Source organism: Bombyx mandarina, chromosome 22 (assembly GCF_030267445.1).
Source record: "Bombyx mandarina strain Sakado chromosome 22, ASM3026744v2".
In the NCBI taxonomy this organism is placed as follows: domain Eukaryota; kingdom Metazoa; phylum Arthropoda; class Insecta; order Lepidoptera; family Bombycidae; genus Bombyx; species Bombyx mandarina.
In genome coordinates this window covers 4,563,156-4,677,695 of record NC_143228.1, presented here as the reverse complement: position 1 = coordinate 4,677,695, position 114,540 = coordinate 4,563,156, and the positions used below count along the sequence as shown (strand labels likewise).

At 36.3% G+C, this 114,540-nt stretch overlaps 6 protein-coding genes and 1 long non-coding RNA gene across 13 annotated transcripts; 5 read left to right on the top strand and 2 right to left on the bottom strand.

Moving 5' to 3' along the window:
* The first annotated feature begins 3,497 nt into the window (after positions 1-3,497).
* Positions 3,498-22,128, top strand: LOC114239829 (uncharacterized). 2 transcript variants are annotated; one of them, XM_028170249.2, is made up of 10 exons: positions 3,498-3,562; positions 3,703-3,861; positions 4,591-4,668; positions 5,543-5,672; positions 5,842-5,980; positions 6,335-6,470; positions 6,836-6,883; positions 8,860-9,116; positions 18,959-19,078; positions 20,238-22,128. In XM_028170249.2, the coding sequence occupies exons 1-10, from the start codon at positions 3,508-3,510 to the stop codon at positions 20,325-20,327; spliced, it is 1,212 nt and encodes a 403-aa protein (XP_028026050.2). In that variant the 5' UTR covers positions 3,498-3,507; the 3' UTR covers positions 20,328-22,128. The 2 variants fall into 2 exon arrangements, with proteins under 2 accessions (XP_028026050.2, XP_028026042.2); XM_028170241.2 differs by having other exon boundaries at positions 6,830-6,883.
* On the top strand, positions 9,169-13,481 carry LOC149500297 (uncharacterized). Of its 2 annotated transcripts, XR_016325014.1 has the most exons (4): positions 9,169-11,131; positions 11,272-11,564; positions 11,895-12,026; positions 12,104-13,481. It is a non-coding gene; the product is annotated as an uncharacterized LOC149500297 (long non-coding RNA). The 2 variants fall into 2 exon arrangements; XR_016325013.1 differs by having other exon boundaries at positions 9,179-11,564.
* Positions 22,129-37,581: 15,453 nt separating the features above from the next.
* LOC114252365 (protein FAM13A) lies at positions 37,582-60,179 on the top strand. Of its 4 annotated transcripts, none has more exons than XM_089737198.1 (11): positions 37,582-37,739; positions 44,439-45,051; positions 45,533-45,625; positions 47,027-47,227; positions 48,887-49,067; positions 49,903-50,099; positions 51,634-51,915; positions 52,439-52,666; positions 54,028-54,144; positions 54,608-54,796; positions 56,348-60,179. In XM_089737198.1, exons 3-11 carry the CDS (start codon positions 45,602-45,604, stop codon positions 56,525-56,527), a joined length of 1,599 nt encoding a protein of 532 aa, XP_089593324.1. In that variant the 5' UTR covers positions 37,582-37,739; positions 44,439-45,051; positions 45,533-45,601; the 3' UTR covers positions 56,528-60,179. The 4 variants fall into 4 exon arrangements, with proteins under 4 accessions (XP_089593324.1, XP_089593323.1, XP_089593326.1 ...); XM_089737197.1 differs by having other exon boundaries at positions 46,955-47,227; XM_089737200.1 differs by lacking the exon at positions 45,533-45,625.
* A 1,734-nt stretch (positions 60,180-61,913) lies between these two features.
* Positions 61,914-70,576, top strand: p27K (27 kDa glycoprotein). Of its 2 annotated transcripts, XM_028187272.2 has the most exons (7): positions 61,914-62,070; positions 64,594-64,685; positions 66,308-66,420; positions 68,381-68,544; positions 69,008-69,129; positions 69,815-69,955; positions 70,459-70,576. In XM_028187272.2, exons 1-7 carry the CDS (start codon positions 62,031-62,033, stop codon positions 70,468-70,470), a joined length of 684 nt encoding a protein of 227 aa, XP_028043073.2. In that variant the 5' UTR covers positions 61,914-62,030; the 3' UTR covers positions 70,471-70,576. The 2 variants fall into 2 exon arrangements, with proteins under 2 accessions (XP_028043073.2, XP_089593229.1); XM_089737103.1 differs by lacking the exon at positions 70,459-70,576 and having other exon boundaries at positions 69,815-69,985.
* Positions 70,577-73,162: 2,586 nt separating this feature from the next.
* On the bottom strand, positions 73,163-80,870 carry LOC114252203 (27 kDa glycoprotein). Its single transcript, XM_028186740.2, has 7 exons — positions 80,241-80,870; positions 79,727-79,899; positions 77,922-78,034; positions 77,168-77,331; positions 76,529-76,671; positions 75,612-75,752; positions 73,163-74,760 (listed from the first exon to the last, which is right to left on the bottom strand). Exons 1-7 carry the CDS (start codon positions 80,275-80,277, stop codon positions 74,668-74,670), a joined length of 864 nt encoding a protein of 287 aa, XP_028042541.2. The 5' UTR covers positions 80,278-80,870; the 3' UTR covers positions 73,163-74,667.
* Positions 80,871-82,549: 1,679 nt separating this feature from the next.
* LOC114240165 (uncharacterized) lies at positions 82,550-107,612 on the bottom strand. Its single transcript, XM_028170622.2, has 8 exons — positions 107,503-107,612; positions 98,757-98,794; positions 92,683-92,735; positions 90,917-91,000; positions 88,564-88,715; positions 88,081-88,208; positions 83,295-83,474; positions 82,550-82,786 (listed from the first exon to the last, which is right to left on the bottom strand). The coding sequence occupies exons 1-8, from the start codon at positions 107,543-107,545 to the stop codon at positions 82,646-82,648; spliced, it is 819 nt and encodes a 272-aa protein (XP_028026423.2). The 5' UTR covers positions 107,546-107,612; the 3' UTR covers positions 82,550-82,645.
* Positions 107,613-107,990: 378 nt separating this feature from the next.
* LOC149500296 (uncharacterized) lies at positions 107,991-114,306 on the top strand. Its single transcript, XM_089736813.1, has one exon. It carries the CDS (start codon positions 108,342-108,344, stop codon positions 111,972-111,974), a length of 3,633 nt encoding a protein of 1,210 aa, XP_089592939.1. The 5' UTR covers positions 107,991-108,341; the 3' UTR covers positions 111,975-114,306.
* The last annotated feature ends 234 nt before the right edge of the window (positions 114,307-114,540 follow it).

Here is a 114,540-nt window from a genome sequence, read left to right as displayed (position 1 = left end):
TGGTCACTTGTGGTAAAAAGTGCCATTTCGCAGGTTGATTTCCTCGTGATAGCCTGTCGGCTATGATGTATCTCCCCGAGAGATAAGCTGACAGTTATCTTGAACTTATCGCTTAGGTTTAAAAATCGAAAGGTCAACGTTAGTGAAACACTTTCAGATTCATTTTGATTGTCACTACCATTGCAAATAGCTCTTTTGTGGGTGAGCCGTTTCTGTTGTTGAGCTGACCATAGACAGGACGTTAATATTTTGTCTAATTGTAACCCCTACCCATGTCCGAAGCTTCCGTTGCCAGGAAATGGTTGGTTTTGGGTCTCGGCAATGTTTGACATGTGGCTCCGCGTCAGCACTGCATTTGTAACCCCTACACATGTCCGAAGCTTCCGTTGCCAGGAAATGGTTGGTTTTGTGTATCGGCAATGTCTAACATGTGGCTCCGCGTCAGCACTGCATTTAATTGTTAACACATGCAGGATGGCCTGTTTTTTACCCCTTTTCTTGAAACTTCGCAAGAAAATTTGCAAGTTAGCATAGATTGATGTAATTCCGTCAGAGTTTGAGCTAGGATGTTGTTGAGTGGCCACTTCATTTCTCGCAATTTTCCATCGAATCCCTAGACATGTCATCTCTTGAACCAGTGTACTAATTGATTTTTTGTAAGGCTGACTTGGCAGCCCAAATAATCCAAGAGCTTTACAGCTTATGTGGCCTGAAGACTCAACTTGGACTTCTTTTGATGGACCTGGTGGGATTTGCGTAGGTGGGATAACACTCAACATCCCTTTGCACGCAATGTTTCCGCGACCGAGCATGCTATGCAAGCAAAAAAGGTGTATTTGTCTTCATGGACCAAGAAAAAGTCGCGTAGGTAGGTTAACATTTGACTTCCCTATGTACGTAAGGTCTTCGCGACCGAGCATGCTATGGGAGCAAAAACGTTTATTTGTCTTGGTGAAACAAGATTAAGTCGTGTAGGTAAGCTAGCACTCGACTTTGAACGCAATATCTCCGCGACCGAGCGACCGAGCGACCGAGCACCCTATATAATGGAAATTGACATGCCAGCCCAGATAATCCAAAACCTTCACAGCTTCTGCAGCCTGAAGTTTCAACTTGGATTTGTTTTGGTCGACCAAAAGGAAGTCGTCTAGGTAGACTAGCACTCGAGTTCCTTTTGCACGCAAGGTCTCTGCGACCCAGCATGTTATGGAAGCAAAAAAGGTTAATCCAAAAGCTTCACAGCTTCTGCAGCCTGAAGTTTCAACTTGGATTTGTCTTGGTCGACCAAAAAGGAAGTCGTCTAGTAGACACTAGCACTCGAGTTCCCTTTGCACGCAAGGTCTCTGCGACCCGCATGTTATAGAAGTAAAAAGGTGTGGCTCTGAAGCCAGACCGAAGGGTAGGCATGTCATTTCATACTAACTCATAAGAAGGTACCGATTCCTTCCTGGAGGTACTGATACTGGTAACTTGGTACTGATCCTCAAGAAGTATCGACGAAATTTTGCGGCTGATACTAGAAAAATATTCCTGAGAAATGTTCAATTCTATCATCCAGTCCCCTGGGTGGAGAAAGTTTGGTACCTAGGTGTCCGAAAACAGTTCGGTGTTTTATCTTTACGACCTTGTTCAACTCTCGAAGACCGAAAATTGGACGCATTGATCCGTCGCTTTTCTTCCGCAGAAAAAGGTAGTTTTTTTTTTTTTTTTTTTTACGGTATTTGGTAACCATACATGGTTTACAAATTATTACAATTTTGGTGGCATTCAGTGCCTCCCGTCGGTGTCTTCAATTGCCCCCCTCTGGATTGTGCCAGATGTTACGGACTATGATTGTTTATAATGTTTGGCTTACCTTTTGTACGAGATTGTGACAAATAGGATTGTAGCCCTCCGAGGGACTGAATAGATTTCAATTTACTATTATCAAACAAAAATTCCTCAATGAGTGGTGCGTTGGCAACAGGATACTTTGTTAGAGACCACGGAAATTAAACTTTGACGTCTTATTTCTATACATACGGCCCTTTTTTCCGTATACAATTTAAAACGCTTTTTACGGGTAACTTGTACGACGGAGACGATTTGTCAAAGTTTTCAGTAATTATGTTACAAAGATTATTAGTTTAAATCTGTTGTGTTTTTGTCAAAATTTCCGTATTGACGAGATCAATTTGTTTACAACAATTTTCGTTATATTCAATTGTTACACACAGTTGATGCATTATTAGATTTACGTCACTGACCTGGTGGGATAACGAGCCGATTCGAAGATCGACCGTTACCTTTGAATCCCGTCGTTTCTTACGCAGAGACTCCTTTTGTTCTTTTTCGCTTGACGAGCTGTTCGAACGCGAGGCGTCTCCATCGCGTCTCGCCTGGACATCTTCCCTCTCGGAAATTATGGAGCTTGACTCAACATCACCTCCAACAGATGACGCGTGATTCATGGCGTCCGATGATAGGATTGGTAAATAATACTCTTAATGATTGCAAAATAACACTCATAGAAACACAAAGTAAATATTTTTTGCAATTAATAAGAAGTCGAATAAATATTTGTGGACTTGCGACTTCACAGTACGAAAGTACACAACGCTATGAAGATCAAAGATGGCTGCGCTCCCTTTATACTTGCTGGCAGCACCTAGCGGCTAAAGATGGAACTAAATTGACTGTCTATGGTTGGACATAGACAAGGAATCTAAGCTAAGTACACACTGCTTCTTCATAATACAATGCTGTATGTTTTCCAAAGGCACATCAATATTTTTATTACCTGCCCTGCAGTGCCCAAAAAAAGAGCTTAAGTAGCTTAGCATTTTTAAAGTATCATTTACTGAGACTTTTTCAGTGGACTTTTTGTAGGATCCCGACAAATTACGTCCAGCGGCTTTGTTTTATTTTCCCACATTTGTGCACTTACACAGATACTAAATAATGAATAACGTTATTGTGCATTTAAACCTGAAGAAACACTAAATAGAAAAAATAAAACACACAACTTCACTGATCGCGTTCCCGCCAAAATACATAAAACCCTCCGTGGTAGAGATGTAACTTAGAGGGGAAAAAAATCAATTGCGAATAATCGATTTTTCTTTGCTTAAGATAAATCTATTTGTATATTGATAAGAAAATAATAATTGATTTTTCTAACTTTTCCAAAAAGTTCCTTTGCTATTGCTACTAATTTTTAAGTATTAACATTTCATTGAAATTCAAAAAAAGGAATAATACAAAAGAACAAAATGACAACTTAGTAGTCTCACAACTTAGTACAAAGAAAATATTTCTTTAAATTTAAACAATACCTAAAAAAAGAAAATGATTTAATCTATTTATTAAATATCTTTTTTTAATATTTAGAAAATCGATTATTAACAATAGATTATAACAAAAAAGCTAATTAATATAAAATCGAAAATTTCTCGACATCTCTGCTTCGTGGCATAGATATCATAGATAATTGAATTTTTTATATTTAGTTATTTAGTACTCTGTGGAATGCAAATGACAGGGCAAACATATTTTATTTATAAATTTCATCTGGAAGCAAATTGTAGGAACACATTTAGTTGTTATTTAATTGCTTGTAATACTTGGACTCAACCTTTGGTTAATGAACTCGTCAATACTTGCTGGAATTATTATTACGAGTCGCTGGAATCGCGTATATTTATCACAGAAATTCGCCTTCAGCTTTAATCGACGAAGGTTACTTGTGTAAGATGCCTTCCATCACAACTGAAGAGCAGAATGCCACCAATAACGCAACCTCTGAAGGACCTGATCAAAATGATAAAATGTGGAATGCTCTCAAACGGTACATACTCCGAGAAAGACAGAGAAAAAAAGAAGGTACACCAAAATGTTATAGGCTTAAATACACTCTAATAATACTTAAAATTTAATACATAAGCGAAATGTAACAGAAGTTTGTATAATGAAATAATAAAATTAAAAGGTTAATTCGATATTTAATGGAATTAATAAATCACGATTTGTCACGTCTGTTGATATTGTACAACAACTATTGGGTTATCGATTTTGATCCTTATGTATATTATTTTTATTTTTTAGTTATTTATTTATAAGACTCAATACACATTCCAAGCTAAAAAAAGATACAAATAAATAAAAAACGCAAGTAAAAGAGCTAGTTTGTAACATAAGTCAAGTAATCAAAAAATAATTTATTTTATATATTTTATCCCAAGTTTATATAACTAAGTATAAACATTTTTAATTTTGATCTAAATTTTCTTTTCAATATTAAAAATATAAACTACATGATTTTTGGAGATGATAGTGATTATGAGAACATCTCAAGAAAGTGACATGAGGATTAAAATCACATTAGAAAAAAAAAAACTTTTGTATTCATTTTACAAACTAGTATGATTATGATTATTATAGTATGATTGTAATAAACAATCAACTCCAATAGTACTAAGCCCAGTTCACCATCTTGATACATCTTGTATTGTGAGTGAACCTGGCTTAAATACAAAAACTTCTTTAATAATCTGTTATTCCAAATTGTTGATATTTGGTTTCTGTAGTTTCTGTAACTAAATTTCATTTTAGAGTACGAGGCAGAAGTAGAGGAAGAAAGATTGAGAAAGGAGAAAGAAGCCAGAGAGAGACAAGATGTTATGACTCTTGGTTAGTAAATATTAGATTGTGATCATGCATACAAGAATTTAATATAGCTTTATATACATAAAGCTGAATGCACTCTTAGAATTGTTTCATTCTAATAAATAAAAAAATTCCGTCATTCATCATAATATTTAATAAAAATACTCTTTAACTAGATAAAATAAAATTTTATAACGGATACCAAATATTCTAATAAATAGATTCTTTACATTAAATTTTTTAATGGTATTCACTATTGGAGAACTAAATCAATATTGATTTTTACTCTTTCATAGGGAGTTATCTGCGGTGTACTACCATTGCCTTAATTATTACTGCAAAGAAATTATGCTATCAAATTTGTGAATGGTACAATACAATTAAAACTTTGCCCCATGTCTCTAAGCGAATGGTGGTATTTACTTTGTGATTTACATTCTACAGTAACAACATAATAATAGATAGGTTTTGAGCCTAACTGTATAATGGAAAAATTAAAAAAAATAAAATTTATTAGAAAAAACAAAAAAATACTGTGCAGAGGAAACTATTAATCTATCTATATTCTATATAGATATGTAAAAATGAATTGCTGTTCGTTAGTCTCGCTAAAACACAAGAATGGCTGAATTGATTTGGGTAATTTTGGTCTTGAATTATTTGTGGAAGTCCAGAGAAGGTTTAAAAGGTAAATTAATATGAAAATGCTTGGAATTAAATAAAAATAACAATTTTGTTTTTCCTTTGATGTGTCCCCCGTCGGACGGATTCCTTTTGTTTGTTTTATGTTTATTTTATACAAAAGTTTAGGTCTTTTATTTATCGATTGAGGCACTACAAAGTCTGCCGGGTCAGCTAGTACTATATAAAAATATACTATTATAAAAATATTACACAGAGGAAACGAAAGAGCAGATTGACCAGTTAGAACAAAAATTGAAACAGCTTGAGAAGGAGAAACAACAATTGTTCATGCGGCTTAAAAAAGTCCTCAATGAAGACGTTAGAAGGAGACAGAAAGAGACCAAGTGAGTTGTGTAGTTTTATTTATTATAAAAAAAAGAACACAATATTCCTAACCTAAAAGTAGTTGTGTAGTTATGTGTAAACTTGCTATTGAACTAATATTGATTTGTTATTTAGACTGAAATCAAATAGTTTTACAATAGTCTGATATACATTTATTTGATGTTTCAGTGAAATGCAACCAATGAAAATGCAGCAAATGGGTAACATGCCAATGCCGATGTTCTCGATGCCTCCACAGCCAGGACAGGGTGAGCCTCCTCCCAATCAGGGTAGGCCTCCACCACATAACACACATATACTAAATAAGGTTTGTATAATCATGAACTATATGGAAATTACGCATATGAAATTACAAGAGTGAGAAGTTTTTGGGATCCAAAACCAAACCCTTGCAATAAGTATTTATAGCCAAATTCTGATTACATCCAAGATTATCAAGGTTCAAATTTAGTACATTCCTATTATTTTCCTATCATTGGATGCAACCCTGGTTCTCAGTGAGGGGAAAACACTATGGTCTAAAAATGAAACCCACAAATATTTATAAATTAACGTAATTGTAAAATGAACAATTGACGGTAGATCGAAATTAGCGTGAGCGGAAATACGATCGATATTTGATAAATAAAATTCAATTAAATCTTAAACTATCCTATTTCAGCAACACGGACAACAGATGGTCCGACCTATGCAATCTGGTGTGAAACGACCACGGAGTCCTTCACCTACGTATGCATTGTACGCACACAGATTACACCAGCCTCCCATGAAACATCAACCCGTTTACTCTGACCATAGTAAGTTTTCTTTCCACAACTTGTGTATTTTTTTAAATATCATAGGCTTTTATTTTTATCTCAAACTTAATCCAGTGCTAGATTAGGACCAGTACCTTAAGTAAAATTACGTTTTAAATCATCCTTTAAAATTTGTGTCATTTTTAGTTTTAGAAATCCCTTCACGCTGTACATTTAATATAGATACCGGATATGTACTATTTACAACAAAGTTATACCGTTACTGAAATCGGTAAACAAATTGTTGGTTAGTTTAAAAATATAAAAACTATAATGTCTTCAAAATGTAATCTCGAAAGACTAGTAGGTAGGGATGAATATTTTTTAAAGGAGATAAACTTTTTGAACACTTTTTGCAGAAGTAGAGGATGGTCGCATGGGTCGTCCGATGACACGCGCCGTGCTCTGGAACAGTGAGTTTGTGTTCAGTCACGTCATTTAGCTTGTTACTTCATCTCACAACTTAATATGCCTAAACACATTTTACATATTATCTGCCTAAATGTTTTTATTTATTTATTTATTTTGTCTATTAGAGCCATACACCTATTAGGTTAAGTCGGCCCTTAATGGTTATTGCAAAGTATTGCACTTTAAAACTAAAACTATATTCGATAAAGATCATAATATGGAAATGATATTTTCAATAGAATATGCGTTGATTCTCGTTTGTGATATTGATCTTAAAGATACAATTTGCCTAACGGATATCAGCATTATTTGTTTGTCATTTTAAGTTTAAACTTATTGTATATAAGCAATAAGTTTAATGCACTGCTAAAATTTTTGTATGGTTTGTGGATTACTTCTAATATTACACAATTCTTAGACTATTTCATTAATATGATCATGTTTGGGCTATGTTTTTTGTATTTGTCACCTTATTTCACTAATAGCATGTTTTTTTCTTCTCAATGACAAATAATTTCAATTTAACCTTTAGGTTTGTTGATGTGCAACTTTTTGACTAAACATGAGTCGACTATTATCAAAGCCGGCAATCTGACTTTTGGACAATGATTGGTAAATCAGAAAAACGAATTATTGACTTTGTATTCCATTGGCAGTCACAAAACTCTTCGGAACGACATCTTACACAAATAACAGGTTAACTGTTAACCTTTATTTAATGCAGGTTTTGAACCGTATTCTTTGAAGGAGACGATTATATTCAAATCAATCTGTATTGACATATCAATAAATATTTTTTGTCCAAATGCACAGATTGCCACCTTTGATAATAGACGACTCACATACTGTATGTGTGAAATCCAGTAGTGTTTTAATATATTTTTCTTTGCACCACTGATAATACCGTTTGTATAAATTAATCTTTGTAACATTACGGGTGCTTATAAAAATCTTATAATGAATTTTATTCTTTGTTTTCCTTAGATAGCAAAGGGACATTTTAATTAGTGTTTTAAGTTTGCTTTGAAATTTGTTTATTATTTTTTATGAAGCGTTCGCAGTAAGTCAGTATCAGGGCATGCTGTAAGCCCACAAAAGTAGTTACTTTACTGTACCATCCTGTTTATATACATATATACATTTGAAGTCGTCGTGGCCTAAAGGATAAGACGTCCGGTGCATTCGTGTTGAAGCGATGCATCGGTGTTCGAATCCCGCAGGCGGGTACCAATTTTTCTAATGAAATACGTACTCAACAAATGTTCACGATTGACTTCCACGGTGAAGGAATAACGTCGTGTAATAAAAATCAAACCCGCAAAATTATAATTTGCGTAATTACTGGTGGTAGGACCTCTTGTGAGTCCGCACGGGTGGGTACCACCGCCCCGCCTATTTCTGCCGTGAAGCAGTAATGCGTTTCGGTTTGAAGGGTGGGGCAGCCGTTGTAACTACACTGAGACCTTAAAACTTATATCTGAAGGTGTGTGGCGCATTTACGTTGTAGATGTCTATGGGTTCCAGTAACCACTTAACACCAGGTGGGCTGCGAGCTCGTCCACACATCTTGGCAATAAAAAAAAAATATATATCTAAAAATAATTTGTGTTCAAACTTAAAAGGCAACAGTTCTTATACACTAAAATTTGACTATCCTTTGGCTAAAAGCTTAAAACCTTCCAACAGTATTAATAAGACTTTTGGCCCTAAGAGAATTTAGAAAATAAATAAACATTTGATATTCAATTGCTTGGAGCTATGTTAAGATAAATGAGACAACTACACCCAAAACCAAATACACGTAAAATAACTAGAAATCATATTTATGATGAACATAAGCCTCCCCTAATTTACACCACAGAGCCTACCTAGTCTTTGGCTTTCTTGATCTATTTCATATATAAAAATTTCGAAAAAAAAAAACAGTACACGTAAATCTATATTAAGCGCGATCTAAGACACGTTTCTACGCGAACAGAAACGTCTCAGTACGGGTCGAACGTGGGTCAGTCGTCGGTGTCGTCCGGCGGGTACTACAGCATGCCGTCGTCGGGCGTGGTGCCGGACCGGCCGCCGCCGCTGCTGTACGCGCACCACGCGCACACGCCCCACACTCCGCACACGCCGCACCACGCCAACCTCATGTACGCGCCCGCCCCGCAGCCCCCGCAGATGTACCTCGACATGCTCAAGAACAGGGACGGGCAGCATCAGGACCAGAAGAAGGACGGCCAGGTGCGTGAAAAGCGTTTTTTTTAAGGAATTTTTATGACCTGGTAACTAAGACCTTTAAGACATGTCTTATTTTAATTTATATTCTTATTTTTATGAAAAATGATAATTTTAAGTGAAATGAAATGAAATGAAGATGATTAATTTGAGACATTAAAAAAAAAACGTTTTGACGATCAAAACTTGTGTCTGAAGTGGAGAACTCTCTGGGGCGAGTCTCCGAATGGGGTGAATTGAACTTGGTTCAATTCAACCCGATAAAGACACAAGTTTGCGCGTTCACTGCGAAGAAGGACCCCTTTGTCATGGCGCCGCAATTCCAAGGAGTATCCCTGCAACCTTCCGAGAGTATCGGGATACTTGGGGTCGACATTTCGAGCGATGTCCAGTTTCGGAGTCATTTGGAAGGCAAAGCCAAGTTGGCGTCCAAAATGCTGGGAGTCCTCAACAGAGCGAAGCGGTACTTCACGCCTGGACAAAGACTTTTGCTTTATAAAGCACAAGTCCGGCCTCGCATGGAGTACTGCTCCCATCTCTGGGCTGGGGCTCCCAAATACCAGCTTCTTCCATTTGACTCCATACAGAGGAGGGCCGTTCGGATTGTCGATAATCCCATTCTCTCGGATCGTTTGGAGCCTCTGGGTCTGCGGAGGGACTTCGGTTCCCTCTGTATTTTGTACCGTATGTTCCATGGGGAGTGCTCTGAGGAATTGTTCGAGATGATACCAGCATCTCGTTTTTACCATCGCACCGCCCGCCACCGGAGTAGAGTTCATCCATACTACCTGGAGCCACTGCGGTCATCCACAGTGCGTTTCCAGAGATCTTTTTTGCCACGTACCATCCGGCTATGGAATGAGCTCCCCTCCACGGTGTTTCCCGAGCGCTATGACATGTCCTTCTTCAAACGAGGCTTGTGGAGAGTATTAAGCGGTAGGCAGCGGCTTGGCTCTGCCCCTGGCATTGCTGAAGTCCATGGGCGACGGTAACCACTCACCATCAGGTGGGCCGTATGCCCGTCTGCCTACAAAGGCAATAAAAAAAAAAAAAAACATTAATCAACTGGGATGAAATTACATGAAATGAGATGATATGGGATGAAATATAATCTCAGTAAAATGGTGGTCATTTACTGAGATTTTTTCAATTGACTTTTTGGGAGGATCCCGAGAAGTTACGTCCAGCAGCTTTGTTTCATTTTCCCACATTTGTGCACTTTCACAGATATTAAACAGTTAATAAACCACCGTTATTACACATTTAAACCTGAAGAAACACTAAATAAACAAAATAAAACAAATCACACAACTTAACTTCTCGCGTTCCCGCCAAAAAGTCCGTGTAAAGTGTTTGTGATGAGCATGCTCGCTCGGTTATGCTGACATAGCCTCTCAAGCCTAACAGTTTAGGTAGATTTTTTTTTTTTGTAAATGTAGCTTGCGACACTGGCACGTCGAGTCGCATTGGAACGTCTTCGGGCCCAATCGGAATTCCCGAACGCGTAGGTACTGTCTGACGTCGCTCGACAAGATTCGCTCGCAGTTTTAAACTTTAATATAAATATAATCATCATCATCATCATCATCATCATTATCATCATCATCATCATCGTCTACAGTCGTTCACTGCTGGACATAGGCCTCTCCCAATCCACACCACTAAAACCGGCAGCTGTATCACGTATTTCGCAGACAATTAGCAGAAGACAAATATTGTGCAAATATTGCTGTCAACGGTCCATTTCGTATTACGGACTTACAACAAAAAAGCAGATCGCGAACCATCACTAGTGCTGCCTCTGCAGAGCGATTTGTGAAACTTTAGTGCATTCTTTTCCATACAACTAACAACAACTGGCTTAAAGTCGGTATTACGGATGCTTTTGTCTGCCACACAACAGCAGATATTTAGCAATTTCGTTTGTCAAATTTGCGACACCTTTTGTATCTGGTGCTGAATTGTTGCTAACTATCTGCAAGTGTAAAATTTGTGAAATTAAATTAATTAACTTGATTTAGGTAAGTGTAATTGGTTTAGATCTTTATTTGTGTTTGTGTTTTCCATAGTATTAACATTAAATACCACGCTGGGCAATTTAAGTACATTACTAATGTTGAGGTTATAAAGTTTATTTTTTACAAATTAATATTTCTTCTAGGTATGTACTATGGACAGAGCTCAAATAATAAATGGGGCTTTGGAGTCTAAGGAAATTAGGTCGGATACATACGAATCAGTGCGTTTGCGACGCTATCTTCGTGATCAAGCCTGACGCCTTAATCTATTCATACCAGAAACCTGTGGGAATGAGCTTTTTGCATTTTGAGTTAAACTTCAAGTAAATCCAATGCCATTAGGGAAATGGCTATGGCATTAAACAATCTTCCAGTTTTATTGAAACATTTAAAGTTTCTGCAAACAGTACAATGGGTCACAAGTTATTATAAATGGGTAAGTTAAATAATTATCTTATAGTATAGAGCACAAGAGTTCCACTGATTTTACAATTTCCACGAGTCAATCATATAGATCAGTTATATTCTTGAAGCTTTATAACTATAGCTATATTTTGCTATATATAGCTATATTTTAAACAGAGTTCTAAGAAATGTCAAGTCCTGGTGAAACTGGAAAGGCCTTCAGGCCACCATTAATCTTTCCTACATAATTTTTTTTTAATTCAAATTTTGTCTTATTTTTATAGTACATAGATATTTGAACAATAATAATTTTGTGATTGAAAACATAATATAATAGTAAATAAATTTCTTTTCATTATAGGTTTTACAATAAATTTGGCTTTCCTGGGGTTTCGGGGTGTATAGATGGCACTCATTTGCACTTATCAAATCTTCTGTATATGAAGAAAGGTTTTAGAACCGCAAGCATTATCATTTCAAGAATGTGCAAATAGTAAGTATTTTGTTGAAGCCTATCATTCACAATAACAAACATTTGATAGTACTTATCTAAAGAATTACATTTTTCAGATCTGTGATAGTGATCTTAACATTTTAAGTATTGATGCAACATTTCATGATACATTTGTCTGGCTTAACACAACTGAATATGCCTATGCAGGACCTGCACCATAATAGTGAAAAAGTTTGGTTTTTAGGCAAGTAAAACATCATGAGCTCTGTCTCAGTAACCTGACTACAAATTAATACTCAATCTAAAAGTATATTTAAAACTGGGAAGGCCGTTAATATATAGTACTATAGTAATGTTTATTGTCATACCAGGAACACTGTTGACCATTGTGAGTATTGAAAGCCAGTTGGAGATGCTTGTTGGTACATAGAGTACTGCATTATGATCATCATATGATGGCCAATACCATAATTGTTAGCTTGTATTGCATAACATGGCAAACACACATGGGTTTCCAGTGCCCCAACTCTCTGACGAAGATGCTGAAATTGATGTTTCTTATCAAATTCATAACATTGTATTTTTTGGGAGAGAAGAGGAAACACAGCACTTAGCACCATGTCAACATTCAAGGGTGGTTCAATTGGATTGTGGAGAACATACATTAAATTTAGTCCAACCTCTGTATTCTAGTAATTTTATGTAGATATTTTTAAAACTGCTGTTCTTAATTATGTGAACTGAGAGGGCAAGAATAGCCTAATTATTTCTGCCTATAATTTTTTAAGTGTGCTTAGTGGAAATATACATATTTCCTTAACATTTTTGTGTTTATAGTAAAGGATGGATTCATAACTATTTGAAAGCAAAATTGTGAGGTTGTTTTATTAAGACAATGTTTTAATCTGTCATGCTCAATTTGTTCTGTATCATTTTATCTTTATATTAACCCCGTTTGTAAGTTGTGTTGTTATATATATTATTGTATGTACTGCTGTTTTAAATAATAGAATAGAATGAATAACAAATCGACTAGTAATTCATAATTCTTCTAGATTTTGTTGGATACTTACATGAATATTACTTACAAAATGAAAAACATAATTCATCATTTAGACAAAATGTGGATCAACCACCACTGATTTTTGTTCATTGTGATAATAATAATAATATAAATATTTACTAACAATCACGCCACGTTAACTGGTCCTGTGATAAGTTCGTAAAGAACTTGTGTTACAGGTACCAGATAACGGAAATAAATGTAGGATTTTTATTATACACATACATATATTTAATATACATCCATAACCCTGGAAAATACATTTATATTTATCATACAAATATCTTCCCTTGGCGGGATTCGAACCCGCGACCCCCTTATGTAGCGACCATGTCACTTACCACTACACCAGACGGCCGTTAGATAAGTTTGATAATAATTTTTTTTGTGTAATTTTGTTTTATTTGAATAATAATTCTTAAATTAGGAAATCGTAGTTTGTTTGTAATACATGTCCAACTTCTTGCCGCATGAAATTGAAGCCACAATTGAAATATAATATCGACTGCCGATAACTTCAAAGAAACATAACTGAACTTGGGGCCGAGGTAAGTAGGATGATAGCAAGGTGATAGCTCTATAACCCTATAGACTAGAAGCAGAACATGCCAAATACTGTGAATACAAAATATACAATGAAGCTAAATACTGGTATTCTACTGGTGGTAGGACCACTTGTGAGTCCGCACGAGTAGGGACCACCACTCCGCCTATTTCTACCGTGAAGCAGTAATGCGTTTCGTTTTGAAGGGTAGAGCAGCCGTTGTAACTATACTGAGACCTTAGAACTTATCTCAAGGTGGGTGGCGCATTTACGTTGTAGATGGCTATGGGCTCCAGTAACCACTTAACACCAGGTGGGCTGTAAGCTCGTCCACCCATCTTAGCAATAAAAAATTAAATAGTTATTTTGAAATGCTAAGTTGAGAGTAGTTTTATTAGCGTAAAATATACTCATTAGTGTCGTAAATTTTACTGTAGTACCAGCCTAAAGTAAAACATATATTTGGATTTGCTTGACTATTGTAACAAGCGCTATTTCGTTTTTATGGTAATATAAACTATTACGGACTCAGCTAAAATTAAAACAAAATTGAACTTATTATTTTAAACAAGGTTTTTGCCGATGTTGGTCAATTCCTTGAATTTTTTTATATATCTCAGCTGGAAGATGCGCGGCCTCTGCCTGCGTACGAGCAGCCTCTGCTTAAATGAAAGCTGCATGAGCCAGTGGTTCGCCTTAGTTTCCATTTTCTCCTCTTTCTACAACTACAGCTCACGATGTGTCTACTCTTGTTTGTTGTTCGCTATAGTCTAGATAATATAATGATTGATTAACATTCTTACTGCAGTGAGTGAGTGCAAAGAGTACCTGGTTATTGAATACAAATAACTTACTAAATATCGGCCTGATATTTGCAATGAAGCTTCTCTTAAGATGGCTTCGTCGACGAAAAACTGGGCTAATTATAAAAATAAATATTTATTTATTGTCTTAAAATATTAGATTCATTTGTTTAAAAATAATATAGAACATTAAGTTAATGTCTGACATGCAGTTTCCTATTCACGTCATATTGCCCATGACCTGGGTGAACATTATTTTGAATAGTCTGCACAGCTTTTATTTCCCTTCAAGCTGTGAAAGAGTGCACTATATTTCTGGTATTCAAATCAAAGCCTACTCTTGCCAAGTCAAACAAATCCACTATCTATTACTTGATAAAGAATAGCAGCATCTCGCCTAGAATATCATCGACTGGTTGTTCTAGCGTTGTCGGCCTCATGTCGGCGTGAGATGGATCTGTTGTACACGTTATTATTGATAAAACCATAAAACTAAATCATTTATTCTAGAATTTACTATTTAATTTGAAATCGTCGTGGCCTAAGCGGTGTAGTAGAGACGGCCGACTTTCTAATAAAGATGCGACTGAACCAGTGTTAGAATCCCGCAGGCAGATATCAATAAATCCAATGAAACACGTATTTGACATAAATACATGGAAGACTTCCATGATTAAGGATTCATTCATCTTTTATTTAAAATCAAATTAGCAAATATTCTTTAAGAAATCGTTGGTGGTAGGACGTTTGATTAACCCGCAAGACCACCATTCCGCCCATTTCTACCGCGAAGCAGTAATGCGTTGCAATTTGAAGAATGGGGCAGCCGTTTTGGTATACAGTTGAAACTCAGACCTCGTTTCTAAAGTTGGGGGCGGCATTCACGTTGTGAGGTCTATACCACTTAACACTAGATGGGTTGTGAGCTTATGTACTTACTTAATTGATAATGAAATTAATAAATTAGGCTATAATTTTGATCCATTGTTTTTTAAAATAGGTTCGTAACGTAAACAACTATCTGTTTACAAATTATCAAACGATTACAAAAAAAAAATGTTATCAGTGTTTGACACGACACAATTACATTTTTATAGCTATTATTCAAAATAAAGCAAAAATTATTATTAGATCACTTATTTTTAGTAACGCTTCATCGAAAAGAACAGAATTAGCAGCTCTCACTTGGCGTTTCAAACGTGAATTCCACTTAAACATTTTGAAATGTTTATATGTAACGCGCTTTTATAAATTCATTTGCCGGTTTGTTCAGCAAAAAAAAAAAGTAATGTGGCTTTTTAGTGCCAATTATTGCTACCCGATTGCGACTGGCGCTAGTTGTATGACAGAAAACTGCAGTAAGCGGTAAGCGAACAATCGCGGTACGTGATACGAAATAATTTGACGTTTTGCGATCGGTCGCGACGCGTCTGCACAACATCTGCAAAATTGTGGCTGTCGCAAATTTTTACGTGATCAGGGGGCCGGTCTTCGGCTCACCTCAGGTCATCGCACCACCTAACCAGTATATCTAATATATAAAATTCTCGTGTCACGGGGTGCGTGATTGAACTCCTCCGAAACGGCTCGACCGATTTTCGTGAATCTTAGCGTGTATATCGGTCAGGGTTGAGAATCGAACAACATCTACCTAGTCAGGTCATAAGTATTGTCACACAGTAAAAACTTTTCTTTTAGAATGCTGGCCAGAAAAAAGTTTATTGAATTCGAATTTCGAATTGTTCATGAAAATAAAAATGTATACTTTTAGAATTTTACTAATTTTTAAATATGGAGTGGACGCTTAAAGAAGACCGAGTTGCAGTTATTGCGTTGCATCGTTGCGGTTACGCGCCAATTCAAATTTTTAACATACTGAAAAATTTGAATATAACCAAAAGATTCGTTTATCGTACCATCAAACGATACAATGAAGACTCTAGTGTAGATGACAGGTCAAGAAGTGGTCGCCCTCGGTCTGTTAGGATTCCAGCAGTGATAAAAGCTGTGAAAGCGCGAATTCAAAGAAATCCCAAACGTAAGCAGAAACTGTTGGCCCTTCAGATGGGGTTAAGCAGAACCACGGTGAAAAGGGTGTTAAATGAAGACTTAGGGCTTCGGGCATATCGAAGAAAAACAGGACATCGTTTGAATGCTCGTCTAATGGACCTGAGACTGAAGAGATGCCGTGCTTTGTTGAAGCGGTACGCGGGAAAAAAATATCGGGAAATTCTTTTTTCGGATGAAAAAAATTTTACCGTAGAAGAGAGCTACAACAAACAAAATGATAAGGTGTACGCACACAGTAGTGAAGAAGCGAGCAACCGTATTCCGCGTGTCCAACGAGGTCATTTTCCATCCTCGCTCATGGTATGGTTGGGAGTTTCTTATTGGGGCTTAACAGAGGTACATTTTTGTGAGAAAGGTTTAAAAACGAATGCAGTTGTGTATCAAAATACAGTCCTGACGAACCTTGTGGAACCTGTTTCTCACACCATGTTCAATAACAGGCACTGGGTATTCCAACAAGATTCGGCGCCAGCTCATAGAGCGAAGAGCACACAAGACTGGCTGGCGGCGCGTGAAATCTTCATCCGGCACGAAGACTGGCCCTCCTCCAGTCCAGATTTGAATCCGTTAGATTACAAGATATGGCAACACTTGGAGGAAAAGGCGTGCTCAAAACCTCATCCCAATTTGGAGTCACTCAAGACATCCTTGATTAAGGCAGCCGCCGATATTGACATGGACCTCGTTCGTGCTGTGATAGACGACTGGCCGCGCAGATTGAAGGCCTGTATTCAAAATCACGGAGGTCATTTTGAATAAACTTTAGTGTCATAAGAATCTATGTTTGTTCAGTTCATTTTGGTATATGAATGGTTACATAATGAATAAACTTGTTTCAATTATTTTACATTAAACATGTGACAGAATTTATGACCTGACTAGGTATTTTTCATCCCCATCAAATGTTAAGGGTGGTCCACCCCTAAATTTAATTTTTTATTTTTTAGACAAAAAAATTGTTTTTATTTTTTTATGATACAGCATACAAAAATACATACAACCCTAAATTTTCACCCCTCTACGATCAACCCTTATTTTTTATTTGCTAATTAAAAACTTTAAAATTTTTTGCAAGAATTTTGTTTTCATTTTGTCATGACTTAGAATAAAAAGATTCATATTACTCTGAAATTTTCGCCCCTCTACGATCAACCCCTATTTTTTATTTGTTAATTATAAACTTTAATTTTTTTTGCAAGATTTTCATTTTTATTTTTATTTTGTCATGAATTAAAATAAAAAATCTGATGTTACTCTAAATTTTTCATCCCTCTATGATCAACCCCTATTTTTTATTTGTTAATTTATAATTTTTGACTTGAATTTTTTTGGCAAGTTTTTATTTTTATTTTGTCATGACTTGAAAGTTGAAGTAATATGAAAAAAATCATATTACTATCAATTTTCACTCTTATACAATCAACCCCTATTTTTCCATCCCGATTTATATTTTTTTTATTCTATGCACAGATCCGCAATAAGGTTGCAAGATGCCAATCAAATATAATTGTAGTACGATTCTTATTCAGTTTATAATTTCAAGTTCCTTTAAGTATGATTTTTTTAAAATTCAATTTGATCTCCCGCCTTCGCCGGTCGCCTACTGATCAACTATCAATCGATCAGCTATCCCCGCCAGGTGTCACCACTCATCCAGCAAATATCACGTAAAAGGGATGAGGACGAAGCCGGTCTCCTGTCTTACTCACTATACATCATAGATTATACACTTAATATATTTGAGAGCTATACAATACTATACATTTTTCAGCCATGTTTTTTTGGTTTTATTTGTGTATCAATAGTATGTTCAGTAGGTCTGAGAATCGGCTACTATCTATTTTTCATACCCCTAAGTGATAAGGGTTGTTCACCCCAAACATTTATTTTTGATTTTTATTTTTTGGATATTTTTTTTTGTTATAATGAGTTATTATGTGGTTAAATGAGGTTTTTTTTTCTACAGTAGAATTTCTCTAGAAATCTTATTTAAGGCAACACAACGTTTGCCGGGTCAGCTAGTTTATATATATAATTCTACTGTACGTGTGTAACTTCTAAACGGCTGGACCGATCTGAATGATTTTTTTTTGTATACGTTTGTGAGGCGCCCTAGATGACTTAGATTCACAAATCGGTCCGGCAGATGGCGCTGCCGTCGGTGTCTCGGTTATTTATCTTTCCTATAAATAATTTATATGAAAAACGTTTACCGGGTTAGCTGGTGTCTTCTATACTAATATATAAATTTACAGTGGTTTTTACGGATGTTCCGTTATAACTACTGAACCATGCGTCCGACTGACTTGAAACTTGGTATCCATGTAGAAAATACATGTACTTAATGGATAGGCTAATATTTATATGAGTGTTGGACTCCCTACACCAGTTGCGGGGGTGTTGTTTGTTTGTTCCTGCCGCCAAATAATAAAAGCACGATTCAGCTAACTTTACTGTTGTGTATTTGAAGTCTTGAAAATTTCCTGTTCAGCAACCTCAAGTTCTAATCGGGCTGAGCGACGCCCACCCGTCCGTGAGCAGCGGCGTCGCCTACCAGCCGCCGGTCAGCAGGCACCTGTCCATCCACCCCCAGCAGCATAACAATATGCAGGTGTGTACAATGCTGATAAACGTGAGTCGATCAATATAGCTTTTATATGTCGCAGAATGGACCGATATCTTCATTTTTTTTTACATTATGGGCGCACGGTGGGTAGTCGTGCAAAGAATTTGCGCAGCGCGAAGCGATGACATTTCCGAGACGTCTTGACTCTTCTTAAATCAGGCCAGGGTCCTGAAACTGCGATACTCTATGATAAATACTTTTTTGTATGGAAACTAGCGACATCTTGTAGCGGATGCCTCTAAACTTATATGTTGTTAAAGTTAGGGCATTGGTTATTGCACGGGGAGTCGCTTAGTGCGGTAGGGCCTTAAAATTCCTTGGGCCCGCGGTCTGCTCCCAACACCTTGCAGATCGTCAAATCCCAAATACCCCGCGCGCCCCCTAGGCGCGGGGACCTCGTAGGAGGTTCAGCCCCCAGCCCGAAAAAAAATAAAAATTAATTTAATTATTGCATAACTTAACAAAGAAATAAAAAATAAAAAATAGAAATTAAAAACAAGTCTCTGTTTGTTATAGACAATTTGATTAAATTTTATCAAGTTTTTGGTTTCTGAAAATTTACAAAATACTTAATTAAAAATAAAATAGAGGATAGGTAATATGTTACTGCCATCTATAGGAGCAATGGGAAACTAATCGAAGCGAAGCCATCTAGTGGTCGACGCCCGTATTGTTGTTGAGTGCTTGACTCATAGACAACACATATAAATTAGTTATAATATGTATATTATATTATGTATAACTAATTTATATGTATTGTCTATGAGTCAGGCAACGAATGTGTTTCGATCAAACTATATGCACACCACCCGAACTGAGCCGACGTTTCACGAGTAGTTGCAGCTCACACACACTAGATGGCGCGCTTTCATTTCGTTTGTCATGTCCGGACGCGACATATACATCAAAACTTACTATATATATATCAAAACTATATAAATTATGGATCAAAACAGCTTTGCCAAATGAGAATTTAATTTACAAAAAAAAGCTGTAAGTAATTTTTTCACTGCCAGTAGATACGGTAGATATAAAATAACAATGATTAAGAGAGCCGAGAAAAGAAGTCGATAATAATAATAATAACAGTTTGTAAGTATAGAAAAGTGCGTACCTAATCGATAATTATTTTCGATGATTTCAGGGCCCAAAACCCGGCAGCATAACCCAGGGCTACCCGGTGCAGCAGTCCAACCAGAACCCGAACATGTATCCCAGCAGACACCGTTATTAGCTGTTGCTTTTCAAACAACACCTCGCCAAACAAACACCGTAGCGCCGCCCCTACCTACTAGGGATGTAGCGATGTTATACGTGGAACGATAATCGATTATAACTTATCGATACTTTTTATTGCATTTTTTTTAATCGGTTTTTAAGCTAGCGTGTGTGTTATTAGGGCCATGGTGGAAGTAAAATATTTTAAATCGCTTTATTGTTAGTATACATGAACTAGGGATTCGAAAAAATGTCGAGATAACATATTTTTATTAAACGTTTAACGTTAATTTGTTAAGTTACTTTTATATTATTATTTTTAAAATGGCATCAAACATTTTACATACAATAAAAAGGAAACTATATGTTTATTATCCCCACGTATTGACGTCGTTCGAATAACAGTGAAGAGAAAATAGACAATACAGTTTGTTTGTGCAGTGTTGTTAGACTCGTTTGTAACAGTCCGAAAAAGAAAAAAAAAACTATATTTTAATGAGACAAAGAATTATAATAGATGTAGTGGCAAATGTTTATGCGATTGTGTAATTAGTCTTTGATTTTAATCGAACGTGTATGCGAGCTCACGGAGCTCAGCCCGGGAGACTTTGCTAACATCATCGTCCCTAGCAAGAGCAGTGCTTCGCTGAATCTACCGACGGATCGGAATCGCGACCCACTGAGGAGATCCGGCTAGAAACTCAGTGGGCTTTGTCTATGGGTTAGTTTACTCGTCGGTTCGGCGAGGACGGTGACCAGGTTTGCAGTCTGTAATCAAGAAAACGCCTATTCGAAACTTCAGAGATCGTCAAATGAAAATAATTAAATGCACTTATTAAACAAATTTACAGTTAGAAAACTTACCACTATACTCTTTTTTTTTATTGCCATTGTAGGCAGACGAGCGCACGGCCCACCTGATGGTGAGTGGTTACCGTCGCCCATGGACTTCAGCAATGCCAGGGGCAGAGCTAAGCCGCTGCCTGCAAAATACTACAAAATTTATATTGTAACTACATATACGCATTGCGTATATTTTGACTGGCTCGGTTCAGTGCAGTAGTTGGCGGCCTCTAACTGTTGCGCCGAGGGTCGTGGGTTCGATTCCCACACCGGACAAACATTCGTGTGATGAACAAGTTTGTTTGCTCGTTGTTCGAGTGTTTATTATCTATAAACTAGCGACCCGCCCTCGCTTCGTTTCGGAAACTGTAATTTATTATTGATTTCTCCACTATTTAATGGATGTTATTATACATATAAACCTTCCTCTTCAATCGCTCTATTTATTAAAAAAACCGCATAAAAATCCGTTGCGTAGTTTTAAAGATTTAAGCGTACATAGGGACAGAGAAAGCGACTTTGTTTTATACTATGTAGTGATGCATATATTTAAACGTATATAAGTATCTATGTACTATGTACTCTGGTACCCATAACACAGGCAGAGGGAATCCTAATTTGGGGCCCGACGGCTATTCGTGATTTGTTCCCAGTTATTATTTATTATATATTTCAGTTTTGCGTATGATCAGCAAATCATATCTTGTCACCTTTTAGTCGAATGTGTTTTCTTATTCTGAACACAAAAAAAAATCTTATTAATAATATAATGTAACTTGTAAATGGATTGATAACATTAACCTTAAGATTTATTTTAGCGACTCGTATTTTGTATTTGTTATTAACAAGTAATGCTTTTAGCTACTACTGTAATTACCCGCTTTTAAAATAGCACTACAATTAATGTAAAAATAGCTATTATTTTTGGAAATGTAAAAAGATGTATAATAAATAAAAATCTTAAAATTTCTGAAGTATGGCTTGTACTGCGTCCTAACAAAGTAATGATATAATAACCGGCAAACTTCTTGAGCATTTGTCGACGTAGTGGGGGTAAGTTTGCGCATGGTACACTCACGTGCAAAAACATTACTTACTCTGCGTCATAATGCTATTAAATTATTAAAATCAACATATGTATTTATTTATATATTTATTAGAACATCAACAAAACATATAGGTTAATAATTGTAATAATTTAATCTTGGGGTAAAATAGATATTCCTTCTATTAAGTCAAAACTAGAGCTGTTGCCAGGTCTTGGTTCAGTTGAAGCGAAGCTGGTATTTGTAATTTTTTTTTCGTTATCATAATCTTGACCATCATCATCATCACTGTTTTCATCACCCGAGTCGCTATCATCGTGATGAGTCGACATAGGGCTCATCGGCGTAGTTTACAACTCGGTCGATTCGGTCTTCTTTTTTGTCTATAATTAATTATTTTTTGAAGATATTCGATTCGTAGTAATCGAATGTTACTTTTTTCATTTACCAGCTTCCGATTATTTTCTGTTCTTTTTTTCCATCTGAAGCCTAGCTCTTTCATAATCCGTCGTAAGCTTAATTCCGAGCCATTAAAATTTATATCTTCTTTAAATTTTTCGAAGCCTTTCTACGGTATGGAGTTTCGCTGCTTGTTATGTAGTTATTATGATTACATCTTTTTATTACAGATTGAACGAAACTATCCATTCCGGTAACTTTCTTCTTCCCTGATCTTTTCTTACCCGGAGTCCGAAACACGGCGAGCAAGCCAGAGCCTTTAGCTTCGTTAATAATGCACCTAACAGTACTCACTGATGTTTTTGTTGCTTCCGAAGTCTGTTTTAATTTTTCCATATCATTCTTCCCATGTTTTATAAAGAAGCAATATACGTCGTACACAAATTTTCTACCCTTTCTTTTAAGTACTACACCAGTTTGTCACGGCATAGTGTATGTTTTATAAAAAATCAACAAACACTCAACAAATAGCAATGGCAACAAAGTCCACAAGCAATTATAACAAATAACTTAACGATTAATAACGATAGACTTTCCACTGTACGCAAGCGTACTTTTGGGAGCAAGCGGAATGAGGGCGCAGTGCGGGACGCAGGGTTCGACTGATCTACCAATAACGCGCTCGATACGATTTCCCCTGCCGTCGCGCCTCACCCTCACCACCAAAGTGATCTAAAATTCGGTTCTGCGCAGTCAAGGTCATTTGCTCACGAAGTTTGCCGATTACTATATATGAAGTAATGTTTCATCAATGATATTGATTTAGAAAATTATTATTTATTTCTTAGATGGGCTACACGAGCTTACAGCCCACCTGGTGCTAAGAGCCCATAGACATCTACAACGTAAATGCGCCACCCACCTTGAGATATAAGTTCTAAGTTCTCAAGTATAGTTAGTTACGACGGCTGCCTAGCCCTTCAAACCGAAACGCATTACTGCTTTACGGCAGAAATAGGCAAGGTACCACACCTACCCGTGCGGACTCACAAGAGGACCTACCACCAATAATTACGCAAATTATAATTTGTGGGTTTGATATTTATTACACGATGTTATTCCTTCACCGTGGAGATCAATCGTGAACATTTGTTGTATGTAATTCATTAGAAAAATCGGTACCCGCCTGCGGGAACCGAACACCGGTACAGTCGCATCGCTAAATACGAATGCACCGGACGTCTTATCCTTTAGGCCACGACGACTTAAAACACTAGAATGATTTCTTAATATACTAAATTGTAATAAAATAAATTAATATAATATACTGTCTAATAATTCTTCATACTGTTGTGTTTGTTTTATTTTAACCCTAAATATATTTTCAAGATATGTTAATTATACGAACATATTTCTTCAGTAGAGATTAGTGCTAGCCTAGTCAAAGCCTGCAAGTCCAATCTGAAGCCAGGATACCGAAGCTTCTACAAGAAGTCGAAAAGTAATGACATTTGATTTCAATTTGTAAGTCTTAAATTAGTATATAAGTCATTTCTATGCATTCAAAACTCTGGTAATCGCACAGAATAAGTAGCTGTATACTCGTAGTGATTTTAAATCGGCTAATTCGCCGCATGTCGTGAGGGATCAGTCATTGTCATAAAGATAATTTTATTACTACGATATGCAGCCGAGTGAACTGGAGGTGGTTGATGGCGAAAGTGGTTACAGAAAGTTAAAGTTAAATTTATAGAAGCTTAGAGATATCATTTTGAATGCGACTATCACTTAAAACGCGTGGTCGAAGTCATAATGGTATTGTGACAAGGGTTACCCCACCCTTCAAACTGGAACAATGGATTCTATTTTGTGACTGCCAGTATCTTAATTGTTCGAGATCGATCGCTGCATATCGTCGCTATCAAACCAAAATCTACTATGTGCAAAAACTCATTTTTGAATTAACCAGTAAAAACTTTCGTATAAAATTTTATATGAAGGTGAATTTTTAAGAACTATATTAAATGAAAGCTATAGATAAATATTAAAGCTATAGCCACATAACAGTTTTTTTATACGGTAGATAGGGCTGTGAACTATACGAAGAGGTCAAAAAGAAAAAATCTCAAAAGTGCACAGAGCCGATTTTGGTTTGACAACGACGATATGGCGTCTTCGAAATTGAAATTTTGTCACGATTTCGAAAAAAAATCACCGATAACTACATATTTTGATCAGAAGAGGATATTCTCAAACTCGATCGTGTTTTTTATTTGATAACTGATATCATCAATATTAATATTTAATAACTGTAATGTGACCGGATTATATTTACCTTAGCACATTTGCTCGTTTGCGAAAGGCAAATAAGTGGTACAAATAATCAACATTTGCAAATGGGTTCCTAAGTAAAATGCAGAAGAAGGGAAGTCGTTTAGATCGAAAGGTTAAGGCAGGGACTCCCAAACTTATTTTGTCTACTGCCCACTTTGAGAATAAATTATTTTTAGCGCCCCCATTTTTTCACATACCTAAAAACCACTAGTGAGTTTAGACGGTGCCTAAGAGTCCTCTTAGAAATTACAAATCGCCTCTCAAGCTTCTGCACAACGCTCTAATTTTTTTCTGGATCTGTTACCGCCCCCCTTTAGGCCTGCAGCGCCCACAGGGGGGCGTTATCGCCCACTTTGGGAAAGACTAGGTTAAGGCAACGGTTGTGTCAAATGATGCAACTATAGCCAGTGTTCTCGATCGACTCCACAATCAAGGAATAACAACGTGTAATTAATATCAAACCAAGACATGATAATTTTGCGTACCTATTTCCCAATCGCATAGAATTTTGTAAGCCATCATCAAAGTCAATCTAGTCTAAAGACAGACTATTTCTGCAAACATTGAACATCGTACACTCACTTAACACTACAACTGTGAAGTCGTCCTTCTAGTATATATCTACCTAATAAATAAATAAAAATTACAATATCTAGCTTTATTACGTTCTAAAATATGTAGGTAGGTATGTGATGTCGTCGTCGTGTGTTTTAGAAGTCTTCGTGGCCTAAAGGTTAAGACGTCCGGTGCATACGTGTTGAGCGGTGCACCGGTGTTCGAATCTCAGGCGGATACCAATTTTTCTAATGAAATACGAACTCAACAATTGTTCACGATTGTCTTCCACGGTGAAGGAATAACATCGTGTAATAAAAATCAAACCCGCAAAATTATAATTTGCGTAATTACTGGTGGTAGGACCTCTTGTGAGTCCGCACGGGTAGGTACCACCACCCTGCCTATTTCTGCTGTGAAGCAGTAATGCGTTTCGGTTTGAAGGGTGGGGCAGCCGTTCTAACTATACTTGAGATCTTAAAACTTTATATCTGAAGGTGGGTGGCGCATTTACGTTGTAGATGTCTATGGGCTCCTGTAACCACTTGATACCAGGTGGGCTGTAAGCTCGTCCACCCATCTAAGCAATAAAAAAAATGTTACGTCAAAAACATTGTAACTATGGAAAACTTTTAAAACGTATTTTATTATGTTTGTCGGTTTGAGATTTTGTTTTACTCGTTTACGTCATGCCAGTACCTATCTCGTGCAACGACCGGTGAATGAAACTCTACAGAGGTGAGGGACGTTGGCTTGACCTGCAACTAGGACATACAGATCGATGCACGAACGCGGTGCAGCTTGTAAATGTTTTCACGCTATTCAATTCATTGCGTATAATGCAATATTTTATTGGGTACTAGCTGACGCGGCAGACTTCGTAGTGCCTCAATCGATAAATAAAAGAGCTAAACTTTTGTATAAAATAAACTTAAAACAAACAAAAGGAATCCGTCCGACGGGGGGGGGGGGGACACATCATAGGAAAAACAAAATTGTTATTTTTATTTAATTCCGAACATATTCATATTTATCTACCTTTTAAACCTTCTCTGGACTTCCACAAATAATTCAAGACTTACTAACATACTACTACTACTACTTCAAGTTTTACTAACGAACAGCAATTCATTTCTTCAAATATATTTCTGTCCAAAGATCTTAGCATGATGTAAACATATGGAATGTATGCATGCTTAAGACCGGCGTATGCTTTTTAACTGGGAGACGATGATGATCTATCGGCATGTCTTCGATGTTCAGGAGTTGCCTCTTCTTTTTGAAACAAGAATACCTAGACCGGTATCTCCGGAAATGACGCAACGAAAAGATATTCCTGTATTGGTTTATTATAGAAATTTTACATTCCGATATTGGTCTTCCCCCTGACGGAAGAATGTCAATGGCTTTAACTCACCTTTCACAGCAACAATAGAAATTAATTCACGAAAATATGTAATGTTTCATCAGGGTAAATTGGTAAGTTCATTGCTTACTTAAATAAACAATCTTAAAATTACCTAATCACTCTAGATAAACTCAACGACCTGTTTTTGTATGTGGTTACGCTTGAAGTGTTAATGACCCGTTGATAACAATTATCATTCGTTGATTCTATATAAAAAATATGAAGTATGCATACTTAAGGCTCTTCAGTATTGTTGATACACTTATCACATCGTTATCCTATCAGTGGCTATATATGATGATGATAGTTTTTTTGAATTCATAATTAAAAGCTCTCAGTTCATCTGAGAGCTTTTAATTATGAATTCAACTTTAACGCCGCTATCCAAATTTACCATTCTTTTTTCGAGTGCGTTAACGTTATTGGAATAGTTACGTAAGAACGAAATGGTGATTCAAGCCATTTTCGTATCATGGTGATAAGTGTTTGCTGGGATATTGATTTTTTGTTTTTTTATTGCTTAGATGTGTGGACGAGCTCACAGCCCACCTGGTGTTAAGTGGTTACTGTAGCCCATAGACATCTACAACGTAAATGCGCCACCCACCTTGAGATATAAGTAAACCGAAACGCATTACTGCTTCACGGCAGAAATAGGCAGGTTATAGGTACCTACCCGCGCGGACTCACAAGAGGTCCTACCACCAGCCAGAATGTAACCATTACATGCGGAACATTTTCTAGGTGTACTTTTTTGACAGGGCCCAACTTAGCTTTTTATTGAAAAGCATTTCACTGTAGGTACCTATCAAAGAGAGCTGAAAAAAAATCAGGAAAAGGTAAAATTGTAGGTACATTACATTAAATCGGTTTTTTTTTATTTCTTAGAATGGTGAACGTGCTCACGGCCCACCTGGTATTAAGTAGTTACATAAGTGGGAGACTCGAATTCTAAGTCTCTTTTTTTATAGTAAAACAGCTGTACCACCCTTCAAAGCGAAACGTATTGCTGCTTTACGGCAAAAATAGGCAGAATGGTAGTACCTATTCGGACGGGCTCACAAGCCACCAGTAATAACACAACTTTTCATTTTTGCGGTTTTGATTTTTATTACACGATGTTATTCCTTCATTGTGGAAGTCATTTGAGAGCATTTATTAAGTACCTACGTACTTCGTTAGATTTTTTTTACCTGTCTGCGGTACCTGCCTGCGGACTTAACAATTGTGATTTGGCATTACTATGATTGTAACAAAATTTATGTACGTACTGCACGGTGAAGACGATGGTTAAATACAAGTAATTTAATTATGAAAAAAAATGCATATTGTTACCTGTATTACTAGGTTTAATAGAACTCTCGGATTATTAAACAAACTACATAACTATTTGAGGGTAGAAAAAATGTAATGAAATGAATAATGAAAAATGAAATTAAGTCTAACTTAAAAGTGAGAAACACGAATTCGTAAAATTAATAAATCTGTAGTAAATAGTCCTCAAGGTCCTCTAAACTGAAGTCACTTTAGGTTAGAGCTTGGGCGGATCCAGTGATCACACTGACATCTTCTCGTTGACAGAGCGCAACAGAATATTGGCCAGTTCTGTCCAGTGTTAGATTTAAAACCCAAAAAGTACGGGGCTTACAAATACTTAATAATGTGGATGTATTTGACTAGCTGAAAAGTAACACTATGTGGTAATTAAAACTAATATCCCTTAGCTTTTTTTTATTGCTTAGCTGAGTGGACGAACTCAGAGGCCAGCTGGTGTTAAATGGTTACTGGAGCCCATAGACATCTACAACGTAAATGCGCCACCCACCTTGAGATATAAGTTCTAAGATCTCAGAATAGATACTACGGCTGCCCCACCCTTGAAACCGAAACGCATTACTGATTCACGGTAGAAAATAGGCGGGGTGGTGGTACCTACCCGTGCGGACTCACAAGACGTCCTACCACCAGTAAATAGGCGATTAATGCATGCATTAGTCACAGTCGTGATGTTGACGTCGTCGCGCCGTTTTTAAGTCCGAGCGAAATGTGTCATTGCCATGTCCCGGTCTGTTTTAATTATATTGTCACATTACGAACGTCTGGGAAGCATAGTTGTTTGTTGACATTTATTGGATACTCGCCAGAGCCAATCTCGTGTGCTCGATTTTTGAGAATTGGTCCGGAGAATAAATAAGAAGGAAACATAATAAGCAGACTATATTGTAGATAAACCTGCTGTGTTAAGGAGTTACAAAAGAATATATTAAACATAACTCGATGGTCCCAAAGTATATATGTAATTAATATTATAGAGAATATATTAGTGAATTTATATTTATTATATGAATATAATAAACATAAATTATTATATGATGCGGAAGGCGGAGGACCGCATTCTGTGGTAGGCTGTGTGGAATTGGGGAAGGCCTATGTCCAGCAGTGGGCAGATAAAGACTGATGATGATGATGATATCGACGCTTGAAAGGCAATCCTGACTAAGCGACAAAAGTAGGTAAAATGAGTTATATACACCATTGGAATCGTCTGATTTTTCTGCGTCGTTTAGTATAGGTTTCATCACTCTGTGACATATCTTATGTCGCTTAGATATGGTGTGATTTGCATAAAAATGCAGAGTTTTTTCCTACCAAACGACAAAAAAAAAGTTATTTTAGAGACATCCTGCAGTTAGGACATTTTAATAATAAGGTATTATTCACTTAGTCAGTTATTCATGTTTTTAAATTTTCATTTGTTTGTATTTATTTATTTTTACTTGTTATGAAATTATTCTTTGAAACCACTTAGTAGATTGTACCTATACAAAGTAGTCGTAATTGGTACAGCTATACAATTTAACCTGAAACAAAATGGAATAATATTGAATCTTAGATAGTTTTACTTGTTTAACATAATATCCCTTTCCATCCGTAAATATTTTTACATGACAACATTTCTAATAACTACGTCGCCTAGATAATTTTACTTGATTAATTTCAATGGTTACTTTTGGCGCTTAGTTATGTTTACCCGTAAACAAAATATATTTTTTTGTCGCTAAGGAATTGCGCGAGTTTAAATACGTCGTGTGGGTATGCGCAACTAGTCGCGTACCACGTTTTGGCGGGCTGGTAAAATGTGACATTCGTAAGCTGGGCGTCGCTTAGTAAAGTCGTTTGTCACATTATTTGCATTTTGTTTCCATGAGGGAGATGTGAACCACCAAATAAGACCAAAGAAACGACTATAGATTCCGTAAAAAGATTTATCAAAAGTTTACAGAGTCGTCGTGGCCTAAAGGATAAGGCGTCCGGTGCATTCGTATGTAGCGATGCACCGGTGTTCGAATCCCGCAGACGGGTACCAATTTTTGGAATGAAATACGTACTTAACAAATGTTCACGATTGACTTCCCCGATGATCGTTCTCGTCGAACCCGTTGCTCGCGACGAAGGGTTCGGCGAGTAAATTAACCCACAGACACAGCCCACTGAGTTTCTCGCCGGATCTTCTCAGTGGGTCGCGTTTCCGATCCGGTGGTAGATTCTGCGAAGCACTGCTCTTGCTAGGGCCAGTGTTAGCAACATCATCAGGTTTGAGTCCCGTGAGCTCACCTACTAGTTAAAGTTACGCTGATACATCTTGTGAGTCTGCACGGGTAGGTACCATCACCCTACCTATTTCTGCCGTGAAGCAGTAATGGGTTTCGGTTTGAAGGGTGGGGCAGCCGTTGTAACTATACTGAAAACTTAAAACTCATATCTCAAGGTGGGTGGTGACATTTACGTTGTAGATGTCTATGGGCTCCAGTAACTACTTAACACCAGCTAGGCTGTGAGCTCGTCCACCCAACTGAGCACTAAAAAAAAAAAAAATACCAGCGGTACTTTCGCATTACTATCGTCAAAATTCGAGCAAAGTTTACCTTTCTGAAGAAATTAGAAATATCTCCAACCTATACAAAGTATACAAAAAAGCACAACACAATATTGTAAGCGAGAGAATTTTTCGTAAAATATTCTTAGATAATTTCAACATCGGATTTCATGTACCTATAAAAGTCAGTGTTTAAAGCGTCTTTCTTCACTACGAAAAAAATGAAAAATCTCGAAAAACAAAGAGAAAAGCAATAACATGAAACAGAAAAAGAAGAAATCTATACCCGTTTTAGAGCCCACAAAAATATACACCGAGATGATCCGTCATCTCATATGCTAGTTTTGGAAAAAGTACTCAACACGCCTTTTGCACAATCTATGCTTTTGTATTATGCTCGTAGTAGGAAACTAGCCGTATATAATTTTTGTGTTTATGAAACGGAACTCGTAATGTTTTTGGTTACTACTGGGATGAGAGTAATGGCTAGCGTGGCGCCAATGAGATTGCAACTATTTTACATAAATATATTCAGTCCATTGATGCTAGAAGAAACGTTACGCGATAACTTCTCTATTGCGACTGTTGTCCAAGCCAAAACCGTAACCATACGGTATTAGCAATGTTGCATTATTCAAATAAACTTTCTTTTGACGGGACACACTTACATGTCGATACCATGCCATTGTAGAGAATCGATCAAAAAATACAACTGTTTACGCATCATCACAATGGTTTACAATATTTTCAACAGCTAGGCAAGATTCATCGCCTTTTCAGGTTTAAAGACTGAGCTATGAAGATTTTTATAAATGGGATAGTATTAGTGATAAGTACTTCAAAGGCAACCAAACCGGGAAAATAAGCAAGATCCGTGTTATGACTTTCAAAAAATACAAGCAAAGCGTTAAATACAAAACATCTATGAATGCTTCTGCATCATCTTTTGATGTCGAAGTTCAGCCTAAAATCAAGTTATCACTGACATCTTGTTATAGGTCTCAGTTACCCATATCAAAAGCCAAATATGATGATTTGCTCAAACTTTGCACTGACAAAGTCATTCCTAATTGTCTTAAACAAGAGTTTCTGAGCATTCCACGTGCACGACATTGCACAATATTGAAGATTGTGATTGATTAACAAAAAATAACAAGATCTCATGTCGCATATATATCGTATGCCTTTAGAGACTGATTATATTAGGTACAATAGTGTTGTTAGGTTTGGTTATGTTCAATAGCAGAATACAATTTATTATTGCTTTTGTTGTTGATTTACTCTGAAAACTAGAGCTTTTATGAGTTTTAATAATTCTCTATTGTTTTTAAGACTGATGAGGCAATAACTAGATTTTGGTATTATATTGGAATACACTACAATGTGTTATGGTTTCTTTATTTAATATTGGCAAAATATTGTATAAAATATAATAGTAATAGCGTGATTTTGTTACAAAAAAATATATCCCTATTGTTTTTTACAATAAATGTTTATTCATAAACGTCTCACTCTTTTGGTTTCGCTCTTTTGCATGATTTACCATAGTAATTTATTACATTTTAGTTCAATTCTTTACAATTTCTACATGCATAAAATAATGGAATAGTATTTAGATACATTTACTCGATTTGTTGTGAACTATGGGATCACTTTAGTCCAATATACCCAAAACGAAACTGTAAGCTGTGCGAATTTGTCTAACTTTACATGTTACTGAAAATCTTTCAACGATAGCTCATATTGTTTTACATGTTACTCCAAATCTTTCAATGCTGGCTTAGATAATTTTACTTGTGACGAGAAACCTTTTATATAAAATTCAGATAATTTTACCTGTTTATCAAATTATGGGCTATATATATAAGCGACAATAACTGCTATATACACAAATGATAGGCAATAGCCTTTAAGTATATTCGATGGGCAAAAAAAAACTATTTCTAGGTCTATTAAAATAATTTCGATCCTACAGTTAGATTCGTTAAAATAATTTTTTTTTCAGAAATTTCATCTTTAAATTGCTCTACTGTAAAGTTCACGCATTGTCGCTTAGTCATGTTTGCCTTTCAAGCGTCGATATGAATATGGCAATAGGATGTTTTAATTCTAAAGAGACATAGATGATCTTTCTGAAAAAAAACGAATGTAAAAATTGTGGAACTAAGTGATGTCTGAATAATTGTAGTGAATTTTTTTATTTCTTAAAAACAATCAGGAAACCAATCCATCTAAAGTATTTTGTAATTTCTTTCAGTGGGCAGATGAGCTTACGAGCTGCAGGGTGTGTTAAGAGGCTATTAATCTTTTTTAAATTAATGTCAAATCTATGCCAACAGTTATATACATTAACATGGCACCAACCGTTTTAAAGAATAAGATCATAGACACAATTAAATACAATAACATTGCTGCAAAAATAGGCACGATGCTAGTAGGCAGGGTAATTGGCATGTGAGCTCAAAATACGCCCTGACGCCACAGTTGGAAAAATAAACATATAAAATTTTCAGAATCCTTCTAGAAAATAGTTTCCAGATTCCTTTGTTCCGCCACTCTTTCCAAAATGTACATAGTTAAAACTGAACCTTTGTTCTAATGTTTTAAAGTTGAAATTGTCATAGGCAATGAATGAAGGAAATGACACTACGCACGCGCCGAGCTATTGACCATTCCCCTCCGCACGTTCACTCTGAAACCTAAACATAGGGCTTGCGGGTTTGGGAATTAAGATACTTTAGACTGTGTACAACACTATATATACTGTATACACTTATATCATCGGATGGATGAACTTAAAAGGATGATTTCAAGAAGAAACTTAGTTGAAAATGTTTTTTGATGAAAACGTATAGGATAGGCTACCTGCAGTTATATACAGCTATGGAGTCAGCATATATATTATGTATAACAGTGTTATAACTATTATAAATAGAGGATTACATTATGAGTCAGCTTAGGAAAATTAAATATAAATACCCCATAATTCTCTAATATATGTAATGGATAGTTATAACAATCTAAAAAAACATTAGAATTTCATACTTAAATTGATCGGAGTATGATTGTTCAAGTTTCATTAACTAAGAATAATTACGTAAACTATAACTTTGTTGTTTGTTTATTGTTACTGTTTGTATAACAGCCGTTGTTAACTACTAGGAAACTCATGAGCCGGCGACCGACTTCCTTTTCGTATTTTTAATTGCTTGGTTTAATTTAGAACTTTTAAAAAACAGTACTACTTCATATTTGATTAAATATTGAAAACTCATTTAATTAGTTAATTTAGTTTAAGCAAACCGTGAATACTACTTTTTGTATTCTAACCAGACTTCTAATTGCTTTACTGATGGCGTTTTCTTGTTATATAATTCCAATTTGAACTTTCACGTTTTTATTATATGAATAATATAATGATTATTGTAAAATTCGAATTGTTACAGGTAAATTGTCATTATTTATAGTAATTTTTTTACTATAATTAAGGCATAATATAAATATAATTCGTTTTGTAAAATAATTAATGATTTTAACCGGATTTCGCGGTCTCATGTCGGCATCTACTAAAGCACTCCGCCATCGCTTCTTGTGGTTATCGCAAAAAGCGGTTAAGGGAATTACCCAATAACGACCAACAATACTCTCCGAGTAGTATACCAAACTACCGCGATTACATTTATTGGTAGTACAGCGCATGGTGGGCAGAACCATCATCGACACCGCACAGTATTGAGATTTACCACCATCCAGTCTATTTCTGCTACAAAGTTCCAGTTTTCAGTGTGGAACAGCCGTTACGTAACATTTAAAGTAAATGGCTTCGACCTAATGTTTTTTTTTATGATTGAAGTATTACTGGTGGCCCTGAGGCCTTTCCAGTTTCACCAGGACAGGTAGGCGAGCAAAGGCTCAGCCAGAAGGGGTGAGATTTGCTAAAAGCTGCCCGAGCGCCTCCAAAAGAGACCTAACAACTCAAGAGCAACTGCTTCGCGAATGAATCTACTACGGGATCGGAATCGTGACCCGCTGAGAAGATCCGGCGAGAAACTCAGCGAGCTGATGCATGGGTTAATTTATACGTCGACCTTTTTGTCGAGTTCGACGAGTACGGTTACCAGGGCTCCTAAGCCTGTTCCTAGTGTTAGAGCTGAAGGCGTCTAATGAAAAGGTTATTGGATCTGATGGATCCGTAAGGACGTGGACCTAATATCTGAAGGGTGGTAGTGGCATTCAAATTACTATTTTCATGAGCTCACCTACCCATCTAATGCATTAAAAATACAGTAGTAAATAGCTCAAGATCTTGGTAGAGGAAGTATCTTGGTAAATAATGCTCTAAAAAACACAACGAACAGTATTATTAAAAGTATTCGCAGCTGTGGAGGCGTTTGTGAAATGAAAATAAAATTTAACTGAAATTATCGATCGAAATAAAAGTCGGTATAGAAAAATGCTTCAGATTTTCAAATATTTCAATGCATTAATGTTACAGTTGCGCTTCACACTTACTGGTTGACAATAAAACTCAGTGCCAAGGTCATATCGATCGACACATTCTGCGAGAGAGTCTGATACGTCTTTTTGTTTTCTATCTCACTCTCACAGAATTTAAATGAGAAAGTTAGGATAGCCTGTTCGTTTACCAACAAACAAAGGATACATATATACCTATATAACTAGTCGGCCTTTGGTTTCGATACAACGATGATACGAGCCTATGGTAGCAGTTGTAGAATATGTATCTATTGTTAAATTAAAATAGATTCCAATAGAAAGTGATCTTATATTTCGCGGTTTTAATAAGTTATTTTGCTCATCAATCAAATGACAAACTATTCCTTTAATTCCAGACACATTTGTACATGTTACCACACATAAATCCTTACGCAAGGCCTTAATGAACCCAGAATTCAGAAAAGAGGTGGATATTTTACATTAATAAGCATTTTCATTCAAGAAAAATTGTTTTCATTCAGTACTAATTAACCACTTGTTCTTAATAATTTGTCGCAAACACGATTTTAATGTGTGCTTTTATAAATAAATATGACTATTATTTTTAGGTAGCGTTGATAGACCTGTGCTTACTTCCGCCCTTTTTTAGAGACAAGGTCAATGTACAAAGTATAATTACATTAGTATAGCAACTATTCCATCTATGAAATCTAAATGCACTCTTGGGCCAGGATTAGGCAGGATGGTACAAGTAGTCTAAAATCTTCTCTTTTCGATTAAAAGTCGGAAAAACCGTTCATCAAATTAGTGGTTCCTTGAATACTATAACATGTTCTACATTGAACAAGGTTTGAAAAATGTCGTAGCGATAAGCGACGACTCGCCTGTGGCATTGCTAGCAGCTTTCGGTGATTGTAACAACTTACCATCAGGTGGAAGCCGAAAGAAGAATTAATACTAAGCGCAGATTAGGATGCTCATATTTTGCGAAGGAGCAATATGTCGTGTCCCACAGACAGCCAGATTCTCCATAAATCTCCACTGAAGTATCAACAATGACGTTGTTAAGTTTTCATTTCGTAAAGTTAGGAAAATCGACACTAAAAATTCGCTTTTTCTATTATATATAGAAGAAGTTAAATTTAGCTCCTAAACGTCTACCCACTAAGTCTTAAGGATCCAGCGCGCTAAATGTCATTACAACACTAAATAGTTTATCGAAAAAAAATACAATAACATATACAACATCAATTTTTTGGCGAAGCTTGTTGCTGATAACTCTGTTTCTATAACCTGACGAAGCGTGTTGCGGATAATAATATGTACTTTTAGGTTATTAAACTACCTTGCATTTTGATTTAATAATAATATAAAATTATCATATTATATGAGTTAAAGCCTTAACATTATCTTTGTTGTTTAAATTGTAATATTATGGTCAATTGAGATTTGTTTTCAATAGTTAGCTCGGTGACAATGGCTAACGCCTCAGTCTGCTAATCCGAGGGTCGTTGTGTTATTCCCAGGTCCCGCAGGCAATCGTGAATTGAACATATTTTTTGTTCTTTGTTAATACAGATGGTTAAAAGCAATGTATAAATGTATGTCCTTAAACAAGTTTCTATTTCTAATGGTACAGAGAATTCTATGTTGGGGCCAGATGACCGTGTGTGATTTAATTTTATCACCGATTAAATATTACAGCAAAAATAATTGAGATTTACTACATAATATTAAGATCTATGCTTTTTCACCTTCAAAAAGAAAATACTCTGTAGCCTCAATGCTACGCAGTTACGCCATCGGGCGGCGTAGTAGGCAGTATCTACGAGACTGCTTTATACTAACCAATTCGTGTTTGTTGAACAGTTTTTGTTCCATTACTGTTTCAGTGCTATTCAGTTTAATCTTTATGATTCAAAACCAGCAATGTATACAGGTCAATAATAAAACATCTATATGTACTTTCACAACAAACGTTCTAGGTATTGGTTCAGGAAGGGTGTGTCATCATACTGCTACGCCGGCCGGTGTCCGAGATGTTTTTTTACCCACAAAACACAAATCAACGAAGTTTTTGTCTCTGTCAATGAGGACTTAATCAACACATTAGCAAAGTTAATTATGAATTTCTAATTCGATTATGGTTCATAGTCAGCTTGGCTTAAGAAAATTACCGTTGCAGTTTATTCATCTCATAAAAATATATAATCAAGTATTTCTTATGTATACCATGACATACATATATTTGAGTTAAATAACTACGGAGTATCTACGTTTCTTTTGTTTTCTATTTCCCTCAACGTAGGAAGAGCTTATCGATAAAATAATGCGGGTTGAGCGTGCCGGGCTCCACCCAACCTCCCTCAGTCGGCTTTAGAGGCCGGTTCGGAGCGGATGTTGCAGGCGCCATTTTGCAACACGGCGCCATTTCGTGTATTATCAAATCACTTCCTTATTCTGTGAATATTAACTATAAAGACACCGTACAACACGTTTTTTTATTTGGTAAGATTTTTTGGATACATTCTCCTCGACAGCACCTGATTGAGGTGAGGTGGGATATCTCAAGGACGTTTTTGTTACTTGTAAATATTACAATAAATATTCACAAAAAAATCTTTTCCATGACAGATTTTAGTGGATATTAAGGTAGTAAAGCGTTTATTTAAGGCTTCTGCGTTTCATTGTATCATGCTTGTGGTCTACCGACAAGTGCGCAATAGATGCAATGTTTTCGGCAAAGCATTATTATTATGCTTTTAAACTAATAACCAATAAGACAATGGATTTAGGGTGTTGTTGTTGATGCGATTTCTTGTTTTTCAGTTTTTGAAAGTACGCACTTATTTTTATTTAGATAATTTCTTTTGATTACATAATAATGTTAAAAATTTAACCGGAAACATTATTAAGAAATTAAGTCAAATGGGTATTGCTGTATTGTTTTGATTACTACTAGAATAATTCTATTGTAAAATTAATGCAAATAATTTACTAATGAAAAGACACAAAAGTATAAAAATACTAGAACTTCAATAAATTTAAAATCCGCCTGTAAATATTTATAATATATCAATATATAAATTTAATATATCAATATTTTAATTATAATTTCACATTTTACTATTCAACTAAGTTACTATTTTTCGAAATATAACACTCTAATTAAAAACGTTTGTTTTTTTTTCTTATGAGTTGGTTAAAAATGAAGTGCGTATCATTCTCGGAAACGAATACTTGGAAAACACCTTAAAATGAAAACTGCTCCAGGGAGTAGGTATATTAAGATTGATTTGATTTGATATTAAGGTGATTTCTGATAACAGAGTGAATTTAAATTGCCTTGATCAACGTAAATAATTTAAGTCACTTAGTCTTCTTACAACTATTACAGCAGAAGAGGGAAGGAGAAAAATTTCAATCCAATAGAATTTTATTCATTCAAAACGTTTTGTTCTAGACTTAATAATGGAGCAATTTAGTGGTGGCAGGACCTCTTGTGAGTCCGCACGAGTAGGTACCACCACACTGCCTATTTCTGCCGTGAAGCAGTAATGTCTTTCGGTTTGAAGGGTGGGGCAGCCGTTGTAATTATACTGAGACCTTAGAACTCATATCTCAAGGTGGGTGGCGCATTTACGTCGTAGACGTCTATGGGTTCCAGTAACCACTTAACACCAGGTGGGCTGTGAGCTCATTCAACCATCTATGCAATAAGTAAAAATTACTTAAACATTTTAAATATCCTATTTATTACCACGACCTTCGAGATACAAAATATACATTTCAAAAACTATCATTAATAGTCTAAATATTTGAGCAAATATGCTAGTTCTTTTAATTTTTTTATAGATTTATATCAATCAAATGATGCTTTAAATTAACACCAACCCCATCCATAATTTCACCTTTACACCTTAAAAAACTCGAGAACATCTTATAGAATGTAATATGGATAATGATTTATTTTACAATTATATTATTAACATATAATATATTACATTTTTGTAAATCTTCTAGTAAACAATGGCTTAACGTTGACCATCAATGATTATGATCGATGAATCCGGATATGCATCATTGCTTCTTATTGTATGTTTTTTTTTATTCATTCTAATATGTCAAATAAACAAAACAATTGTAATGTTTCATTCTATAATAACGATAACTTTACAAAAAAAAAAACATTATAAGTAGTAATGCATAATGATGATTGTACAATTGCTATAACTAATTTGTTTGAACAAAGACGAGCTATCTCAGTTAATAAGTTGCGAGAGCTTTCATCAAGGAGCACGCCTACGCGAACCCCACTTAATCAGGTCAAGCACGAGAAACTCATTCATAGCTAGATTACGAAGCCTTCTATTCATCGTTGGATTTTTACTATCCATTGAAATTAATTTTCCTTAATGTAGTCGTTCTCGAGAAATTAGTTGTACTTTTCTCGTTACTATTAGGGAGATTTCAACATGCCTTAAGTATACTATAGATATTTCCCACTGAGTTTCTCGCTGTTTTCTACCGATCTCGTGGTAGATTCTGCGAAGCACTGCTCTTGCTAAGGCTACTGTTAGCAGAACTTCTGGTTTGAGCCCCGTGAGCTCACCTATACGTCAAAGAGAAGCTGAAATAGCCTCTCAAGGCTATCAGCATAGGTAAAAAAAGAGATATTTTATCCAATAATTTGGTTCTAGAACGATCTATACTTACTGATATAAAGTGATCGGTGTATATGGACGCTAAAGAAAAAAATACCTATGTTAGTTGGATTATGCCAAGAATAATATGAGTATTAAAGGTGTACTGAGTACGAAATACTGCTTTTTACAGAGCAGAGAGATACAACTCTATTCAATGATTACAGCTAATTACAATAATTAAGAAAGGAAAGTAAACTTCACTAAAATTACTACGTTAGCATGATGCAGCGATCTTCGTGTTTATCTTAAAAGCAGAAGATTGTTCACAGTTAGCAACTGCATCAAACGTACCTTTATAATAAAATCTTGTCTACGTTACTAAGCAAAACTGGTCTCTTTCGCCTTTACATAAAGTTTTACATGGTTAGCTCTAGCTTTACGTTGTATTCTTCTGTTTTCTTTATTAATTAAAATCACGATTGTTATAGCTCACAGTTCAATATCTATAGGTAGTATCACATTCAAATCTTAACAAAAAGGGTTCAAACAAAAAAGACGTGCTATGCACACAAAATAATTAATCTGTTGTCAGACCTAATTAAAAGTCGCGGTGTCTATTCCAATGACTTTATGATTATAATCGCAACGCTGAGTTATTCGATAAGTGTCTATAAACATCTTACATTCCAGTAAATTCTTACTTATAACTAATCATACAATGGCTTACTTGTTTCGTAATTTACCTAAGTAACTTATTTACTAACAAGGTCCAAATTCACGGATTCGTTCCTGTACGTAAATCTAAACTATATTCGAATAATGGCTATCCTTTTAAACAAACGCATGACCACTTCGTGACAGAATTATGCAAAATGTATGTGTTGATTGTCCATCGATTTAATAACAAGCCCTATTTATATTCAGTAGTATTTTTTTCATTATTTTGGTTTATGACTTTGATTAGACACATGTAGTACTGATTTCTTCCCCTATCTAATTACTGGTAACCTAGGTTTTAGGTTTAGGTTGATTAAGATATTCCAAATACGCACAGTTCGTTAGGTAAGCTTACGGGTTTAACCTGGGAGAAGTTGTTAACACTAGCCGGAGGGCTAGTGCTAGGAGTAGCAAGAGCACGGGTTCGCTTCGCTTCGCACAAAATCGGAATTGCGACTCACTGACTTGATCCTTGGAGAAACTAAGCAGGTTGTACCTATAGGCTAGGTTGCATGAGAACCGGCGCGTACAGTGCCTAAAAGCACCGACAGTGGATCGAAAGGATCCGATAGGATATGTATAAATATATAAACAAAACAAGGTTATTTGATGATATTTTTTTTGTTTCATCACCAATGAGGATATAAACTTGGCAGCTTATACGTCAATTTGTCTTTTATATTCTATCAAAAATCCACTAAAAAATCTAACAAAAACGCATTTTTTACGATAAATTTACTTGATGTAATAAGCTCTTCGGAGATTACGCGTAGAACGGGTTACGGACACGCAACTACGCAGTTACCTGTAAGTGACATTTCAGGAATAATGTGGTTTATATTTCGTTGTTATTGGTAAATTACTTCATTCTTATATCTTATGAATCTATTTACACATAAATTGGCATAGACAAAACAGTTCAATGCTTATAACTAATCTCATTTGATGTTTATAAAAAAATAAAATAACTAGAAAAGGGATGTTTTTTTTTAATGTCTGTAACGAAGTGAAAAAGAAAATTTAATACATAAAATGATTTTGTACTGGTGGTATGACGTGTTCTGAGCCTGTACGTGTAGGTAACACCGCCCTGCCTATTTCAGCCGTGAAGCAGTAATGTGTTTCGGTTTGAAGAGTGGGGCAGCTGTTGTACTGTAAAAACTCATGTCATTGTTTCAAGGTGAGTAGCAGCGTTTACGTTGTTGATGTCTATGAGCTCCAGCGACCACTTAACTCCAGATGGGCCGCGATCTCGTCCATTCATCTTAGAAATAAATTTAAAAGAATGTAAATCTGAGCTATCATTAATTATCATCATTATCTTAGACCAGCCCAGAATGTGCCTTGGCCTTGTCCATTATGTCCAGATTACTCAGTTCAGGGCTTTCTTCTTCCAGTTCTTGACACCGATAACTTTGAGGTCGTGCTTTACGCCATCTAACCATCGGAGCTTGGGCCAGCCACGACTTCTGCGGCCCTCTGGTTTCCCATATAGTAGTTGTCTTGGCATTCTTAATTATGGTCGAATATAATATACAAAATCATGAAGTAAACTAACATAAAATTCAATTCGTCATAATGATTAGCGAAGTTGCGTTTGGATGGATTAGTCATTTTAATTGTCACTGTGTAATATCTTAATGTGTGCTTAACCGTCATTCAGTGTATTTCTATCACGAAGTAATGTGTTCTGGCTTCAAAGGTATAGCAACGTCTCAAGGAGGGCAGTGGCGCGGGTTCGTTCGCCCTTCTATCAAATAAAATAAATTATAGTTTAAAACAACTAAAAAAATGCGCTTTTATAGAAAATCCGACCAAAAAATAGAAAATAAATTTCAATAAATTTGAATGAAAAATAGTGTAGGAAAAAAATTTTTATTGTAAAAAAAGCGTGGGGTGCTTTTCTGGAGATTATCCAAATATTTATAACTATTGATACCATGCACCCCAGGGTTTTTTAAGTTTTTTTAAACTATTATTTATTTTTTAGTTAAATATCAATTTCTTGTTTTTTTTTTTTCAAAAATTTCATTTGATTCAATCGGTAACTTATCCAAGAAATAGACGATCGGCGCGCATGGTAGTTTTTCATTTTTGATCTTGACGCAGACACTCCGGGTCTCAGGAAAACAAAAAAAATCGCTAATCCTGATTATCCTAGTAAGGATAACGGATCGAACTGTTTAAAATATTGAATTGTCATCGATCCTTAATAATTATTCCAAATTTCGAGTTAATCTGACGTTTGGAAGGGGGTCAAAATCATGTTCAAAGATTCCGTTACATACATACTAACATACATACGTCTGAAGCTAATAAAAGCGTATTAATAAAGTTATAAATACATACATAGAAGCCTTTCACGTCGTGTCGCCCAGTAAATGTTCATGTCAGGTGAAACGTAATAGCTTTATGCGGTTTTAATAGTTACTGCCTATTTCTGCCGTGAAGCAGTAATGCGTTTCGGTTTGAAGGGTGGGGCAGCCGTTGTAACTATACTTGAGACCTTAGAACTTGTATCTCAAGCTGGGTGGCGCATTTACGTTGTGGATGTCTATGGGCTCCAGTAACCACTTAACTCCAGGTGGGCTGTGAGCTCGTCCACCTATCTAAGCAATAAAAAAAAAAAAAAAAAAATCTACGTACTGAACATTAAGCGACGTATGTTATAAATATAATAAATATAATATTATAAAGAGGAAAGATTTGTTTGTTTGTTTGTTTCGAATAGGCTCCGAAACTACTGGACCGATTTGAAAAATTATTTTTCCATTAGAAGCCGACATTGTCCCTGATGAACATAGGCTACTTTTTTTTTTTTTTTTTTTTTTTTTTTTTATTTGGTTTCATGTGTGTTTTAATGTTTCCGAAGCGAAGCGAGGGCGGGTCGCTAGTTATAAATAAATCGATACAGCTGTCTAGCTAGTAAGTTCGTTGGTTTTTATTTTATTGTTAAAATGGATAAACGAGCTCACGTCCCACCTAGTTAACACTTAACAGTGGTCGCCGCAGCCCATTAATTAACCTCAATCACGTTAATATCGGCATCCGTCTTCAAACATGAGTTCTAAGCCTTAGTTTTAACAGTACCACGGCATATATAATGTTTATTGTATGTAGCCCCTAAAGGGCAAGAGAAGAATAAAGTTACTCTTAATTATCTTTATTTTGACTTATTTTATTTATTTTGCTGAAAGAAAACTTACGAATGAGCTTAATATTGTTTCGGCACTTATCTTTTCGGTGCTCTTTCAGATATGTTCATATATATTTTTTTATAATTACAAATAATTTAAACACGATAAACAAATGAAGTCGTGTGACAAAAATAAAACCCTTGCAATTAATAAAATTTGCATATCCATTAATAAATCGAATTGTGAGTCCGGAGGGGTAGATACCAGTAGAGGCCATTCTGTCTGTTACTGACACGTAACAAGTGAACATGCCTTCTGGGCATTAGACATAAAACAATCGTGATATACCATAATTGGAATTTTCGAAGTGCCATCCCATAATAATGCGAGTATGCACTGTTATTTATTTATTATTAAATGTGCAATAATTAGAAAGACAACATTTAGAATTTAATATCGCTTCAACGGCATTCTAAAAAATAAGTCTGTGTACCTTACGTACGCGTTTTATATCCAAAAAGCGGTAATGCATAACATAAACTTGTAGAATAATAGGAATAAAAATCTTAGAGGATTCATCTTTACAATAAATATAATTCGCGTGTTAGCTTAGGGTCCATTATCGCTATTCTTAGGTATATGATGTATTTTAAGTGTCGCGATAACTTAATAAATATGTGCTTACGTATAGTTTTTTCTTTTTTCAGATACAACTGACTTTGATTCGACAAAGTGAATAAATTGGATTCATACGCTCAGGAAAAAATGTTCGAAAACCTCACCACCATGGCAGACGAGAATTGAAGCTATTGTGTGCTTCCAGTATTCACCGTTAAAGGAATTGACAATTCAATAATGATAGGTGTAAAGACATCGCATTGACGTTCACGAGCTAAGCAGCTCTGTAAAAATTCTCTCGGACTTTAAATGCTAAATTACAGACTAGTGTCAACGCATTTCTTGAAGCAACCGTAAATCGGATCGGACCGTGACTCTAGCTGACCGGTCAGTGCGTCCTCAATATGTGCCGAGACCGCGATATGTCAGAGTTAAGTTGTGACATCATTAAATAAACTGAGAGCGTCCTGACTCTAGCCTCTGTGTTGTGTATTCCGTCAAGACGGCGCTCGAACGCGTTCCGCCGTTCCGTTTTAGTTCATTCATTTTGTTTTACATAAAAGGATAAACAATAGCCCGGCTGTTTAGTGTTAGATTCTTCTCTGGAAGGGGTTCCGCTGTGCCGCTACCCTGGCCAGCCGTAGTCGAGATAATTTAACCAGAATATTGGAGTCCATAGTAAGCGCTGCGCGATACTGTATTGTGAGTATCAGATATATACTTAGTATCAAAATGTAGATATTGTTATAGCAGCCCGATTAACTACTTCATGTCGTCTTTGCAACGCTTTTATAATCGACACAACTTGTCTACAAATTTCCGATAGTATATACTACATAGTTGTTTTGATATCCGTTTCTGCTATTTGCCGACAGATGGTGTTACTGGTACCTATATTAAGCTGCTCCCTTCTTAGAAATGCTCTTCTCAAACATCATTAGATCTATAAAACTATATATTAAGAGCTGCAATGAAGGCTAGTTTAGTTATAAAACATAGTAAAACACATAGTTTCGTCCATGTTACTCGCACCAGTTTTACGACTTAGAGCTGTCAAGAAATACCATCCTAAAGATGTTAGTTATTTTAATTTAATTCCAGATTTAAAAGTAATAGGTATCACACTGCAACGTTGACCTCGTGCTCATTTATTTACGCTAGTTCCAAAAATAATTTCTTTCAGAACCAACGTAAAAGCGGAGAGAATTTACAAATAAAAAAAACGAGAAATAAATCTGTCCGGTTACCGAAAATGGTTCGTTTGGATATAATTCAGGTATTTTCAAGTAAAGGGGCTTTGTAACAGTTAATGAGAGATAGAAAAATATATATTTCAAACGTATTAAAAAATATTATGTCATGCATTCATATTAATATAATAGATTTTTTTTAAATCAATATGTGAATCACTTTGGAAATAAAAATTTGCTCCAAAGGCATTGAGAATAGCTGAACCGATTTCAAAGATTATTCATAACAACTGCGTATAGTTTATTTTAAGAATAAAGACATGCATGACTTCGTTTAGCTATCCTCGAAACCAGATTTTCCAATATTTGCCATAAAATCAGACCGATACAAAAGTTGCTTGATCAATCTAAAGTTTAGTTATAACCGCTTAAGGCCACGACTGATTCTATCACAATTTTCATGGCCATTTATGTAATAGAAAACATTTGATATAGCATAACGCCTAGTAACTTAAATCAGTTAGTTTCTTCATAGTCGGCAAACTGTAGATTAATTTAGAAACACACAAAACAGTTAAGATCACAACCATTGAAGCACGTTGATTTTTGATAGTCTTAAACTTCATAACATTAACTTAATTTATTTCAAGGGGAAAAAAGAGCTTAACTGAAAGGGCAGCTCTTAGACTATGCTTAGCGCGAGTATTTAACGTTCTCGATAGCGTAAAAGTTAACTCGACGCGCCCCTAGCGGCAAACGTAGGCAAACGTTCCAACTTGCATACGTTGCAAAATTTGCGTCAACTTTTAGGTTACCGAGAAAGTTAAAAAACTCGCATTAAACTCACTGGGTACATGATTTAAAAAGTTTCACAATTGACCTCAACGTTTCTATACCCGTGTCTAGTGGCGGATTAAAGGTCCAGAGCGCCCTAGGCAATCGCTTTATCGGCGCCCCTGTAACGGCCATAAATGGCCATCATAATACTATAAATTTTAACTAGTTATTTTTGCAATTACGATGACGTTGTATCATCAAACCCTAGACTTTAGTAGACCAGGACTCTTGCACTTACGCTAATGCGCGAATGAAATACAAACAAACCCGCAATATTGCATCATACGAGTATATCGATGCTTGTGCAATATAATCTTTTATAGATTTAGATTATAGATCAGCATTTAGTTCTTAATCGTCGATATGTTATTTTCTTTATTTATTTAAAAATTCTGAGCTCGCGCGCCCCTTATAACTACACGCCCCTAGGCACGTGCCTAGTTTGCCTTACGAATAATCCGCCTCTGCCCGTATCTTAAGTAGATTTTCACTATACCAGAACCATCGTGTATCACATACATGTAGGTAAGCACATCAGTATCTGCACACGACACATTAACATTACATAATAAAATTAGGGTTACGGAAACGAAAACCAGTGCTCAAGCGAGCGGCCTGTAGTAATCTCTGGCCTGGGCTGGCGTACACAGTGCTGCGAAAGGGGCCGGGAGCAAGAGAAGGAACCAGAGGATAATATGGCGGCGCCTGAATGCGAACGAGAGGCTCGCAAGCGTCGCGAGAGACGCGACTCTGGATGCGCGCACGAGAGAAAAGAACGAAGACCTCATAGCGAGGAAAGAACGCCCCCACCACCACCTCCGCCGCCCCTACACGACTTTAACAGGCTTGAGGTATGCATTTTATTAAGCGAAGTAAATTTTTAATTTCCCCCAATCCCTTTACGCTAGCACATTCAAGGTGTTTAATTTATAGAGTACCTACTAGCTGTACCCATCCGCTTCGCTGGGCATTCAAAATTAAAATTATTATTTCTCACCCCCACAATGATTCTCATCATTGACACCCACGCAACTGGTGTAGGGAGTCCAACACTCATATAAATATTAGCCTATCCATTAAGTACATGTATTTTCTACATGGAAACCAAGTTTCAAGTCAATCGGATGCATGGTTCAGCAGTTATAACGGAACATCCGTAGAAACCACTGTAAATTTATATATTAGTATAGACTAGTATAGAAGGGGCTTGAAAGATAGAAGAGTATGCACATAAACCTATTAAGTTGCCGTTTTACAATACTGGCCATTTGAAATGTATCTAATTTATGTATGGCTGGTAATAGACTCTAAATTCAAATTAATATTATTTTTAAAATACGGTATTCTATGTTCCTGTTCACTCATTTGTTTATTGATTAGTGTTTGGTTTTAACTACATTTGTATCTTTTACATCAGTATAAAAATACGAGGACCTAATTAAGGAGTACGAGCTCCGTCGCGCTGGCAATACCGCACAGACGGCTCAAAGATTTATGATTTGGTTTCCTTTTTTTATGAAGGAAGGATTACTGTTGGCCCGGAGGCATTTCCAGTTTCACCAGGACAGGTGGGCGAGCAAAGGCTAATTTATGACTTGAATGGAGCCACACACAAACGAACGCACTTGGTTTCAACGCTGTCGAAAAGGAATTAAAAAAAAACCGCGTAGTCGCCCGAAAAGTAAAGTCAACGTGGATAAAATAACGGCGACAGTGGAAATTGACGATACTCAAGCTATCGTTGAGTTGGTAGCAACTTTTAATGTTAGCATCAAAACAATATTGGTACATTTGCGTCCATTTGGTGCTGACAAAACTTGACAAATGTAACTATATAGAATACTGAAGATATTTATAAAATAATGGCTTTGACTTTCTGTATATTAAACGGTAACTTGATAGGTCTTTGATTAATATCAATTAAGGTGAGACTTAAAATTGGATTCAAGATTTTTTTCCTGCTTCTAAGCCCCAAATAGATGAAATAAATGAATAAGCGATGTGCTTACCAGTTATTTGCTTTAGTTAAAGATTTAATTAATTTTAACGTTCTTATATAAGCTTGTACTGTATCTATATATCTATTTATTAACGTAACGTAACGAACATATTGGTAATTTTTTACTAATTTCAATGAATCTTGAAAATTACCGACGCATCAACAAACCGATTACCTATATGACTAATTTGGGTCTATTATCCGAACCTAGCTAGGGAACCAGAAAGATCACTAAAACTTGTAGCTGAGTTTACTATTAAAAAGTGTTTTATACGTTTTTTTAAATATTCTTTTTATTTTTAGCATTCATGCAACGAGAGCTATCGATCGTCAAATTTACATTGGATTCGTTCGTAACTTGCGATTGACTTAACCCTTAAATGCATGATTTTTCCTTTTTAAATACCATAAATTGAAACAGATAGATAATGAAACATATATTAAGGGAAAAATAAACATTTTTTTTTTTAATAAATGTATTTTTTTTGTTACAATATTATTGGCATTACAGTCTGAACGTCGAGCAGAGAGATTATCGCGAGCGCGCCGTCCGCAGTACGGTGGCAAACGCCGTCGTGCTCCGTCCCGCATATCCAAACAACCTAAAGAAAACGAATGCTTCACAACTACAGAAGAAATCAGATGCACCACCCCGTCCAATTACGACTACGTTGTTATACAAAAACCACATTGTAAGCTACCTTTCCATTCTGTTATTAACGAGACGTATTTTTTATGAACATTTACATCAACTATTTGAATCTAGTGTGACCAGAGGCGATAAATCTAGATAAAAATAGGCAAAGATAAAACTGTTAAGTACCGTATTCTCTGTTTGTTAATCGAACATCTTTTTTTTTCGCTAAGTAGCTAGTGACGAACTGTTATCAATAAATAAATTCAAAATAGTTTTCTGTATTCAAAACAAAATACGAAATTAACAAAATTAATCTAACTCTAAAGATGACAGTGATTAGGGTAAGTACATACACGCCAGTGAATAATAAACATCGTTACTGTTTTTGCCCTAAAGACGTTTACTCATTTCACAAAATTTACTTTTTTTTTACCTATGCTGATAGCCTTGAGAGGCTATTTCAGCTTCGCCCTAATATGTAGGTGAGCTCACGGGGCTCAAACCTGACGACGTTGCTAACACGAACCCTAGCAAGGGCCGTGCTTCACAGAATCTACCACCGGATCGGAAACGCGACCCACTGAGACGAGAACGGCGAGAAACTCAGTGGCAAATTTTTAATTTTGTACAATACTCGTGCGACCCGCCCTCGCTTCGCTTCGGAAACTGTAATTTATTATTGATTCCTCCACTACTTAATGGATGTTATTATACATGTAAACCTTCCTCTTCAATCACTCTATCTATTAAAAAAATCCGCATCAAAATCCGTTGCGTAGTTTTCAAGATTTAAGCATACATAGGGATATAGGGACAGAGAAAGCGACTTTGTTTTACACTATGTAGTGATACAGGTATCTAATAACTAATAATTTACCGTGTATTTCTAGTAAGCGATGAGCCGGAGACTTTAGACGCGGCCGCACTCCACCGGCAGGCTGGTCGCACAAGAGGCACTATATGCGAGGATAGCGCTGGGGATGCGGCAGAACGTGCCCGTCAACACGAGCGCAGTGCAGCACCCCTCAACAGCACTCGCCTAGATCAGCCCTGCCCTGATCGAAGGCTGGAGAAAATCAGTAAGAAGGTATGACTTCTATACTGCGCGCACTGAGTCACGGCGCATTTTTTATTTTATTTTATTGCTTGGATGGTTGGACGAGCTCACAGCCCACCTGGTGTTAAGTGGTTACCGGAGCCCATAGACATCCACAACGTAAATGCGCCACCCACTTTGAGAATAAGTTCTAAGGTCTCAGGTATAGTTACAACGGCTGCCCCACCCTTCAAACCGAAACGCATTACTTGCTTACGGCAGAAATAGGCAGAGTGGTGGTACCCACCCGCGCGGACTCACAAGAGGTCCTACCACCAGTAAAGACATAAAGCATACTGAGGCAACTCTCATTCCGGTGATTCTCAGCCATTGTGCAAAGAGAAACGTATTCACTAATACTCATATTTGAATAACGTGCATATGCCACAGGTATTGTTTCATTCAGTAGCTTCCTTTTTTGCTAGAGCAAGTTCAGAAACATATATCTATTATTGTTCAATAAACCTTGATTAGTATTTTAATACCATTGCTCGTATAGTTAAAAATAATGTAAAAAATATCGTTGATAAAATAAGCGCTTTAATAGCAAGTCGGTTCAAAATAAAATTTTCTTTATGCGGGTAATCCCGCCAGGTTATAAGGGCAAAGCTACAAAATTAGTCTTTGATTTACAAAATTTCAAGTTAATAGAATGTCTCAAAGTTTGTTGAACAGAATCTCTCTAAAGACTCCATTACACATTACATAGAAACAGGTCAAGCTAATAAAAGCGTCTTAATTAATCGTAAACATTTAAATGTGATTCCGGTATCAATAAGAAGAAACTTACACCTACCTCCCTTGGAGGATTGTAACACAGAGTAATTGTGGAACATGTTTGCGTCCACCGATTTCTCGATATATATAGCGCAGAGTTTTGATCAATCAACCTTTTCGGTATATATGCACAAAAAAAACAATCGAAACACCTATTCCTGCTTTTGTCGTATAGATACACAGTACTTAACATTAATAGCTACAATGATGTTCAAAAAATGGTCTAACGAGTCAAACCTATATATTCTAGTGAATTTTGTGTATACTTTTCGAAATCTGACTATATTAATCCCTGTGATTTTTAACATTAATTTCGATACAATTCTTCTTCTTTCTTGTCTCTACCATATCCCACTAGGTGAGGTTGGCACACCGAATTTTTCTATTCCATTCTCGTCTATCAGCCGTCATCTCAACACTCACTTCTCTTTTTCTCTTCTTCTATCTTCGGTTTCCTCAATCCGTAGGGTCGTGACCACCTCCTCGCAACAAGTGTTTAATGCGGACCATTCCACGCCATTTACCTCTATCTGCCGCCGAGTGTAGAGCATCGTGAACTGTGGTGTCGAGGGTAGTGCGGATCTGGTCAGTCCAACGTGTAGGGCCTCTACCTAATGGTCTTCTTCCGTTCACCTTGCCAGTCACCATCAGCTTGTCTAAGCATACCGTGATCCTTTTTTTTCTCATATCGTGATATAAGTTAGATACAATTACTATGCATATATTTTATTATAAACTTTACTTTTAGATTCATATTCTCAAAAAGAATATTGCAAAATACGAAACTGACTATGAGACATTGCACGGGCACGCGATCGCCCCGAGCGACCGGATTACCGATGTACAGCTCACCCGAATGTACGAGAGCCTACGCCAACTGCAGGCGGAGAAACGATCTATCAAGACGGATCCCGTCGAATACGCCCTGAAGGTTCAAGCTGCGAAGCTGCAGAAGGAAAGAGATGAAAAATTGGAGATTTGTCTGCAAAGCGAAAAGCCAATGTCAGAAATCGTTAAAGATATCGAAGAGGTAAGATCTGCTGGTAATTTAAAATCCACATGATAAGGTTTTTTGTCTCTATCAAGTGTTTCTTTTGGTATATAGCTAAGTATACGTCATGTATGTATGACCGTACAAGTATATCTGTATTTATACGGTATCGACGAAGAGTTGGACGAGCGAACTAACCCATAGACACTTAGACCCATAGACATTTCAGCTCACTGACTTTCTCACGGGAACTTCTCAGAGGGTCGCGATTCCGATCTGGCGGTAGATTCTGCGAAGCACTACTCTTGCTAGGGCTAGTGTTACCAAATTCTCTCAGGTTGGCCCGTGAGCTTATCACGTCCGAGCGAATAGGTAGAGAAGAAACATACGGTATCTCATTTAAATGTGTGAATTAGAAGGGGTGGAATGACTTGTTAAGCTTATGATAGTTTGCAGGGGCTAGTGCAAAATAAATGCACTAGACACACTGGCTTCTTCGTACACGTAAAGCAGCACTGGAGTATTCGTTAAGTAATTTTGTAAGCGCTTCCTTTTCATACAGTGGTTGGAAGGTTGCCGTCAAGCCGGAGGTCGTTCGACTATCCCAGAGAGCAGTTGGTCGTCAGCGCAGATGGCCGCCGAGAAGCTGTGCGTGCAGCGCGTGCTGCTCCGGCTGGAAGCGGCGCGCGGCCGGCCCCCCGCGCACTCCGCAGAGCGCGGTGCCGCCAGACACCTCTACGAACGTTACAGAGCCGTGAAAAGAGTACTCGCCTCACCTAGATCCGATGCGGTGACTTTTTTATTTATTTTATTTTTTACTGGCGACCCGCCCTCGTCCCGCCCTTCGCTTCGGAAACTGTAATTTATTATTGATTTCTCCACTATTTAATGGATGTTATTATACATATAAACCATCCTCTTCAATCACTCCATCTGTTAAAAAAACCGCATCAAAATCCGTTGCGTAGTTTTAAAGATAAATCTTAAAAGCATACATAGGAATATAGGGACAGAGAAAGCGACTTTGTTTTATAGTATGTAGTGATTGCTTAGATAGGTGGACGAGCTCACAGCCCAACTGGTGTTAGGTGGTTACTGGAGCCCATAGACATCTACGACGTAAATGCACCACCCACCTTTAGATATCAGTTCTAAGGTCTCAAGTATAGTTACAACGGCTGCCCCGCCCTTCAAACCGAAACGCGTTACTGTTTCACGGCAGAAATAGGCAGGGTGGTGGTACCTACCCGCGCGGACTCACAATAGGTCCTACCACCAGTATTCATACTTCTGTTTAATTACACTTATTATATTGGTAGACGTAGCGAAAAATTATGGAATTGGCGGTCCTATCTGTTTCTGCAGTGAGGTTTTTTTTTTCCTATTCGTTTTAAGGGGTGGTGGCATTAACTTTGTGACTTCTAAATACTTCGATAGCCGTTTAGCACCAAGTGCGCCATGATGTGATTTCTTTGTTCAATAAGAGAATTTAACCCCCACATAGGATATGACACCTCCAATCCTAATACCGCCACCTTCTTTGAGGTTCAAAGATAGAAATGTCAACATGGCCTTGTTGATCTAATAATTAGAAACCCTGACTGCTGTTCCACTTAGAAAAGGCAAACAAAAGCTATTCAGTATTTAGAATTGTAATAACTGAACTTTGGTACCAAATCGTACGTCTCATAATAGGCCCAACCACCGGTAATATAATTATTATGTATAGGTACTTAAATCAACAAACACTTCCCAACTTCTTATTAAAAAAAACTGAAATTAGTCCCTTTTTGGGCTTAAAGAAATAGAATTACGATTTTTAGCGAATTGGACGGCCGATGGGGCAGAAGAATCCTTGAGTGATCACGTACGGGCAGACGCAGTGCGCGACGGCCACATAACAGATGGACTGACGACCTAATGAAAATCGCTGGGTCACGTAGGATGTAGGAGGCAATGAACCGGCCGCACTGGAGATCAATTGAAGAGGCCTATGTTAAGCAGAGGACAGCTATAGGCTGAGATCATCATCATCGTGATGATGGAACCGCAACGCTCTAATTAAAAAGTGAATTAGAACATTTTTGGGTTTTTTATTTTATTTATTATACTCAATCAATGATGAATAAAATTTTCCGTCACAATTCACAGCTGATTGGCAGCACTAATGGCGAGTTGGCGACCATTCACGAGCACGAAACGATGCTGTTCAACACGAGCGTGGACAGCTCCAGCGACTCCCAAGAAAAACCATCTGATTCATCTCAGGTAAGATTCGATTTGATTTAAATTCCATCTATATCTATATCTATACTAATATTATAAAGAGGAAAGATTTGTTTGTTTGTTTGTTTCGAATAGGCTCCGAAACTACTGGACCGATTTGAAAAATTCTTTTTCCATTAGAAGCCGACATTGACTCTGATGAACACAGGCTACTTTTTTAAATTTTTTTTTTTTTTTTGGTTTCATGTGTGTTTTAATGTTTCCGAAGCGAAGCGAGGGCGGGTCGCTAGTTGATTTATAACATCCGTAAAAAAAACGCTCATCTATTGATCGTCACATGATAATCAACAGTTTGTCTACGTCTCTTGTGTTCAGTCATTCTTTTCGCTCAATTCTCATCTCAAAGGGAATGGGATAAGGCATAATATCGCCAATTTTAGTTAAGTTTTTTGTGTACAATATACCTTATTCTACTCTAATATCTTCATTTCTTGTATTGCTCCAGGAGACAACGGAAACTCCTCTCCAGTCTCCGCCCACACGTGACTCTGCTCTGACGGAAGAGATGCCATCGTCAACTTCCTCGGCGCAGTCAGCTACAAGCGACGACGCAGCCCCTTCTAACGAGGGCCTACATTGTCTCACCCTTGAAGAATTGAATCGAGCTCTGATTGAAGCCAAGCTGCAGAAGAGTGTACGTATAATTAAAACGACAACAGAATGAGAAATGTAAAGCTACATAGAGAGACAAAGAGATTCAATATTTGTTTTTTTATTTATCACTGCCACAGTGGATGGTCTTGTAACCCTCTTATCGTGGGCACCGCTAACTACATACTACACATATGACCCAGGCGACGGGGCAAAGCAAAGCTCTCGTCTCCCAAAACATGTTTTTTTTGTTTTATTTCTGATGGGTGTTGAGTGGTTACCGGAGCCCATGGACATCTATAACGTAAATACCGCCCTCACCTTGAGATATAAGTTCTAAGGCCTCAGTATAGCTACAACGGTTGCCCCACCCTTCAAACCGAAACGCATTACTGCTTCACGGCAGAAATAGGCAGGGCATAGGTACCTAGCTAGGTAAGAGTGCTTTTAGAGCTTTTAGTATCTTCAAGCGCAGGTCACCGTACTCCTCGAACTCATCGACTATGACGAAGAGTTGGACGTGCGAACTAGCCTATAGACACAACTACCTCAGTTTCTCGCCGGATCTTCTCAGCTGCCGCCATTCCGATCCGATGGTAGCATAGAGCCGTTTAAGAAGAGTTTAAAGATATTGTTCCAGTTATCGAAAAGGTCATTTAAATACACCTAAATATACATATAAATACACCACAATACACATATTAAAGGAAACCAAATATTTATAATACGATAATATGTTATTTGCAAATGGTGTGTCATAAAAACATCAAACCACAATAATTTTTTTCAAGAATATGTACGTACGAGTAGGTAAATGCCATTTTGCTTATTGCTGCCGCGAATAAATTAAGCGGATCGGCTTAAATGGTAGGACAGTATTGTCATATAATTAAATTTGATACTTCGAGCATCGAAATAATCTGTATAATTTATAGTATAATTACGTTTATTAATATATTTAAGAAGGATTTATGGAAGGGATGCATAATGAGAACATCTCGCTATCGGTCACGCCCATTGGAGAATGGCGATGAAGTCAGAGAACATCTTGTATTATTGGTAGCATATTGTGAACTCGGTTAGTAGGTACCAATGTTTTGGCTATTTCTCCGAAGTGGTTATGGGTTGTGAGGCGAAATAATCTTCATGCGCCCTGGCATCGGCGAATACAATTGCCATTGCGACCTCTTGTTTGCAATGTCTTGTGCTCCGGTAAACACCTCGCAGTAGGTAGGCAGTGAACTCGTTGAAAAAATCTACCAGATGTTAATGTCTATAAAACCTTGAATATAACTACATTATATTTATTTTTTCTCTTCCTATTCACTGGTACCCCAAGAGGCTATTCGAGCCACGCCTGGCCCAGTAGGTGAGCTCACAGGCTCAACCTGAGAGAGTTTCCTAATAAGCCCTAGCAAGAGCAGTGCTTCTGAGGATTTACCACCGGAGCGGAATCGCGACCCACAGAGAAGGTCCGGCGAGAAATTCAGTGGGTGACATTCAATTATCGTTTACGGGAGCAATCTCTTTACACTTGTATATTCCGATTCAAACAGGATTTAGTTACTAATTTCAGATTTTTTTACTTCCATAGGTACTGCGTCGTAGTATCAAGGAATACGAAATCAGCTTCGAATTGCAGAACAGTAGGAAAGTGCAGAGGGACGATAAGAAAGGTCGCGAGGAAGATTACCTACGTTACAAAGCGATCAAAGCTAGAATAAAGTTGCTAAACGCTTTAATCAATAAACAAAAGTCTTTAGCACAAAACTAACGTGGTGCAGCTTTCGCGTCTCAAGTGCAGAGCTTTCATAGGAACACATCGAATACAGTTCATAATAATCGATTGTTGTTTGTCAATCGTCTCATGCAAAATGATGTTTTGTGATATCCTCAGCTTGATAAGACACGCAATAGAATATCACTTCAAAAAGAAAATGTAAAAAAAAGTTTAAAATCACAAGCTTGCCGAAATATTTGAGTAAATTAGTTTAAAGTTCCTGTTGTTGCAAATAAAATTCGTTTTGTTACAAAAGAACATGCAAATAAATAAAAACAGAGTATTTTTTAAAAATAATAAATAACTTGATTACTTAATTCGATTCTTACGAACACTACAACTAATTCATTTGTTTTGTTACATAATGTATCATAAATGTAATAATATATATTATTATATACTATAACTGTGTAATTTTGTATTGTTATGCCGAGTGCCCTTCCAAATTCGTGTTCAGTGGTTACTGAAGCCATCCACCTCACAGCATGAGGATGAAATCTCAATTATATTAAGCAACGGCTGTCCCGCCAGCAAATCAGAACGAATGCCTATTTCACGGCCGAAATAGCTAGGGTGGTGGTACTTAGCTACCGATGCGGACTTAATACACCCACCAGTAAAAACAGATAAATATGTACACTATCACTATACCGCACATTTACAGATTAACTATACCATTAACAGATTAGTTAAGTTACATACATCATAAAAAGCATTCGGAAAGGTTTTATCATTTATAGCCAAAGATGATAACGTTTTATTATTATATAATTTGTTATAATTTCCCAAATATTTATCTAAGCATTTTCCAATCATTGTTATGGTGCCAAACTTTGTCACTATTGTAATTTTTATAACAAAGAATCAAGAGAACAAAAACAGTAGGTACCTATCGGAAAAGTCATTTTCATTATATTAAATGTATTTCTAACATAAGAACGTATAAAAGGCTTGGTTTTTATATGGTAGATTTCTAATTTAAAATTAATTTTAAGCTTTAATAAAACTATATTATACCTACAGAATAATGTTTACATTAATTGTCGTTTATATTAAATTACGTAGAATCCATAAAAACATTGTAAAAGTCCTATTTGCAGCGAGTGTAAATATATACAATATTTCGAAAATATAGTTCCTTAAGATTGTTGGTAAATATTGTCTATTAGAAAAATATGAGATGAGAAAAGCGGCATTAACTACATAAAAAATATCTATAACGGAAGAGTTGTACAAAAAATTTCGTTCCAAATATTTTAATTGTTGTTCGTAAATAGTGATAGTACTTAAATAGCTGAAGAATTCCACAATTACATTAAATAAAACTGGTAATGAGGCACTTACTCCCTATGCTTGTCCATTTTGAGAAACGATTTTCTTAATCAACGATAATCGTAAAATTAGAAAACAGAAACTTCATTTTTAGTTCTCTTTGAATTGCATCGATAGATTGGAATACTGTAGCGTTTCATTTGAGTTTTAATCGAAAAACCGTAGGTTATATTGACTTCAAACGAATCACAATATTGTAATTACCATTATGCTTAATTAAATTTAAGGATCTCTTTTCGACTGTACGTATGTACCTGCTTAAGTGTTAGTAATATTTATTATTGATCGTAAACGATGTGAACGAGTTTGAATTTCAATGTTTTTAAGTCCTCTTTAAGAGTAGATGATAGTGTCTAGACCTAAAGGAAACTGTGATTTGCCATTGTGTCAGGTTCTTGTTTGACAAGATATGTTTTAGTGCGTTTTAATGCATTTTTCGTGGTTGTCTCTTTAGTATATGTTGTGAGCGATTGAGATGCTTTAATTACGCGCTTAAAGAACTGGAGTTAAAATTTAAACATTTTAGTCTGGTTTATATCGTAAAAATTGTAATACACAATGTTTATAAGAAAATATTATTTAATTGCCTTCGAAATCTGACAAGCCCGCGAAAACTCATTGATTGTAAATGCTTAACGTCGCCCATGGACATCAACGTAAACGACATAAGGATATTAAGTATTTTAAATTTAAAAATATTTTAACATTTTAACAATGTTGTTTGTTAATAAAACAGCAAATACGTTAAAATCACTTCAAAGAAAACATTGACTTGTACGGTTTAGTCAATGTAAACATGAACTCAATCGTGATATCTTTGACCTATGCTGTGTACTACATAGAAGTTTATAATTCACTCGAATACATAAGTGGAGTAATAAAACGGCTTTTATTTTCCACAATTTCTCATAAACATCAACGTGCCATGTTAAATTATTATACAATACCTAATATTATTTGCTAATTTATTTTTCTTACATTTATAATTACAGTAGTTACATAACAATCACCACTGTACACTTCGAAAAATTCACACTTCAATCTCCATGTTTGAAATATTTAAGAGTTCGTATGTCGTAGGAAATAAAATTAAGCTTGATAACATAATTAGAATATGAGAATGGGCTCCAAGGTATTTTTCGGTCATGTTATTTCAAAGCGAAAGCATTAAGCGTAAGAATATTATTTCGATAGCAGATATTTAGATTAAAAGCTTAGCACACAAGTTTCACTTGGGGTTGCGCTAGGAAAACTGAAAATAATTAGACATTTGTAGGCAGCGGCTTGGCTCTGCCCCTGGCATTGCTGAAGTCAATGGGCGACGGTAACCACTCACCATCAGGCGTGTGCTCGTCTGCCTACAAGAGCAATAAAAAAAGACAACAATAAGATACAATATGAAATAAATACCATTCGCTAATTCAGTAAGTACATCAGATTGGAGCGGGATTCTGCAAGTGTAACTCAGAGTTCAAATTAGCCTTAATATCGTTTTTAAGGAGGTTCAAATTAGAATGGTTGCCTCAAAACAAAAGGGACAGCTCAAAACATTTTTTTTGTTGTTTTAGTTATTTTTTTCAGTCGCATGTATTTTTCGATACAGATACAGATTTTCGTGTTATATATACGTCTTTTTGGAGGTGCCCTTCCCTTAGATTTTTTATTTATATTTTACTTACAATTTGCAAAGTTTATTTCGAATAGTCTATAAGCAAATATATTTGAGTCTTACAGGCTACTTTTAAACACTAATTATGGAATTTTAGTACTGTTCGTTGTTAGAATTACGGCATATTTATAATACTGTTGTCTGATGTACATATAATAAAATTAAATACTCTGAATAATTATATGATTGATTGGCTAGCAAATGTCTAAAATTTTGTACATAATGTATAAGTAATTTTTGTAATTGTGTATCGGAAATGAATTCCTTTAATCTCGAACAAATGTTAAATAATAAATTGTTTAAGAACTTAAAATAAGTATAATAGAACTACTGCTAATATTCAATATCTTAAACAGAATTACGACGGCTGATGAAGTATTCTCTATATTTCGACGAAATATGTCGTTTTGAATAATACGATGATTATAAAAATTACCGTATATTTTTACTGTGTAAGCCGAATAATGTGTCGTGAAAAATAAAGTTATTACTGAACACATCAACTGTCATCGCAATTTACACATTATGTACCATCATCTATTCATAAAATAAGTGACATAATTTAGTATTGAAGGAAGTAACGATTTGTTTAATGTTATTCAAATTATTTACGATAAATTTAAAATAAATACCAACATGTAAATACACATAGTTTTATTTTCCAACATAAATATGTATGTTCAACGTTTCTCAGGATATGAGGGTTATTGCGAAAACTGCTTTTTTTGTATCAAAACACAGCGTGAAGTGAAGTGAGTGAATAATATAAAATGCTTTATTAATGAAGATGACAGTTTAATTTTTGATTGTGGCTTTTATATATGGAAATAATAAGATTATAGTGATGATAAAAAATATCATATTTTTGCGACTGAACAATTATTTAATATGATCCCGTTATCTCCTTATTACCATTGTGTGACCCGACGCACTAGTCCATCCCTACATCTTAATACAGCTTCGTTTATATTACGTTACCAGTAATTATTTTAATCTCGTGCTACAGGGGTCCAATAAAAGGGAAAAAGAGAGGTACTTTTTCACCCATGTACATTGCTAGAAATTGTTTCTACCTTCAAATAGTCCACAAAACGACAGCAACTGAAATAGTTTAAGATCTTAATGATGCAATGAATTGTATCGGTATCTTGCTTGACCATTTATGCGCTGTAACTATTAATTAACACCATATAAACAAAAAGAGATATGTGATGATTGAGGAAAATCAACGAACAAAGAGCATTTACGTAAGGAAGTGATGATGTTATTACGCATATTGCACATGTTGGATTATAATGAATCCATCGAATATTTTGTTTGCGCTACTTGTTTTTTTTCACAACATCGACGTGTATATGATCAAAGACAAAGTCATATGGTACTGTGTACGTCTTACTGGTGGTAGGACCTCTTGTGAGTCCGCGCGCGTAGGCACCACCACCCCGCCTATTTCTGCCGTGAAGCGGTAATGCGTTTCGGTTTGAAGGGCGGGGCAGCCATTGTAACTATACTTGAGATCTTAGAACTTATACTCGAGGTGGTTGGCGCATTTACGTTGTAGATGTCTATGGGATCCAGTAACCACTTAACATCAAGTGGGCTGTGAACTCGTTCACAAACAAAAATAAAAAAAATATGGCACTTCTAAAATTGGTTTCAGGTTATCTTTGCTAATACCTATCGACGTTATATGTAGTTGTGTATAACGACTTAGTCAACATAATAGAAATAAAAAACAAATTGCATTACTTTTAGGCAGGGACCAAGCCCATGGTGGTGTGAAAGCAATCATAATTAAAAATATTTTAATTGTCATTGACGATCAGACGAACTCAAACAAACCCGTGTGCTTAGTGAGAATTTTTTAACGTTCTGGATAGCGTAAAAGTTAACCCAATTTTTTTTTTTTTTTTATTGCCTTTGTACGCAGACGAGCATACGGTCCACCTGATGGTGAGTGGTTACCGTCGCCCATGGACTTCAGCAATTCCAGGGGCAGAGCCAAGCCGCTGCCTACCATAAAAAAATGTAGGTAAACGATCCCATTCCATACAAATATGAGCTAACTTTTACGCTATCGAGAACATTAAAAAACACGCACTAAGCAAACAGGTTTCAGCCGGATAATGGAATTCATAGGTGCCACCAAGAGAATTCCATCACCCACTACAGACATCAGGTCGAAGACACTTTAGTATTGACAACTATACTGCTCTTCAAACCGTAATTCTAGTGCTGATACTACCAAAACGGAACTGATTCGCAGTAAAAATATGTTATAAGCCCTTGTGAACTTAAAATATCAATAATTTTATTTGGCGTTACAAATATTCGCGATTCAAAAAGTCCTCCTCCAAATAATATAAGCTAGTTGGTGGCGATTGTAGTCGCCAACATTGACTCATATCAGTAAACGGAGTATATAATGTGCAGCGTTTTAACTGGAACCCCAGTGCGTGTCCAACCTTTCGAAGTCGAACAAGTTTCTTTGTTACAATGATGTGGAAGACTGTCTTGATAACGATTTTCGCTGCCGGTGAGTTTATCGAACATTTATATATTTATTTCAGGAATTGTTTTTTTTTTCGGTATTTTATTTTATCAACATAACCGCAGATAAGAGGTACCATTCCCGACTGACGTCACAGTGTCAATTTAATTGATAGCACGCAAACATTTCAGTTTCCAAGGAATTACATTTTTGTGCTAGATCTGGTACTAGAATTCACCTTTTGCGTTTGAGGAGTCACTCGCTGTTGAAGACAAAATCTATCAGTTCTTCCGTCTTTGTAGTTCAGCGGAAGGCAAGACAAGAGAAACACAAAACAACCATGCCTTATTAATGAAGATTTTAGTTGAATTTTTAATGTGACTTTTATACATGGTAATATTACGATAATTTGCATTTAAATTATGATAAAACACATCATTTTTATCTTAATCTTATATAGATCGTTATAGTATATTATTTTTGTAATTTAATCGCACTTTACCGGTCTGCTTCTATGCGTAATATAATAAATAGTGTTGTTATATACATAAATATAAATATCGTGGTATCTCACTCATTTTCAGGTTCTCTTAATGATCGAAATTCGACCATAACTATTGGGATCTTAAGACTTAGGTCTTCATTAAATCGTTTATAATTGTTCATTTGCATAATAGTAAGCTCCTCTTATGACGTGGTCTAAGATTCAACTTAAAATTTTTATTAATTCCGAATATGTACGGAAATTTAATAAATACAATAATGTCAACCCAGCTCTGAACTGTAAAATTTCTTATTTAAATAGACTAATTTGTTAGATTAGTATCAACACAATTAGACAAACGACAGGCGAAGGCATAGAATCCATACAAACAAACAGGTCTATGAATATTTATTTTAGAAAAGCGTTGAAATGTTTAACACAAATTAGTCGAACAAAAAAAAAACTTCCGTGCCTAATTTCCAAATCGTGGTTTTTTGTGTTTTATACTATATAAAATTTTATACTATATATCTATATTAAGGACATTTTAAATGATCTAGTTGAAAAAAAAATTGAGTGTCTCGTTTTATGCAAATGATATGTTGAGTACTGCACTTGTCCGAACGGATACGTGAGTCCGGCAGTAAACTCAGAGCCCCTATTTCCTGAGCGGGTTGCCATCATCCCATTTACCAATTAACTCGATTAAGACGATCACTCAACTCGGTCGCTCGTAAGCTGGTACGTTATTTTTTTAATCAATCGATGCTCGAAATTTAAAGGTTATTTTTTTTTTAAATACAATAGTAGCAGTAAAATTTAATGGCGGCAATTCTAAAAGGCTTTTTTTATTTCTTTTTTTTATATAATTTTAGACAAATTTACTTCGTTTTTTCGCTTGTTTTTTGTACGTCATGGGCTTACTTCAAACTTAGTTAAGGTAGATTACTAATTTAAGATTGCAAAATGAAATAGCCGATAAGTTTATCTAGGAGCAATGAATGTCATTAAGTTTTTAATGAAAGACGATGATATTGCTATGTTGTTATTCACAAAATACAAAAGTATCTGCAAGACACATGATAAGTGTTTATTACGAGATAAATGTGTACATAGGTTAACGAGCATTTATTTGATAAACTCTACCACATAAACAGCAATATCCGTTGAATGGTAATTAAATGGAACAATAAAAGTTTTACTTTAATTATTATTTGATTTAGATAACAAGTTTAGAGTCATTAATGTTGCTATCTGCTAATTCTTATTGCTAGAATATAATACTTAATTTTGAGTTCTGTTATTACAATAATAGAAAAATAAGTAATAATAATATTGGAAGGGAATATCGTTAGGTAGTCGAATAATCACCAAACAAAGAGAGTCCACGTTCACCTGCTTGTAACAAAAACAGTGATAGACTGAAAAACCCTACGATAGCAGGCGGTAAGAAAAAATTAGGTCAAACAAGACGCCATGCGGAATGTCTATTAAATTTGGCAGCCGTCGCGAGTTTCTTACAATATGACATACACACTTACGAGAGATATACGAATATTTTTAGTAGTACGAAACCGAAAAATAAGTACATACATATTAAATAATGTCTTATTCACACATTTATGTCACATTTTTGCAAAATACGACGTCTATAAAATTATTACAGCAAATTTTACTATATCCGTAATTAGAATTTATGACAACGTCAACAAAACTATTGGAAATCGAAGCCAAAACTTTAAAATGATGTGGCGACGGTAGGTATATTTGTACGATGGAAGGGCTGTCCTAGCGTCATTGAAAAATGAGTTTGTTGATGTACCTAAAGCTTGTGGCATACCTACTCTTTTGGTTTCCATTTTTTTCTCGAATCGTCACAGATATCGTGCTAGCCAAGATCAATTGGATGCTAAGAAAGTGTAATAACGTTTCTACCACTAATTATTCACCCAAACAGCTTAGCTTAGCTGCATCATCTAATCTAAAGAGTGAAAACAATTTTGGTCGTAATAGTATAAGACATTATTTGGTTTGTCAGACCTTTTGTAGTAAATAAATTTTCACATAGGTAATATTATTTACAGGTGTGTTGGCTGATGACTTTAATCAGATTACAGCGGTTGTGACCTCGCAATGCACCAAGAACAATGCCGAAGACAAAGTCCCTGAAGTTGAAGTTAGTTACTGTTTTCATATTATTATTTGAAAGACTAGATTATTAGTTTATATTATAATATTGCTCATTTAAATAAATGAATGGTTAACTTCGCGGTGACGAACACGAAGATGTTATCTACACATATGATAAATTTAAAAAAGCTATTACAGAAATAGCTGCGTAGAGGTTTAGGTGCAGTTAAAAATTGAACTGCATACGACCCTATATACACAGATTACAGTTAAAAATTGCACTGCATCAGTTGTTATACACACACAAGTAGGTACACTTAAAATGATGCATAAAGTCAACGACCTTGTGTGACAGCCGGGTGCGACCAACCGATTTCGTTTTAGATTGTGGGTTAACGATGCTATGACGGCAGGGACTGACTTGGCTCCGCCCCTGGCGTTCTCACTGAGTCACGCTTCCAATCCGGTGGTAGATTCTGCGAATCTTGCTCTTGCTAGGGCCAGTGTAAGCAATACCAATAATAGTTACTGGTGGTAGGACTTCATGTGAGTCCGCACGGGTAGGTACCACCACCCCGCCTATTTCCACCGAGAAGCAGTAACGCGTTTCGGTTTGAAGGATGGGGCACCCGTTGTGACTTTACTGAGACCTTAGAATTTATATTTCAAGGTGGGTGGCGCATTTACGTTGTACATGTCTATGGGCTCTAGTAACTACTTAACACCATGTGGGCTGTGAGCTCGTCCCCCACCAAAGCAAAACAAAAAAACACAAGTAAAGTTAAAATCAACTGAAGCATAAAGTCAACGACCTTGTGTGACAGGCGGGTGTGACCAACCGATTTCGTGAAAGATTGTGGGTTCACGATCCTATGGCGACAGGGACCGACTTGGCTCCTCCCCTGGTGCTACTGATTCCCTTGAGCGACAGTGAACACTTCCCATCAATTGCTAAAATTATAAATGTTTGTGCAGATGAATAGCGCTTTATGTTTATATTATTACCATTTTCGTTTTCCCCACTGACCTGTCCATGAAACACACTCGCACTGAAGCTCTGTGTGCTTAGTGCGAGTTTTTTGACGTTCTCGATAGCGTAAAAGTTAACCCAATTTTGTATACAGTTGGAACAGCGCCCCTAGCGGCAAACGTACACAAACGATCCCATTCCATACAAATACGAGCTAACTTTTACGCTATCGAGAACGTCAAAAAACTCGCACTAAGCACACTGATATCAGTATAGCGTCTCGATTACCATTAAGAAAGAGGGCGACGTAGCGATTTTGATCGGAAAGTAGGAAAAAAACTGATAAAAACCTAAAACTTCACTTAATTTAACTGACAAAAATCTAAAACTTAACTTAACTGACAAAAACCTAAAACTTTTGTACAAACTTTTATGGGAGAAGAAAACAGTCTGTGGAAAACCTCCACCTTTAATACATCCGGATCCTTTTTACTACTATAAATGAAGGCTCTTTCAGTAAGCTGTATTAAGATATTATGAATGAAGAGAAAGTAAAACTAACTTTGATAAAATCTAGTGATCGTGAGAAGCTATTAAACAATTTAAAAACAGACTAATTTTGTTATTTGTTTAACACGGGTGCTCCAAAAATGATGAAAAATTGTAAAAAAAGTTAAAGATTTCATTACTGATTGCAGGCAGCATTGCGTACCTTTGGAAACTGCCTCAAGGGACTGGTCGATTTAAATGTTCTGAAAACCGAAATTGAAGAAGCCAAGCCAAACGGTGCACTCGACGAGGTTTTCAAGAAGTGAGTTTTTGAATTTAATATCTAATAACAAAAATTTTCAGCACAAAAGTTTAGGTATGTAAAATTTAGGTATGTTCTGCTTGATTTTGTTAATGAACTTAGATTTTTGGGTAATGTAGTTCAGAATTGAAAAAAAAAACAAATTGCGATTAACTTAATTATTTTTAATACGCTTTTATTCGCTTCAGACGTATGTATGTTAGTAGGTATGTAACGGAATCTTTGAACATGATTTTGACCCCCTTCAAAAAGTCGGATTAACTCGAAATTTGGTATACTTATTAAGGACCGATGACAATTCAATATTAAAAAAAATATTGAAAAAATCGAAATTCAACAAAAAAATGAAAAATAAATAGTTTAACAAAACTAACAAAATACGCTTTTATAGAAAATCCAACTAAAAAATAGAAAATATAATTTGAATTAAAAATAGTGTAATAAAAAATGACTTTGTTGTAAAAAAACCGTGGGGTGCATGGTATCAGTAGTTAGAAAATATTTTATGAACAGATAAGAGTAGAAGGGTTATTTTGATAATATCCTGAAAAGCACCCCACGCTTTTTTTACAATAAAATCATCTTGTCTTACACTATTTTTAATTCAAATTTATTAAAATTTATTTAAAACTAGCTGACCCGGCAGACTTCGTAGTGCCTCAATCGATAAATAAAAGACCTAAACTTTTGCATAAAATAAACTTAAAATAAACAAAAGGAATCCGTCCGATTTTCATATTTATCTACCTTTTAAGCCTTCTCTGGACTTTCATAAATAATTCAAGACCAAAATTAGCTAAATCGGCCCAGCCGTTCTCGAGTTTTAGCGAGACTAACGAACAGCAATTCATTTTTATATATAGAGATAATATATTGTCGGAACGACTTGACAGTTTTCAGTATTTATCTCAGCCGTTAGCTTCCAAGGGAACTTGATATTTCAAATATGTATATAAATATACCTACACCTGATGATGAGTGGTTGCCGTCGCTTATGGACGTCAGCAATGCCAACAGACAGACCGAAGTCGCTATCTACCGTTAATATAGGCAGTCGAACTCACAGCCAACTCTTGTGTCAAGTAGTCACCTACCGTGAAATTGTAGATCGAAGTCTCAGCTGTATATTTACAATCTTGATTTACTGAAATGCATAATTTGCATCCCGGTTAAAACACACAGGATGGTTGTACAAAGCCATATGTGTGACAATATGCCCTATCACCAGCCTGTTATTGTAAATTTTACGGATTTCTTTAGTATTTACTGGTGGTAGGACCTCTTGTGAGTCCGCGCTGGTAGGTACGGTAGGCAGCGGCTTGGTTCTGCCCCTGGCATTGCTGAAGTCCATGGGCAACGGTAACCACTCACCATCAGGTGGGCCGTATGCTCGTCTGCCTACAAGGGCAATACCTTTTTCTGCCGTGAAGCAGTAATGCGTTTCGGTTTGAAGGGTGGGGCAGCCGTTGTAACTATACTGAGACCTTAGAGCTTATATCTCAAGGCGGGTGGCGCATTGACGTTGTAGATGTCTATAGGCTCCAGTAACCACTTAACACCAGGTGGGCTGTGAGCTCGTCCACTCACCGAAGAAATAAAAAAATTATAAAAAAATAGTATTATTAGCAGAAAGACTGGATGGACTGACCCTGGGTGGGTTCATCAAGTTGCATGTTCTACATACCTATACTACTTGATGAGGCTGCCAGGGACGGAGTTGATAGATTTACTTAAATACAGTTCTTAAGTTATTTGTAATACTAACACACTATGAGACTATGATGTCTTGAAATAAAATATTTATATTCATTTTATTATATGACTCAATATTACTTTTCATCATGAAAATTATTCGTAAACACGTGCGATGCGTCTCGACATTAGTTTTACGTTTAGGACTTCATTACTAACCAGAGGTAAAGCAATAATTTTGTTAATTATTAACCCAAATATACTTTAGGTACTGTGACAAGAGTGCTCAACTGAAAGGCTGTATCAGCTCGGTGCTGCAGGGCGTGCGTCCTTGTGTAGGCAACGACTATGCGAACCACATCAATGATGCCCAAAACAGTACCAATCAACTCATCGACTTTGTGTGCTACAAGGACGGAGACCGGATTGCTTGTGAGTGAATTTTTAAGCAACATATTTGGGTTTTTTTATTGCTTAGGATGAGTGGACGAGCTCATGGCCCCATGGTGCGCCTTACGTGATACCTTAAGTGATTATCGGATCTCATAAATGCCGCCACCCTCCTTAAGACACGAGTTCTAAGTCTCCGTTTTTATAGTACAACGACTGTTCTTCAAACCAAAACGCATTACTGCTTCACGAATGAAATTGGCGGGATGGTACCTACCCATGCGGACTCACAAGTGGTCCTACCACCAGTAATTACGCAAATTATAATTTTGCGGGTTTATTTTTTTATTACACGATGTTATTCCTTCACGTATTTCATTAGAAAAATTGGTACCCGCCTGCGTGATTCGAACACCGTTGCATCGTTAGATACGAATGCACCAGACGTATTCTCCTTTAGGCCACGACCACTGCTTACTAATGTTTTATTATTCTACCTATCCAGTGTTCATCGCGGAAGGCGGCCCTGAGTGCTTCCAGCAAAAGACTGAGAATCTCAAGACATGCTTTTTAAATTTGAAACAGAGCTTCCCCACTGTGGAATCCGCCAATAACTTGAGCCTTGTTGTATGTTTTTTTTAAATTATTATTGCTTAGATTGGTGGACGAGCTCACAGCCCACCTGGTGTTAAGTGGTTACTAGAGCCCATAGACATCTACGATGTAAATGCGCCACCCACCTTGAGATATAAGTTCTAACGTCTCATAGTATAGTTACAACTGCTGGCCCACCCTTCAAACCGAAACGCATTACTGCTTCACGGCAGAAATAGGCAGGGTGGTGGTACCTATCGTGTTGTTGTAAGCTGTAACGAATTCTTCTTTCTCTTGTCAACCCTCCTATAATTTATTGTTAAACATCTCATGAAAAATAACTCCGAAGTCTTTATTATTGAATTACGTGTTTATCACACATTAAGCCGGTCATCGTTCTCGTCGAACCCGTCGCTTGCGACGAAGGGCTCGACGAGTAAATTAACCCACAGACACAGCCCACTGAGTTTCTAGTCGGATCTTCTCAGTGGGTCGCGTTTCCGATCCGGTGGTAGATTCTGCGAAGCACGGCTCTTGCTAGGGTTCGTGTTAGCAACGTAGTCAGGTTTGAGCCCCGTAAGCTCACCTACTAGTTAAGGTTATGCTGATATAGCCTCTCAAGTCTATCAGCTTAGGTAGGAAAAACAAAAAAACACATTAAGTTACGAAAAATTTAATCGTCATCTTTTATCGATTAAGTAATGATCGTGTTATATAGGAAAAATGCGCAAAAGTTGATGAGATGACCTCCTGTATCGTGAAATCCCTCGAAGAGTGTTCCACACCGACACCCGCTAACATGGCGGAATCACTGATCAAGTTCATGCGCAAAGAATCTCCTTGCCACACCGCTCTGCCCGTGAGTATCGTTTAAAATTATCTTGTTCTCGCTTTATTTCAAAAAATATACTCGTAGTTATATTTTTGGATAGGTTAAGATAATACTATCCGTACTCGCCCGCTTCGCTGCGCATTTAAAATTAACATTATTATTTATTGTCATTATTATTAGGGAGTCCAACACTCATATAAATATTAACCTATCCAAGTTTTAAAGTCAATCGGATGCATGGTTCAGTTGTTATAACGGAACATCCGTAAAAACCACTGTAGATTTATATATTAGTATAGATTTAATGACAAACTTATTTCTAAAATACATTAATTACTACTATCTATCTGTAAATTTATGTAGGCTAATAATAAACTAAGTGCCTGTTAACTTTTGGAAACGAAGCTAAGAACTAAAATTCGTTTGATTCTATCGTTAATTTTATCAAGTCCATTTAATAAACATACGCTGCAGAATGAATCATCGGGATTTTTTCAATGAAAATAATTCTTGCTTTACTTTTTTTACAGAAGACAGACTGATTGCACCGTCGGACTTCTTTCCGTTAATACTAGTGCCATCACAAAATTAATGACCTTTGAAAGCTTCTTTCAAATAAATTTTAGATAAGAAATCTTTTACAAACAACATTTTGTTTTATTTTATTCATACCTCCTTATAAACTAACCTTTTTTGAAATTTAATGTGTTTACAGTGCCAATTTGAATCTTCTCCGTAAGATGGATTCGGTCAAAAACAATTCATACGTATCTGTAGTCATGAGGTATCTTCTATTTTAATAAAAATAAGTTTATATGCGTTCCTAGGTCTATAATACTATTGTTTCTTCATTGTGAAGTAATTTGTGAACGTAGCTCACTGAGTTTCTCGCCGGATCTTCTCAGTGGGTCGTGTTACCGATCCAGTGGTAGATTCTGCGAAGCACTGCTCTTGCTAAGGCCAATGTTAGCAACACTTCCGGTTTGAGCCCCGTGAGCTCAACTACTAGTTAAGGTTACGCTGAAATAGCCTAACAAGGCTATCAGCATAGCTAGGAAAAAAAGTTACGTGTTAAGTACGTATTTCATTAGGAAAAATGGTACCTGTCTTCGGCTATTGAATACCAACAGCATATTAGCATCGCTTGATACTAGTACACCGGATATATCACCCTTTAGGCCACGACTTCATCAGGACAGGCAAGCTCAAATTCAACTCACCTGTTTGTGTGGAGGATTGGTGGGTTTTGGAGCCCACAGATCCTGAGAAGTTCAGCGCCCTCTAGAAATGAGGTCAAAGTCAGGAGTGGATTCAATGATTGCAATTACAGTTAAAATAGAGTGATGGCAACAAACCTTGCATATAATACCACCAATTCGAGGCAAATTTCAGATAAAATCGATATATGGTCTAGGTATGATAGTGTTAAAAAAAACCAAATTATTGCAACCCACATTTATTTTTCTACTAATACATAGCATTGTATACGCATTTCATAAAACAATTGTCGATACATTAACGGTGCGCGTTACTTTTACAGAAACACTATAGAGATCAGGTACTGAATTGTTCATATGAGATTGTGTAACAACACTACGTCGATAAGTTATAAAATATATAAAAAATAACTCATCGTATGCTGTCAAACTACTACTATTTGGCAATAATAATTCAATAGCAACGCGCAAAATTTATAACGAAAAATCATTATTTACTTTCATTTAAAATCGTCTAAAACATATATATATATATATATAAAAAGTACAAAACTAAAAATTTATATGTCTTAATATTACCAACACTTTGACAAACAAATAATTAAATGTGAAATGACTAACATTATTGGAATTAAAACGAACAAATCACCGCACTAGTAATTGAAGTAAGAGGATTCCAAACGAATTCAAATTAATAATGGTTAGTAACGTTGAGAAAATATCTACACGTTAGAGCCATAATGTCTGATGTCTGGTTTTTATTGTTGTTCTAAATGTCACTGTATCTTATTGATTGCATGCAGACCAAATTAAGCCAAAAAAGTTATAGACGAGAACGGTTGAGTTCACAAAACACACACGTGATTTCATATTGTACTTAATGTTATATATCTATTTATTGTATATTTTGTTGAATAATGTGTTATTAATAGTACACCGCAACATAACTGCTGTATCTTTCTTTATATTTTCCAGAATTATATAATATTTTTCTATGCAATGGAAAACTGATAATACTATAAACAGTTACTGATGGTTAAACAGCCAAAATATTCTTTTTACAAAACATTATTAATTGGCCAATGTGTAATAGCCCCAGTAAAGCGAGCACATGGATAATCCTCTTACTTCTATTATCGTCAATAAACCAAAAAAGAAAAAAAACATCAAAAACCACAATATTCTTACGTCACTATTCTTATGTCAAACACTGTCAAATGTCATTTGTCATGTTCGGAAATGCAGCATTAAAAGTCAAATGTCAATTAATTTTTTTTATAAAGATTCGTTGCAAAAATATATTTATACTATTAAATATTAAAAAGCTTTATATAAATGGAAGATTGAGTACACATTGGCCTATATTTATCACGTTTTATTGGTATTTGATGTTCTATTATAAATGACATGTTTCTGCGGAAGAACATTTTAATTCTGTAGTATCAATAATTAATGCCATGTGTAAAACCGGACATAAGTATTTTTGATTAAACTTTAAGTAACAATAAACGTCAGCCGATGATCCGTTTGTTTGAGGGATCATATCAGTACCAAAGTTTTTGTTCCAAACAATACAACAGCACCAATGTAAGCTTAAAATACTTAAAAGTATTGAAAACATTATGATTAACGGTGAAATTAATGAACAAGTAATTAAGCTGTAAATAATGAGATTTTTAGGAGTTTCCATAATCAAATCTATTAGGAATTCTAAATTCAGTATATCTATCAAGCTGGCTCCTAGCAAACTTGATTTTAAGCACAAATATCACGAATCATAATAACGTACATATATCAATACATTTATTGTGTCAAATTGGTTATTTCTGAATATAAAAATTAAGTAAAAAAAAATCTTACGTTTTCATTAAATGGATGATAAAAGTGGAATGTAAATTGGTAAAATTTTGTTCGACTTGTACTATGTAGTTTAAAAAGTCAATATTTAAAAAAATGCTTCTAAATGTATAACGATTACACGGATATGTTATAATAATGTTACTCCGGTAAGAGTAACGCCATCTATCGCCGAATAATCGAACGAATATCGAAGGATCTAGTAGCACCTAGAACGCACGAGAAGCACAACGCCAGAAGCGAATTGAGAGTTTTAAAATGTTTGTTGCGTTCTAAGTGTTGAATACAGTTTTTAGTTGTACTTTGGTGGAATTTTATTTATCTCGAACTCCAGCGCGTAACAATAATGTAGACACAAAACACAGGGTGTATTGGATCACTTCCAGAAAACGAAAACTAATAGGGTTGATGAATTTTGGTTTCGAAAGACAGATACACCCTCTATGTAGCTGTACAGTAAAATATCCGTTTTCGCGTTTCCTTCATTCGCGTTTTCACTATTCGTGGATAAAAAAATGATGCCCAATTCCTATATTCGCGGCTAAATATTAATTCATTCGCGCATCTAATAGATCCATTGATAAAAAGGATTCCAATATATCAAGGTATCCAACTGAATATCCTTTGTATGCGCACTTTTCCATATTGATTGTTTTTGTATTCACCACACATTTACTGAACATATACCCCGCGAATAAAGAGCTTTTACTGTACAAATTTAAAATGCATTCGTTTTTTGTATAGAAGACATGAGTGGATGAAGGGGTTAGGTACCATTTTTAAGATTTTTGTGTTTTTACATTAACTGAAGATGTTATGTGCCTATAAACCATATTAGACCTTAAAATTCCGGGTTTAAAGGCTATTTTTAAAAATTGCATGTGATGAAGAATTTATGTACGAAGCTAAAGTACAAATAACAAAAGTTTGTTGTCCGTTTTCTCAAAATTAACAAATTGTATCATATCCCCTTTCATCCACTCATGTCTTCAATTGCTGTGTTTCTGCACAGTTCGTTGTTAGGTTTACATTAACTTTAGAACTAATTTCGTTTCTGTATATAACAGTGCCCGACAAATTGAGTTATCACCGATGAAATCCCGTTTACACTTAGAAACATAAAAATAGCATTTACTAGTAATGATAATATAATCTATGATAATGGCTACAATAGCTTTTTTTTACTTAGGCGACACTATTAAAACTACATTTATTCTACAATCTATCAGATATGGTAATGGCAGATAAATCTCAGTAACCACAATAAGAGTTTCTATAAACATCAGATCGCATTAAGTAAACGCAATTAGTTGGATTTGACTACAGAACTATAGATTTCTGTAGAATATGTGTTTTATTAAAATTTGTTCTTATTCGCAGTGACTCGTCGATACCAAAAAAATAACTACAGGTAATAAACGCTATAATAGTCTTACGGACACTTAAACTTCGCATTTAATTTCTAGACATCAATAAAATTATTTGATATAATATTATGTAGGTTAATATAATAATATAATATCATTAAATCTGGTACTATTATTTCTATGAATCATTGATGAGCTCAATTCAGATAAGGGAAACGGTTTTTAAATTTTATAGCTTAACTCTCATTGCGTTTACTGTCCGAGTTCGACTCATTGATTGACGGAACGTTCTAGAATTCTAGACTAGAGCAACGGCCAAAAGTCCCATTGCGACAGTAGCCATTTTCGCGAACAACACGTCGGCAGAATCGGGGGCATTCTCCTCAGCTTTCTGTAAAATAGCCGACAATTTCTTTAGCTTTACTATTGTATTGTCATGTTTGCAGAAGCAGACACAGCCCACTGAGTTTCTCGCCGGTTTTTCTCAGTGGGTCGCGTTTCTGATCCGGTGGTAGATTCTGCGAAGCACGGGTCTTGCTAGGGCCAGTGTTAGCAACGTCCTCATGTTTGAGCCCCGTGAGCTCACCTACTTGTTAGGGTTACGCTGAAATGTCCTCCCAAGGCCAAGTTTAAGTAGAAAAAAAAAAAAAGAATCGGTACAAATAAAGTCGTAATCATCATCAAAACTAGATACACAGATGCGATATCAGTACTGCGGTCACCACTTAATACTAGATGTATCGTCTGCATCGTATCTACAGGAATAAAACTGCATAAGAACATTGTAATAAAATGAAGGTGAAAAAGAAGTCTTTGTTTTGTTCAGCGCGTGTTATGTTAAAATCTTCTATACATATAAATAAAATTGGAGTGTCTGTTTGTAATATTGAAATAACCGCTTCTTACTACATGCATATTAAGAAAATATATATACGGTACATACACCAAAATAACATTTTTTTACAATTTTTGTCTGTCTGTCTGGCTGTTTGTTCCGGCTAATCTCTGGAACGGCTGGACCGATTTTGACGAGAATTCCACTGACAGGTAGCTGATGATATAAGGAGTAACTTAGGCTACTTTTTTAGACTAGCTTCGCTTCGCGGCGTCACCCGCGGTACGACAATAACCGGGGATTACATCGCAGGACTCCGCTATCAATAATAAAATTTAATGTTTCTGAAGCGAAGCGAGAGCGGGTCGCTAGTTATATATATGTATATATAATATAAAAGTACGTACCAGATACGCCTTGCAGGGAGTCTTCTTGACCAGGAACTTGAAGAGCGAGTCGACGATGTTAGCGGCGGCCGGCTTCTGGCACGTCTCCAGCACCTTCACCACGCAAACTTGCGTTACGGACATCTCCTTGCATTGCTTCTCCTGCAATTCACCAGCATCAGATATATTGCGGTATTCAGGTATCAGCTATATGCGGTAGGCAGCGGCTTGGCTCTGTCCTTGGCATTAGCTGACGTCCATGAGCGACGGTAACCACTTACCATCAGGTGGGCCGTATGCTCGGCTGACTGCCTGGGCAATTAAAAAAATCGGTTGTCTGTAAAGTCGGTTTACTGACGATAGTTGAACGTGACAACGTCATAAGAAAATACTGATGGAATGGTTTCATTTTTCAATTATCGCAATTATCGTTGCTATTAACAATTGACACCACATTCACTTTTCACTGAACTTCATACTTGACGAAAACATGTAAATGTATTATTGTATAGCAGCTGTCCACGCGGATGCATCGCTCACTCAAGTAGGAGAGAGACAGATGTCGAACGCTGCCGAACGCGGAGGCCGATTGTGCCTCTTTGTCGCTCGTTGTGCGCTCTCGCTTGCACTTCAAGCCTTAAATGGAACGCCTCAGAGCGAGGTAACGCCGCATGAGTCATGTTTTTTCGTGCGCGCAGCCGGCTCCATCGAATTATAAGACGTTGTCACGTCAAAAAATTTCCATATAATAAGCTACTCCATCGGTTTGCTGAAGCTTTATCCGATTGTGCAACGCTATACTTAAATTCCCAATTATTTCGACTACATTTATAATATTAAACGAGTGAGTTCTCACAGGTTCAGTTTAGCGCTATAACCGGCTATGTAATTTGGCCAGTACAACTGTTGATTAGTGAACAATTTGTTTCAAAACTTACATCAAAGGATAAAGTTGGTAAATTGTCGGGAGATAAAGAGTTCAAATCAAAGTTAGCGTTCTGTCCCGCTGTCTGATTGTAGCACTTCTGCAAGTCAGACTGCTTCTCTTGAAAACATTCCGCTCCTCCTTCAGAGATGAACACTAAAACAATATTCTCATTAACATTTGATTAATCTAAGAAACCGGTCTTATTTACGTGAACATATCTTTATTGAGATCAAAATAAATTGACTACCTCAGTTCCGAGCAACAAGTCAAAATTTGTCCTTGAGAAAAACTGGAAATTAATTAATTCTTTGGTCGTTGGCGTTTTTTTTAAATTGATTATTTAATTTATTTAAAATGTTGTCTAATTATGCTTAATTATATAGTAAAAATTACATATGCTTTTTTGTGACAATAGCATTTTAAATGGGTTTATTTATAAAATACAAATAATAATGTACAAATATATTAGGTAGTTGTCTATCTGAAATAGTCACCTTTAAACCAGAGCATTAGTTCGGCAGAATTACTCAGGATATACCTGGGGAACCTAATCCTTACACCAAATATGATGAAATGAAACATGATACAACACGAGGGTTATTGTCATTATCTATTAAATCTGTCAAATCTATCAAAAAATATTACTGACATGCAATTCTATCACCGTCTTTGAAGCAAACGAAGTCAGCCAGTTCTCGGGACACATTGTATACTGTGTTGAGATGATCTCGCTCTTTAACTGTAAAGCACGGCTTAGAAGCATCCAGCATAGTTGTGAAACAATTCATGAAGTTTGTCTTCTTTAAGCAGTACCTACACAGGAAAAATATGTAATTCGAATTTTACTTAAGAAAACTACAGCATATATGATACCGGATGCTGTCACGGATGACTAACATGTTATTTGTCGACATTTAAATATTTTGCTAACTGATAACAGAACGACGAAATAAACCATGAAACTGGCTTTAATTATTTCTACGACTTTCTGAAATCCAAATAATCATTTTAATAATTTTCAAAAGTACTATATTTATAATTTATTATACAAAAGAATGTTATATTCATATTTAATAACAATTGAGGCTAATACAAGTTGTCTGTATTCTACTTCTACATAACCTTTGTCTGTATTTGTGCAGCAACACAATCATGTGTTTCAGGTTGAAATTTAAATTGTGATCACATTTCTCAGATAGGATATGATGTCTTAGGACTCAGGTTACCACTTTATACCAGATGAGCAATGGATTAATAAGAGGGCATTTCTTCTAAGACAAGATTTGAAAGTTTAATTTTATTGCATTGAAATATACGCTTTGTGACAGAAATAGGCAATCAACCTATGTGGTTTAAATAACCATCATCAACACTAATAATGGAAAACACAAAAAAATGTTCACTTTTTGAAGACTTCATCGATCATTCCATTCGGTTTAGCTTCCTCTAACTCTTGCTGAAGTATCTCCATATTCACAAGGGTTTGCAGGCATGATGTCAACTGATTAAATGCATTCTGTAACAATTTTGTATCAATAAATCACAAAGTAAGATGCAAACTTAAGAAGAAATATTTTATTAGCTCATTATAGAAGATTCAAACCATGTCTATTCAAGTGTAGCCGTGACTGTGACTCTGGGTATCTTTAGCTAGAGCAACAAATTTTTCTTAACGCATTCATCCCTACTTGAATTTTACTATAATATTTACATTTTTAATTTTTGATTTACGTTCATAAAAAATATTATCAAGTGCACATGTATAATATACATACACTTCATGGAACTGACATATTACTCAACACTCATGCTTAATTTTGTAATTCAATCACTTAAATAATAAAACATAATAGTGGTATCTTCAATTAATATTCCCTCATAAACCTTTTCCACGCTCATCCCTAAAGACCTCTATTTATGGGTGCTGCCTCTGTATATTGAAGAGTAAGAGAACCATAACAAAAATAAGCTTCACCTCCCATTTAAAGGGGAATACAAAAAAGGGAAGTACAAAGCCTGTGTTCTCTCTCTAATTAATGCAAGGAAATGTTTTTTTTCCATCTTTACCTTAGTGTTTGGAATGAATATTGCAAAAACAATTGTTAAATTTTTTTTCATGGAAAATCACATGGTTTTCGAGAATAGTACACAAGGTTCTGGATTCTACTGTGATCTATAGGAAAACAAAACTCATACTACTAAATTAGTAAATACTCTATGATAGAAATAACATTTTTTATTATAAGTTTGAATGTTGTTATTGAGTTCATCATAAGCCATATCCTGTATTAGGTCAAAGACTATGCAAACAGAAACATTATAATATAATTAAATCATTATGCTAGTTGCCAATTAGTCGCAACATAACAAACAGCACGAAATAAGGTCAGTAGGGAATGATATGAGATTTTTAATTAGATGCAGAATTAAACAAATACAAGAGGAATTGTGAATCTGATGAGTTCATTTTTATTACTTATAGCTGATCTGGCAGACTTCGTAGTGCCTCAATCGATACATAAAAAACAAACAAAAGGAATCCGTCCGACGAGGGACACATGAAAGGGAAAACAAAATTGTTATTTTTATTTAATTCCTAGCATTTTCATATTTATCTACCTTTTAAACCTTCTCTGGACTTCCACAAATAATTAAAGAACAAAATTAGCCAAATCGATCTAGCCGTTCTCAAGTTTTAGCAAGACTAACGAACAGCAATTCATATTTATATCAACGCTTGAAAGGCAAACGTGACTAAGCGACAATGCGTGAACTTTACAGTAGACTAATTTAAAGTTGAAATACCTGAAAACAAAATTTATTTTAACGAATCTAGCTGTAGTAGAATCTAGCCAGTAGCTGTAAGATTGAAATTATTTTAATAGACCTAAAAATATATTTTTTTTGCGCATCGAATATGGTTAATACCTATCATTTATGTACAAAGCAGTTATTATCGCTTAGTCATGTTTGCCTTTCAAGCGTCGATATATATAGATTATAGATATATAAATATATTATACATAAAACGTTCGCAATTTAAAAAAAAGGAGTAAATTGAAAGTGGTATTGTTTCAGATACCAACATTAGCCTTTGTCTCGCTCTGACTTCGTTATGTACAACTCGGTAACTACTAGTAATTAAGAATTGACTGGATATCTATTCGATAAATAAAACGGATTTCAATTATAGGATATTTCCTCTTACATGTGCGTTATTAAAAGCTTCAGGTCCTCCATTTTGTTCACATTTATTTTTAAACACTTCTGTGGTTTTATTCTGATGTTCTTGGAGAGTAGTCTCATTCAAATTGTTCAGCAGTTCAGGAGGCAAGTTTAAACTATCCAGTAGAGCTTTCTCAGACTGTGCATATGCAGTTCCTAAAAATAGTAGAAATAGAATCAGTTCCAAATCTTAAATTTATAAGATCCATAATGAGTGAATAATTTATAATCTTTTATAAAGGTTTTTTAATTGTTCTTTCGTGTTACTTTTTCACCCAGTTAACTTCTTTGTTCTTTGTATACTTTTTTTTGAAGTATTTGATGTATCGTATTCATTTCCATTGTATTTATTTAAGGAATGGAAATGACCAATGGACCAGTAAAACTATTTCATGTGTCAGTCCATTTTTCTAATTACTTAATAACAATTTCAATTAGATTATATAATTTGTTTCTATCAGGATAAATATAAAAATATTTTACTGGTTAATACTTACCAATAATAGCAGACAAAATCAAAACTTTTAAATTCATTTTTATGTTTATTTTTTTATTAACAGTATTATAAAAAGCTGTAACTTTTTGTGTATTTAACGCGAAGTATTAATAATTATACCACTGACGGACTTTGGAATGTAACTCAGATTACCGTAATTAATGGATGGAAAATTAAATGCTAATGCAGGTTTAATTGCTTAGTGTTGTACCGATGTATCGAAATGAAAACATCGATGTTCTATTCGATTCCTCGATAAGATAAATTTCATTTCATTATTTAAATGAACACATGTCATTGTACAGTATAGCAGTAGATACACAATCTTTCCTTTTAGAATTAAATGAGAATGCACAAGCTCTAAAATGAAATACAACTAACACACATAAACGCACTAATAGTATTACTTTCTTGCTTAACACGTTAACAGTCCCTATACAAACGTTCCGAAACACGCCATATGTCCAAGTGTGATTATATATTTTTTGGCCATTATTCGATGTCCACTTATCGACTGATGCATTAAAAGTAACAAAATATGGTCGTTGACCCGGATATACCCATGTACAGCGGGCAGTACACGGACTTATGAATTAAATTACCGTGTACCCTTAACGTGTACCACAGACTCATGAGTGTTCTAGTAGACGTATGTACGGTTAGTTTATTATTATCGATGGTTCACTTCCTTGGCAGACTACTTTTCCGCCAATACATACCCTCGAACACATAAATATAACATGAAGATCTCTAGGCTATGGGCTGCAGAAGTTTACACTTGGGGATACCAAATTTACAATGATCAAAGTGTGCAAGTATTTGGTTTGGATACCGGAAGTATAGTAGTAACATTGGCAGAAGGCTTACTTGATGAAGGTCGCTGCATGATAACAGACAACTACTACACGAGCGACCCTTTGACAGAGTTTATGTTTGCTCGCAAGTCAGACCTCTGTGGCACAGTCAATAAAAAGAGAAGAGGTTTACCGAAAGAGAGAAGGAGAGAAAAGCTGAGCATTCTAGCAGCACATGAAACCATTGTAAAAAAAACTCTTACAGCACGAACTTGCACACCAACCCAGTGAAATACGCTTTTTCAGCACGGGAAGAACAACGCAATCACATGCAAGGTCATCAAGACCATTATAATTATCAGGATTAACAGGGCCATCATCAGGAAGACCGCTTTCTTCTAGTTCAAGTACGCCGCTGAGAAACACACATTTTTTAGAGTTTTTGGGCAAGAAAGAATCTCGATTCATCCGAAGACGATGCGTGGGATGCTGCCAAAACCTCCTTGATGAAGGTCGACTTGCTCCATATGCAGGGGCTAAAGCCAAAAGGGTATCAACGCTATGTAAAATTTGCAAAAAAGCATATTGTGTTGTTTGTTTTTCTAAGCTTTTAGTTCACCAATAATTTTTTTTATCTTTTTTTCTACGTTTTGTTATGACGTGTTTCCATACCAAGAATTTTAAAAAAATATGACATGTTTTCGACTTTTTCCATTTATTAGATCCATTTATAGAGAATGACGCTAAAAAGTTAGCGATCCACTGGTAGAGACGGGATCCGTAACTTAGCTTCAAGTGACCTATGTCAAAGGTCCCCGTCGAAGGCCCTCTTTCGCCAAAGCTCACATCGAGAGCCTCGCTCTTGCTCTCTACGGCTTGTCGCACGCATTTGTCGATAAGGTATACAAGAGATCGTCAGCCGAGTGACTAACGGAAACCGTACTGTCTATCATTGATCAGTTAGCGATCCCTATGATGTCCAAGAGATTGGATATTTGTAATTTGCTCCATCACCTTGCAAAGCAAGAAAGTGATTGCAATAGGCCTAAAGGTCGATTAGTCCTAACGGTCACCTTCTTGGGGATATGGTGGACATGAACGGTCTTACACGAAAACAGAAATAGGTATAGGCTATAAGCTGCGATGCAAATGCGTTGTCCTCGGCCCACTAAGTGTTAAGTAGTTACCGGGGCCCCTAAACGTCTGGTGCAAGGCAAACGTCTGGAGCACTGGGATCGCCAACCCACTTGCCAAGCGTAATCTAATAAAATTATGATGCTTGTTCGATTGGAATATTCTTCCGGCGTACATAGAGTTCAAATCACTGCTCAAAGTAGTTTTCATTTATTTCCATTAGTGAAGCGTTCTGTATTTCCGTAGTATGGTTAAAATAATCTTCAGGGGGAAGATAGATAATTAACTTTGGTATTATTATAACTTTGTCTTAATGCTTTGCTGATGTGTGTGCCACGTATAGCCATATTTTTTTAAATGTGACTGCAATAAAACTACTGTAAATATTTTAACAGTTCTTTAATGAAGTCGTAAAATAAAGTACGATGAAGGTCATTTAAATATTATAATCCATAACGCAAGACTCATACAAATATATTTAATCGCCTTTGGCAATTTGATTGTTACGATGTCTTCGTATCAAACAAACAACTAGAGCAATTAATATTACAACGGTTGCTGTTATTAACAAAATCTTGATAGTCAGACTTAGCACAAGGGGCTCCGCTACTGGTGAAGGCTGAAAAACAAATCTCAGAATTAGTCCAATCGGACAAACTTGGGCGTTCATGCGTAAAACTGAAAAGTACTTTTTTAAGAGTCTGTATTGCCATTTTAATTTTATAAGATTGAACTGTATTATGAACGAATTACCCTAATATTTTATTTTACTCACGCTTATGATAAAAAAAGGCAGGTAATTTAAAAAAAATATTATGCAATGTCCTATGGTAACCAAACTTGTGATATCGAAAAAGCTTGAGAAGTCTAATCGCGTTGGAAATATTAATGAATAAGTAAAAGTACGATAAATTTGCATATCTGGAGCGTAAAACACTGGGATATGTATTATTATGCCGTCGAGAACATTTTCGGTTTTACATAAATATATATATTTTTTTGATATGCACCGGTTTTTTAATTTAATTCGAATTTATCTAGGTGATGCGGCCATAAAGTAAGTTCAGCCCTGTGTTTTTAATTTTAGAATGAAAGAAAGAGTTTATGGATAATGTAGTTATGCTTACATCATTTGCCAAACGATAATTGGTATTTATGTTTCTGACATTTTCACATATTACTAGCGCTTGATTAAATAAGCTATCAACATATTGTATTGTGTCGTTCGAGCATTCTTTTAGATATAATTTCGATTTGACGCAATTTTGAACCGTTGAAATTCCATATTTTCCAACACATGATGCTTTCTGAAAAAAATGACGGTTTGATTATAACACTTATGACGGATTACATAATCGATATGAAACATTGATTTAAATCAAAATTAAGTCATAGTGTGCTCGCTATGTTTCCCGCTAAATTAAAAAATGTTTATAGAATGTAATAGAAATTATTCCGAAAACAAAGTTTCTTTTGAAACGATGACATGAATACAATTGTAAAAATTATGAAATACTTTTGACGTGATAACGTCTTCTAAATCGATGAACACCGGCTGCATGCACGAAAAAGTGTCACGTTCCGCCTGAACTTGAGCGTGCAAGCGAGAGCACGGAACAACCGATAAAGAGGCACGATCGGCCCAAGCGTTGGCTTGTGATATAACTACCTACCTAGCCTTGCCATAAATACTGAGACAAAGAAAAAAAAAATCTATTGCAAATAACATTTATTACTTTTACAGTGTTTTCGTTTAATACATAAATATAAAACAATTTAAAGTATAAAAAGCTTATTCGAAGTGGTCTCCATTGGCTGCAATACAGTCCTTCAAACATTGAGGCTAGTTATCAATAGAAGCACGCACTCTTTTCATGGGAAAAATTTTCACTGCCAATCGTACGGATCGTTTTAGGGACTCTAAATTATTATGGCGTTTAGAGCAAGCCGTACTCTCTAAAACTGACCATAAATCATAATCCAGCGGATTAAGATCGGGACTAGACGACGGCCAGTCTTCAGCTCTGATGAAGTCCGAAACGTTCGTTTCCAATCAAGACTGCGTAGACCGAGCTTTATGACCTGGCGCCGAGTCTTGCTGGAAGGACCATTCTTGATTATTGAACATGGTGTTGTTAAGGGGCTTCACTACCTTCTCAAGAATGGTATCTTGATACAATTTTGCCGATGTTTTGATACCTTTTTCACAAAAGTATGGCTCAGTCACTCCTTCATAGCTAATACCCAACCAAACCATCACTGAAGTCGGATAGTGCCCACGTTGCACTCTGTCGACTAATTCGGAAGCTTCCTTAGAGCTTTGAGCATAAATACGGTCATTTTGTTTGTTAAAATGTTGCTCAATTGTAAAAATTTTCTCATCCGTAAACAATTTTTTTCTATGACCTCCCATGCGTACCGTTTCAGTAGTTGTTTCGATTTTACCACCCTATTCTCTTTTAAATTATCAGTTAAGAAATGACCAGTACGTCTCTTATAGGCTGTAAGTCCTAAGTCATCTTTTAAAATACGCGACATGGTTCTAGGTGGTATCTTCATCTCCCGAGATAAAATCTTTCCCTTACTGCTTTGACCACCTTTTTCGTACGAACACTACGTGGACGGCCAGATCTTTTTCTGTCACAAACAGAGGAGGTCTCATTGCACCTATTAATAGCCCGGTACACAAACATTTTACTAATACCAAGCGTATGGAGAGTTTTAAAAATTGCATTTGGCTCCATACCTACTTTGTATAATGCAATCACAGCGATTCGGTTCTCTTTATTACCCCACTCCATTTTAATATCGCAAAATATTGTACAATGTATTGGTGCCAAAATGAGAAAACTCAATGAGCAATCATATAAAAATGACAGATTCCAAATTCAAATGTAATATTTTGTTTATTTTTAATTGTAACAGTATTTATGGCCAGACTAACAGCCTGGCCACGGGACATTCGCCGATACGAATATTCGCGCGGTGCGAACGGCGAAGCGTCTAGCGACTAAAATAAGCGCATAGAAATGTACCTAGCGCACCGGCGACAGGCGAAGCGACCGGCGAAATGTACCGAGCGAATCGCGCGATGCGGCGGGCGAGCAAAACAAATGCATGAATACGGACGGCGCGAGCCACGGAGTCGAGCGGGTAGTCGCGGCGAATAGTACAGTGATTAAATGAGTTTAGTTGTTTTCGCCGCGAAAAATTAACGCCGAAATTTTTATATTTTTTATTTATTTTTTATTTTATATATTTAAATTCGTCGTGGCCTAACGGACGTCCGGTGCAATCGTGTTGAGCGATGCACCGGTGTTCGAATATCAGGCGGGTACCAATTTTTGTAATGAAATACGTACTCAACAAATGTTCACGATTGATTTCCACGGTGAAGGAATAACATCGTGTAATAAAAATGAAATCCTCAAAATTATAATTTGCGTAATTACTGGTGGTAGGACCTCTTGTGAGTCCACACGGGTGGGTACTACCACCCTGCCTATTTCTGCCGTGAAGTAGTAATGCGTTTCGGTTTGAAGGGTGAGGCAGCCATTATAACTATACTTGAGACCTTAGAACTTATATCTCAAGGTGGGTGGCGCATTTACGTTGTGGATGTCTATGGGCTCCAGTAACCACTTAACACAAGGTGGGCTGTGAGCTCGTCCACCCATCTAAGCAATAAAAAAAAAAAGCTGAAATACTAGCTAGACCAGCTATTTGGAAGTCTAGCCACCCAAAGTATTTCTCGTACTTCTTGTGGAATTCTCCATCTATAGGTATACTCCGATTCTTATTCAAATCATGTACTTCACAATATTTTCCAAATAATAGGTCCTGAACCAAAAAACTATTAATTTGTAAGCAATATCGAGATAATTTCGATATAGACATTTCGCTGTCGGACTTCCTTAGTAGTCGCGGCGGCGAACGTGAGTACCCGTGGCCTGCAAACGGTGCTGCGCGAACTGTCGCCTCGTCCACCGCTTCGCTGTTCGCACCGCCGATCCCCGTGGCCAGGCCGTAAGTATAATAATTACCTCTCTTCTCTCGTGAGGTCAGAACTAGTAGTTCGAATAGTTCTGCTATTGACCTCAGCACGTAAAATTATCGTCCGAAAACCTACTTTATAGACTACCAATTATTTTGTATAGTTACAATTGAAAATCAAGTGATGAATTGACGATTATCCCGGACTGGACGACTCGAAAGAATGGCGGAGACGGGTGGCACCTTCACCTGGCCGTTGTATCAGACAGCTTGGATGCTTGCTTCGTACAAAACAAACAATTTTAGAATATTGCTAGTAACAGCAACTGTATAAACAAGTACATTTTATAAATCAGGTACGACTTATACAGCTGCTATCATCACTTTGATTTTTTGGCACATTGCGACACATAACGCGTGCCTTGGTACAACAAATTAACTTGCACGTTCTACAAAAGAAACATTATTATCTTATCTTATACATTTAAACGAGCAATTCTTGTATATTAATATATATATAATCTGAATCTCGGAAACGACTCCAACGATTTTAATAAAATTTTGTACACAGGGGATTTCGGGGGCGATAAATCGATCTAGCTACGATTTATTTTCAGAAAATGTTGTTTTATTCGTGTTTTCAATAATCAACTCTTACCGACATCTATTGGCGAATAATAATACTATTTTTCTTAATTGAGGGCAACTAACCGCTTTAAAGACACAACAAGATGGCGTTATCAAAAAAAATCGGTCATCGGTCATCATCTAGTTCTTATTTAATAGCATGAATAGATAAACAAGCCCGCGGTACACTTTGTCTATTGCCAAGGTGTGGCCAAGGGTGGACGAGCCCACTTTCCACTTGGTGTTAAATGGTCACCAGAGACCATAGATATTAATAACGTAAACGTCGCTACCTGCCTTGAGACATGAATTCTAAATATAAGTTTAAGACCACAACGGCTGCCCCATTCTTCAAACCGAAACACATCATGGCAAAAATAAGCAAGACCGCATGGTAATAGACTCGCACGGGCTTGCAATACACCCTACCACTGAATAAATGTCAGTTGGAGATCTTTTTTTTTATTGCCTAGATGGGTGGACGAGCTCACAGCCCACCTGGTGATAAGTGGTTACTAGAGCCCATAGACATCTACAACGTAAATGCGCCACCCACCTTGAGATATAAGTTCTAAGGTCTCTAGTATAGTTACAATGGCTGCTCTACCCTTCAAACCGAAACGCATTACTGCTTCACGGCAGAAATAGGCAGGGTGGTGGTACCTACCCGCGCGGACTCACAAAAGGTCCTACCACCAGTAAATATATCATCATCATCATCAAAAAATATATCATCATCTTAAATATACAAACGGAATACGGAAAAGTAGTTTTATTTATATATTACTAGCTGACCCGGCAGACTTCGTAGTGTCTCAATCGACAAGTAAAAGATCTAAACTTTTGTATAAAATAAACTTAAAACAAACAAAAGGAATCCGTCCGACGGGGGACCACTTCAAAGGAAAAACAAAATTGTTATTTTTATTTAATTCTCTTTTATTCCTATTTACCTTTTAAACCTTCTCTGGACTTCCACAAATAATTCAAGACCAAAATTAGCAAAATCGGTGAAGCCATTCTCGAGTTTTAACGAGACTAACGAACAGCAATTCATTTTTATATATAAAGATAATACCCACCAATCGCAGCCGAGCTTAATCGGATATAATATTTTAAAAGACAGGCGTAAAGCGAAATTAAATATTCTAGGCCTGAGTATTAGAAAATTCACTTGTTAAAAAAATTCTATACATATTAAATTACCGACAACAGCTGGATAGTAACGTTACGAGCATTCGATCATAGTTTAGATAATAATATAATACAATATGTATTATAAAATTTACTTACCGTAAATATTGTATTTCTAAGATGCACCTGTTCAGAAGGTTTTTTTGTACTGTTGTTAGAATCATGTGCACAAATCTCGATATCCTTCTTTGCACTTTCAATACAATTTTTCGATATTTTATGAAATTCTGAAAGAGTTAAACGGAACTGAGTTTTTAAGCAGTTTTATAATCATTTTAACAGTGTTGAGCAAGAGAAACTCCAAGGCCTAACACATATCATGGGTTGCAGAAACCAAGCCAAGTAGGTAATTGTCATTATCCTGCCCTTCTCCCAGTCATCTGGACTCAGCGCAACATGTTTTCTCCTTCCATACTCCTCTATTACACATATCGTCTTTCACGCAATCCATCCATTTACAAACAGTTAGATAATCGTGGGTAAAAAAAGATTAATGGTGTAAACCTGTAAAAAATCTCAGAAACTTTGCTAACATAATACTTGGAAGGTTTGATTTTGTTAAACATATAGATTAAAACTCACCGCAGATTTTTTCGGGACTTAAAACGAATTTTATATAATCCACAAATGCATCTAGGTTTTCATTTTTTTTATGCTTAGCGAATGAACATATTGTGGAATTTGCTTTATGATGTTCGCCTGTATGATTCAGATGTTCGATAATACTACATATTCTGAAAATAAAAAGATCTTCTACTTTATCTTCATCATCGTTCTATAATGGCATTAAAGAAAATATCAACTATTGAATTTTTATAATTCGGTTAGTCAAAAAATCGACGATTTTTGTGTGCTACTGTCATTAATACACACGCATGTATTTAGCTGTAGTTTAAATTTGTACTAAAATTGTCTATATATTTTATGCCACCACGAAAGTTCACACTTCGATAAAGCGGCACGACTCGAGAACCCTCTCATCGTGGCCGCCGGTTACTACATTCCCGATCCTGCGGACAGAATGGAAAGCAGTCGACGTCGCCCAAAACACATCATTTCGGATCCTCCCGATCCACTAACGGTGCTTTTAGGTACCTCAAGCACCGGTAATCGGTCTCGTCGAACCCGTCACTTGCGACGAAGGGCCCGGCGAGTAAATTAACCCTCAAACACAGCCCACTGAGTTTCTCGCCGGATCTTCTCAGTGGGTCGCGTTTCCGATTCGGTGGTAGTGCGAAGCACGGCTCTTGCTAGGGTTCGTGTTAGCAACGTCGTCAGGTTTGAGCCCAGTGAGCTCACCTACTAGTTAAGGATACGTTGAAATAGCCTCTCAAGGCTCTCAGCTTACAGCCTGGCCACGGGACATTCGCCGATACGAATATTCGCGCGGTGCGAACGGCGAAGCGTCTAGCGACTAAAATAAGCGCATAGAAATGTACCTAACAAGCCACGCGCACCGGCGACCGGCGAAGCGACCGGCGAAATGTACCGAGCGAATCGCGCGATGCGGCGGGCGAGCAAAACAAATGCATGAATACGGACGGCGCGAGCCACGGAGTCGAGCGGTAGTCGCGGCGAATAGTACAGTGATTAAATGAGTTTAGTTGTTTTCGCCGCGAAAAATTAACGCCGAAATTTTTATATTTTTTATTTATTTTTTATTTTATATTTTTATAGTCGTCGTGGCCTAACGGACGTCCGGTGCAATCGTGTTGAGCGATGCACCGGTGTTCGAATATCAGGCGGGTACCAATTTTTGTAATGAAATACGTACTCAACAAATATTCACGATTGATTTCCACGGTGAAGGAATAACATCGTGTAATAAAAATGAAATCCTCAAAATTATAATTTGCGTAATTACTGGTGGTAGGACCTCTTGTGAGTCCACACGGGTGGGTACTACCACCCTGCCTATTTCTGCCGTGAAGTAGTAATGCGTTTCGGTTTGAAGGGTGAGGCAGCCATTATAACTATACTTGAGACCTTACAACTTATATCTCAAGGTGGGTGGCGCATTTACGTTGTGGATGTCTATGGGCTCCAGTAACCACTTAACACAAGGTGGGCTGTGAGCTCGTCCACCCATCTAAGCAATAAATAAAAAATAGCTGAAATACTAGCTAGACCAGCTATTTGGAAGTCTAGCCACCCAAAGTATTTCTCTTACTTCTTGTGGAATTCTCCATCTATAGGTATACTCCGATTCTTATTCAAATCATGTACTTCACAATCTTTTCCAAATAATAGGTCCTGAAAAAAAACTATTAATTTGTAAGCAATATCGAGATAATTTCGATATAGACATTTCGCTGTCGGACTTCCTTACTAGTCGCGGCGGCGAACGTGAGTACCCGTGGCCTGCAAACGGTGCTGCGCGAATGGTCGCCTCGTCCACCGCTTCGCTGTTCGCACCGCCGATCCCCGTGGCCAGGCCGTTAGGTAGGTCGTCGTTTTAAAAAGTCGTCGTGGCCTAAAGGATAAGACGTCCGGTGCATTCGTTGTTGCGATGCACCGGTGTTCGAATCTCGCAGGCGGGTACCAATTTTTCGAATGAAATACGTACTTAACAAATGTTCACGATTGACTTCCACGGTGAAGGAATAACATCGTGTAATAAAAATCAAACCCGCAAAATTATAATTTGCGTAATCACTGGTGGTAGGACCTATTGTGAGTCCGCACGGGTAGGTACCACCGCCCCGCCTATTTCTGCCGTGAAGCAGTAATGCGTTTCGGTTTGAAGGGTGGGGTAGCCGTTGTAACTATACTGAGACCTTAGAACTTATATCTCAAGGTGGGTGGCGCATTTACGTTGTAGATGTCTATGGGCTCCAGTAACCACTTAACACCAGGTGGGCTGTGAGCTCGTCCACCAATCTAAGCAATAAAAAAAAAAAAAAAAAAAAAAAGGGAAAAAAAAATCAATACTTACGTATTATTATTATTACTTGGCGTTGGCATTGGGCTTGGCTTGTGTCCGGCATCTGTAGAACAACTTAAAGCCTTTTCCGTTGTTCTGTGGGCAAACAGAAAAAATTAATATTAGCCATTGCTGGATTGGATGCATGAGGCTTCCGCGTGTTGAATTCTCAGAAGAGATGAATATTTGAAAACCTCAAATCGGTACAAAACCAGTTTCTTCTTAGTATTTGTAGGGGAAAGTACTCAACATTACTGGTGTTGTTGTCGTCCTGTGAGCCCGCAATGGTTCGTACGACTACCCTGCTAATTTCTGACGTGAAACAATCATGGGTTCCAGTTTGAAAGATGGGGCATCTGTAATACATTACAAAGAAGATTTCGACCTCATGTCTCACGGTGGTGGCGTGGTGGGTTGTGGCGGTTGCACTTGACAGGTACGTCAAGGGCTCGATCAGCCGTCTACGTAATCAATCAATTTGGTTTTCATTGAAATCGTTAAGCTCTCAACACCTCGGAACTAATGTAAAGGAAAATAATAAACACGAGATGAAACCGAAAACATCAACTACTGCTAGACGATGATTTTTTTCTTATAGTGTTTATGAATTTTTTGGATAGCTGGATAGCAGTAATTTAAGCTTTTCAAAATACTTTCACAGGTAGCTACCTATATTTTAGAGCACAGTAATGCGTAAGTCTTCAAAATTATATCGCAGATGTGAATCACATTTTTTTTGTTCGCGCTTTTTCGAAATTTAAAGTTATTTTGTTTGTGGCATACATTTTTCCTAGTCTTAATTTAATTCGATTAACTCGACGAAAATGCATACCACGAACAAAGAAACATATTACAAATTACGAAATAAATTTTTGATTTTGTAATGTTTTTTTTATTGCATATATGGGTTGACGAGCTCACAGCCCAACTGGTGTTAAGTGGTTACCAGAGCCCATAGACATATATAACGTAAATGCAGCCACCTACCTTGAGATATGAGTTCTAAGGTCTCCGTATATATATCAGAGTTAAATGATATTTTTTTCCAAATTCAAGTTTTATTTAGAACACGTTTACGTTTCAGTGCTTAGAAGTTCCACCAACTACGCCAACGAACTAACTACACGAAAAAGAATTTACTTCGACATAAAATGTAAAATGTCAGAATTCATACATTAAACCCATTTTACTTAAATTCTTTACGGGGTTTGTATTTTTATAATCTGTGGTCGTAATCACGTGTGAAAGATTACTAAATTAATCATTTTTATTTCATTTCACTCCATAATATCATTTTTCATAAAATTAAGAATATAGATTAAAATAAGACATGACTTAAAGGTCTCAGTTACCAGGTCATAAAATCTCTTAAAAAAAAATGATACTTGTACCTACCTGCTTATTATTATCTTTTAAAACAATGTGTTAATTTAATGTTGGGGTTTTAGTGCGTGTGCAAAGTGATTTTTCGTTTAGTAATAGTTATTTATTAGCGAAACAGCCAGAAGTCCTGTATACATGTATTGTATATACGATTTTTTTTTATAAAATAATAATAAAAAAAAAACATTTTTTGTGGACGGAATTGTATCTAAAGCATTCTCGCATTCGAATCCACATGAACACATTAAAAAAAATCATAAATATTGGTCCAGCCATTTAGGAGGAGTTATGTTACATGCACACGCATAGAAGCAATATATTCTTATAGCGATTTGACCCCTACTTTATTCACTGGACTTTCTGGTTAATGTCTAATCAGTTAAATTATTACTTACAGCACTGCAGGTATCAATTCTTTGACACATTTATCAAGATTTTTGTTTATTTCCTGAAAAAAGAAAACAGAGTCATTAAGTAAAATAATACTTTAATTTATATATAGTTTACTTGTTGTGTTTGCTCAGTTATATTTTAAGTAGTCTTTATGAGCTCCTATTGTGTCTAAATTTTAAATACAAGGGATGCTTATAAAGAAATGAAGACAACTAGCCCAGTTGACAGTACACAAAAAAAAAAACATATGCTTATGGTAATAATCTATGCGGAAATCAACCGTAAGATAAATTCCAACTCCGGTTCCCTATCATCCGTTTGTGCGTAAAAATGAACTGTGTGCTTAGTGCGAGTTTTGTAACGTTCTCACTAGCGAGCCAGTTTGCTCAAATTTGTATGCAATTGGAACAGCGCCCCTAGCGGCAAACGTACTCGGTGTTATTTTGTGAGTGCGAGTTCATATTAACGTTGTGATCTCGTAACCGAGTAATTTTACCGAAATGAGTACTACGAATGACATTTGTGCGAGTGCGTGTTACAAATTAGTGGACTTTAACGTTTCGATCGAGTATTTCTTTAGTAGTTTTATTTTTCCAACTAGAGAGGCAAAAATATCATGCCATAGAGCCTAATCTTTTTTTATGAAAAAATGATAATATGGAGTGAAATGGATTTGATTAATTTTAAGCATTAATCAATTGGCATGGAATGAAATGAAATGAGATCAGATAATATGGGATAAAATATAATCTCTGCAAAATGCTGATTATATACTGAGATTTTTTTCAGTGGACCTTTTCGAAGACTTCGAGAAGCTACGTCCAGCGGTTTTGTTTAATTTTTTTAAATTTTCGCACTTTCACAGATACTAAACAGTTAATAAACCCACGTTACTTTGTTATTGCACAGATGGGTGGACGAGCTCCCGGCCCACCTAATCTTAAGTGGTTACCGGAGCCCATAGACATCTACAACGCAAATGCCGCCTCCCACCTTGAGATATTAGTTCTAAGGTCTCAGTATAGTTACAACGGTTGTCCCACCCTTCAAACCGCCCCAGTGTGGTCAGAGCACGGAGGGCCCAATCTCGGCGGTCCGTGCTGGAGTCGTGGTCCAGACGGCTGGCTGATCCTTCGGCTGGTCGTAGGACCGTCGAGGCGATTCGCCCGGTCCTTGTGGATTGGGTGAATCGTGACAGAGGACGCCTCACTTTCCGGCTTACGCAGGTGCTCACTGGGCATGGTTGTTTCGGTGAGTTCCTGCACCGGATCACAGCCGAGCCGACGGCAGAGTGCCACCATTGTGGTTGCGACTTGGACACGGCGGAGCACACGCTCGTCGCCTGCCCCGCATGGGAGGGGTGGCGCCGTGTCCTCGTCGCAAAAATAGGAACCGACTTGTCGTTGCCGAGTGTTGTGGCATCGATGCTCGGCGACGACGAGTCGTGGAAGGCGATGCTCGACTTCTGCGAGTGCACCATCTCGCAGAAGGAGGCGGCGGGGCGCGTGAGAGACGCACAATCCCGCCGCCGTCGAGCGGGGGCCAGGGAGGCGGATTTCGCCCAAGCCCTGGCCCTCTAAGTGTTTCGGGTCCCCCTCACATGTCGGTCTGGGGACCGGCGAGGGGGGCCTAAGAAGACGACGTGCAAGCTGCTCTGCACGCGTTTTACGCAAGAGCATCCGGGTGATGGAAGGCCGGCTATCCTCGACCCACGCTGGTTCTGGCCCAGCGGGGTATTCCGTAGGGTAACCCACTCTAACCGGCGCCATCTAGGCGGGCTTCGGACAGTCTGCCGACCGAGAGGGCTGGTGGTCGTGGCGCCGACGACCGCCAGTCCAGCGTCCCGAGGGGGAGGGTGATGGGAGAGATGTGCTCCGCACTAAACGCTTCACTTTCCCCCCTTTGCCTTGTCATGAGTTCTGTCTCATGCGAGGTTTGGACGTTGGTTGTTGAGCGACAGGAGGTTTTAGTCAGTTCGACTCTGACATACCCCGCCCAGTATCCCCAGAAAAGGGCGGAAGTCCGGCGATTTCCTCCTGACCAAAAAAAAAAAAAAACCCTTCAAACCGAAACGCATTACTGCTTCACGGCAAAAATAGGCAGAGTGGTGATAGGTACCTACCCGTGCGGACTCACAAGACGTCCTACCACCAGTAATTACAAAAATTAATTTTGCGGGTTTGATTTTTATTACATGATGCTATTCCTTTACAGTGAAAGTCAATCGTAAACATTTGATAAGTACGTATTTCATTAGAAAAATTGATACCCGCCGGCGGGATTAGAACACCGGTGCATTGCAAGATACGAATACACCGGACGCCTTAACCTTTAGGCCAGGACGGTCTCAAAATTACACTTATACACGAAGAAATATTAAATACGCATTAACTAAGAAACATTAAATAGACAAAATAAAACAATTCACACAATTTAGCTCCTCGCGGTCCCTCCAAGATGTCTTTTCATCTTTTTTTCCTAGTTGTTCAATTGTAAATGAATAAATCAAAATCAAATCGAGTTTACGTTCTATACGGTGAAAAATGAAGAATTGTGAGTGTGAGTTGAGATATGCTACTCGCTTCGCAGGGCGTTTATTCACCGAGAGCAGCAATAATATTATTTCTCGTATATTGGTAGCACGTGATGTTTTGGCATTAGACCGTCTAAATGAAATACAACGCATTTTAACAGCATTTTAATGGGAACCGACCACTTTCAAAATTATTCGGGTAATGTCACGTGTTCAATACTATTTTGTACCTTTAGAATTAAAGTGGCTCAACCCAAAATTCTTAGTTTCTGGTAAACTTCAATATTGTAATACAATAATTGTATTTTTTTAGTTTTTCGGTTTAAACACTTTAAGCATGCCATTTTATTTGAAAAAGACAGAAAGAGTACTTTGTCCTTTTCTAGACTAAACTTCTAGACTGTTTAATTTTATAAGCTGATAGAATAATATAGAAAAGAATAATAGGATACCCTCTAATCGTCACATTGGAAAAAGGTATGGCTTTATCATTTTATCATTTAAATTATTTTTTATTGCACTTATAAAACTAATTTAATTTACAATATGTAACTACATATATCTATAACTAATCCGTACTTGTCAAATTCCTCATAAATTGTCAATATTCTTAATAAAATTCCTATTAATAATATACAAGTGCAAATGTTGAGCTGCTTGCCAGAAATGATATAATAGTGTTTTGTTTTTTTGTTGTTTCCTTGTAGGCTGCCTGTAATAATCTAAATCTGTGTGAAAGGCAATAAATGATTTTATTATTATCTACTAATGGTAGTCCAGTGGTCGAAATTTGACCATAATTTATTTAAATTTTAAGTTTGAACATTATTATAGTTCTATTGTCACCTTTCTATTATCATCATTTCTATAATAATCATTGCTCTATGTCGCCAAGGCTACATTATAGAAAAATAATATTAAAGACAAAAAATATTAATCTATTCTCAATTTGACCACAGATTGATAAATCAATAAACAAAAAAAGTATAAATGCATGTGTGTGTGTGTGTGTGTCAAATACATGGTAATGTGTGTAAGGTTTTTTTATTCATTTAGTTTATTTTTTTATTGTTTATGCACAATTAAAAAAAAAAAATTAGCAATCTGCACTACTTCTCTATATTCTCTACTAGCGACCCGCCCTCGCTTCGCTTCGGAAACATTAAAACACACATGAAACAAAAAAAAAAAAATTAAAAAAATAAATAAATAAAGTAGCCTATGTTCATCAGGGACAATGTCGGCTTCTAATGGAAAAAGAATTTTTCAAATCGGTCCAGTAGTTTCGGAGCCTATTCGAAACAAACAAACAAACAAATCTTTCCTCTTTATAATATTAGTATAGATATAGATGAGTGTGGGAAATTTCATACTTCTTCGTCCGCGCAATTTTCGTAAAAAGGAGTCCAACATTTTTGCTGCACGTATTACCTACTTAAAATGTAGGTTCTTATTAATAATACATAAGTGTTTTGAAATATAAAACTAATCTTAAATTTTTTAGTTATACCACTTCCATTCTAAGGGTGCAATTTCGTAAACAAACTTTGCCGTAATGGCGTAACCTTTAAAATACACGAAAACTGCCCAGCATAAACATATTTTTTTAGTAACTTTAATAGAAGTATTAGAATTAGAAGTTTATTATAGAATTTATTTAATTGTAATTACATATTTAGACATACTTAACATAATTAATCTTGGAATAGGTAATTATTTCAGCTTTTTTTAATTAAAGAAATTATGTTTTACATAGGTTTAATCTTTTACCCGTTGAACGTTTATAAAATGATTGTATTTACGGTAATAGTGTTGATGATCTTCATTAGGTGGCCCAAATATACTAAAATTATTACGAGCATCCATCCTTATTTATAAATGTGTAAAGAAGCAAAATTATTATTACATTGTTCAAATTTCTGTATAATTTATAAATATAAATCTGTACGTATGTACCTGTAAATATGTATATTGCGCGCGTGTGTGTGTGTGTGCGCGTGTGTATGTGCGTGTGTGTATAATATATTTCTATAATAGATAGATACACAGTGTGCAATTCATTTCGAAATTATTCTTGCCCATCTAATGGTTGTCTGGAAGAGATCACTCTTAGCGATAAGACCGAGAAAAAATGTTTCACAATATTTATTCATTTTGTGTACAATAAAGAATACTCTTTCACTGGTGGTAGAACCTCTTGGGAGTCCACACGGGTAGGTACCACCACCCCGCCTATTTCCGCCGTGAAGCAATAATGCGTTTCGGTTCGAAGGGTGGGGTAGCCGTTGTAACTATACTGAGACCTTAGAACTTATATCTCGAGGTGGGTGGCGCATTTACGTTGTAGATGTCTATGGGCTCCAGTAACCACTTAACATCAGGTGGGCTGTGAGCTCGTCCATCCATCTAAGCAATAAAAAAAAAACAACTCTATCTCGCTCTCTCTCTCTCTCATCAAACAACTCTTTAAAAAAAAGCAATGATTTAATAAGAATTAAATGAAAAAGCAAAGAATTAATATGTATTTACAACTAGCTAGACGTCTATAAAATTTTCTAACCGAAAAAATATATGTGTATAAACCATTAGAATAGATAAAACCTTAAAAAACAACATTATTATTAAAAACGAAAGAAAAAATCTTGATATTGTATTGGTTTCACGGCAAAATTTTTAGTGACTACTTAACTTGCTTGAAAGTGAAGAAATACTCTTAAAATCCATTAATTTGTAACTCGCACTCGCACATACAATAATCGAGAGGCTCACTTCGGTAAAGCTATTCGATACATGAGACAGCAACATAAACAAACCTTCTCTCTCCCACAAAATGAGATTCATAAGCTTACCACTAGGTGGCACTGATACAAACTCACACAAATTAAACATAACATTAACATCGACTGAGTAATTAAAAAAACTCGCACTAAGCACAGGTACATTACCCATTACCCGATTAATTATAAATATCGTTAGAAAGCTTGGCATTTCAATTAAACGCCTTAAAAAAAAACTTGCATGCTACCAATATAAAAGAAAAAATTATTGCTTCTAAAGATGAATAAACGTCCTGCAAATCGAGTAACTCGCACTCAGAGCTCCGCACGTTTCACCGTGAAGAGCGTACACTCGATGCGAGTCATTCGATTCGATTTTTGAAACTCGCACTAAGCCTACTGTTTGTATGCAGTTGGAACAGCGCCCTTAGCGGCAAGCGTAGGCAAACGTTCCAACTCCATACAGTTAACTTTTACGAGAACGTTAAAAAACTCGCAATAAGAACACATGTCACCGGTCCACCTCGTGGGATGCTTACCCACGCTGCATTTAGTTGTAGTAAAGAGCCCCCCCTACCCCTGATTGTAGTTATTTTTAAGTATTTCTCGCACTAGTGAGTTCTGTGAATGAATGAATTTCAGATGCATAAGTAACTCTCTAGAACTGAGGTGTTCATTTTTTGCTTACGATTATCATTAAATGTCGTGAAAACTGGTTAGCTTTGCATTTCAAAATTGTATTTCATTTTACCCTCAAAACACTTACATTGTCTGCCGCACAAATAATAGGATCTTGGCATAGACCTGGAAACGAATGATACAATACATTATAAGCTTTTACCTTTTATAATAATTAAATTATTGGGACATTTTCAATATTATTATTATTATTTTTCTTTATTGCTTAGATGGGTGGACGAGCTCACAGCCCACCTAGTTTTGTGGGTAATTGAAACCCACAGACATCTATAACGTAAATGCGCCACCCACTTTGAGATATAAGTTCTAAGGTCTCAGTATAGTTACAACGGCTGCCCCACCCTTCAAACCGAAACGCATTACTGCTTCACGGCAGAAATAGGCAGGGCGGTGGTACCTATTCGCGTGGACTTACAAGAGGTCCTACCACCAGAAACAAATTAGTTAATTATTATTAGTTGTAATTGCTGATGAGTTAGCAATATTCGTTTTTAATTAACTTATTTCTTCACAAGAGAAAATCACCGGATCCCCACGCGCGCGTCTAGTGGGGTATGTAGAAGTTGAACCTCGACTAAAACTCGCGATCCGGACCGCACCGAAGCCCAAACGTGGCCATTGAGACGGCCGGACAGGGTCGACGCAGAGCTTAATACATCCATCCCGCGCCCCATAGAAACATAGCACACTTTTATATAGGTATGTTTGTTCTCTATTGGACTCCATAGCACCGCAAGACGAAAACCATGAGTTCATTCGCTCACTTAGTAGACCAGGCCTTTAAAAATAATGAAAAGTGAAAAAAAAAAATAGTAGGATGAAACCCATTAGAAAAGGAGAACAATATTATAAAAATGGAAAGAAAAATAATTTACGGGCGATCGGAGGTCGGGAAGGGGTTGAGGGGAGGGGGGGGGGGGTTAAGGATATCAAACGGTTTTTCGATTTCCGGCAAAACTAAAAGTCCTATGGGAAAAAGTCAAATCGCAAAGTTGTAGGTGATAAAAAGATCTAAAGCTTTTGTATTTACACTTTTTTCACATAACCTCAAAATTTATGTGAAAAATTCAAAAAACCAAGTTTTTGGTTTTTTATTTTTATCTTTTTCAAAAAAAAATCTTTTTCACGAAATTTGGTGAAAACTTACCTTTTTATGTCCCAAATAAGCTGTAATTTATTTGATTAGAAATATTTATTTTTACACCTTATTTTGAATTAATATCGAAAAAGCACCCTCATTTTCAATCGAAAATTCACCCGTCAAAATATCAGCTTTTTTCAAAAAGTTGGTATGTTTTCTGTTCGTTGAAATCTCTACTTTCCAATGGTGAAAAAAAAAATGTTATTATAGTAAATCTTCTCAGAAAATACAAAAGATCGAAAAAAACTCGAATTCGATTTTTTTTTTATTATTATGTACAATTTTTTATTTTAAAATTTACACTTTAAATACTCAAAATCATAAGATGACATGATACATTGATAAAAAAATAATTGCAAATCAAAATATACTACTATAATTAACAAACCAATAAGTTAATAAAATTAATATTTAATAAGACATCTACAATATTTGGAGAAAATTGTCGAATCTTCTTTGAATTATATGCGTAGATGCCTATTTATAACTATTTTTAGATAACTTTATACCTGAGTGACCTACGAAAAATTTTAGCCCATCCAAGGTATTTGAAATATATGAAATATACATGAAAATCGGCCAAAAGTTAGTTTTCAAGTACAATTTTCTCCAAATATTGTAGATATCTCCTTTCCCAGTCGCATGCACTCTTGGCAGAGTGGTCGTGGTCATCACTTCGGGTGGTGGTGCGCTTCACCAGACGTCGCCATTCCTCGCGTACCGCGGCCCTTCTTGTGCAGTCGTTAACGGGACCGTTTATTTGGTCGATCCATCGTAACGGTGATCTGCCGCGCGGTCTTGTACCCTCTATCATGCCCTGCACCACAAGGCGCTCAACTGAGTCGTCACCCCGCGACACATGCCCGAAGAAAGTGAGGATGCGACCCTGAACGATGGAGGATAGTCGCTGCTTGATGCCGAGTTCCTGTAGAATTGACTGATTCGTTCTGAACTCCGTCCACGATATTGCAGCATTCTTCTCCAGCACCACATTTCGAGAGCATCTATCCTCTTTTTCTCACTTTCTCTCAATGTCCAGGTCTCAGCAGCATAAAAAAAAATTGGGAAGTCCAGCGCTCTTACAAGTCTGATTTTAGTGGCTTTGGTGATATTTCGATTCCCCCATATTTTCTTCAGCCTGTCCATGGCTGACCTCGAAATAGTCATACGCCGCTTGATTTCATCAACGCACCCGCCAGTGTTCGATATCAGTGCACCTAAGTAAATGTATGACTGTACGACATCGCAGTTCGCAATTTTTGTGACCTCTGGCGAGTTATTATTAGCACGGTCGACAATCATGACACTTGTTTTGTTGCGGTTAATTTTAAGTCCGAAATCAAGACTGACGCGTTCCACTCTGCCGAGTAGCTCTTCCATCTGGCTGACACCTGACGCGACTAAAGTGATGTCCTCTGCATAACGAAGATTTGAAATCTTCCGACCTCCGATAGTTATTCCATCCGACCAGTTTTCGAGGACGATTCTCATTATAAGCTCCGTATATATATTGAACAGGAGCGGTGATATAATACACCCTTGGCGAACTCCTGCGCTAGGGTGGAAGTGACGCGATAGAATGTCATCTATTCTAACTGAAGCTGTTCCTTCCTCATAGAGTCGCCTTAGCAGATGGACCAAGTGTTTGGGGGTACCCATGGCCAAAAGAGTTTCCCAAAGTTTTGGCCATTTGACAGAATCAAAAGCCTTAGAGAAATCCACAAAGCATAAGTACGTAGGCTTGTTGGATTTTTCGATGATCTGTCGAACGGTTAATATTTGTTCTCGTGTACCTTTACCCTTCACAAAGCCGGCCTGTTCAGGAGCAATTTCTTTAGAGAGGTACGATTTAAGGCGTTCGTTAACTATACGCAGCAATATCTTGCATGCGTGTGGAATCAACGCTATGAGACGGTAATTGCTGCAGCTTTTTGTTGAGCCTTTTTTTATCAGTGGGACGAAAACAGTATGAACCCAGTCTTGGGACCAAGTTCCAGACTGCCATATTTTATTACACAGGGTATGGAAAATTTCAACACCATACTCCCCAGATGCCTCAATCGTTTCAATTGGAGTGGCGTCCTACCCTGTGGCTTTCCCTTTCTTAAGATGTTTTATTGAAGCTCTAACCTCATCCTTAAGAATGCTCGGCTCTATCTCTTCATCTTGAGGTGCTATTGGATCGAAACAGTGCGAGTTAGGATCTTGAAACGGAGATTGGCAGAACTGTTTCCACGTTTCGGAAATATCCTCAAGATCTGTTACTGTTTCACCTTACGAATTCTCAATAGCCCATGTTTTTGAAGATAGAGTTTTAGTTAAGGATTTAATTTTCTGATGAAGATCTCGTGTTTCATGCTTATTAGCTTGTATTTCTAGTTCAATACAAAGGTTTTGGAGATACTGATTTCGGTCCCGTCTGCATGCTTCTTGTATCCGAGCTGATTTAGCATTTAAGGTCTTCAGATCAGTTCCCGATGTCTTCAATCGTCGTCGTTCCTCTACAAGAGCAAAGGTATCGACACTCATCCAGTGTTGACGCTTATGAGTCTCATTCGGTACATTTGATGCAGAGACTGCAGTCTGGAAGAGTTCTCTTGCTCGGCTCCACAACTGATTTGGAGTGGCAGATCCTGGATTTATGTCAGTCCAGCGACTCCAATTTGTCTCTAGTGTATTCACAAACTTGGGTAAGTCTGTAGGCTGGATTCTTCGCTGCTTGTCAACCTTCCTAGCAGCCTTAAGTTTGAGTTGTATTGTTGCTACCAGAAGTTCATGGTCTGAGCCACAGTCGGCTCCGGGCAGGGTGTGAGCGTTCCTCACAGAAGTTTTCCACCGTGAACTAATCATGATATAATCAATCTGATTTCTATGACCAGTTGGAGATGTCCATGTATACAGCCTACGTGGATGATTTTGGAAAAGCTGTTACATATCACTAAGTTGTGGTCGGCAGCAAACTCTAACAGACGCTCACCCCTTTCGTTACGCTGGCCCAACCCGAATTTGCCGGCGGTCTGACTAAGCTGATTTGCATTTGCTCCAATTTTTGAGTTAAGATCACCGATAACTATAAGTAGCTCTCGATTGAGTATCTTATACATGGTGTTTTCCAAAGCGCAGTAAAAATCTTCTAAATCCTTATCACTCGATGAGCTTGTCGGTGCGTAGACCTGTATGATGTTCAAGTTTACTGGTGCTGCCTTAATTTTTATACTGAGTACTCTATCACTCACGGACTCATAGCCTACGAGAGCGGCACTGAAAATTTCGGGAATTAACGAAGTGACACAACATTACTATTTAAAAATGTATTTATTGCTTTTCGAAGTATTCTCCGCGAAATTTGACAAATTTTTCCATACGATGGAACCAATCATTGAAGCAACTATTCCATTCGGAAGTTGGGGTCTCCAAAATGGCCGTTTTGTAGGCGTCCACAGCTTCTTCAGGTGATGAAAATCTCTGTCCACGCAATTTATTCTTTATTTTAGGGAAAGTATAGAAATCATGAGGGCTTAGGTCGGGGCTGTACGGCGGATGGTCTAATAATTCTATGTTTTCTTGCTCTAAAAACTCTTTTGTTCTGTGCGCGGTGTGAGAACTCGCATTGTCGTGATGGAGGATGATGCGGCGGTTGCAGTTCTCTTTACGGAGCTCAGAAACGACCTGTGGCAAACAAATGCTAGCATACCATTCTGCATTAACCGTTCTTTGTCCCTCAAGAGGAATAGTCGTAACATGGCCGGTTTTGGAGACAAACGTGGACACCATTTTTTTTGCAACACTCCGTGAACGAACAATTTTTGTTGGCTTTAACTCATTTTCGAACACCCAAACTCGTGACTGGTTTTTTGTTTCGGGTTCGTACGCGTATATCCAGGATTCGTCACCTGATACAATGTTGTATACAGCATTTGAGGATCCTGCGTGGAATCTTTCGAGAGTTCTGACGCATCAAGTAACGCGAGCCGCTTTTTGCTCTTCACAGAGCGAATGCGGTATCCATCGGGAAAACAACTTTTTTACACCTAATTGTTCATGCAAGATTATTTGTATTTGACTCATGCCAATGTCTAAAGTTGCCTGAATTGCGCGGTATGTCACATGTCGATCTTCCTCAATGAGCTTACGCACAGCATCAACGTTTTCTTGGGTGACTGCAGTTTTTGGACGACCTTGACGGGGATCATCACTGAGCTTGACACGTCCACGTTGAAACTCAGCAAACCAGCGATAAATTGTGGTTTTGGATGGGGCTTCATCACCAAATGCAGAAATCATCCGGTCAACACACTGTTTTTGTGTTAAACCACTTCGAAAGTCATAATAAATCGTCGCTCTTGAATTTTCTCGAGTCAATTCCATTTTCTCAACGACTAAACAAGTTTGACAAAACCTCGTGACAAGACCGAGAATCTTTTTTTAAATCAATAAATGGTATTCGATTTTTAAAACCAAGGAGTTTTCAATTAAAAAGATTTTAATATGACAGGAACAGTGGAAATATTCCATTCCCGATACTTTTAGTGCAGCCTAGTATCACACAATCGTTGATGCCCTTTGGTATGACAATCGCGACCCCGTTACAGCTCTTTGTATTATTTCCAGAAAAATAAATAGCGTGTGCATCAGTAAGAAAGTGGCCATTACTTTTCCAATGTGTTTCAGAAAGGCCACAGACGTTAAGTTCGCACCGGGTTATTTCTTTCTCTAATATATGAAGTTTTCCAGGTTGCATCAAGCCACGCACAATCCAAGTTCCTATCTTCTGAATGTGACGCATCTTTAAAGTTTCAGTTGTCCGATTTCCATGTAGTGCCTGGTCTCCTACATGTACATGGCCGGTATCCAATTTAACACCGTCTGCCTCGGACGCAGAGCGGCGCCGGTTGCTAAGCGGATCGCATGGCCACCGTTGTTTTCCATTTCGTAACCTTATGATGACTTTCTTGGGAGATTAGTGTGGTGGTTTCCCCTTGTCTTCCACACCGCAGTAGTATCCGGTGACCCGTCAACTGATATCTAGTATTCGACACTACAGAGGGTGCTGCTGCTCATCCACTGGGACATCCCTCAGCCGGTTTTTACGGCACCCACGGGAAGATAGGGGAAGATGCTATTCTACTATCCGACATCCTACGGAGTCCACACTTTTTTAGGAGATTTAATTCCTCATGGTCTGTGGCTACCAATTATCGGGTTATTTAACCGCCGCCCGAGGCTCGGCGTTGTTGTTGTTCGTAGATTGTTGCTAGTAGAGATTTCAACGAACAGAAAACATACCAATTTTTTTAAAAAAGCTGATATTTTGACGGGTCAGTTTTCGATTGAAAATTAGGGTGCTTCTTCGATATTAATTCAAAATAAGGTGAAAAAATAAATATTTCTAATCAAATAAATTACAGCGTATTTGGGACATAAAAAGGTAAGTTTTCACCAAATTTCGTGAAAAAAGATTTTTTTTTGAAAAAGATAAAAATAAAAAACCAAATACTTGGTTTTTTGAATTTTTCACATAAATTTTGAGGTTATGTGAAAAAAGTGTAAATACAAAAGCTTTAGATCTTTTTATCACCTACAACTTTGCGATTTGACTTTTTCCCATAGGACTTTTAGTTTTGCCGGAAATCGAAAAACCGTTTTTTAACCTTAAACCCCCCCCCCATCCCCTTCCCGACCCTCAGATCGCCCGTAAATTATTTTTCCTTTCATTTTTACAATATTCCCCTCCTTTTCTAATGGGTTTCATCCTACTATTATTATTTTTTGTTTTAAAAATTACACTGCTTTACAAAAGAAAAGTTTTTCTTTTACCCATAGATAATTCATATTGGGTGTGTTTTCTACCCCTTACTACAAAAGTATATGTCTCATAATTGTATCACGTCAAGTTTTTGATATAGCCACATTCACCAGAATTCACTTATGTAAGCTACCTTGTTAGCCGTGTCTGAGTTTATAGTTGATTTTTATTGCGTTTATGTGTTATTCACACATTTTTATTTCTTTTAAAATATCACCAAGGCAGTCTAAATTATACCCAATAACTTTTGCTATGCTTGTTGTCAAATTATTTTGTCAAAATAGAAGAGACCAATCACTGAATCACGTAAAACGAGCCTAGTTCCATTACTTTCAAATCGGTAACAAACCTTGTTAAAAAATGGGTTCCTGGTGTAGTGTGTGAAAATTGCAGAAATATATTATTGAACTGGGCTGCAGGAAAAAGAAAACATTTACGATTCGGCATGCCAATGATATGGAGAGAACCAACAAATCATACTACTGACTGTTACTTCTGCCTCACTGAAACTACAGGGATGTTGCATTAGTCACAAAACCTGTGCTACATTCTGAAAAAGTTCCTAATCCATCATTACCCAGCTTACAGCTATTACATCAAACTGGGATTAATGAAAAACTTTGTCAAAGCACTTGACAAAGATGGACAAGCTTTAAAGTATTTAAAAACCATTTTACCTAGTTTATCTGATGCAAAACTCAAAGAAGGAATCTTTGTTTGTCCCCAAATAAGAAAAATATTATAGAATGAAAATTTTGATGGTAACTTATCCGATGTCGAAAAAGATGCTTGGTATTCATTTAAAGCATTAGTGAAAACTTTCTTAGGAAACAATAAATCTGAATAGGAAACAATTAAGCAGAAATTATTTCCAATTTACAGAGAAATTACCAAAGAACGGGAGTGAATATGTCGTTAAAAATTAATTTTTTACATTCTCATCTGGACTTTTTTCCTGAGAACCTGGGAAGCGTGAGTGATGAGCATGGCAAACGTTTTCACCAGGATTTGAAGTTTTTCGAGGAAAGATACCAAGGGTTTTGGGATAAAAATATGTTAGCGAATTACTGTGGTCTATAATAAGGGAAACTGATATGAATCAGTATAAAAGAAGAAGTAACACGGCCCATTTTTTATTTGTTTTTGAGATAAATGTATAAAAATGATAAAAAATAAATATAATCAATATTTACAAAATTGGACGTCCTAATTTTTTTCCAGCTTCTGTTTTTAAGTAAGGGCTTATAACTCTACCGATACATATTAATTTCATCTCTGGGTAAAAAACCTTGTAAAGTAGTGTTATCGACCCTGGTCTATAGTTATAACAAGTTGGTAACTGAATTTTTGTTTCATATCCTATTTACCTACCTACTATTCATCATTTTCTTATGTAATTTCATTACGTTTGCTGCTTTTTTTTATTTATTTTTATTGCCTAGATGTGTGGATGAGCTCACAGCCCACCTGGTGGTACGTGGTTACTGGAACCCACAGACATCTACCACGTAAATGCGCCACACACCTTGAGATATAAGTTCTAAGGTCTCAGTATAGTTACAACGGCTGCCCCACACTTCAAACCGAAACGCATTACTGCTTCACGGCAGAAATAGGCGGGGCGGTGGTACCTACCCGTGCGGACTTACAAGAGGTCCTACCACCAGTAAAAAACTTTTTTCTGTTCATTTAAAAACTAGTCTTTGTCTTAAAAAATACATAAAACAAACTTTTCCCGATGATTGTTATCATATTTATTACGTAAGACACTTGTTCACAAGTATAACGCGTTTTTCTTAAATTTTATATTTTGGTACTCAGATCTACATACAAAGATACGAATAGAAGGTTAATATGGAAACTTACCGCAAGTAGCGGAACCCAGAAACAGTAGCAAGCTCAGTAACATTTTACGAACAAATGGCGGTGTTCGTTATAATCTGAGCAACGTTGAGGAAGAAATTCTACTAAATACATGAACAACAGGGAAACCGTTCACGTCAACGTAAATGTTTCACAAATAAATAATAAGGAAATACTGGCATACCAAAGGTTTAATTATATTATAGTGAAAATCAAATTTGCTGTTACATATAAAATTTTATTTTTTCTAAAATCACGAACATCTGTACTTTATCAAAGCACACAATACAAGTATATAGAACAGAAGTGTATAGAATTACAGATGCGTTATCGAGATCCAACAATAGAGTTAGGTATGTCAAAAAAAAAACCAGTTGGTATTTTTAATTATAGAAATGCTTTTCACTTTATATGAAAGAAACGCATTCAATCAATCGGAGGACATATTTTAAACTTAAAAAGCTTATGTATAATCCTGTTTTAAGGTTTCATTTCTCGAAATCTAATTTTGTTTACGTAGCGCTGCCTGCTGGCTTGTCACATGTTAACGCCACCGTCTCATCAGGCATGTTCATATAATTTTCCAAAAACTAGAATGCGAAAAGATGTAGTAAATTTCTATGCTTCTGACCAAAGAGAATACGAAGGCAACAGAGCAATAACAACGCCACACTAGACGTACAGCTGACAATAATTGTCACAAGATACTTAATCGTGATTTTAATAAAAGAAAAATGTTTGTTAAAACAACTATAAAAATTCTAGTATTTGCATCAAGTTCAAAAGTATGAACAAATATGAAAAAAAGCTTTCTTTTAAATAATTAATAATAAACAGCAGCCATGACTTTCTCGGAAGTCGTACCGCAACAAAGTAATATTACTCAGGTTTTCTACACACCGAATTTGACGCGCTTTAATCTTAGAAAGAGAGATAAAACTCATAAGAATGCCGCCATAACTCCTCCGCCGTATGAGACTTCGTCAGTATCCGTTGCAGCTGTAAACCAGAAAGATAAAAACAGCTTACAAAATAATAAACGTCGAAAGCTGGAGAAAGAAATTATAACGAACTACGGAATGGCTGGAGATCGTCCACAAAAGCAAAAGAAAGTTATATTTAGGTCTCCTATTGCTAAGAATACGATAGATGATAAAAATGTAACAAAGCCTAGCTCGCTAACAAAAGTTTTAGCTACTGATCGAGGACAAAACAAAAATTCACGTAAGAACGCTCCAAACGACAAAATGAAACCTGTTCAAAAATCTACGGAAAATCTACCTTTCGCTAATTTATACCGTAAAATTAGCAACGATATTGTCAATAAAATACCTAGTTGCGATCCTCACTGTGATGTTACTAAATGCCCACGTAAGCTAAGGATGAAAGACGGGGTTTTCGAAAAATATAAAAAGAAAAATAAAAGAAAACGTTTTAAAAGCACAACCCGCGATGTTTCTGATTTTAACGAAACATTAAAGTTTGAAATAAAGCCTAAAACGAAAAAAAATATCCTAAAACGTCTAAGAAATAATAAGCATAAAAAGTTAAATTCTAAAAGATCGGTGAACGAAATTAAACAGGTTGCGAAAACTAAAGCTCTGGATGGAAAAACTACATCCAATAAACATAAAACAATTGGGGAACAAACAAAAAATAACACTTTTGATGAAGAAAGCCCCACTAAGTACAAAAATCGCAAAAACAAAGCTCCCAGTGAAATTCGCAACAGCAATTTGTATATGGAAAGAGATAGCCCAAAAGGCAATAAAGTATTGTGCGATGATACTAACTGCGAACAATCAATGTCAAGCTCTACTACTTTAGACAAAATTAAGGAAAAACTTTACTCGTTACACCGCAAATACTCGAAATTAAAACAAAGGAATTTAGATAAAAGAAAGGAAGAAATATCAAAATTAAAAAATCAGCAATTTGTTTTTTCAAATCACCCCAAATTCAATGCCGACACGAAGAAAGAAAATGCTTGCGAAAACAAAGAATGTTTCAATACACTTCCAGAAAAGAAGAATTCAAAAAAAACCATTAAAATCCGTAAAAACGATAGTTTACTATCAACGGGATTGAAACGTATTTGTTGTATTTTCCAACAATCTGATACAGGGAAATCCAAAAAGATTAAGCCTGGTGAAAAAGCTACATATCCTACAAGGCGACACGAGAATGATCAAACAGGTGAACCTGTATTAGAGATCAAAGTGAATACCGTGGGGATGTGCGTTATGAACCCAGAAGATGTAAAAAATAAGGTATCGTCCTACGGAAAGCTGGCAAACCCAAATATTTGTGTCTGCCCGTCCCATAAAAGTAAAAAAAAAAATTACAAGCTAAAAGCGTCCTGCTCATCAGGACTATGTAAAAAAGCTATAAAATCAAAAAGAAACAATTTTAACTGTAAATGTAATCCAGATAAAACGAGTTTGTGCACAGATTTAACATGTAAGAGAAATTTTAACTGTGTTTCAGATTCTGCTAAACAAAACGATTTACCGCTGTTTGATTTAGAATTGGATTCAGACAGAATGTGCATTTTAAATTCGGCAGAACTTCAAAATAAAATTGGTGACATTATTAATGATAAGAAATTAGACCCATGCAATTCTGGCATTTGTCGTAGTTCTGCTAATGCAAATCAGAACTACATATGTAAATGTACTCAAAGACAAATTATACCTGAGGTAGAACATTGTTCAGAAGATACATGTAAATCGCTTGATACTAAAACAGGTATATTTAAAACAAATGCTCAAAGCATAAAATCAAAAATTAATACAGTGAAATCAAATTCGGAAAATAAAAATCTTCACGGTCTCAGTAAAATTAAACTAAAAATGTCTTGTATTTGTTCTCAAATTACATCTAAGCCTTCACTAAGACATCAAAAACGTAAAAGGGAAAACCCCGGGTTTTATTTTAAAAGGGAAAAAAGAAATAAACTTGCAATACACCACTCAAATCAGGGTCTTCAAAACCAATGTTATTGTCGAGATAAAAGATGTAAACGAAACTCGAATGGGATTTACCGATGTAACTTATCTGAAAAAGGACTTTTAAAAGACATTATTTTTCAAAATGAAAACCGCCGACAACATAATTTCCACAGAACAAAAGTTATCCGTATACCTTCTCTAATTGCTAATAGAAACGAAACACTATACAATTGTTGCGTTCGCGCAAAAAATACACTGCATTGTGAAAAAGATATATCAACTAATTCAAGATTTCGAAATTATCTGTCTTGTTCATCAGTTAAAAACGGAGTGAACTTTAACGAATCGGATAACCTATCAATGAAAAACAACTACTCAAATGATGAAATTAAGCAATGCCCATGCGAGCTCGAATCTTCGTCGAGAATGGGAATTTGCAAAAGGTTTCTTTGTCACTCGCTTTCTAATTTCAGAATCAAAAGGCAACAAAAGAGGAGACGCATTACAAATGGTATCACAAATAAAAATATTAAAAAAGTCGGATTAAAAACAGGAATTGAACAAAATCCCTATGGTCCGAAAGAATTTGGTGATATAAATAAGGATCATCAATGTCTATGTCATCATATCTGTGAGTGTGGTATGATTAAAGTCAGATCTAAGAAGAATAAAGGTCGAATAATTAAGCGATCATCAAAACTAAAATCTAAACAAAAAAAGAAATTGAAAGGACGCAAAAATAAACAAGATAACAAGTCGGCCAGAAAACGACGAAAAGAGTTTCTAAAAGAAGAAAAGACTTTCCAAAAAGAAACTAAAAAGAAAGAAAAGGCTGAAAGAAAAAAGAGAGAAAAGTCATTTTTGCTTGAAAAGAAACAGTTAGAAGCCATAAATAAGGGCAAAGAGGAATTAGACGAAACAAGTTGTCTTGCTGATTTCTTTCTGGGACTACTCAAGTGTGCAGCAAGTATTTTAAAGCATGTTGGGTTTATAATTTTTAAGGTCATAAGTGACCCAAAGGGAAGCTACAGGTATGTTCAGCAAAGACTGAGAGATCCTATAGGTACATATGAGAGGGTTAAAAAGGCTTTTGAAGATGCGTGGCGAATAAAAAAATTGAAAATTATGAAGAGCTTAGGTGGGTCTGATAAAATGACAATATTGTCAGATACTTTACAAGATACAGCTATTTATCAAGCTTTTGCCTACAAAGGAAAAACTAAAAAAGAGAAAAGGAAAATTGAACTGGAAAACAAACAAAGGAAAATGAGAATTATGCAAAGAGATAAAGCCGCATTGAAAAATTGTAAGCATATGTTATTGCATACCCTAAGAAAAACGCCTTGTTTATGGTTTTATCACGTTTGCCCTGTTTTTTACCCTCAATGTTTGGGCTTGCTTTCATTTATGCACAAATTTACGGACATTTTGTTGTTTTTGCTAGCGTTTATGGTGTGGACGCCCTGTATAGTTTGCTTTGAAGGATGTCGTGCTATTTGTTGTTGTATTTTGTGCACACATTAGTGTAATGTAAGATTGTTAGTTGGAATTAATAAATCATAAAAAGTTCTTGAGGTTTTTATTGAGACAATATAAGAAACAAACTTTATTTAACTGCTAAAACGTACTAAATTCACAAGGTTAAGTACTTAGGTAGGTATTGAATTAAAATACGAGTGGTAGTGGACAACTTTCTTGAAACTATTATGCGTTTTCTGTACCTACATTTTGTATAAGTCAAGTTAGATCATATTTTGACTCAAAAATATTTTTAATATTTACTTTGCTGTAAATTTAATGTACAAAAACACCTCTTAAGATTCGAACCAAGGAAGACATGATTAGATTTAGGTAAAGCCTTAATTTCAGGATCACCTATATGTGTATTCCGATTCAATTTAAGGTTTTTATAATAAGGACATTGTTCTGAGTCACTGGCATCACCTAAAGGTATATTTTTGGTTTTATGAAATGAGCAAAAACATTTCTTCAGAAAAGAGTCCTTACATGGGGTTATTCTTGGTGAATCAATCAAGGCATCACCTTTTTCATTTTGTTGTTTATCATTGGAAATAGGTTTGCGTGCATTTGGTTTACACTTCAAATCTCTATAAAATTCAATGTTGAATTTTATGTTTGAGCCTACATGAAGAGTTTCTCTACGTGGTTTAATGACATTTTCAGAATTTATTACAAAATTCTTGTCCGAAGTCTTGTTTCTTTGATTATTAAATTTACATTTATTAGGTCTAAAGCATTTTTGGATGCTTAAAGATAAGGATTTGGGTGATTTCGGGGTACTTATCATTACTGATTTGTGGGGTATATTTTTTGTATTCGTAGCTTTAGAGCAAGGGCATTGATTTTGTACTGCCTTCTCACAAGTAATTGGATTGCAAGATTTTTGTATAAACTGTCTGTTATCTTCAGAATTCATCTGTAAAGGTAAAATCGTTTGAATCTGTGGTTGGTTTGCCTTACGAATTGATTTTGCTTCTTTATTGTCACATAAACATATGTTAGGCTTTTCCTTTAAACTATTGGACATTTTCTTCAAATTCTTATTTATAGATTTTCGTCTTCGGTTCCTCACAGATGAATTACTTGTTGAAATTAGTTTTGATTGTGTTAAATCTTGTGGCAATTCTTTAATATTATTATCACAATTACACATTTCACCTAAATTGGTTGGATAATACTTTTGTGGAACACATCGCTTCAAAATTGGTTCAAAATAACAACTTTTCCTTGAGTTTCTTATGGAATTTGTTTCAGAATTAAAACTGTCTTGATTTTTCGGGCTTAACCATTTTAAACACGATTTAATCCCATTATCATTTGTCCTCTTATTTTTTTTGTGTCTATAAAACTCAATATCCAAACTTAAATTTGACCCCACGCTAACTGCTTCACGATTAAATTTCGGTTCAGACATATCGATGTTTTCAGAATGTAGATTTTCATACTTAATAAAGTATTTTTGATCATTTACATAATTTGATGGAGTTGTATTAACCCTAAATTTCTTCGATGATTCTGTACTACAGCATTTATGACATTGGTCTTCTGAATCATTTTGTTTATAATCGTTTTCACTTATATTATTTTTACTTAAACTTGGTTCACGAGGTAACGCTTCGTTTTCGCATTTACATGTATGAGTTTTTTTTGAAGTTCGATTACTAGAAAATCCTCTCTTACTTAACTTTTCTTCTACATCAACGGATTTTTTCTGTTTCTGAAGTTTAAGAAGACCGAAAGAACGTTTTAATTGATGGCCAACATTATTATCTGCCAATTGATCACTTTTCAAATCGTACAAAGCTGACGATGCATCATTGTCGCGCTCAGAAATTCCACGTATATTTTGTTGTCCGTATACATAGTGATTGCGTGGGATTTTCTCCTTAAAGAATTCAATTTTGAAACTAATATTGGAGCCAAATCGAACGGCGTCTCTTTTAGGTAATATCTTCAAAATGTTTATACAATTATTTGTAGATCTTATCGAATTAGACGGTGTACCTATAGACGTTGTATCTGGCTTACATTCGCACAAAACTGAGTCCGATTTCGATTTTGGCGTATTTTGTCTTTTAGAACGCCTTTTCCTCGATGGCTTTGATGATGCTTGTTTTTTTGGTATTGAAAAGTAAACTATGCTGTTATTTTGATATTTTGAGGAAGCGTTTTGGTTCTGTATATTTTTATTAGTATTCTGCACAAAATCGTCCACAAAACAATTACAAGGCTCATATTCAGCGTTCAGATATTTCCTATTTTCTAATTTTTCCCGAAACAATGTTACAGAATCTTTAGATATTTTAAAGGCATTTTGTAGCTTTGTAATACTTTGTTTTGCCTTTTTTTTAAGTGTTTTATGGGTGGCCTGAATCGCACACAGACAGACATTGGCATTAACTTTTTTCACTGGAAGACTTTCAATGGTCTCCACAGCTGATTTTGGTTTTAACTTAGTTTTTGATTTAAGTATTGACTTAACTGGACTGTCTGCGAAAGCTTTTCCAGTTTGAATAGCGCAAAAACATGAATCTTTTGAAACCTGCACCGAGTCAAATCGTACAGATTT

Bases quoted from the DNA above. Each gene is read 5' to 3' on its own strand.
- LOC114239829 (XM_028170241.2), top strand. From the start codon at position 3,508: ATGCAAATGACAGGGCAAACATATTTTATTTATAAATTTCATCTGGAA. The intron at 5,981-6,334 runs GTTTGTATAATC...ATCCTATTTCAG, and splicing joins ACACACATATACTAAATAAG to CAACACGGACAACAGATGGT. The intron at 19,079-20,237 runs GTGTGTACAATG...CGATGATTTCAG, and splicing joins AGCAGCATAACAATATGCAG to GGCCCAAAACCCGGCAGCAT.
- LOC114252365 (XM_089737197.1), top strand. From the start codon at position 45,602: ATGGTTCGTTTGGATATAATTCAG. The intron at 47,228-48,886 runs GTATGCATTTTA...TTGGCATTACAG, and splicing joins ACGACTTTAACAGGCTTGAG to TCTGAACGTCGAGCAGAGAG. The intron at 54,145-54,607 runs GTAAGATTCGAT...GTATTGCTCCAG, and splicing joins AACCATCTGATTCATCTCAG to GAGACAACGGAAACTCCTCT.
- p27K (XM_089737103.1), top strand. From the start codon at position 62,031: ATGATGTGGAAGACTGTCTTGATAACGATTTTCGCTGCCG. The intron at 64,686-66,307 runs GTTAGTTACTGT...TACTGATTGCAG, and splicing joins ACAAAGTCCCTGAAGTTGAA to GCAGCATTGCGTACCTTTGG. The intron at 66,421-68,380 runs GTGAGTTTTTGA...AATATACTTTAG, and splicing joins CTCGACGAGGTTTTCAAGAA to GTACTGTGACAAGAGTGCTC.
- LOC114252203 (XM_028186740.2), bottom strand. From the start codon at position 80,277: ATGAATTTAAAAGTTTTGATTTTGTCTGCTATTATTG. The intron at 79,900-80,240 runs GTAAGTATTAAC...TACTATTTTTAG, and splicing joins GATTTTGTCTGCTATTATTG to GAACTGCATATGCACAGTCT. The intron at 76,672-77,167 runs GTCAGTAATATT...ATATTGTTTTAG, and splicing joins AGACGGTGATAGAATTGCAT to TGTTCATCTCTGAAGGAGGA.
- LOC114240165 (XM_028170622.2), bottom strand. From the start codon at position 107,545: ATGTTACTGAGCTTGCTACTGTTTCTGGGTTCCGCTACTTGCG. The intron at 88,209-88,563 runs GTGAGTTTTAAT...TAACTCTTTCAG, and splicing joins AAGTCCCGAAAAAATCTGCG to AATTTCATAAAATATCGAAA. The intron at 82,787-83,294 runs GTAAGCATAACT...TTTGTTTTTCAG, and splicing joins ATTATCGTTTGGCAAATGAT to CCTTCACCAGTAGCGGAGCC.
- LOC149500296 (XM_089736813.1), top strand. From the start codon at position 108,342: ATGACTTTCTCGGAAGTCGTACCGCAACAAAGTAATATTACTCAGGTT.